Source organism: Bos taurus, chromosome 3, assembly GCF_002263795.3.
Source record: "Bos taurus isolate L1 Dominette 01449 registration number 42190680 breed Hereford chromosome 3, ARS-UCD2.0, whole genome shotgun sequence".
Classification (NCBI taxonomy): Eukaryota; Metazoa; Chordata; class Mammalia; order Artiodactyla; family Bovidae; genus Bos; species Bos taurus.
In genome coordinates this window covers 120645918-120764856 of record NC_037330.1, presented here as the reverse complement: position 1 = coordinate 120764856, position 118939 = coordinate 120645918, and the positions used below count along the sequence as shown (strand labels likewise).

The 118939-nt window shown below is 57.3% G+C and overlaps 5 protein-coding genes across 9 annotated transcripts; 2 read left to right on the top strand and 3 right to left on the bottom strand.

The window, feature by feature from the left end:
• Nucleotides 1–7116: 7116 nt before the first annotated feature.
• Nucleotides 7117–20977, bottom strand: ING5 (inhibitor of growth family member 5). The gene is given in 8 exon segments (NM_001040580.1): nt 7117–7273; nt 8915–8976; nt 9121–9256; nt 11770–11863; nt 12026–12137; nt 13386–13552; nt 18726–18797; nt 20914–20977. Coding segments are annotated over 8 exon segments (723 nt in total). The 5' UTR covers nt 20951–20977; the 3' UTR covers nt 7117–7230.
• A 7240-nt stretch (nt 20978–28217) lies between these two features.
• Nucleotides 28218–36759, top strand: DTYMK (deoxythymidylate kinase). The gene is given in 5 exon segments (NM_001098893.1): nt 28218–28367; nt 29370–29478; nt 32751–32841; nt 34214–34411; nt 36501–36759. Coding segments are annotated over 5 exon segments (639 nt in total). The 5' UTR covers nt 28218–28237; the 3' UTR covers nt 36612–36759.
• A 3149-nt stretch (nt 36760–39908) lies between these two features.
• ATG4B (autophagy related 4B cysteine peptidase) lies at nt 39909–47723 on the bottom strand (the record flags this gene model as incomplete). Its single annotated transcript, NM_001001170.1, is given in 12 exon segments — nt 39909–39982; nt 40597–40690; nt 40951–41007; nt 41640–41785; nt 41945–42023; nt 42292–42485; nt 44650–44729; nt 45234–45306; nt 45809–45910; nt 46274–46372; nt 47420–47491; nt 47620–47723. Coding segments are annotated over 12 exon segments (1174 nt in total), but the record flags the coding sequence as incomplete, so codon positions are not given.
• A 7590-nt stretch (nt 47724–55313) lies between these two features.
• Nucleotides 55314–98864, top strand: THAP4 (THAP domain containing 4). Of its 5 annotated transcripts, none has more exons than NM_001038669.2 (6): nt 55314–55521; nt 57400–58583; nt 75095–75254; nt 76654–76763; nt 77398–77501; nt 98620–98864. In NM_001038669.2, the coding sequence occupies exons 1-6, from the start codon at nt 55445–55447 to the stop codon at nt 98737–98739; spliced, it is 1755 nt and encodes a 584-aa protein (NP_001033758.2). In that variant the 5' UTR covers nt 55314–55444; the 3' UTR covers nt 98740–98864. The 5 variants fall into 5 exon arrangements, with proteins under 5 accessions (NP_001033758.2, XP_059738937.1, XP_024842582.1 ...); XM_059882954.1 differs by lacking the exon at nt 55314–55521 and adding an exon at nt 55551–55671; XM_024986814.2 differs by lacking the exon at nt 55314–55521 and adding an exon at nt 55796–56226.
• A 7307-nt stretch (nt 98865–106171) lies between these two features.
• On the bottom strand, nt 106172–118451 carry BOK (BCL2 family apoptosis regulator BOK). Its single transcript, NM_001098868.1, is given in 5 exon segments — nt 106172–106858; nt 107597–107760; nt 114846–114974; nt 117504–117755; nt 118264–118451. Coding segments are annotated over 4 exon segments (642 nt in total). The 5' UTR covers nt 117727–117755; nt 118264–118451; the 3' UTR covers nt 106172–106732.
• Between the last annotated feature and the right edge of the window lie 488 nt (nt 118452–118939).

Here is a 118939-nt window from a genome sequence, read left to right as displayed (position 1 = left end):
AGCTTTAGCATCATTCCTTCCAAAGAAATCCCAGGGCTGATCTCCTTCAGAATGGACTGGTTGGATCTCCTTACAGTCCAAGGGACTCTCAAGAGTCTTCTCCAACACCACAGTTCAAAAGCATCAATTCTTCGGCACTCAGCCTTCTTCACAGTCCAACTCTCACATCCATACTTGACCACAGGAAAAACCATAGCCTTGACTAGACGGACCTTTGTTGGCAAAGTAATGTCTCTGCTTTTCAATATGCTATCTAGGTTGGTCATAACTTTCCTTCCAAGGAATAAGTGTCTTTTAATTTCATGGCTGCAGTCACCATCTGCAGTGATTTTGGAGCCCAGAAAAATAAAGTCTGACACTGTTTCCACTGTTTCCCCATCTATTTCCCATGAAGTGATGGGACCGGATGCCATGATCTTCGTTTTCTGAATGTTGAGCTTCAAGCCAACTTTTTCACCCTCCACTTGCACTTTCATCAAGAGGCTTTTTAGTTCCTCTTCACTTTCTGCCATAGGGGTGGTGTCATCTGCATATCTGAGGTGATTGATATTTCTCCCGGCAATCTTGATTCAAGCTTGTGTTTCTTCCAGTCCAGCGTTTCTCATGATGTACTCTGCATATAAGTTAAATAAGCAGGGTGACAATATACAGCCTTGACGTACTCCTTTTCCTATTTGGAACCAGTCTGTTGTTCCATGTCCAGTTCTAACTGTTGCTTCCTGACCTGCATACAGATTTCTCAAGAGGCAGGTCAGGTGGTCTGGTATTCCCATCTCTTTCAGAATTTTCCACAGTTTATTGTGATTCACACAAAGGCTTTGGCATAGTCATTAAAGCAGAAATAGATGTTTTTCTGGAACTCTCTTCCTTCTTCCATGATCCAGTGGATGTTGGCAATTTGATCTCTGGTTCCTCTGCCTTTTCTAAATCCAGCTTGAACATCAGGAGGTTCACAGTTCACATATTGCTGAAGCCTGGCTTGGAGAATTCTGAGCATTACTTTACTAGCGTGTGAGATGAGTGCAATTGTGCGGTAGTTTGAGCATTCTTTGGCATTGCCTTTCTTTGGGATTGGAATGAAAACTGACCTTTTCCAGTCCTGTGGCCACTGCTGAGTTTTCCAAATGTGCTGGCATATTGAGTGCAGCACTTTCACAGCATCGTCTTTCAGGATTTGGAATAGCTTAAATGGAATTCCATCACTTCCACTAGCTTTGTTTGTAGTGATGCTTTCTAAGGCCCACTTGACTTCACATTCCAGGATGTCTGGCTCTAGGTCAGTGATCACACCATCGTGATTAGCTGGGTCATGAAGATCTTTTTTGTACAGTTCTTCTGTGTATTCTTGCCATGTCTTCTTAATATCTTCTGCTTCTGTTAGGTCCATACCATTTCTGTCCTTTATCGAGCCCATTTTTGCATGAAAAGTTCCCTTGGTATCTCTAATTTTCTTGAAGAGATCTCTAGTCTTTCCCATTCTGTTGTTTTCCTCTATTTCTTTGCACTGATCGCTGAAGGCTTTCTTATCTCTTCTTGCTATTCTTTGGAACTCTGCATTCAGATGCTTATATCTTTCCTTTTCTCCTTTGCTTTTCCCTTCTCTTCTGACAGAATGTGGTCCACTGGAGAAAGGAATGGCAAACCACTTCAGTATTCTTGCCTCGAGAACCCCATGAACAGTATGAAAAGGCAAAATGATAGGACACTGAAAGAGGAACTCCACGGGTCAGTAGGTGCCCAATATGCTACTGGAGATCAGTGGAGAAATAACTCCAGAAAGAATGAAGGGATGGAGCCAAAGCAAAAAGAATACCCAGCTGTGGGTGTGACTGGTGATAGAAGCAAGGTCTGATGCTATAAAGAGCAATATTGCATAGGAACCTGGAATGTCAGGTCCATGAATCAAGGCAAATTGGAAGTGGTCAAACAAGAGATGGCAAGAGTGAATGTCGACATTCTAGGAATCAGCGAACTAAAATGGACTGGAATGGGTGAATTTAACTCAGATGACCATTATATCTACTACTGCGGACAGGAATCCCTCAGAAGAAATGGAGTAGCCATCATGGTCAACAAAAGAGTCCGAAATGCAGTACTTGGATGCAATCTCAAAAATGACAGAATGATCTCTGTTCGTTTCCAAGGCAAACCATTCAATATCACAGTAATCCAAGTCTATGCCCCAACCAGTAACACTGAAGAAGCTGAAGTTGAACGGTTCTATGAAGACCTACAAGACCTTTTAGAACTAACACCCAAAAAAGATGTCCTTTTTATTACAGGGGACTGGAATGCAAAAGTAGGAAGTCAAGAAACACCTGGAGTAACAGGCAAATTTGGCCTTGGAATACGGAATGAAGCAGGGCAAAGGCTAATAGAGTTTTGCCAAGAGAACGCACTGGTCATAACAAACACCCTCTTCCAACAACACAAGAGAAGACTCTATACATGGACATCACCAGATGGTCAACACCGAAATCAGATTGATTTTATTCTTTGCAGCCAAAGATGGAGAAGCTTTATACAGTCAGCAAAAACAAGACCAGGAGCTGAATGTGGCTCAGATCATGAACTCCTTATTGCCAAATTCAGACTTAAATTGAAGAAAGTAGGGAAAACCACTAGACCATTCAGGTATGACCTAAATCAAATTGCTTATGATTATACAGTGGAAGTGAGAAATAGATTTAAGGGCCTAGATCTGATAGATAGAGTGCCTGATGAACTATGGAATGAGGTTCGTGACATTGTCCAGGAGACAGGGATCAAGACCATCCCCATGGAAAAGAAATGCAAAAAAGCCAAATGGCTGTCTGGGGAGGCCTTACAAATAGCTGTGAAAAGAAGGAAAAGCCCTTGGATATCCTCCATTAAATGGTTCCAGTATTCAGTGGTTTCCCTCTACCCTTTGCTGGCTGACATGGTCACTGGTACCCAGAGCAGAGTTCTATTCCCACCCTCTGGCCCCCGTGTCCTACCGAGGCGGCTCCAGGACATGTCTGGCTCACCAGCTCCAGAGTCCTCGGTGCAGCAGACAGGAGGGACGTTCTGTGGGACACTAAGATGATGACCCCTGGCCGAGGGCACGACAGACAGAGTGTGTACATGGCTCAAGGCTGGGTTGGGAAGGTGTGCTGCAGGTTCTGCCAAGTAGAACAGAGATACAGGTGGTCCCTGCAGATTGGCAGAGAGTACAAGCAAGGACTGGATCAACAACCAGCCACCTGCCGCCTGCCAAGAGCATGTGTTCTGCTCCGGTAAGGATGCCTTATCAGGAACAGCGCTGCAGCGGGGGTCTCACCACCTCTAAACCTTCTTCCCTAAGACCTGCCTGCCTCTTCACAGTGAATCAGTGGGGGCACGCTAGAACACACCCTGCCTTTGGGTTATGCTCCGGCAGGGAGAGAACACTCTAGAGACTTCCCCCTGGCCCTTCCTACCATGACAGTCCTCACTCCACAGGTCGGCGTGGCCATCCTGCCAGTGGTCAAGTCCATCTATTTGAATGGCACAGACACTGGGAAGGTAACCAGAGGGGCCTGGGCAGCCATCCAGAACAATGTCACCTTACCACCCGATCACCACAGACCTCACTCTGACCACAGACCAGTGGCATCCTGGCCCCTGGGAACCCGCAGCAATGCACCTGAGCTCCCCACCCCCGCAGCAAAGCACCCAGCCTCCTCCTCCTCCCAGGCAGGCACCCCTGGGGCACGTGGGGGACAGTGCGGGCAGAGGCAGGTCACAGGCCCTCCTCCAGAGCCACAGCCTCCCCTCCAGCAAGGACCCAAGTCTGGGAATGGGGCGTCATCTGGAAATGGGTGCCCAGCCATGCTTTCACCGTGGTGACGGAGCTGGCTTTCTGGATGCGGACTGTTAGCACTCGTCAAGGAAATGTCCTCAGAGAGGTTTAGTTCCCACAGGGCCCTGGCACCCAAGCAGGTCTAGAAGGCGAAGCTTCTGTTCCAGAGGAGACACCTTATGCCCCTAGGAAGCGACCCCCAGTGCCCTCATTAAGAACATGTCTTTCTCATGAGCTTGGGACCGCCTTCGGACGCCATGAGACAGCTGAGGCCCAGGATCCCACCCAGGCCCCGGCGGGACTCACCCACTCTGCCCACTGCACGCCCCCTTCAAGAGTCCACACGGCATCCGGTCCCAGCTCTCGACACGATGCTGAAGTCTTATTTCCAGAAATGATGCACTCTCAAATGTTTGTTCCAAAAAATACTTTATTCGTTAAACAATATATCCATCATCTATAACATGATCCAAAAATACAGATATACATCTTTACATCATTTAATAAAAAGATTTACAATATTTCTTTCTTTTACAAAGAGAACATCAATAATAATTCCTTGAAAACACAACGTAACGTTCAGGTTAAAGCTGCACCATCTTTTTGGATGAGATGTGGTAAGATGACCACAGATACATACCAGCGGGGAGGGAACTTCACAGAGCTCTCTCCTGAATGAGAACGCTTTTCTTAGACTTCCCACTTTAAAATTCCTCTCGGCACAGGTAATGAAGACCAACCACACTGTTCACAAAAAGCCGAGGAAAGCCTGAAACGCTAAGTGTCCCAGCCCCGCACAGGGCAGTCCCTGGCACGCGGGGAAGCTGCTCCTTGGACAGTGTTATTGCTCGAAGCAGTCCTGGCCGAGGGCTGCCGGCGACGGGTCAGGAGGCAGGACTGACAGGCGGCCGGCCAGTGCCCCACACGCCCCCGCAACTGCCCAGGAGCTGCATCCGGAAGGCTGCCGCCTTGGGGCAGACGGGGGCTGCCCAGCTCAGGTGGCCCTGCCAGCACCAGGATCGCGTCCGCCTGCTCAGGGGCCCAGCCCGCGGCAGGGACGGTCACAGGCCTTGTGTGCCAGCCATGAGCCCCTCAAGCTCTGCCGCAGAGGCGGGGGCACGGCTTAACACCTGCTCCTACTACGCAGCGCATGCTCTCCTGCGGGAAAACCAGTGGATGTTTCAACCACTGCTGACGGGTACGAGCAGCACTGGAGACGGACGGCGCCGCTTCTCTGCACGAGAAGCCTCTTCCCTCACAAGCAGACCCCGAGGACCCTGGGGGCCCGCGCCCTCGCTGGCTCAGGAATGCTGCGACAGTGCCAGCCTGCCCCCGGCGCCAGCGCCCGAGACCAGCGAGCGTCTCATCCTGACGGGGGCGGCAGGCAAGGGGCGAGCAGCGCGGGCCGGGACGCTCCCGACCACAGGGCCTCCCCCGCATCTTCCGCCTCGCGGGCAGCGGCATGGTCAGGAGGCATTCGGCCGGGGCCCAAAAACGTCCCGGGGACCCTCTCTCTCCTGCTCCTGTTTTCCATTTTCTCCAAAGCTACGTGCATGTTATTTCAGTGATATTACTGTAACCAGCAAAAGTAAACACTGGAAACATATAAGCACAGAAACTTTCCCAAAAAGGTGCACAGATGGCACGTTACATGGTGACAAGCAGGGCAACACCAGCCAACTTTAAACGAAAGCTTCCGGCAGGGAAGTCAGTCACCCTCCTGGGGAACGGCCAGGGCGGCAGGCACCCCGCTGAGGCTCAGGACCGCCGTCCACCTGCGTCCACAAATCCCCCGTCCCGTGGGCACAGTGGTGTGAATGGGTGGAAGATGAAATGAGCGTATGAGGAATCACCACAAGTGTACTGTACTTACCTATCTTCTCCACAAAAACTGGTAAAGGAGTGAAAAAAAACTTTTCCACAATTTACTCCCCTAATCTTTAAACATCCATGCTAACAAAAACCTAAGTTACTAAACACCAACTCCCCCAGGGTTTCCGGCCAAGGCAGAGGCTGAGGGTGCCAGCGGGCCCTTCCTCAGGAACGTTGCGTGGCCGGGACGAGCCCGGGGCTGAGGGGCAGCTGCGGCCAGACCCCGCACCGGCCCACGGGAGCCCCGGAGCCACACGCTGCACAGACCGCCCGCCGCCTCCCAGCTCCCTCTGGCGAGGACTGGGTCAGACGCAGGGCGCTCGGATGCAGACCCAGGGTGGCCCCCGTCGCCTGCCGGATGGTAGCTGCCCCGCGGGCAGTGGCCCCACAGGACACGGCCTCTGTGGCTCCTGCCCGCTGTCTCCTCTCTCGGAAGCGCACAGGACGGGCGGCCGTCAGGGGGAAGCAGGTGGGTTCCTGTCGATGGCCCTCCTCACAGACAGGATGCGCTTTGTCCACGCCGGGAAGCTGGGCCTCCAGTCTGTCGCGGACCCCGAGCCTGAGGCAGAGCCACCATGCCCACCGTCTTCCAAACACACGCCTGGACGGCCTCAGGGGACAGGGCGCCTGCAGAAGCCACGCAGGGCGTCCACGCCTGGACCACCCACACTGTGACCAGCAAGGCGGGTCCAAGACCACGTGCTGACTGGGGAGTAAAGACACGCGGGTTTCCTCACTTCATGCAGAACTGCTCCTGCGGCCCGGGAGGCTCAGAAATCACATCACATAATAGTCACCTCTCAGTCTAAGCGGCTGACCTGCTGTGCAAGTCAGCAGGCCTCAGGTCAGCTCCCGGCAGCCTGGGCTCACTTCATACTCACACAGACCACTATCTTCACGCTACCACGGTAACTCATCTTCACAGCACAGAGTCGGAATTCCCGGAGAAACGGGCCATCGGCCCTCCGCTGGACCGTCTCTTATCCGTTCCGGTCACGGCACCCACAGCCCGTTTGCTAGTGGTGAGTTGTTTACTCCGGAAAGAAACCCCTCATGGAGGGAACAGGCAGTTCAAACGCAAAGGCAGTGCACAGCGAGGCGGAACCCCCGGGGAGAGCTGGCACTTCCGGGCGCACCCTGGGCTCCCAGCAAGGCTCAGAGGTGCCCGTGGTGGCACCGGGGCCTTGGCAAGCCGCCCCAGGAAGCCAGCCAGACGCCAGGGCTCATGGCTCCAAATGCGACGTGACGGCAGTGCACCAGCCACGCACCCCACGGAGTCCCGGGGCCACCAGGGGTGACCACCGTGCTCAGGGCCTGGGGTCTGTACAAAAGTCACGAGATCTGAGTCACTGTGGCAAGTCCCCTAAGATTGCTTCTCTGTGCAACAGGGCTCAGGTGGCTTCTCGTCTGTTCAAGGAAACATCCAGAATGACAACTGGCCGTTGAGTTATTAAATATCGTTGGAAACAAGGTAGTTTTAAAATAAATGTAAAATATTGCAACATGAATGAGGGAACACGCTAACGCGCTCGTCTTGCCCAGCGTCCGCCCCGGCCTCACTTCTTCTTCCTCCTCTCCTGAACACAGCGGGGACAGAACCTGTGACGAGAAAGGCGCCGTCAGGGGCCCCGGAAGGCGGGAGGCCAGGCCCCATCTCCCGGTCTCCCGGGACAGCGGGACGCTGTGGCCACGGTGCCGGCACGGAGACCCAGACGCAGATGGCGCAACCCTGCCGTGGGGGAAGGTCTGCCCGACGTCCGTGCTGAGGCCAGGGAAGACCCGAGTCAGCGAGCGAGCGGCGTGCACACACGAGCACTCCTGTCGCCCAAGCTCACCAGCGCTCCCGGTGCGAGGACAGGGCCCCTGGGACCACACAGGAAGCGAGCACTCGAGGGGGCACGCTGGAGGTGCCAGGCAGCCCCACCAGGCAGGCGCAGACCCCTGCCCTGCCCCAGGGGGCTCAGCGGCCCCACGACCCTGTGCACACAGGTTCCCGAGGCCCCTCCTGGGGAACAGCTGACGCAACTACGATGCAGCCTCCCGAACCCTGGCTCCCAGCACTTGGTCTGGGGCCTGAGCGCAGCCCGCCCGCCCCGGGGTGGGGGGCCAGAAGCCTCACTGCACTGAGGGTCACAGAGCACAGGCTCGGATGCAGGCTCAGGACGCAGACCAGGTGGGAAGCCGCCTGTACTCTGCCCCCTCTGAAGGGAGACAGGGAGGCCAAGGGTCAAGCGGCTGGTGGGTGGGCCCCACCCCACCCGGCCCCGCCCCACGTCCGCCCAGCGTGTGCTGCTCCCTGAACCACGCCCACACAGTAGGGAACAATCTTCTAGCACCTACCAGCAAAGTCCTGCAAACAACTCAAACCCACCACGTCCAAAATCAAACCCAAGTCGCCCTGCCTGCCTCCCGCCCCAGAGCTAGCCCACACTCCCCTTCTTCCCGGGGGGCTCAGCACAGGACCCCACCCCATCCCACACTGAGCCTGCTCCGGGCCACCAGATTCCACTGGCTCTGCCTGCCAGGGCCTGGCCGGGTGGACACCACGCGTGGCTCTGAGATGTGCCCGCACCCCCTGCCCAGCCGTCCACTGCAGGCAGATGACGCGGACGTCCCTCAAGCAGCCCATGCTCCGTGTCCACACACGGTGTCACTGGAGGGAGCCGGGCACAGGTGGAAGCACGGAGGGCAGCGTCCCCAGGCCTGTGCTCGGCCCAGCCAGTGGGACCAGGCTCTCACACACAGCAGAGCTGCGGCCGCCCACACCTCCCCCGGGACAGAGGCCCCGGCTCCAGGGGCGCCCAGCCCGAGCCTGGCCCTCAGCTGCCATCAGAGCTTCCCCAGGGAGAGTCCTTCCTGCCTTGTCTAGACCTACAGTCACCTCTGCCTCCCTCGAGAGCCAGAGCGGCTGCTGTCGGAGGGAGGCCCACCTTGCACAAGGCGGGGGTCAGGGCGCCAGCAGCCGTCCCCACCCACGGCTCCTCACACCCGGGTTCCGCATCCGCGGGTTCCGCCCACCAGGGAGCTCGCGGTACTGTGGTATTTACCACTGAGAAACAGCCGCGTGGAAGTGGTACAAACCCATGTGACTCGAGGTCACTGTCACACAGGGGTGATGACAGCCACAACCCTGGGTAAGGCAGGCAGCTGTGCCTCTGCAGCTCAGCCCCGGGCACCAGGACGGGCGCAGCAGGCAGGCCCCCCCGCCCAGCCCACAAACAAGGCTGGCGCCATACTGACCATTTTCCTTTGGGCTTCGTGGTCAGGTCCACACAGGCAAAGTGAAACCACTCGATGGGGCACTGCAGGGAGAGGGAGCAAGCGGTCAGTGCCGCCCACCCGCCGCCCACCCACCTGGCCTGCGGCCCGCACTCTCGTACAGAGGAGGCGGTCAGTGCCGCCCTCCCGCCCGCTGCCCAGCCCGGCCCGGCCCGGCCCATGCTCACGTCCGGGTTGTCGCAGCCGATCATCTCCCCGTAGGACACCTGGTGGCAGAGGCAGTAGGTGGGCTCGTTCGGGTCCACGGGCATGTCCAGCACATCAGAGGGGTGCACAGATAGGATGGTGTCGGTGAACTCCGACCTGCGGGGGCGACAGGCGGGGGGTTGGGGACAAACTGACCCCAAGGGCGCCCGGCAAGGGCGCGGCCAAGCAGCGCGGGCCGGTGTGGGGCAGGCGTTCACGTGTGCAGAGCAGTCGCCCAGCGAGCAGGCCTGCTCCAGCCCCACCCCTGCCCTAAGGCCGACGGCATGACCACCAGTGCGACACCCGAGAGCACCCCCGAGCCCACCCGGATACCCGGAGTCCGTGCAGCCCTGCAGCTCCGCCCACTGCCCGACTCCACTGGCACCTTCAGCCCAGAGCTGCAGGCGACCTTGCCCCCAGCCTCCCCTGGGCTCTGCCTCTCGGGAACCAAGCAGCACCAGAGCCACCCCATCCTCGGGGCCACTTCACCTGCTGGCCCCAGGAAGCAGCCCACCACACCCGGGCCCCCCGAGCAGCCCAGCCAGACCAGGGCTGCCCGCACCACTCCCAAGCCCCCGCAGCACCCAGGCCACCCCCAAGACCGCTGCCCATGGCACCACAGCTGCAGGGAGGGAAGGGGCTCGGGGGGAATCGACTCATGTGGGTTTCAGCCTTCTAAAAAAATCCCATGAGCTCAGTGAGTGAAACAGTACTTTCCCATCAGTACAGAAGGAAAACCCTCCCTCCCTTACCCCCAGGTAAAAAGTACAGGCGTGTTCAGATATTCATCTGCTAAAGAGATGGCGCATCACAGGAGGAACCAGCAAAGGGAAAGCTAAGAGGCAGCGGCCGACCAGGCGACGTGAAGGCACCGACCGGGTAAACGGAAGGGATCCAGGTCCCAGAGTGACTGACTGCCTGCCCCTTCCTCGGGCACCGCGCCCCAGTCAGCTGCACCCCGGCCCCCTGACACGGCCCACGCCGGCAGGGACGCTCTGAGGCCTCCTCTGTGAGGACTCTGTATCCATCTCTGAGAAGAGACTTCCTCTCTGTAAACATCAGAGAGACGTAGCTCGACCCGGGGCTTTCCAACTGCTTCAAGCACAGCCACAGACGGGCCCGCCGGCCAGGGGGCTCTCTCTCGGCCTGCGGGGTCCTGTGCTCGGCCAGGCGGCCACGGGGATGATGCGGTTCAGGAGGGCCACTGGGCCCAGCCTCCTCACCGAGGGCTCCGGCCATGTCGCCCCCGACGGCCCCAGCTCACCCGCTGTGATACGGACAGCGGCCAAGGGAACGCTGCAGGCCCTCAGGGTGCTGGGACCACGGGGCTCACCCGGGCTCTGCACGGCCAGGCACGTGCCCCCCGGGGAGGTGCCCCTGCACTCGGGAGCCGGAGTCTCATCCCTCCAAGGGGACTCGTGGAGACAAAGGGACACAAGAGGATGCCCGCCTGATCCCAGGTCCTGAGCAGGAAGGAGCAGGAAGCCCTGCCACCACGGGGAAAGGTAAGCCCGCACACCACCGCGTCATGGGTACAGACACGCGAGGGCTGTGGAGGGCGGGGGGCAGGCAGCACCTGCTGGGTGCAGCGGAGGCCTTGCTGCCCACGGGACCGCTCTGACACCGCAGGACCTGCCCACAGCCACACCCACGGTCCATCTACCGAACCCTGCCACACAGAGGCTGCAGAGCCCAGCCCCTGGACTCCAACCAGCCAGCTTCCCAGGCCCCGTGACCAACCCGGGGAGCAGCAGGAGAGCCTCGCCCGCAGGCGGCAGACAGGCGCTGTGGCTTCCCCGCCTCACCACCTTCCCACCAGCCCCCACCCAGCTCCGTCCACCTGCGCCGCACGAGGGCGAGCCCTCTGGGAAGCGCAGGCGCTGCCCTCTCCACGACCTGCGTACGCCCGCAAGATCAGACGAGGAGAAAACCGTGTGCCCTAAGGAACCAAGAACACAGGAGTGGTCACCAGGAGGGCTTTTCTGCTGGGTCAGCGGTAAAGAAGCCGCCTGCCAACGCAGCAGACATGGGTTTGATCCCTAGTCGGCAGGTTCTTGCCTGGGAAATCCCATGGACAGAAAAGCCTGGTGGGCAGAGTCCACAGGGTTGTAGAGAGTCAGACATGATATAAGAGGCTAAACACCACCAACCAGGAGGTGCGTGTGCAAAAAGCATCAAATGCACAGCAGACTGGGTGTTTAGATGAACAAAGGAGGGCTTTAGATACATGTTACGGAAGAAGCGTAACTAAGACATTCATGTATGGAGACGTTTCAAAACAGAACTAAAATCTGTAAAACAAAAAAAAGGAGTCAAATGATGTTCTAGAACAAAAATCACAATATGTGAAATTAACAGCTGATCCTTGAGCAACATGGGTCTGAACTGGGTGATTCCACCTATGTGTAGATTTTTTTCAGTAGATACGTGCTACAGTATTATGTGACCCTTGGATGTGGAACCTCGGATTCAGAAGGATATCAGATCAGCACACCTAACACAGGTGAGGGGGGAGGGGCCACAGCACACCTGCTCAGGTGAGCACGTCTGCAGCCTCAGCAGTAACTGGTGGTGTCATCCTGAGCAAACACCAACGTTCTCTGGGGAGAAAGAAAAAAAGCACCTCTCACCCTCCTTTATGCTTCTTCTTCTTTGGGGTGTCATCTTCTGAGGTCCTCCTACCACGACCCCTGGAGCCCCTCTTTTCTTTCTGACCTCGACCTTCTGAAACAAGAAAGACCCCAACTTTGTTCACAGAATTCCTGAGGCAGGACAAGGTTTACCCAAATAAAGTATTTACCATGATATCCCTAACACACTTATCAGACAAAACGCTTCAAAACTCCAAGGTTAATAGTAACAAAACGAAGAAAAATTAAGACTTGCTTTTTAGCCCCCGTCCTCCAGCACTCTCGAAGTCGCTGCCCTCCAGCTTGTCCTTCAGGTCCGCCTCAAAGCGAGCCAGGTCTGCATCCAGCCTCCGGATGTGCTTGTCCACCTGCACGGAAGGACACTCACACAATCCGCGTGGCTCTCAGGGCAAAACGCCCTGGGAATCACAAACGTTCCCAGCGTCAGCCAGAGAATGCTGTCTGCCCTAGGCTGAGTCCTGAATTAACGAAGCTCTGCTAGAACAAGGCCCACTACTTCCTAGTTGATGCAAAGGTCTTTTTTCCCCACATATGACCCATCAACAGAATAAAGCCTGCTGCTGCTAAGTCGCTTCAGTTGTGTCCGACTCTGTGCGACCTCATGGACTGCAGCCCACCAGGCTCCCCTGTCCCTGGGATTTTCCAGGCAAGAGTACTGGAGTGGGGTGCCATTGCCTTCTCCGAGAATAAAGCCTACTGGGGAGAAAACCTTGAAGGGATGAGAAACAGCTGTGAGACGTGGAGTAAGGGCTAAGGACACTAGATACCGAAACTTAACGTAAAATGTGAAGTGTGCACAGGTCCTTAAGGAGAAAACGACTTAAGTTCTAGGTTCCGGATGGAGCTGGAAGGAAGGAGAAAGAGGTGGGACATCACCCGTCACCCATGACCACACAGGATAACAAGGGAGGGGACGCTCCTGCTGAGCAGCTGCAGGGTCATCACAAGAAAAGCGCCTGCCGGCAGTGACGGCCACCCATCGCCCCCTGTGGCAGCTTCCCAAGCGGGAACCACGTGGCCCCGTCAGAGTGAACCAGAGTCCTCAGCTTCGTTACACAGCTGAGAAAATGGGAGTGCCTTAAGGATGCTGATCCCACCGAACTCTCAGGAAGACAGGCTGCTTACTCAAAGGACTTACTGCTTTACAGCATCAAAACCCCAAACATAAGCATTAAGCTCTCCTTCGAGAGGCTTCTTTCTCAAACACAACTGAATTCGGGCTTTGATAAATCACTATTTCTTGCTGTGGGAGGTGAGGATGGGGCACCTCAGACAGAACCCCATATGTGCCACTTCATGAGCCTCAAGTGAGGCAGACCTGAGAGGGAGGTCGCCAGAGCAAGCCCTAGGGCCTCACCTAAAGCTGATAAAAACAAACAGCAAAAATATATATATATATACACACATAACTGAACCAGCCGAAAGGCCGCAGAGCACGAGACTACACCAACGCCCCCGGGAGGCAGGTCCCTCCACGGCGCACCTTCGCGAGCTGCATCGCTCGGCCCCAGCCTGGCCTCTGCCTGCCCTGCCGCTCTGGGCAGGGTTCCCCGCCGCGTGGGGCGCGGCGTGTGCCTGGGGCAGCCCGCACTCACCATCTCATAGGTCTGCATGGCCAGCTGCACCTTGTCGTCGCTGTACTCCTTGCACTTGTTGTAGGCGCTCTGGATCTTCTGCAGGTGCTCCACTCGCTGGTCCGAGGAAAGAGTCTTCACGGTAGAGATGTACTCTGCAGCCAGGATGTCAATCTCAGCTTTCTTATCTGAGAGAGAAATGGTTGAAGAGCTATTTCCCGCGTGCGATCCAGGACAAGCTCACCAGACCGGCAACCAATAAAGCCTGACGATGGCAAGTTCCAGCCAAGAAGTAGTTGGCTCAAACTGGCTGCCTGTTGTGGCAAGGGGAACAGCCTTCCCAGACACTGTGGGTCAGGGCCGCGGGCAGACACCCCGACCGGGGCAGGGTGCCCAGGACAACCCAGTGTATGCTGCTGCCCAGCAAGGGCTCACTGTGCCTCCCTGGGCTCTCAAGAGTCCCTGTTTGAATAAATGATGTGCTCACCTCACCTGTGACCAGCATGCTACTGTCAGGGACATACCCTAAAGATTCGGAGGCCAGGATACACATGGGAAAATGGCCTTAACTACAGATAACAGGAAACAACTCAAACGTCAAATCTAGGATAAAACAGATAAATAAGCTGCAGTCCATTCACAGAACAGAGCACTGCTGCTGCTGCTGCTGCTAAGTCGCTTCAGTAGTGTCTGGCTCTGTGCAACCCCATAGATGGCAGCCACCAGGCTCCTCTGTCCCTGGGACTCTCCAGGCAAGAACACTGGAGTGGGTTGCCATTTCATTCTCCAATGCATGCAAGTGAAAAGTGAAAGTGAAAGCACTCAGTCGTGCCCGACTCTCAGCACTGCCAAGCAGTAAAAAGACACGACTACACCGGCCAATCCCACCAAGAAAAGCACGACGCAGGAAAACACACACAATGTGACGATTCCATGGTTGTTAAGGGTGGAGACAGACGAAGGCATTAATGCTTCAGTGTAGAGACGAAAAGACCATCCTTGCAGGTGATAACTCAGGGTGCACTCCTCAGGGGAAGAGGGCCTACTCAGGAGTCTCACAGGCCGTGGGCACCAGGGGCTCTATTTCTCCATCTGGGGAAAGGGTCTCTGGGTATTATTTGCTAAGCAATTTATAAATGTTTAAACCACTTCAGTAATCTTGCCTTGAGAACCCCATGAACAGGAAAAGGCAAAAAGATAGGACACTGAAAGATGAACTCCCCAGGTCGGTAGGTGCCCAATATGCTACTGGAGATCAGTGGGAAAATAACTCCAGATAGAATGAAGGGATGGAGCCAAGGCAAAAATAACACCCAGTTGTGGATGTGACTGGTGATGGAAGCATGGTCCGATGCTGTAAAGAGCAATATAGCTTAGGAACCTGGAATGTCAGGTCCATGAATCAAAGCAAACTGGAAGTGGTCAACCAGGAGATGGCAAGGGTGAACATCGACATTCTAGGAATCAGAGAACTAAAATGGACTGGAATGGGTGAATTTAACTCAGATGACCATTATATCTACTACTACGGGCAGGAATCCCTCAGAAGAAATGGGGTGGCCCTCATGGTCAACAAAAGAGTCAGTGATGCAGTACTTGGATGCAATCTCAAAAATGACAGAATGATCTCTGTTTGTTTCCAAGGCAAACCATTCAATATCATTATAATCCAAGTCTATGCCCCAACCAGTAACACTGAAGAAGCTGAAGTTGAACGGTTCTATGAAGACCTACAAGACCTTTTAGAACTAACACCCAAAAAAGATGTCCTTTTTATTACAGGGGACTGGAATGCAAAAGTAGGAAGTCAAGAAACACCTGGAGTAACAGGCAAATTTGGCCTTGGAATACGGAATGAAGCAGGGCAAAGGCTAATAGAGTTTTGCCAAGAGAACGCACTGGTCATAGCAAACACCCTCTTCCAACAACACAAGAGAAGACTCTATACATGGACATCACCAGATGGTCAACACCAAAATCAGATTGATTATATTCTTTGCAGCCAAAGATGAAAAAGCTTTGTATAGTCAGCAAAAACAAGACCGGGAGTGGACTGTGGCCCAGATCATGAACTCCTTACTGCAAAATTCAGACTTAAATTGAAGAAAGTGGGGAAAACCACTAGACCATTCAGGTATGACCTAAATCAAATTGCTTATGATTATACAGTGGAAGTGAGAAATAGATTTAAGGGACTAGATCTGATAGACAGAGTACCTGATGAACTATGGACTGAGGTTTGTGACACTGTACAGGAGACAGGGAACAAGACAATCCCCATGCAAAAGAAATGCAAAAAAGCAAAATGGCTGTCTGAGGAGGTCTTACAAATAGCTGTGAAAAGAAAAGAAGCAAAAAATAAAGGAGAAAAGCAAAGATTTGAATGCAGAGTTCCTTTGAAAAGCAAGGAGAGATAAGAAAGCTTTCCTCAATGATCAATGAAAGAAATAGAGGAAAACAACAGGATGGGAAACACTAGAGATACCAAGGGAACACTTCATGCAAAGATGGGCTTGATAAAGGACAAAAATGGTATGGATTTAATAGAAGCAGAAGATATTAAGAGATGGCAAGAATACACAGAAGAACTGTACAAAAAAGATCTTCACAACCCAGATAATCATGATGCTGTGATCACCCACCTAGAGCCAGACATCCTGGAATGGGAAGTCAAGTGGGCCTTAGGAAGCATCATTACGAACAAAGCTAGTGCAGGTGATGGAATTCCAGTTGAGCTATTTCAAATCCTAAGGTGCCGTTAAACTGCTGCACTCAATATGCCAGCAAATTTGGAAAACTCAGCAGTGGCCACAGGACTGAAAAAGTCCATTTTCATTCCAATCCCAAAGAAAGGCAATGCCAAAGAATGCTCAAACTACCGCACAATTGCACTCATCTCACATGCTAGTAAAGTCATGCTCAGAATTCTCCAAGCCAGGCTTCAGCAATATGTGAACCATGAACTTTCAGATGTTCAAGCTGGATTTAGAAAAGGCAGAGGAACCAGAGATCGAATTGCCAACATCTGCTGCATCATCGAAAAAGCAATAGAGTTCCAGAAAAACATCTATTTCTGCTTTATTGACTATACCAAAGCCTTTGACTGTGTGGATCACAATAAACTGTGGAAAATTCTGAAAGAGATGGGAATACCAGACCACCTTATCTGCCTCTTGAGAAACCTATATGCAGGTCAGGAAACAACAGTTAGAACTGGACTTGGAACAACAGACTGGTTCCAAATAAGAAAAGGAGTATGTCAAGGCTGTATATTGTCACCCTGCTTATTTAACTTCTATGCAGAGTACATCATGAGAAACGCTGGGCTGGATGAAGCACAAGCTTGAATCAAGATTGCCGGGAGAAATATCAATAACCTCAGATATGCAGATGACACCACCCTTATGGCAGAAAGTGAAGAGGAACTAAAGAGCCTCCTGATGAAAGTGAAAGAGGAGACTGAAGAGGTTGGCTTAAAGCTCAACATTCAGAAAACTAACATCATGGTGTCTGGTCCCATCACTTCATGGCAAATAGATGGAGAAACAGTGGCAGACTTTACTTCTTGGGGCTGCAAAATCATTGTGGATGGTGACTGCAGCCATGAAATTAAAAGATGCTTACTCCTTGGAAGGAAAGTTATGACCAACCTAGACAGCATGTTAAAGAGCAGAGACATTACTTTGCCAACAAAGGTCCGTCTAGTCAAGGCTATGGTTTTTCCTGTGGTCATGTATGGATGTGAGAGTTGGACTATAAAGAAAGCTGAGCACAGAAGAACTGATGCTTCTGAACTGTGGTGTTGGAGAGGACTCTTGAGAGTCCCTTGGACTGCAAGGAGATCCAACCAGTCCACCCTAAAGGAGATCAGTCCTGAGTGTTCATTGGAAGGACTGATGTTGAAGCTGAAACTCCAATACTTTGGCCACCTGATGTGAAGAGCTGACTCACTGGAAAAGACCCTGATGTTGGGAAAGATTGAAGGTGGGAGAAGGGGACGACAGAGGATGAGATGGTTGGATGGCATCACTGACTTGATGGGCATGATCTGAGTGAACTCCGGCAGTTGGTGATGGACAGGGAGGCCTGCCGTGCTGCAGTCCATGGGGTCGCAAAGAGTCTTAACACGACTGAGTGACTGAGCTGAAATGAACGCTTATTTCTGAATGTAAGTGGTCTATCTCACAATAAAATACGTCTCTGTATTCACTACTCAGAAGGCTGTACCTCAGTCAAAAACCAGTTATTCCAATATCATAAAGTATACGCCCAACACGACGTGTGAAAAAGTGTCCATACCCAAGCACATCATCAAATGTAAAACGTCACAGATAAAGAGAAAAGTGGAAATAAAGATCACATCTTCAAAGCATCAGGAATGCAAACGACAGTGGCCGTCTCAGTCGCCACACGGAGACGACACAGCAGCATCTGCTGCGCTCTGGGGGAAATGCCCGTCAATCTGGGATTGTATACCCAACCAACTGCTCGCTGCTGCAGTTTCAGATACGCAACATTATTCACCTTCCTCTCTACCCTTTTCCCAGGAGCTCCCAGAGAAAAGGCTCCCCTGAAACAAAGGGGCAAATCAAGACGCAGCACGCTTAGCAACCTAGCAAACAGGGCTCCGCATGGAGGAGCAGCAGAGGGAGGAAGGCCTGGGGCAAGGCATGCACAGCAGACCCGCCGGTGAGCTGCGGCGGCCCCGTGTGGGACACACAGAGGCCTGGCAGGTGCCTGGCGCAGCGCACTGGGAACGTGGGAAACAAGCCGAGCGGCAGAGCAGGGAGGGACGCCGAGAGAAAGTCAGGCCAGACAGGGCGCGTGCGCACAGCAGATGGTCCGCTACCAACATAGGGGCCCTGACGCACGCAGCGTCAGTACAGCGTGAACCCCGGCCCACGACACCCAGGGGATGCACACAGCGTCAGTACAGCGTGAACCCCGGCCCACGACACCCAGGGGATGGCGGGAAGGAGCTGTGTGCACATGAGCTGGCTGGGTGCAACCAGAGACGTCAATCTTCACTTTCTGTAATAATCGAACAGCTAAAGTCTAAAACCAAAAGGAAATAAAGTAAGAAATGCAGCACAAATGAGCTGCTTAGAAATAAGGAGTTACACACCCAAAGGTCCAAGAGTGCTGTATAACTGTATATATATCTATAACTATACACACAGAGAGTGAAACGAGAAGTCTTTTAAAGAGAAGGTAACAAACACTTTACCTGCAAGGAGGGGACTAGGGTTATAACGAAGAAACGTAGGAGCACCAGGGACTCCATCTGATTGCACAGACCTGGCACTCTCTCTGAGACATGACCCCACGCCCGCAGCACCACGCCCAGGGCCCTGCACCCACCTTCCGTCCTCTGGTCCAGCTCTCGCATCAGCTGGAAGTTCCTCTGAAGCTCACAGGGAAGGTTCTCGATACCTGAAACACAGACACAGCAGGACAAACACTCACCTTCCAAGCTTCACACCTCAAGGCTACAAGGGATAAGCCCACTCCAGCTTCTGTTTCTTAGGGTTCGGAAACAAGAAGAATCAGGGTATCTTTTTCCAGGGACGTGCTCTGAACACTGAACACACCCTGGTACAGGCTGACGTGCTTGAGCGCCGGTCAGCAACTCAAGAAGTCAGAGTCAAACAGAGGACAGAGGGCGCCCACGAGACCTTCCCACCCCAGACCCCATGCCACTCCTCCCTTGCAGACACCCCCTCCCAGCGAATAAGCCCAAACCCCGGGGTCCTCCTCCAACTTGACTCTGAACTTGGGGCACCGGGAAGTGCCAACCCGGGCTGCGTGGGGGAACGTGATACAAAGATGGAGCTGCCCAACACAGAGGCACTGGCCACACGGGGCTCCTGAGCACCTGAAATGGGGCCAGTACCACAGATGGACTGAGTTTCCCATTTTACGAGAGTTTATTTAAAATCAAACAGACCAGGAGGGGCAGCACAGTGACAACCCTGCACCACACTGGTCTGCTGTCCCCACTGCCAGGCTCCTGGTCCAGGCCAAGCCCGCCCCCTGCCTGCAGCCAGGATGGGCCCCTCTCATCAAACAAAGTTGCTGCTTAAGCCCCAGGGCTCCCCGGCTCAGCAGACAGCAAGCGGAGCCCTCAGAGCCTCTCTGTGGGATCCCCCCAGGGTTCCCACAGCAGCAGTGCCCCTGCACCTCAGATGTGCTAGGCTCCTTCATGACCTTTAAACTCCAGTGAATGTTTAAAAACTCCACCTGCCCCATCTGAGAGCGTGTCCCAGGAAAATTCCTGGTGCTTAGGGAGTGAGCAGGGGCTTCTGTCCCCAAGCCTTCACACGGTGCCCCGCAAAGGCCAGGAATCATATTCCTCGGACTCTCCTCGTGGGACCCACCAGAAAGCACCAGGAAAGAGGAGGGTAAGCCGCAGTGCCCACCCCCGCCCCAGGCACCTGGGTGCTCTCCCACCCAGGACCTGTGTTCAGGCTGGGCAAGGACTGGGTGATCCCTGTGGATCACCACAGTCTTCTCCAGAGAAGTTCAATCCCTACTCTCAACAACCTCACGTGGGGGTCTGGGGGCTGTGAAAATTCCCAGTACAGCACAGTGCTCTAGAGCCATGGGGCCCAACACCCACCAGCCTCCCCCTCCCCAGGCCATGCCCCAGCGTAGGCCAGACTGGAGTCAGAACGAAGGACTCCAATGCGGGATCGCCGCTATCAAGCAAGAGACCTTAACAAGCTACGTGGCTTCTGCAGGCAGCATCACATGCTCTGTGAAATGTGGAGGAAAAAAGCCACCTGCTCAGGAGTTCTCCAGAGAGGACATGTGCAACGCGTCGGGACATCTGGCCACGACGATGACCCCTGCCTTGAACACCTTAACCCAGGCCAGTAAGTAGCGCCCCCAGCCCCTGGGCACGGACCGGTACCCTCAGTGACCCTCTGCGCCTGCATGCCTTGCAGACAGATGCACGAACTGAGGCCTGGAAGTGAGGCACAAGCTAGGTCACAGCACAAGCAGGCACAGAACCCAGAACCCCGAGGCCCTGGGACCCCCAAACCCGACTCAGAGTCCCAGGCGATTGGGACTCAACCATTGGTGGGCCAGTCCCGCCCCCAAGGCGGGCTGGGCTCGGAGGGGCGGGGCCTGGCCAGAGGGGGCGGGCCCGACAGGGAGGTGAGCGGAGCCCAGCCGATAAGGGGAGGGGCCCCGCCCAGGAGGCTGGGTTCAAGGACGGGGAGGGCGGGGCCTGCAAGAAGGTGGGCGTGGCCGTCGGCAAGGCGGGGCCGGGCCGCCCGAGCCCCGCCCCGCGTCTCCGGCCCCGCCCCGCCGTGACGCACCTGGAATTGGCGCGGCCGTGCCGGCGGTGCCCTGCGCCGCCCGCCCCGCGCCCCTCCCTCGCCGCCCCGCCCGCCCCGCGCGCCCCCGCCGCCCCCGCCGCCTTCCGGCCGCCCCGCCGCCCCCGCGTGCCCCGGGGCCCGCGCGCGGAGCCCGGCGCTCGGGGAAGCGCGGCAGGGGCGGCGGGGCGCGGGCCGCGGGCCGGGGCGGTGCGCGGGGCGCTTACTGTCCAGGTAGTGCTCCAAGTACATGGCGGTCGCCATCTTCGTCCGCGGCCGCGCTCCGGGTCTGCGCGGGCGGCGGCGCCGCGAGGGCCGGGGGCGGGGCCGTCTAGTCACTATTAATGAGCCGCGCGCGCTGATTGGGCGCCGGCCGGGCGGGGCCCCCGCCTCGGCTTCCGGCCGGGCCGCGCGCGACCTCGCGCGGGGGCTGGGCGGGCTGGGCGGCCCTGGCGGGCGGGCGGGCCGGGTGCTCGGCCGAGGGCCCGGGAGCGCGCGTAGCGCCTGGAGGGGCGACTTCCGGGGCCCGCGGGCCCGGAGCCTGCGATTCCCCGGGCCGCCTGGCGGGGGCCGGCGTTCTAAACCCCAGGCGGACATGTAAAAGGGGGAACGCGTTCACTGTTTTGCCAGCTTTACCTGCATTATACAAAGTCAGGCTGTAGGGAAATGTACAGCTTCCCCACTCCCGGAGGCGCGGGCCTGCGATCGTCTTGCTCACCCTTCGATCCAAGTGATACCAATGTTTGTGCAACGATCCCCGCTCCATTTAATGCTTGGTGTGAAAATTCACACGCACGCTCCCGTGCACTGTTGCACACCACCCCTATTTTATTGTTTCGAGTAGATAAGTGTTTTTATTAATAGAGTTTATTTTTAGAGCAGTTTTTGGGTCTCAGAAAAATTGACAAGAAAATACAAGAGTTCTTATACACCCCTTCCACGCATACACAGTTTTCCTTAAGAACATTTTCCATGGCTGGGGCACATTTATTACAATTGATGAAATAGTATTGATACATTATTATTAAGGTTTCCTTGCTAGCTCTGGTAAAGAACCCACCTGCAAATGCAGAAGACCCCGCTTCGATCTCTGGGTCGAGAAGATCCACTGGAGAAGGAAATGGCAACCCACTCCAGTATTCTTGCCATGGGACGTCCCATGGACAGAGGAGCCTGGCTGGCTACACTACATAGGGTCACAAAGGAGTCGGACGCAACTTAGCGACTAAACAGCAACAAAAAGAAGTCCGTGGTTTACATTAGGCTTCAGTCTGCGTTGGGCATTTATGTTAAGTGGCACCCATTACAGTGTCAAATGTAACAGTTGCTCTGCCCTAAAAATCAGCTGCTTCTCCATTCTCCCTACTGGGGAACCCCTGGCAAACGCTAATCCTTTCACTGTCTCTAGTTCTGCCGTTCTCAGAATGTCATATAGTTGAAATCATAGAACGTGTAGCCCTTTCAGATTGGCTTCTTTCACCTAGTAACATGCATTTTAAGTTTCCTCCATTCCTTTTCATGACCGGACAGCTTCTTTTATTAAAAAAAAAATATATATATATATATTCATTTGACTGCGTCACGTATTGCAGTACTTGGAATCTTCATTGCGGATCTTTCCTTGTGGTGCACAGACTCTAGTTGTGTCTCTTGGGCTCAGTACTTGCAGGAAGCAGACTTTGTTGTTCCACAGCAGGTGGGAATATTAGTTCCCTGACCAGGGATTGAACCCAGATCCCTTGTATTGCAAGGCAGATCGTCAACCGTTGGACCAAGAGGGAAGTCGTGCTCATCTCTTAACACTAGAAATCATCTCCTTGTCTGTACCACAGTTTATTCTTCACATATTGCTTGCGTCCAAGTTCTGTCAATTAGGAATAAAGCTCCTATAACCACGGTCAGGTTTTTGGGTGCACACACTTCAATTCCTTTGGATAAATACCAAGAACTGTAATTGCTGGATCAGACTGTAATGTTTAGCCTTGTAAGAAACTGCCAAACGGTCTTCCACAAAGAGCTGTACCATTTTGTATTTCTACCAACAATGGATGAGAGTTCCTGTGGCTGCACATCTTCACCAGCATTTTGTGTCATTAGTGTTTTGGTTTTGGGCCGTGAAAAAGACGTGTAGCGGTATCTCCTTTTATTTCCAATTCTGGAAAGCCTGGTGTGCTGCAGTCCATGGGGTCACAAAGAGCTGGACATGATTTAGCGACTGAACAATGACATGCGGTGTTGGGAACCTTTTCACATGCATATTGCCACCTGTATGTCTCTGGTGAGGCGTCTGTTCAGATTTTCTGCCCAGTTTTTAAAATTGAGCTGTTGGGCTTCTTAACTGGTGAGTCATACTATCCAGTTTTCTACCATTTACATTTTTAACTTAATATTCTTCGCAAATTCTGGACAGTTCAGTTCAGTCGCTCAGTTGTGTCTGACGCTTTGCGACCCCATGAACCACAGCCCGCCAGGCCTCCCTGTCCATCACCAACTCCCGGAGTCCACCCAGACTCATGTGCACTGAGTCGGCGATGCCATCCAGCCATCTCACGTCTTACTCAGTTTGATGTCATCCTGGTTACTAGCCGTGTTTCACTGGGTCACTATACCTACTTTAACAGACGCCTTACAGAGGAACACTGTTTTGATGGTTTCACGTTTCTCATTACCATAAGTGTTCTGGTGAATATTTTTCATACAGTTGTTTGTATCTGTCCTGGTTACCTACTGCTACATAATATACCTGTAAACTTAGTCGTCTAAAAGAAACATTTTATTCGAGCTAACAGCTTTTATAGTCAGGCGTCCCAGCAAGGCTCGGTTGGGTTATTGTTTTATTCTGTGCAATATGATAGAGATCTCCAGAGCGGCTAGAAGGTGGCGTTCAACTGGTACCTGCACCAGAGCACCTAGAGTGCGGCCTCTCCAGCCCAGAGCTTCTACAGAGTTCTGAGAGGCCCCAGTGGAAGCTGCCCGACTCTGTGACCTCACCTGGGTCATCCCAAGACGACACCTCACCACATTCTGTTGGTCAAGTGAGTCCCTGGGGCCAACCCAGACTCCGGGGGAGGGGACGGTAGACCCGTACCTCTCAAGGGAGGAGCAGCACTGTTGTGGCTGTATTAATCGGCACATCGTCTTATTAGTTCTTTAAGGTTAATGGTCAGAAATTGTATTGCTGGCTCAGAGGGCATGTTGTAAGTGCTGCTATTTCTAAATGCACTGGCCGAGGGGACAGTTAAACTGACACTCAACCGAGAATGTGTCTAGTACAGTGAGCCCTAGACTGCATCAGCTGTATTATCTTTGCTTAACATGATATGGGGGGCGGGGGAGAGAACCTCAGTGTTTGTGTCTCTTTGATTTTAAGCGTGGCTAAGCAGATTTTCACAATTTGTTGGCTGTTTGTAGTTATTCTCTCACGGTACGTTCTTCACCGTCATCTGTGGAGAAACAAAGGGTAGTGGCCTTCACATATCAAAGACACAAACAATCTGTCTTCTTTCATTCACATAAGAAGACTTGATGAATTCTCTTACACAGACCATTTTGTTGTTTAGTCGCTAAGTCATGTCCGACTCCTTTGCGACCCCACGGACTATAGCCCGCCAGGCTCCTCTGCCCGTGAGATTTCCCAGGCAAGGATACTGGAGTGGGCTGCCATTTCGTTCTCCAGGGGATCCTCCCGACCCAGGAATTTAAACCCACATCTTCTGCACTGGCAGGCAGATTCTTTACCACTAAGCCACCAGGGAAGCCCAAAGACCATTTTAGAAACTGCAAAGATGAGCGATGACTCTCTCACTATTGTCAGCTGAAGAAAAAAACTGTGCAACCTAAACATTAAGAATTAAGTTTCACGTGGAGGACTGAGAGACTGCTTCGAGGAGGCGAGGAAGGGACCAGGGTATGTGAGAGTTTTTGAGCAAAAACCGCGTAGTCAAAACATGAAAAGAGCACTGTTGATTAACCAGACATCGCGAGTCGATGTTGATTAACCAGACATCGCGAGTCGATGTTGATTAACCAGACATCGCGAGTCGGTTCAACGCTTTTCTGTGTATGGGAAGATGCGAGCGTGGGCTCCTTGGACTCACTCCTCTGGTGTGCGCCTTAATTCTCTGGGGCCAGGATCCTGCTTCTCAGGGGCAGCTGCAGCTGCTGCTGGCTTGACAGTTGCCACGTCCTTTGTTGACTGATACGGCAGGCAGCATTTTTCATCCCTGCTTTTTATTTCTATGTGCTCTGGATAAATCTTTGATAACAGATTTCACACTTAGGACTACTGACATTCAGCCCAGTAGGCCTGTGCTGGGGGCGGGGGGGTGGCGGAGGTGCTCTCCTGTGCTTGTCGAGGGCGAGCAGCACCCTGGGCCTCTCACACTCGATACTGTCAGACCTGCACCCCAAGTCGTGATGGTCAGAACGTCCCCCAGCTGAGAGCCGGTGCTTGAGGGTAAGGCTAAGCTACTCTAGCAGAGAAACCCACCCAAACTCAGTAGCACAGAAAAGATGGAACTTTACTTCTTCTGGAACAGTCCAGGAGGCGGGCAGCCATGTTCCACGGGGTCACTCAGAGACCTGGACTCCTCCCAGCGTGGCATCTGCCCCCAAAGGGCCTTGCCATTGTCTCCCCAGTGAAGGCTGGAAACGTGAAGACAGGACTGGGGGCGAGGCAGAGGCACAGTCTGCCGTGTGAAGGAGACAACCATGGCTGCTCGCGGCTCCCGGGCAGGAACTTAGCCACCGGGCCATGTCTACATGCGGGCAAGGCTGGGAGGTGGCATCCCACAGGGCAGTGGTGTGCCCAGCGCATCTCGTTCTTCTGCAAGTACACGAGTGCTGCAGACTGAATACCCCCCTCAGAATTCACAGGCTGAATCCCTGAACCCGCAGTGCGACTGTGTTTGAGCGATAATTGAGGAAGAGAAACCAGACCTGTCCACATTTGTGCAGCGGCAGGCTGTGTGAGGACTCAGTGAGAATGGTCATCCGCATGCAACCCAGAGGGACACATCAGGCAGGCTGTGTGAGGACTCAGTGAGAATGGTCATCCGCATGCAACCCAGAGGGACACATCAGCCCTCTTGGCACCTTGAACTTGGACCTCCAGAACTGTGAGGAAAATGTTCTGTTTAAGCTACCCAGTTTGTGGCATTTTGTTCTTGCAACCCAGCTGAGACAGGGAGAGGTTTTGATGGATAGCAGTAAAGACTGAGCGATTCCTGGGATGGAAGGCCCATCACCAAGCAACAGGCACAGTCAGGGCTCTAGGGCCTCTGCTGCTGCTGCTAAGTTGCTTCAGTCGTGTCCGACTCTGTGCGACCCCAGAGACGGCAGCCCACCAGGTTCCCCCGTCCCTGGGATTCTCCAGGCAAGAACACTGGAGTGGGTTGCCATTTCCTTCTCCAGTCCATGAAAGTGAAAAGTGAAAGTGAAGTCGCTCAGTTGTGGCCCACTCTTAGCGACCCCATGGACTGCAGCCTACCAGGCTCCTCCGTCCATGGAATTTTCCAGGCAAGAGTACTGGCCTCTACTTAATGGAAAGTCTCAAACCCACAAAAGCAGAGAGAACCTAACAGACTCCATGTGCCCATGGGCCAGTTTCAGCAATCACCAACTTCCCTTCACCCGCCTCCATGCACGTGCAGGCCCAGCACCCTAGCCAGGATCTCCTGCACAAAGCAGATGTGCTCCACCCACCTGTCAGGCCTCCCTGGTGGACTCGCACTGCTCAGGGGAGACTGTGCTAAAAATCTGCCACTGTGCTAAAAATCTGTCAGTGAAGCAGGGCAGAGGAACGGGACACACAGATGCCTAGGCTCTCCTACTTCTGTGTCAGGGGTGCGAGGTCAGGACCGGATGCGTGGAGGTGCTGCAGTCACCCTGTGGCTGAGGGATAAGCTAAGGGAACTGGTGAGTTGCCGACCCAGCATCCGAGATCACTAGCAGCAGAAAGAGTTCTTGGCTGCCTAACTCTGGACTCTGTGTTATGTGAGATAACTAGACATCCCAATGATTTAGGCCCATGAAGCTGGCATTCCAGCTGTTGGTGGTGTTCAGCCACTGAGTGCTGCTTCTTTTAGCTAAGTAAGAAATTTCACTGTACGTTTGCTAGTATTTCCTGCTATTAAAAGGGCATCCACGGCTCCCCAGCATGCAGGGGCAGACCAGCCAGGCTGCCCCGCCCCCATTTCCATGGGTGACCAGGAAGGCTGAGCTCTCACAAGCTGAGGTACTGCCGGTGTTCCTGCCTGTCAGCCTGATGAGTTCATCCTGCTGATGTGGTATAAGGCTGTCCAACCTCAGGAGGGTGTCTAAGCCCATCATCCTTTTGAAGGCAAGATGTAAATTTCAAAACAAGTTAATCTAAGGCAATATTGTGCTGTTAGCGTATCAGCGACCTTTGTAGATTGTACCGCAGTAACAAAAGACCCCAAAGTCGCGGAGGACTCGGCTCAAAATTCTTTATTTCTAGCTGGTGCTCCCTGTTCGCGGCACTGGTGTAGGTTGGCTGTGTTCATTCCAGAATCCAGGGTGAAAAAGCAGCCGTAATTGTGCAACTGCAGTTCTCAGACTGGGGACTGGAAAAGGGAGGTGGTGACCTGCACAACAACTTTCTTCCTGAAAGTCGGCTCTGGTTACTTTGCAAGTTCAATATGAAGGACGAAAGCCAATAATTGGGAATAACGGAATCTACCACCCTTCCAGGATCCACAACCCCATCAAACAAGGGCCCATCAGGAAAACGGAAAGCTACCTCAGGGGTCTTGGGTCACAGCGAAATCAGGGGCTTGTACAAGTGAGGTGGGGGTTGCCACGACCTCAGCCCCAACACTGAGGTGGACCGTCTGTAGCTCGCGGGGGTCCGCGGCTGCCCGTAGTCCCCTCGGCCGCCTCTCGTCCGGGGAGCTGGCGCTTCCCGAGGACTCCCTGGAGAGCAGCCCTAAAGTCCACGGCCACATTTCTGGCCGTCTCCGGAGTTCTCCGCGGCCAACTCGAGCGTGCGAGTAAGTTCTGGGAAACGCGGCTCCCAGCACTTAACGGGCCTGACGCTGCTGTCCGCACCAAACTCCTAGGTTGAGGTCGGAACCCCCATGAGGGTGCCTGGGGACGAGCGGTCAGAGGCCACGAAGCCCGGAAGGCAGGACCCCTAGACGGGAAGGCAGTGTTCGCGCCCATAGGACGACAGCCGCCACCCTGACGGAGCGCTTCCGGGAGCCGAGCGGAGCCGCTCGCCCTCAAGATTCCCGCCGTCGAGGAGTGGGCAACAGGCAGGCCCCAAGGCTGCAGCCCCGTGCTTTCGCAGGAAGAGCGGACGCCCGCGCCAAAGACGGCGGCCTGCGCGGGACACTGCGCGCCGACATTCTGGCCCGGAAGAGGCGGTGCGACAGAGGCACTCCCAGACCAGTCGCCCCGCTTCCGCTGTGCTAGTCCCAGCCAATCCGGCCACGCCGGCCCGCGTGAGCCAATCCCCGTGCGCGACGCGAACGACCACAGCCAATGCGCAGTGCGGGCGGTCCGGGGCAGTGGTGGCGGGAAGGCGCGGCGATGGCGGGCCGGCGCGGCGCGCTCATCGTGCTGGAGGGCGTGGACCGCGCGGGGAAAAGCACCCAGAGCCGCAAGCTGGTGGACGCACTGTGCGCCGAGGGGCACCGCGCCGAGCTGCTGCGCTTCCCTGGTGGGCGCGGCGGGCCGGGCGAGCGCGGGGTTCCGGGGGGCCGGGGATGGGGACGCGACCCGGGGCCTCTCCAGGCCCCGAGGGTGGGAAGCGAATGCCTCGTGGGCCGGGCCCGCCCTCGTAGGTCCGCGGGTCGGGGCGCAGGGGCCGGGCCCTTGTGGCCCCTGAGCCTCAGCCGGACGCGTCTGTGGTCATTAACGCGCCGCTGACGTGCAGGCAATCAGGTCCTGTGTTTAGTCTCAACACGTGTACAGCCCAGAAGGCGTCTTCATAGAGTAATGACTGTCACCCCCAGAAGGTTCCTGGTGCTGCTCTGTAACCCAAGTCTCCGTTTTGTTTTGGGGTTCCTCCGCCCGCCCGCCCGCCCTTGAGCGTTTACCTTCTGAGTGGTTTTGTGTCATATTTTTAATGTAAAACGGTGGTCTTGAAAACGCTTGTAAGAATATCATCAATACTTAGGTATTCAAGAGAAGTTCAGGGTTTACAAACCAGAGGTGGCAGCAGTGGAGGGAAAATGCTTCCTTGAATATTTATCGTTTTAATCTTTAAGCGAGACAGTCTGCAAATCTTACACAGTTAACCCTTTGAATGACGTAGGTATGAGCCGCTCAGGTCCACACACACACCTTTTTTCAATAAACACGCAGGACTCTGCAGTCCTGGGTTGGTGGACTGCAGGGACGGAAAACCTCGGATACTAAGAGCCAGCTGCAGCGCTTAAAGGTCCTTTTGGTGTCAAGGCAGATCCTGGAACCAGTGCCCCTTGGTTGGCTCTGCCTCTGATTGCTGCTTCCTACCTGAGCTCCTTCCTCCTAAAGCTTTGTTCAGCCCAGTGTCTGCACACTGCTGCGCTTCCTCGGGTAAAGGTGTGAGCCTGTCCAAAGTTGCAGTAAAATAAACTTCAAAGTTGGACAGGTCAGGGCCAGAAGTTCTGCACAAACTGTTCTTAATGTCCATGACGAGCCTGATCTCATTTTCTGTGTTTTTTCTCTCTTGTTTTAGAAAGATCAACTGAAATTGGCAAGCTGCTCAGCTCCTACTTGGAGAAGAAAAGCGAGGTGGAGGATCACTCGGTGCACCTTCTCTTCTCCGCGAACCGCTGGGAGCACGTGTAAACACCCTGGCCCTGCCACCCTCCCTGCTCTGTATTTCCCCCCTCGACTCAGTGGGCTCTTGTTTCTGAGTGGCTGAGAGTCAGGCTGGAGGCTGTACCTTTACACATTCTTTATTCACAGATCCCCAGAGCTCTAGTTAATACCCCCCACCCCACTCCTTTTGTGACGTTAGGTCGTTTCAGGCGCACAGAAAAGCTGATGGAGATGTACAGAGTGTCCCTAGCTCGTCCCCCCCACCCGGAGTCTCTCTTATTTGTCTTGGATGAACCAGTGTTACGAGTCACTAAGTGAGGCTGATGGTTGATGCTGGGGTCTGTCCTCTCCCACCCCCTCTGTCTTACATCGCCTTGGTGGGATCCCTCTGTACCCAGCACAGCTGATGACAGAGCGCCTGTGGGGCACACTCCGGTGCTCCTGTTCCTGTCTGCACACGTGTGTGTCAGTAACACGTATGTCACGGGAGGTGTTCTAACGAATAAACGGGGTCCTTGCGGGCAGACCACCTCACGGCATGCTTCCTAACTGCCTCGCTGTCTGCGTTCCGCTCTCCTCTCAGCTCCTGCGGCCTGCTGTCCGGAAAGGCTGCTCCACTGTGGATGGAGCGAGTCCTTCGGGTGGGCACGCAAGGGGCTGTGCCTGGCGCCCTCCCACGAGCAGGCTGGCACCGCTCCCTCTGGCCTTGGCTGAGCCAGGGTCTTGTCTGGAAGGGCCTACCCCTTCCACGTGTTAGATGAAAAGGAGGCCAGGTTTATTTGTTTTTAATTTTCTTCTTGGTTGCACTCAGGCTTGTGGGATCTTAGTTCCCCAACCAGGGATTGAACCTGTGCCCTCTAGGTGGAATCGCAGAGTCTTAACCATCGCGCTTCATTGGGATCACCAGGGAAGTCCCAGTGAGGCCATATTTATAATCTCTAGCACATCTAGGGTTTCTTGATCTGGGTGTTCTGATTTTTGCTTTTTGTGCGTTAGTAGAAAATAACATCAGATCAGTTCAGAATGAGGAACAGGACCACTCCCCTCCTCAGCTCCAGCCTTGCCCAGGCGTGCCGGCCTGTGTACCCTGGCCCGTTTGTTCTGCCACAAGTCCCCTTCAGGTCACCCCAGCCACTCCTATCAGATCAGCTTTTCTGACCCATGGAAGCCCTGGGTTGACAGGTTGGATTCTGGGCCGCTGTGGCACTGTCGTCCGCCAGCTGCGTGACCTTGGTCTTGCTCGGCATCTCAGCTGGAGCTTCCTGGGCAGTGTTGTAGGCAGAGCGCCCCTCGCCTGCGGTGCTGTGTTCTGGTACCGCCTCCACTTCCTCCCTGTCTGTCGGAACCTGCCGTTGTCCAGGGCCGTCCACGGGTTTCTTCCTAGCAGTAAGCGTCTGTCCGGCCCTCTGCCGCGGCTCAGCAGCGCCTCCCAAGCCTCAGCTTTCGCAGTGCGCTGTCACATTTGCTCTCCCCTTACTCTGTGTGAGGTTCGCCAGCTGTGAGTGAAATGCTGGGTTTATGGTTCTTCCTGAGTGGATTTGGGTTTGCATTTTTGGCGCAGTACCACAGAAGTGACGTGGGTCCTCTGGAGAGCAGGAAGTCCCCTGCGAGCCCACTGAGGCGTCCCTGGCGTCCCCCCGCTCTCCCACTCAGCGGCTTCCTCCTGTTGAGAATCCTGTGTAAACCCTCGTCAAGCTGACCGCTGGGCTGGCAGTGGCACTGGTGGTAAAGAATCCTTCCGCCACTGCAGGAGACGTAAGAGACTCAGGTTTGACCTGGGTCATGAGGATCCCCTTGAGAAGGAAATGGCAATGCACTGCAGTATTCTTGCTGGGAGAACCCCATGAACAGAGGAGCCTGGTGGGCTGCAGTCCCTGGGGTCACAGAGTCGGCCACGACTGAAGTGACGCAGCAGCCCTGTCTGAGGTGGTTAGTGTTTTTCTGACGCCTTCGTTTCTCCTGCGTGGACCAGCTGGATTCCGTATAGAGCCTTCCTGCTCCTGCCTGTCCGTCTGCCATCAGCGAGGGCTCGGGGGCGGCCTCTGCTGCTCCTTGTTTGCTGCTCCGTTTGTTCAGACGCGGCCTGCAGGACCCCTTCAGGCCGGCTCCCCCGTCCCTCTGACGGTTCTGGTGCTCTCGTCTTCCGCGGTAGCTGAGACCCGCTGCCTTCCTCTTGGTGGGAGAGGTGTTTAGCAGCCGACCTCTGCTCAGGGGCGCACGCTCACGTCCTGCAGGACTGTCGGATGCCTGCTGTCCTGCCCGGCGCCTCAGGCTCTGCTGGGCTCTGCTGGCTTGCTGCGTCCAGGACGCCGTGGGGTGGTTTCAGAGCCACCGCCGCATCTGCATTCAGCCTGGTTGAGCTGGAGGGTGGCTGCCACTTAGTGGTTGGAGCAGGACACAGGGTCTGTGTGCATGCATCCCAGACGCACTTTCCCTCTTGCTGTGTGTTCCCTTGGGATCCGGGTAGGTTCCTTTCACTTTGTGTATAGTTTGGGTTTTTGCTCCCTGTTGTTGATCTCAGTTTTTCATAAGACACAAAACGGCTCCAACAGTCAGATCCGCACAAAAAGCTCCCTGCTGCCCGCTTGCCGCTGTGGGTGCGCAATGCCCTTGGTTTCTGAGGTCAGCGGGCGCCTGTTGCCTCGGGCACCGTCCGCCAGCTGGAGGCCGCATCCGCACACTCTGCTCGGCCTGGCCGGCGACACGTCGGGGGCGCCCTGCCTGCGGGCTCTGGAGGCTGTGAGTGTCAGCAGTGTGCACTGAGGAGCGATGGGGCAGTGAGGAGCCCTTTCCCTGTTAGCGGCACCCCCAGCCCGTCTCCTCTGGCGCCGGTCATCAGCGGGCCGTGCTGCTGGCAAGGGTGCGGCCTTTGTACCTGTCTTCCTGAGACCCCGGGCCCCCTGTGGAGGGCCCCTCCCAGGAGGAAATGCAGGCATCTGTCGTCCCCTCCAGGCTGCGCCCACACTTCCCTCCCCTTGTTCCGGCTTCTCCCTTCTTGGCAGGGCGTGGACCCCTGTGCCCAGCGGCTGAGTTGCCCCTGGGCCTTCGCCAGTACCAGCTGTGTTCACGCCCCTGGTGGACTTGCCTTTCTGTGCCTGGTGTTGCTGGGCTGTCCACGTGGCCTCTTGGAGAGATCGGAGCTTTGGGGAGTGAAAGCCCGGCTACACACTGCCTGGGTGCAGCCCTGTCCTCACGTTGCTTTCTGAGCTGCTCTGTGTCTGCAGGACACTTTGAGCCTGAAACTCAGGAGCTGTGAAGCTGGGACCAGGGCTCACGGGCATTCCCTCTCTCATAGGCCGTTAATGAAGGAGAAGTTGAGCCAGGGCGTCACCCTGGTTGTGGACAGATACGCCTTCTCCGGGGTGGCCTTCACCAGCGCCAAGGAGGTGAGTGCCACTTGGCCTGCGCATGGTTTGCGCCGTGTGGACTCGGCAGTCCCCGTGGGCTCCATGTCAGCACCCCAGGGCTCTGTGGTCCCCTGTTCTCCGGGTCACCTGGACAGGACGAGCAGCCTCTCTGTAGGTGCGGGTTGTCCCCGCAGACACGGCTGCAGTTCTGACTCGGCTGATACATTTCACATCAGTCACGCAGGGGTCGGTGGGCAGACCCGTTTCGTCCAGCGCCTTGTCTTCAGGAGAGACGGTGAGAGTATGTGGGGTGCTGTTCTCTTGAGCCCCCGTTCCAGAGAGCTGCTGTTGCACAGGTACAGTGGCCCGTGTGACCACACGGCCCTGTGTCTTGCCTTTTATTGAGGATGTTCAAACAGACCCCAGCAGAGAAAGGGCGCCTTCAGCGTCAGCACCCTGCCTCAGCGTGCTCGTCTCCGTGACCCGCCAGACACGGCATCACCCCCGTGAGCGTCTTGGTGCGCGTCCCCAGGGGCGCTTTCCAGACCCTCGTCCCAACCCCGGCGAGTGGGCAGCCACCCCCCAAAGTCCTTCAGTCTGTGCTCAGGGGTCCTGGCGCCCAGATACTGTTTGTTCACCTTAGATTTTTACAATTAGGTTGAACCAGAGTTGGGCTAATTAAGGTCCATTCTTCAAATGTCCCTTGACGCTCTTAATACGTAGGTTTCTGCCTCTCTTTCCTTCTATTTAAACGTTCGTTGATGTTCGCAAGGCTCCTGTCCAGAGGCACACTGTGCCCGATTGTCTTATAACAGTCTTTGATCGTGGTTAATTCACAAAAGGCTGTAGAATGCTGACCCTTTAATTCTGCCTGTCTTCCGGCACAAGCAGCTGGGTCCTCCTTTAGGAGAATCCTCCCAAGGTACCGGCCCCTCGGCTCCGTCTGTGAACGTCACACGGGCTCGGGAAGGGTGGACAGGTGCCCTCATCCTGTGCTTGGGGATCTGAGCCCACAGATGGCTTCTAACCCTCAGGCTACGGTGTGGCCCCAAGTCACGCATCCTGGGTTTTCCTCCAGAATGGAAACACTGCTCCTAGAATTAGAAGGGTGAAGGAGAGCAGACGTGCCGCAGAGGGCATGTGGGACCCTGGCGAGGGTCTCCCCCTCTCCTCAGAACGGGAGCCACCCTGGCCTGGGCTGCCGCATGGCTGGAGGGTGTAGGGTCCTGGGCCCTGGGCGCCCCATGGACGGAACCAAGAGGGAAACCACATGCAGCCTAAAGGGCGCCCGCTGTCACCTGAGAATTCTCCTCACACATCCCAGCTCCCTCTCTCCCTTCTTGGTGAATCTGGAACCAGAAACGAGACCGCGTTACGCTGGCTCCCTCTCAGGGTGGTTCTTTGTCCCCAGAATTTCTCCCTGGATTGGTGTAAGCAGCCGGACGTGGGCCTCCCCAAGCCCGACCTGGTCGTCTTCCTGCAGCTGCAGCTCGCAGAGGCCGCAGCGCGGGGCGAGTTTGGCCGCGAGCGCTACGAGAGTGGCCCCTTCCAGCAGCGCGCCCTGCAGCGCTTCCAGCAGCTCCTGGCAGACCCGAGTCTGCCCTGGAAGGTGAGTGCTGCCTGGGCCCTGGAGCTGATGCAGGAGGGGCCACTCCCAGGCCAGGGCAGGGGAGTTGGGGCCGCGCTGCGGCCGCTCACGCGTGCCTGGGCCCAACAAGGGACCTCCCAGACTCTCAGCATGGTTCCAGCCCTGGGCAGCGCGGGCCTGGGGCCTCCCCTGTCGCCCTAGCTGCCACCTCAGGCATGGTCCCCATGGCCTCAGGGCACTTCGCGGCCCCGCCTGTCTCCAGCCTCCCTGCAGCCAGTGTCCATGGCTGCAACGGGCTGCATACCTGCCAGTTGGGCTCACGCGTCTCCCTGCCCTGCTGAGTGTGTGGCCAGGGCTCCCCGTGCAGGTTTAAAGCACACCCCTGACCTTACCGTGTGTCTCGGGGTGCTCAGGGCTGGAGGGAAGGGCATAGTTTTCCCCAGGCAGAGGCTGCAGTGTGGGGCCTCAACTGCGATGGTTCTATCAGCTACCGAATGCCGGAGTTCTCTATTTTTCTGGTTCTCTTCATTTTTTTTTTAATTTGTTCTCACAAATTTTTTATTTTTGCCATGCCCTGCGGCGTGGGATCTTAGTTCCCCGAGCACGGGTGGAACGCAGCCCCTTGGAACAGACGTGCAGAGCCTCAACCACCAGACCACCAGGGAACTCCCGCGCTGGCATTCTTTTTTAAGTAGTTGTACGTGGTGCAGGTGATCCATGATTTATACTGCATTTCAGCGCCTGCTGAGACCCAGACAGGAAAGCACAGCATCAGGAGCAGGGGAGGGAGAGGTCAGTGGCTGCCTTTCTGCCAAGCTGTCCTCTCAGCTGGGCTCCCAGAGCTCTAGGAGCTTCGCTGATGCTCCTCGTAGGGCAGGTCCCCTCGTCGAGTCTCAGCTTCTGTTGATCTGAAAGCTTACTTCGGTATTTTTTACACACATCTTTAAAGCAGTAACAGACTTAGAGAAAACTCTTCCAGGAACCGTTTGACGATAAGTTTCAGTACCTGACGCCATCCCGTGTGGGCCTGGGCTGTTCACACGGGTCCTCTCCCGTGGCCTGGACGCCGGGTCCTCCCACTGACCTGTGTGACCACATGCATGGTGCCCAGCTCGTCGCTGGTCTCCTGTCTCTGAGAGTCTCGGCTCGGTGTTTCTGAAGCCACGGGCTCCTCGTCGCTGAGCCTCGCTTGCTGCGTGGTTGGGCTCAGGTTGTCGCCTTTGCTGGGTGGTCGCTGCCGGGTCACGGGGCGTGCACCTTCAGCACCTCCGTTCCGGCCGTGCTCCCCCACCTCGGCCAGGTGGTTCACGGTGATGTCCCTCTGCGTTCCTCTGAGGAGGGGTTTTGAGTCCAGGTGAAACCACACGGCCCATAGGCTGGCGTGCAGGGCTCCCTCCCCAGCACGTGCCTTCCCAGCTGTCCGAGGCCCACATTGCCCGGGTCTGGCCTCCAGGAGGCCCCTTCATGTTGGGGCCCTTTCCGGTCCCGCGTGTTACGGTCTTGGGGCTCATCCTGGGCCTCCCCAGCCCAGTGTCTGCAGTGACCCCGGCTCCACCCTGAGACAAGGCCATGGGGCGCCACACATGAGGTCACGCGGGAGCCGCGGGAGGCCTCTGAGGCCGGCGTGCAGTTGCAGTTGTCTGAGGGCCTCTGTTCCTGGGGCTCTAGCAGAGTGTGCTGCCCCGCGGCTGCCGAGAGGCTCTTGGCGCCCCCAGGGCTGAGCCTTGGCAAAGGAGGGGTCCTGGGCATGCCCGCCTTGTGTGCCCAGTACATGGCCCTCTCTCAGGCGGAGAGCGGTTCCTCACGGGCTGGCTTCCCGGTGACCGAGGGTCCCGCGCTGTTCACCTGGGCAAGGGGTCTCAGCAGCGGGGCTGCAGGTGGGGAGGAGCGGACGCGGACCTGCCTGGGGCTCCGGGCGGTCCAGTCGCAGCATGGAGGGTGTGGCTGCCCTCACCAAGTCCGCCACTGGCACCAGGGTGCCACGGGGTACCACGGAGCGCGGGGCAGCTCGGGCCCCTGGCGAGGCTGGGGGGTGAGGAGCCGAAGCCGTGCCCTCTGGCCTAGCCCGTGCACTGAGAACGTTAACACCTTGTGTCTCCTACCCGCACAGATGGTCAACGCCTCCAGAAGCATCGAGGACGTCCACCGAGAGATCCGCGCGCTGTCTGAGGATGCCATCCGGGCTGCCGCACACAGGCCCCTGGGGCAGCTGTGGGCGTAGGAGGCTGGCCCCCTGTGCCCCAGAGACACTCGTAATCACTGTGCTTTCCTTGCCGAGGTCTCACAGCTGCGTCCAGAGGTCCTATCGGGGCTGCTGAAACCCTCAGCGTGTCCGCAGGCATCATCAATAAAGACAGATGGAGACAGCAGTGGCAGCTGGGGGCCCTGGTGCTGTCGGCCTGGCCTGGTCGCGCCTGGGCTGAGTGCCAGCCCTGTGCCTTGGCTTGCCGGGCCCGGCCTGGCCGTGTCAGAGCAGCATCTGTCTCATCTGAATGCATCTGGTACATGCTGGTCATTCTGTTGAGATGGGAGACCCAGCTGTATAACCCTCTGCATCCCATCCCGCAGTTACTCCAGGATGAGCCCTGCAGTGGGAGGCAGGCAGGGTCCCTGTCTACAGGGCGCCCCAGGGCTCAGCGCTTCCAGGGTGTGGGCCGGAGACTGGGTCCCAAGCAGAATGAGACCATGTGACAGATCCAGGGGCAGAGGTGCCCAGGCCCTGCTCCTGCACAACAGGGGCGCCCTCCGGCCCAGCTGCACAGAGGAGGCTGCCCGCCCACGGGGTTGGGCAGGAGGCGCAGCCCAGCCCTCGGGGGAGGACGGAGGGGCCTGGGTCCCTGCACCCGGACGGCCATGTGGCTGCCTCACAGGGCCCGCCACGGGCGCTGGGCCAGCCTCGGGTGCGTCCACCCAGCCAGCAGCACGTGCTTGAGGTCAGGGCAGCAGCAGTTAGGAGCCACACGTGGAGCTGGACCACTGCGTTCAAGAGTCCTGAGGGCATCCACAGGGATGGTGGGCGACCCCTGACCTGCCTTCTGACCTTTCACACGACAGGCCACATGCTGGGGGAAGAAAACAACAGTGTGGGCAGGGGTCCTGAGGTCTGGCTGACAGGGAGGCCACAGGCCTGGGCAGGAGGCCCCTGACGGGGAGCCCACTGGCCCAAGTTAGGACAGGGCCCCGCAGTCCTTGGAGGCAGAAGGGTCTGGTCAGGGGAGACGATGCTGTGTGTGCATGTGGGCTGTTGGGCCAGGGGTGTGGGAGCTGGACAAGGGAAGTAGCCAGGGCCCTGGGGACAGCACTGCTGACCTCTGACCTCCAGGGTCCTAAGAGGAGCCTCAGCCGGAGTGTGGAGGCTCCAGAAGCCAAATGGGCTGCTTCTAGAAGCCAGGCCTCGGGCTCTGGCCACAGCACTTCCTCTCTGGCCCTGGTCCCCGTGAACCCACCACGGCAGGGAGTGGAACGGCTCAGCGTAGCTCCAGCACTCCCACCAGGACCTCCTGGGTGTGGCAAGTGGCCTTGCTCAGTCCTTCCTGGTGACTCACTTGGGGGTGACCAGCTGAGGCATTGGGCACCCAAAAGGGTGCTGTTTAGGGAGCTGCCAAACGCCCAGCACCATGGCCACTCCACACCCGTGAGGGAGCAACAGAGTCTGACCTCCCTGCATGTCTTGGTTTAAACACAAACCACATGAGGGAAAGGGTGCTCAGCCACTTCAGTTGTGTCCAACTCTGCGACCCTGTGGTCTGCAGCCCACCAGGCTCCTCTTTGCATGGGATTCTCCAGGCAAGAATGCTGCAGAGGCTTGCCATGCCCTCCAGGGGACCTTCCCGACCCAGGGATGGAGCCTGTTTTTCCTGCACTGTAGGTGGATTCTTTACTCCTGAGCCACTGGGTGGTTTTTCCAGTAGTCGTGCATCGATGTGAGTTGGACCGTAAAGGCGGCTGACCGCTGAAGAATTAATGCTTTCAAATTGTGGTGTTGGAGAAGACTCTTGAGAGTCCCTTGGACTGCAAGCAGATCCAACCGGTTCTGAATATTCACTGGAAGGACCAATGCTGATGTTGCAGCTCCAGTACTTGGGCCACCAAATGCAAAGAGCTAACTGGAACAAAGACCTTGATGCTGAGAAAGACTGAAGACTAAAGAAGAGGGTGACGGAATGAGATGCTTGCATGGCATCAGTGACTCAACGGACATGAATCTGAGGAAACTGGGAGATGCTGAAGGGAGGGAAGCCTGGCGTGCTGCAGTCTACAGGGTCACAGTCAGACACAACTGAGCAACTGAACAACACAAGGTGAGAACCAGCACACCGCGCAGAGCAGGTCCATGCAGGGGGCACTGCCCGCCCAGGCCTGGGAACCACGAGCTCGCTCTGTGTGCCCACCAGGTCCTTCCCAGGGGCCCTTACAAACAGAAAATACTGTCCTTGTTCTCACCACATCCAATTACAACTCCAGGAAAATCAAGACACAGACAAATTCTGTTTTCTATTGAAACTTATTATTTGCAGTAAAGAACCACAAACTAGACGACTAAGAGTAGATACTCTTCAATAAGCCTTTTCCAACACACGAGACAGCCCCCTCTGGTCAGTGGTCCCCCGTCAGGCACCCCTGCTGCCGGCTGAGCAGAGACCCTGCGCGCCAGCGGCAGGGGGAACAGAGACCCCCAGCTCTGCCTGAGGGACAGAGAAGGGGAGAAAACGTAAGGGACACGAAATAACTTAGGTGGACAACACCTGAGGGGCAGGGTGCCCGCTGCCCCCTGGGTGGCAGGCAGTTGGGGGCTCCTGGGAGGGAGGCCGCCCCCACCTGAGCTCCCAGCCGGGTCTGCACTCCTGGGTGGGACACAGGCTGAGAGGAGGCAGGCGGCCCCAGGTCAGTGTGAGCAGGTCTGGGTGTGCCCCTGGCGGTGAGGAGCGACACACCCGCCTCACACCACAAGCAGGCTTGACCCTCAGGCCCCAAACCATCTGAAGCTGTGCCGATCGGGAGGGAGGCCCTGACGAGGGGTGAGGTGGGGGGTGCTCCGGGGCAGCAAGCCCCCCACCCTAGGGGAAGCAGGCGGGACAAGCAGCAGCAGCACGGGCCGTGGCCTCCCCGGGCTCCGGCCGGGCCGCACTGCTGCTTGGCACGGCGCGCAGCGACATCTTTGGACCTGACTGCCCGCCCCCATGCCTCTCCTCCCAGTGCGGGACGCCCGCCATGGTCCTTGGCCCCTTTTCCCACGGCACCCTGCAGACTGCGTCTTCAGAGCCTGTCTAGGGACGCCCAGCGGCAGCCATGTCCTTCATGGAGCTTCAGACAGGGCTTTAATTTCAAGGTGAGCAGCCGGGCCAGGAAGGCACGGGGTGCCAGGCAGGGCTGGCAGTGCGGCGGGAGCGCGTGCCCAGGGCTTCCGTCACGTGGAGGCGGCTGGGCTGGGGCGCTGGGCGGCGGGCAGCGGGTGGACGAGACGCGGCGGCCGAGCGCCCCTGCAGGGCCAGTGAGACCATCCCCACCTGCAGGACTCTCAGAGGGACAGGATCTCAAAGTCTTCGTCTTCTGAGTCAAAGAATCTTTCCAGTCGCTCCGCGTCAGAAGAGTCTAGAAAAAAACGAGACAAAACCTCGGTAGACGCAGGCATGCGTCACTAAGTCTAGGGGGTGGGGCTGAGGGTCAAGTGCCTGAGGGCGCACAGGCCTCACCCCACGTCCCACCCGCATGCCCTGTGAGGAGCACGTCCTGCCCGGTGCCCGACTGTCAGGGAGGCCTGAATGCAGATGGGGGGCGGGGCACCCCAGACTGCCCAGCTGGGGCACCCTGCTCCTGGCAGGGTCCGAACAGGCAGCAGAGCCCAGCCCTCAGACTCAGGGACGAGGGCCCCCCACCGGAGGGCACCTAGCCACACCAGGCGGACCCCCTCTGCACAAGCTCCACTCATACTGGGAAGGTGCCCCCAGAACCACGGGGCTGTAGGGACAGAGCCCCAGAGTCTGCTTCACTGCAGAAGGCCTAGCCTGTCCCGGCTCCCAGGAGCCCAGGGAGAAGGCATGAAGCGGACACGCATAGTGTGCCCCCTGGGGGCCCCTCACAAAACCCCAGGGAGTTGCACCTGGGGCTCAGGCCACAGGTCAGCAGAACAGGCCCTGGGGTGGCAGGGGAGGGCAGCATCAGGCAGACCGCACCCCAGCACGAGACCCTGGGGCCTCTGGACTCACCTAAGGACAAGTTGAGGACGTCGGGACAGGCCAGGTGGGAAGGCTGCTGCTCCACCAGCTCAAACATGGGCAGGGCGCCTCCCAGCAGGGACAGCTGTCGGCAGAGTGCGGGTCAGGCCACGGCGCAGGGAGGGCCAAGCGGAGGCAGGACCCACCAGGCCAGGCGGCCTTCCCAGGCAACCCCAGGGATGGGAATCCCAGGGGGTCTGCGACCACAGCAAGCATGACGGGGCGTCCAGGGGCAGGCAAGGCAAGCGCGGCCCCACACAGGGCGGGGCAGCTGAGGCGGGGGCTGGACCCCAGACCCCGACCAGCCTCCAGCCCACACCCCACGGGACGGGAGCCACCACCCACCTTGCTCACTTGCTGACACCAGTCGTTAAAGTCATCCTCGGTCTCACAGAAGAACCCCTGCAACCAACACGTGCCGTAAGCGGGGCCACCCGGCCCGCGGGCCCTCAGGTGCACCCTGGACATGCCGGGCCTGCCTTGCTGTCCGGCTGCGGTGCCCACCCCCCTCCGCCCAGACGGCCTCAGACCCGGCCTCGTTCTGACGAGCTCACACGGGCTCCTGTGAGACCCCCGCCAACGCCCTCCCCGGGGCCACGGGCCTCTGGGAGTGACCCAGACCCACAGGCAGTGCGTCTGGGGTCGCCCCTTCTCAGGACCCAATGCCTCGTGTCCACGGCTTGGGTGACCGGTACGTTGTTCTGATTTCTAGGGGTCCCTGGCCTCCCACAAATGTATTCTGAGTCGAACCAACCCTTCCCGCCTTGCCATCAGAAGAGCGTGAGCGAGGAGGTACATTCTTAAGGCCCACCCGGCAGACATAGCAGCTCAGAAACCGAGCACAAAGCGCGCGGGGTGGGGAGCCCGAGGAGGGGCTGCGGTGAGGGGGTGGGGCCGGAGCCGCTCTGCGCGCTTCTGGGCTCTGAACTGCCTGACGTCACACTAAGCGCACGACGGTGAAATCACGGGAGCAGGGGGCCTCCCTCCTGCAGCAGCAGCAGGACAGCGCCGATGGCGGGACACGGGGGACGCACCACGGCGATAGACGGGTCGAGCTCCGCGATGCTCATCCTGCCCGGCGGGTGCTGGCAATGGAAGCTCTCGTCCGGGACCGGGCAGCGGTCAGCAGCCGCCACGGCTGGCTGCGTGGTGTGGGGGTCCAGGTAGATGAGCTCCTCCCCTGGGTGGGCGGCGGGCGTCAGCGAGGGCAGGGCAGCCCCACCGCAGCCCCCAAAGCCACGCCAGCCTGGCGGAGGCGGCTTCGTGTCCAGTGGAGGGGCGGGGGGGGGGCACCCTGAGGACCACCCACTTCCTTCAACCACAGCAGACCCCCACTCACCAACGTAGCCGATGAAGTAGTGGGCACTGTTGGGCTTCCCTCCGATCACGCCCAGGGACTGGGGCATCCGGAAGCAGTGCTGCAGGGAGCAGGGCTGTGAGCAGGGGCTCCCCGCGGGGCTGCGAGCACCGCCTCATAGAGCGCGGCTCCCGACCCTGAGGCGCAGGTCCTTCGCGGGAGCCCCAGGCAGGGCGAAGGGGACAGCAGGGCAGCAAGCAGCCACACAAGGGGTTGGCCCAGCCGCTGTAGGGAGGAGCCGGCACAACCCAGGGGGCAGAGGGGACAGCAGGGGGCTCCGGGAAGCAGCGGCCCCGGCCGCAGGAGGGGAGATGCCGGCACAGACCCACCTTGAGTGTGCCCGCGTAGGCCGCGTTGACGTCTGCCAGCCCCAGGCGCAGCGGGATGAGCAGCACCAAGGGTCTCCAGGGTGCCGCGCGCCCGCCGCCCTCGGCGCCTGCCGGAAAGCCGTTGCAATGCCGCTCGGAGTCTGCGGGGAAGGCCTCGGCCCCGGCACAGGGAAGGCTGCTCCTGCATAACCTCCCTGCAAGAGGCAAACTGTTCTCAGGGGCTGCAAGGGAGGAGGTGCGAGTCCACCGCTAAAACACAGCTGTGAACAGTCCAGTGGGTCAAGAACAGCTCAGCCCTGGAAACTGAGCCTCAGATAAGCCTGCCGCTACAGGGACAGAGAGAGCGCATGCTTCCTACGTGTGCCCAACTGGAAACTTCTACTGTGAAATACAGCATACACACAGACTAGTGTGAGAGCACACTCACATGCGCCTGGGAAGCCACCAGCCAGGCGGACGCAGCGCTGACCGCAGGCCCGCGGCCCCCTCAGCAAGGGCAGCATCAAGCAGAAACGTTTCTTTCTTTTCCTTCTGTCTAAACACACCGCTAATCCCTCAGGGAACAGGCTTACTCCCGAGTTCAGTGTAGAAGACCCTCCAGCAGCCACAAGCGTCCAGGCACCCAGCCGTGGCTCCTGGACACCCTTCCCCACTAAGGAGCCAAAAGTACAGGGTGAGAGAACGCCAGGAGGGGGCCTACGACAGCACACACGCCTGGGCAGGCAAGGAGCCAGCCAAGTCTGGGACGGCGAGTCATGACCCAAAGGGAAAACACCTTAAATTAAAAAAAAGATCCATGAATCTACTTGCTCGCAGAGTGCCAACAGATACCCAAGGTAGGGATGTGTGCACTGGAGAGTCAGGCCCTGCTGGGTACCTCCTCAGAGCCCATCAAACACCCTCTTGAGTCCCCTTGCTAATCAGAAGGGGTCAGGGGTGCGTCCTGAGCAGGTGCCTCCAAACCTTCAGACCTTCCTGAGTGAGGAGTGCCATGGAGCCATCCCCGGTTGTTACTGGGGGCTCTGGAGAGCTCTGAGGGAGGGGCTGGATGCAGGCGCCCCTCCACGCTGCTCCAGAGAAGGGAGTGTTCAGTCGCCAGTAGACGACAACCTGGACCCTCGGGCCTGTTAGTGCCGCCCCCATAAACGCTGAAAGGACTTCAGGTGTCTCTCCCGTTGGCTGCCTGAGTCCTGTCCTTGGGTACGCCCGTGCTCTCGTGAGTAAAGTGCTCCTGAGTCTCCCAGCTGCCCCAGCAAAGTCACGGACCCGAGGACAGGGTCATGGTGCCTCCAGCCAGTCCGTCGGAAGCACAAGTCCACCACCTGGACTCGCCCTGGGGTCTTCAGTGGGGGTGTGTGTGTCAGGGGGTTCTGCAGGCCTGCAGACGGGCGTCGCGGAACTGCTGGGCTGGGAAAACCCACACACGGGTCGGCATAAGGCTCTCCCCTCCTGATTTCCAAACACAGATTTCTGGGCTTCTCCTTACCCCTGACACAGTTGCTGGTAACGTGCACACTGCTGCAGACAGCCAGCTCTAAAAGGTAGTCGTTCTACCGCACCTCCTTCTAAAGCATTCTCTCTACGCTGCACTTCCAAAGGTCCTTCCATCACTGTTACCGGTCCTTTCCTAGGCTCCTGAACTACACTTCATTCCATCACCGTTCACTGTGCCGTCACCAGCACTAAAGGTGTATACTCTTCCCTGAGTTTTGTACATGTCAACTTCTGACAGGTAACCTTTAAGCTTGACTTTTTCAACCCAAAAGCTGAGATAGAAAGCTTGACGTTTCTAGACAGTTCAGATCCTGTCCTTTTCCCCTGCCTGCTCCGCATTAGCTCACGCTACCGCCCCAGGGACGCAGCTGCCCTGCTGCGCCGTCTCTCAACTTTATCTGAGTTCTGCTTTGCCAACCAAGAGGCCCTTCTGTGAGGAGGACACCTTCCTGCTGGCGCGGGGTCCACCCACACCTGGCCCAAGACAGGAGCAGTTCGCGCACCCCACACGGCCCGCCCCGCACCCTGACAGGCCCCTGCCTGTGGGTCCCAGCCCCGTTCACACCGTCAGCGTCTGAACTCTGCTCCTCCCTCAGCCCCGTTCACACTGTCAGTGTCTGAACCCTGCTCCTTCCTCAGTGACGACAGGCAGACCACAGCTTTGCCTGTAGACCTTGTGAGTCTGGGTGCTCCTCAGAATTCTAAACCTCTCACAGCGTCTGGGGGCCAGGAAGATGCTGTGGCATTCCTCATGGGGCATCAGAGCGCACGCAGGCCCAGAACACGGGCACCGAAAACTCCACCCCAGACGCAGAAGCAGGGCGCCCAGCACCCTCCTGCCCTGCCCGGAGCCCACTCACTCACTGATATCCGCCATCACCACTGTGTTGTCCATTGCCACATGCACAGCCAGGGCGCTCCAGGTGTCGAAGACAGCCAGCTTCCTACCGGGGAGGGGAGGACACCCCGATGAGCCTGCCCGGCTCGAGCCTCCTGGCCTCTGCCAGCCGCAGCTGTGCAGGGGAGGTCGCGCGAGGAGCCGTTCAGGGACCCACTTCCCAATCGGGCCAGCACACGGGCAAGAGTCAAAAGCCCAGCCCAGGCCTTGCCAAGCCTGAGGCAGCCCGGCCACCCCAATCAGCCCAGCCTGCGCCCCCGACACGCCGAGCTGACAGCACAGTGGGAGGCGCCATGCTGGGTGGGCGCCTGTGGCCGAGGAGTCACAGCCTGAGAGAAGGGGGCTCTGTCTAATCTGGGGGCTCTGCAGGGGCTCCCAGGACCCAGGTGGACACACCCTCACTAAAAACAGATTCCGTCTCCTAAGACCCCTCGGCACGGTGACCTCTGAGGACCCTTCTGAGGGTCCTGAAAAGGCCAAGAGAGCAAGAGAGCCCTCGTTTCCTTCGGCGGCAGAGGCCCGGGCAAGTGTGAGCAGCCTGGGCACGTACTTGAGGACTTGGGCGACGGTGTTGGGCCCGTACCACTGGCCGATGGACTTGCCCTCGCCGACTCCCATTTGTGCTGCAGGAAACAGAGGTTAGCGACCCTCACCCCCCTCCGCGTCCCGAAACCCCTCCTACTCCCCATCCCAGAGGCCGTGCGGGCCGTGTGGCCTGGGAACGCTGGCCGAGAAGCCTGCCTCACGGGAGCTCCTGCCTAGCGCCAGGATGCGCCACCGCCGCCCGCAGGGACACCCTTCTCTTCAAGGTGCACCCCCCTCGGACCCCAACCCTAGCCCAGGTGGGGGAGCGGACTGAGGCGGAGCTCAGGTCAGTGAGCACAGAGCTCCGCCCCGTCCACGTGGGTGGAGGCAGGACGAGACAAGCTGGCCAAGACTGCGGGGCGTCTGGACAGGCAGTGCTGCCATCGCGGGGCGCCAAGGAGCAGCCTGCGAGGCCTGCAAGCTGCTGTTCACCAACGCCAGGCTGACAGCACGTGAGCTCGGGCAGAGAGCCGCATGGAACCCCAGCTCTCACAACAGAGGCGCCCTCGAGGCCCACGCCCGACGTGCCGCGCCCCCCACCTATCTGATGGATGGAGTAGCAGCTGTCCTTCCTGTCCAGGAACGCCTGCAGGACGCTGCAGTAGCTGTCCGGCTGCCTCTTCCGCTGCGTCCACCTCCAGTCTATGGGGATAGACACACAAGTTCAGTTTCCCCAAACACAGGCAAGCGGCCGCCGTCGTCATAAGGCTCTCACAACACAGGTGGTGCCCATACTTCCCGAGAGACTCCCTCAGCGGGAGAAGTGCGTTCTTCAGGGTTTCAAACATACACACGCCAACGCGTCAAAGCAGACGCACACAGAAATGGAGACTGGCTCAGTGCTTTAGAGACGACTTCTGAAACACAAACGCTTACGAGCGTCGTCAGAGCCGCTTTCTTTAATCAACGGAAACTTCTCGGTCGTTACAAAGAAAACCCCGAAGCCCCGGAATGCACGGCGATGCCCCCTGCCCCCCAAGAACGTGCCGACTCGCAGAGACTCACCGCGGCCCAGGTGCCGGCACACCAGGGCCTGGGCGAAGATCATCTGTCCGCACCTCAGCATGCAGCCCCAGCCCGTGTCCGAGGTGGGGCCGGTGCCCCCTGCCGTGGAGGGCGAGAGAGGCGCACACGTCAGACCAAGGCCGGGCCCGCCAACGACCCGCTCCCGCTGAGGGAAATGCCCTCACTCCCCTCGTTAGGGGACAATGTGTGAACAAGTCTCAGAGAAACAGAACACCTAGACACACGCAAAGAGACCTCAGCCTCACGAGTGATGCAGAGTGGGAGCGGCGTCCCCAGATGTGCGACAGGCCCCGCGGCTCGCAGACGCACAGCGGACACGGCCTGCCGCAGAGGGCAGGCTCAGAGCGGGCCGAGCGCCTGCAGCTGCAGCCTCCGCAGCACGCGGGTCACCCCACCGCACGGTGGTCTCGTGCTGCGGTCAGTGGCACAGACCACGGCCGGGAGAGCCACCGAGCTCCCCCGACGGCCACTCACGCAGGCTGCCGCCAGCTGCCCTTCCCTGGGGCTCAGACAGCGCCGCCCGCCCAGTGGCTCCAGCCCCATGGGGGCCCAGCAGGAGTGAGAGCGAGCCTGAGGTGTCTGACAAGCCTGCGGCAGGATGCAGCCCCGGGACAGGGAGGTGCCCCCGGCTCCCGAGCTCTGGGGACAGACAGCAGCCCCCTGAGGAGGGAGCTGATGGAGACTGGCCGCCAGGGACACATCTAAGAGCCCCGCCTTGCCCTTCAGGGCCTACAACCAAGAGCGGACCCACCAGGGCAGCTGAGGGGCGTGACAAGGGCTTCCCAGCGCCCAACCCACAGCGCTGCCAGCTCCAACCCGGGCCCATCGCGGAGGCCCGGGGCCTCCAGGAGCAGAGGTGGCCTCAGCACCAAGAGGGGCCATGCGCTTCCGGCCGCGCTCCGCTCTGCACTGCCAACAGCAGGCGTGGCTCATCGCCAGGCCCCAGGCCCCAGGGAGCAAGCGTGGCCACTGTCGAAAGCATCCCCGGTGCGGCAGGACCGGGACCCTAGGCTGCGGCCGAGCTCTGCAGCCAGAAAGCTGCCTGAGGGCGACACCAGGGACAAGCCCTGGCGCTGAGCTCTGTGCTTCCTGCTCAAAGCACTCGCTGCAGCAGGCGGTACTCACCGATGGCCGGGAAGTTCTTTCTGTACGTAAACCAGAGTCTCGATGCCACATCAGCCAAGATCTCGTCCTTTTCTAGAGAATGAGAGAAGGGACATGCACACACGGCAGTAAGCGCCCAGGCCTGTGTCTCGGGAAGTCACAGACAACTGACCACCATGCCGCTTTCTGCAGGAGAGGAGGGCAGTTCGGCAGGGCCGTACCTGTGAGGACACTGTACTTCCTCCCGAGGATCCAGACAGGCTCCGAGGTCTCAGGGAAATCCTCAAACTCAGCAAATCGGAGCGTGTCGTAGGTCAGGGTAGCTATGGAAACCAAAGACACACTCTGATGGCCGTTTCCTGATTTTATAAACGAGGATCAGAGATCATGCACAGCGTCTCTGTACAGAGAGCCCACGTGGAGTTTGGGGCCTCTGCACGGCCACCACATGAAGAAGGGGGTGCTCAGTGCTAGGGAGCAGGGGCCAGGGCCAGGCCCAGGCACAGAGGGGCGGGAGGAGTGGCCCCCACAGCACAGGGGCCACCCGCAGTGCACGGGGCGCGGGTTTGATCCCCGGGCCAGGAAGATCCCCTGGAGAAGGCACGGCTACCCACTCCAGCGTTCCCACATGGAGAACTCCACAGACACAGGGAACTGGCACCTACAGTCCCCGAGGCCACAGAGAGTCGGACACGACCCAGCAACTAACACATCAAGCCCCTGTTTCAGACTCGAACCTAAAAGACAAACAGACGGGCCCAGACCTCCGTCTCTGCACGTGGGGCTGGTCTGGACGGCACGCGAGGCGGAGCAGCAGCAGTCTGGCTGGGCCACCTTACCCGGCAGGGCGCCACTCCAGACAGCAGCGTGGGGCCCCGGGGCTGCAGGCGCCCTGGAACCCAGGGTACAACCCCCGCTTCCCGCGGAGCTGCGTGTGCACTGTGTCCACCTGCGGCCCATGGCGCAGCTTCAGAGAAGCCGGAGCCCGGCGGACACCCTCCCTCTGCCCTGGGCTCCCAACGCAGCAGCTCATCCGCCACCCATGGGGCGAGGCCCACGGGGCATCCCGGGCACCCTGCTCCCGGCTGCCGCCTCACCCGCTCCAACAGCGCCCCCACCCCGTCCACATGCACCTCCACTCAGCTCTCCGGAAAATCAAAGACGTGGAATGAGCTTCTCCCACACTTGATTTTATTTTTCAATAACAGCCCTACCTTTTAGTAAACAACAATTTACTAAAACAAACAATCCAAAGCCCACAAAACGTAAAGCATCAGCTGCAGCCTCGTGCCTCCTTGCAGAAGCAGTCTGTGCCGACTCACCTGCGTTTCTTTGTCCGGAGTCCTGGCGCCTCACAGCGTCCTGCCGGCACCCCCAGCCCCAGGAAAGGCAGGCAGAGGGGCGCAGGTCCCTGTGGGGCCCCCACGGCTGGGGGTGCCCCGGCACACAGTCAGCCTCTGGGTGGGGAAAGCTCCTCAACCATCACCCAGAACATGTCCCGGCAGCACAGCCGGGATGCAGCCCTGAGCCCTTCCTGAGAAGGGTTCACGAGAGGCCGGCAGACAAAGGACTCCAAGGTCGGCGTGCGTCACCAACGTCAAGGACAGAGGCACGTGCTCTGCTGGCCCTGAACGGCTGCACTGCTGCTCAGCCAACCTGCGCTCCCAGGGCTGCGGACAGCGCTCACGACACCACACGCCGGCAGCAAGAGAGGCCGTGTGCTCAGCACGCACCAGGAACCCCCCAACGCTGGGAGCCAGCTCTGCCTCCTGCCCATCGCCCGAAACCCCACGGGCACAGAGGGGCCCTGCACCTCCACAGTGGCTCCCAAGGGCCCGGGCAAGGCTGCCCTGCTCTGAGGGCCTGCCTTGTCCGTGCGTCCCCCATGTCCGCCAGGCTGGCTTGCAATCAAGGATTAATAATTTAACCTCCAAGGTTCTCTCTAGCCCTTTCCACATAGAGTTGTTTGTTTGTGCACATGATTATAACCCTAGCAGGAGTGAGCCGCAGCTCTGTCTCCTCAGAGAACACGTCTGCGTCTCTGCCTGTGGAAGCCGTCTCCACATCTTCAGAGGGCACGGCCGCCTCAGACCTCAAGGCTTACACACCTGTGGACTCACGCCTGCCACGATGACTCCAAGGGTGCAGCGCCAACAGGACCTGTCTGATCTCAGCCCGCAGCGCTGCGCGGCAGTGGCGCTCACCCTGCAGGCCCGCAGCCAGAACCCGAGGCGGCCCTGCCTACTAAGCCCTGGAGCACTCTGAGGACAGCGGGGCACGCACACATCAGAGGGCCCTGGGGTGTGCCGGAGACGCCAGCTTCCAGCGAGGTGAGCAAGAAAAGGGGGCGCGGCTGCTCTGAACACTGGTGATAGCAGCGCCCGCAGTGGGCGGGTTCTCACCCAAGAAGGGGCACACGAGGAAGCAGGCACGGCTCTCAGGGTAAGACACCGACTTTATAGGCAACACAGCCAACTTCAGAGGGAAGGGGAAACACGTGTCCTCCCTGTTAACACGTCACCGAGTCCCTCGCTGTGACTCACAACATTACAGGCTGGGCAGCCTCGCAGTCTTCACTGCCCGAGGTTCCTGAAGGGACCACATGGGCAGGAAGCCGCCAGGGGTCCCGCAGCCCACACCTCCCGCTCCTCCTGGAGGCGGGACCCTTCTGGGCACAGGTCACGGCTCCTGTGACATCGGCCTAGGACACCCCAGGCCCAGCTCCCCTCTCTGCACCCTGCGGAGCGCCCGGTGGTCTCAGCCCACACCCTTCTCCCCTATGCCAGTTAACTCGCTGGCAAAGCAGGAGCTAAAGAGAGAACGGATCAGCACGTGCAACGAGCCCTGGTCCTCCCAGGGGGGCGCAGGGAGGGCAGCACACCCATCTCCACAGTCCGAGCTGCGACACCCGGGCCAACGTCCTCCAGAATTAGCCCGGCCACCCAGGTGACCTGACAAGCCCTGGCCCCAAGAACAGGCCCGCCCCCGGCGCCAGCATGGAGTTCATGGACCTGCAGCTGTGGCCAGAGAGGCAGAGCCAAGGGCTTCTCAGCCTTGGGGGTACAGGCCAACCCTCCTGCCCCCGACACCCGCCACAAGCCCCTGGCAACCCCTGACCTGAGGCTCAGCCTCTGCAGTGAAGGAAGGACAGACCTCCCCGAATTCCAATCACTTCTGCTGTTCGACTTTCTATTGAGATCAGACTCTGGAAACAGAGAACCCACCTGCTGGCCGACACACGACTCACAATTCTGAGCCTCCGTTTGTTCACTTAGGAACGAGGGCGAGTGGCCAACTCTGCCCGCGGGACCCCAGCCCGGTGCTTAGCACCTCCGGGTCCCTCCCCGTGAGCTCAGGCCGTGAGGCGTGTCCAAGGAAACTCAATCGCCCTCCGCGAGCTGAACACCACCGCTGCTCGTTTTCAGTACTGATTTAGCCCAAGTGTGTTCCATGCTTCTGGAGGGCAGAACACAAGGTCAGCAAAGACTGCAATGGAAACCCCGACACCTTCCATTTTTAAATGAACCTTCACAATCACTAAGCCTCATGCAGCCCGATCCACAAGAGGAGTCCATCCTCAGAAGTTCCTATCCTGACTCATCCTCAGACTGACCGGCTCCACCGGCTGAGGACCAGCAGCCTCCACACTCGGCCCGGAGGCAGCCTCGTCTCACAACACAGACCCGCAAGGGGAACCTGGGATCCTCATCTATGAAGCTCACACACCTCCTGAGCTAAAAGGAGCCCGACTTCCCAAAGAATGCCAGTCTCCAGACGCTCGGGCAGTGACTCTGATTTGAAGAAGACACAGGAGAAGCAAGACATGCACTGTCCTCTTTGAGAAAGGCTTTTAAAAGCATTTTTTTCCACCCAGTCACCTCTTCTTCCCAAGGGTGTCCCTGATCTCACCAGGAAGAGAAAGCAGAAAGTCCACTAATAGGATGGCAATTCTATTTTTAAATGTTTCAATTTAACGTTATTAACATGACTGAAAAATAGCAAACTGTACTCAGTAAACGTAACCAGATAACTTAGTCTCAATTACACGGTAACTCAACCAGGGAAAAGCACAAAAAATATGCACCATTAGAATTCTTTAGAGCTTAGTGTAATGTACCACACTTTAAAGACGTTTTTCCAAAACATGTATGTTTCTGAGATTATATCTTATAAACACGTGTTATACCTTATAAACACGTGTTACGTATGCTTTTAGAATAAAACCAAAAGACGGGTCCTCCCTTCTTTTCTTCCACAAAGATGCTTATATTTAAAATAACGAGTTTGCAAGTAGTTAGTTTTTTTCAAATCCCAAATCATTTATACGAAAATGCTGGCACTGGAAGGACTGATGCTGAAGCTTAAGTACTTTGGCCCCTGATGCAAAGAGCCAACTCATTAGAAAAGAGCCTGATGCTGGGAAAGATTGAAGGCAGGAGGAGAGGGGATGACAGAGGATGAGATGGTTGGATGGCATCACCGACTCGATGGACATGACTTTTAGCAAGCTCCGGGAGTTGCTGATGGACAGGGAAGCCTGGCTTGATGCAGTCCATGGGGCCACAAAGAGTGGGACACGACTGAGCAACTGAACAACAGTTCTCAATGAAAAAAGGAAGCAAAGGAAGGAAATCAATGGAAGGAAAGAAAAGCTGGAACTTTAGGGGCACCAGGACACTGCCCAGGCCACTTTAGTGAACACACCAGAGAGAAGGGACTCCAGCCGGCCTTCAGTGAGCCTGACTGCCCTCCTCATCCCCTACACGTTACACCAACACGTGGATTTCCATTATACACAAACCCTGCAGCCCGGGAACACCTACAGGACAGGACCGTGTGCATCCCCAGCAACTCAAGTTCTGCTTCTTCCATCACCAACCACCTGTCAGACAAAGGCAAAGCCCAAAGATGAAGCACCAGACACCAACTCTGTCCTCAAGGAGCTGACAGCATGTTCAGTGCCAACCAGAGCGGGCTGTGAGGACAGGCCTGGGGTCTGCTGCCTGCAGCCCAGGGCATCCAGCCCCGCCTCCCCTCCCACTCAGGCCCTTAGAGACCTTGCTCAGACCGGCCCCACACACTTCTACCTCCAGCCCAAGCCTCCGCCCTCAGCTCCAGGCCCGCAGACCCGAGGCCCTTTGGACGATATGACACGGATGTCCAGCAGGCGCCTCACTCTTAGCCCCTGCAAGACCCCCTCCTAACACCTTCCTAGCACGTAGAGCTCCCCGGGCCTCCCTGCATCTCCCAGCTCAGGCCACAGACCGCGGTATTTCAAACCCCTCCCATCCCGCGGCTGGCCTGCACACTTCCCACCACCACAGTCCTCCTGCCCCAACCTGCAGAGGCACCAGATTTCAACCCCCTCTCCCCACGAGGACCCAGCCCTCCAGGTTCGCGCGTGGCTCACTGTTGCAGCCTCCTGACGGGCCTTCTGCTCCTCTGCAGCAGAGCAGCCAGTGCGAGTCACGTTACTCCTCCTTGAAAAAGCCCCCAAAGCAGCCCCGTCCCACTCACATGCCCACGAGCCAACAAGGCCCATGACCAGACCTTGTCGCTGCCCCGCCTTCAGTTCGCTCACTCCCACCCACTGCGCCCAGGCCACTGGTCGCTGCCAGAGCAGGCCACATGCCCCTCCCCCTGCACTGCTTTTGAGTCCCAGTCAAAACTGGCTGCCTCTGTGGTGAGATCTTTCCAGGCCATCCTGATGATTCCAACTCCCTCCTGCTGGGCCCACAGCACTCTCCCACGAGCCACACTGTGGGTGTCACGTCTAACATGTCAGTCAGGACACACTTTTTATCTATTTCGTTCACTTCTCTAGTCACAAGATGTAGAACAATGCCAGACACAAACCCACACTCACTAATAAACACAGCTATTGAACGGATGACTGTAAAAACTGTAAAAAAAAAAAAAAACGGAACTGCATAACGTTTGGCCAGGAAGGCAGAACCTGTAAGGACTCCGGAAATCAGGGCAGGCTGGACATTAACAATCCCAAAGGACGCACAGCATCAGGTCAGAAAGAAAACTGACCCCCACACCCTAGAGTCACAGACATTTCTGTCAGCATCAGCAGAGGCCTTCACATGCAAACATCTCTGCTTTGAAGCAGGGATCAGGGTTCCATGAAGCCTCCATCATGTGGCTGCTCTTAACTTGAACAGGAAGGCTTCCACGTTCAAGGTAAAACGACCACCATAAAACTGTGCTTTCCACCCTAACCGAGTCTCTCAAGGAATGGTCTTAGTAAGTAAATAATTCTATTCCTTCCCCCATCCAGGGGCGTAGTCCTTTTTGTTTTAAACAGCTTCACGACACATCTGGCTAACATCACATTTTGGGAATCATGCCTACCATCTCCTTCTACTACCTAACACGTTGAACTGACAAGATGCCACAAATCAGTGAAATATTGGCCATAAAGGTTTATGTCACAGCTTCCAAACTGAGAGTCCAGTAAATGCCCATTGCAGCTGCTGTCCAAGAAGAGAAAAATGAAGCAAAAACAATGTCATCCAGGATGACAGGGGGAATTCAGCCAGAGGAGAGTCTGTACCGTTGGGAGGGTTCTTAACACAGATCACTTCCTACACATTTTATAAAAGGAGTAACCCCGCTGTGGGATGGAAAAAGAAGGCCTTTCAAGGTGTAAGAATGCTTTCAAGGATACTGGACAAAGATCCCCAACAGCGTGCCAGCAAAAATTAAAGAAGTGTCCGCTCCGCAGCAGAAACACAATGAAAAGAGACGGAAACAGCACACACACACAGATACACACAGACACACGGATGCGCGCACGCCCTCCCAACCCAGTCCCCACACACTCCGCATTGCTGTGAAGCTCCCAAGAACTTGAGACACGATGAGGCGGAGTCTGTCCTTTCAATCACGGGGAACGCTGGGATCATTTATTGGTTACTGAATTTGAAGAGGAAAACATGCGTGCGTTGTGAGTACTGAAGTATGCCGCTCGCCTGCAGCCTACCCACGGAACTTTGTGAGAGTTGAAGTTTCCCCTTCTTAACTCCCGGCGGGGGTGGGGGGGACAAAAGCTTCCCGTCGCCGCGTCAGAGACCGGCTTCGCCGGCCCCGCCGCACCACCCGGCGCCCCCGCCCGCGCCCCGCGCCGCCCCTGCTCGTCCCGGCCGCCCTCGGGCCCCCGGGAGCGGCCGCCGGGGCGCCAGATACGCCGACCCTGACCGGGCTGTCAGCCCCGCGCCGGCCGCCCAGGGACGCCGCCCGCGCCCCGCGCCGCCTCAGGCCCGCGCCCCGCCCCGCGCCGCGCCGGCGAGGCCGCAGCCTAGGCGCCGGCGCGCAGCGGCTCGGCGAGGGCCTCCCCGGCGGACCCGCGCCCCGCCGGCCCTCACCTGCGTCCATCTTCGCTCCAGGGCCGCCGACTGAGCGCGGCGTCGCTCCGACGGCTGCGCAGCGCGACGCGACGGGCCGCCGCCCGGGCCAATCCGGGTCGCGCGGCGCGGGCGCGGGCGGGGCCGGAAGTGCGGGGTAGGAAGTGCGCGGCCGCGGCGCCGCCGCCATCTTGGCGTACGGCGCGCCCGGCTTGGCGGCCCGGGCCCGCGCGCTCGGCCTCCCGGCGGCCAGCGTCGCGCCCCCGGGGATCCCCGCGGCGACTCGCCGCGGCCGCGGAGGCCGGCGCTAGAGAGCCGCAGGGCGCCGGGGCGGGCGGCGGGCCGGCAGCGCGCGCGCGCCCGCCGGGGCGGCCATCTTGCCGTACGGACGCGCCCCGGGCGCCATGTCGCCGGCGGGCGCCGCAGGCCCGGGGCGCCCCCGCCCACCCCCGGCCCCGCGCGTCTCGGGCGGCGCACCTCCTGGCGCCGGGGCCCTCGGGCGCTCCGAGAGCCGGGCCGGGCGGCCGGGCGGCGGGCGGCCGGGCGCCGCCATCTTGCCGTACGGCGGGGGCCGCGGGGCCGGCTCCCACGTCCCGCAGCCGTGTCGCCGCGCGCCCTCCCCTCGGGGCGGTCCCGCTCGGGGCTCGGCGCGGCTAGACGAGGGCCGGAGCCTGGCGGCGGCCCGAGGCCCGAGATGGTGATCTGCTGCGCGGCCGCGAACTGCTCCAACCGGCAAGGCAAGGGGGAGAAGCGCGCCGTCTCTTTCCACAGGTAAGCGGGCTCCGCCCGCCGCCGCCGGCCCGCCGGCCACGCCCCCGCCCGGCCCGGCCCGGCCCGACCCGGCCCGGCCCGGCCCTGCGGGGCGAGCGATGCGGCGCGGCCCGGCCGGACGCTGGGGCGCTCGGGGCGCCGGCCCCGCGAGTGAGTCAGCGCGGCGCTGTGTGACCTTGGCCCGCCGGCGTCTCTGGGCAGGGCGCCTCGGGCCACCGCGGCCCCCGGAGCCCGCGACCCTCAGCCGGTCGTAGGCCGCCGGGTGCCCTGAGCCGCTGGGGCTCGGGCCGCCGCCGCCAGGCTCCGGAGACGGTGCGCGCGGGGGACGCGTTTCCTCGGCGCGGCCGTTTTCTCGCGCCCGCAGTCACTTTGCTGCCGTTTCCGTCGCGGGGAGCCCGCCTGGACCTCTGGATCGGGAAGAGGCCGAGCGAACGCACCCCGCGCCCCGGGGACTGACGCGCGCCCGGACTCTGTGTCCTGGGGGCCCTCCGGACGGCCCCGGGTCCCGGGGGGCGCCCGGCCGCGTGCTGCCGGCTCGGCCCGCACCCGCCGGGGCGCCGCTGCTAGTCGTGGCGCCGCGGAGGGTGGCCCGGGACGGGGTGGGGGTCGGCCTTGTCTCTGGCCTGGCCCGCTCCGGGAAGGCGCTGGGACTCAGCCCTTTTCAGCGAGTGGTTTTCTGCGACCTCCCGCCTGCACTATCAGAACGTGAGCAGAAGAACCTCTGCCCGAACAGCCTCCCGCCGCAGACTTTTCTCTTTGCTGTTAAAGGGGGATGTTTAAGTTTCCAATACCTGCACGACGGTTCTTTAGAGTCTCACTGGAAGTTGAAGTTGGTTAGCGCTAAGTCTCAAATCGTCACAGTCTATTAAGATAGTAACAGGTTATTGCAGATGTCAGCTCCCTGCTTTCTCAAGTTCCCGAACTGGGGTTGGGGCGAGAGTCTTAGGGTAATGGACTCTCGAAGCAATGAGGGTACTCAGAAGGTCGGAGTGGTTGGGACTTGCCGAGGAGTTGGTATTCCAGCAGCCTACCCCCCACTCGCCGCTGGGCCTGGTCCCGCGGCACTCAGGTGGGTTCGATGGCTTCAGGTGTGGCGAACAGCCGTCCAGAGAGGCCGCACCACCCCCACACTCGCATGTGCAGTTTCACTAGAGTTTTCTAAATAGAGATCTTGCCTGAATGAAGAAAAAGTTTATTAAGTATCTTATTCAGTATCTTCCGGGGGCAGGTTGCTTTTTAAAGGGAGTGGTATTACTCTTGGTGGTGGACGTGTGTTGGGAGCGCAGCGCCCCCTCTCAGAGCTGTCTCACATCCTCGGCTCCATGAGTGAGCCGCAGCTGGGGCACCCTGGGGTGGAGTGCTCTCCTGGCCTCTTGCCCCCATCTCTGTTGGCTGACACCGGACCTGGCTTCTAAATGGGGGGGGGGGGGGGGGGGCGGTGCCCACGGGCAGGCATCCTTTCTCCTCTTGGCATCCAGAGTCCGGCATCCCAGCTCACCGGGAGGGCTGGCCTGCTGCGAGCTTCTAGGAACTACTTCCTGGAGCCTTCCTGCTGTCACGATGCCGTCCGGCTCTGTCTCTCCCAGCACTCTGTCCCTGAAGGTTGTTTACCGCAGCCTAGGAGGAGGCATTCGCCTTCACCTCTGATTTGCCCCGTGGACTCTAGCTCCTTAAGGGTAGGCAGTGCGCGTCTCATCTTTCTGTTCCACTGATAAGTTGCAAGTACAGGGTGTTCCTTAGATCTTTACTAAGTTTGTAAATGGGAAAGTCAGTACAGGTCTGGGTATTTGTAAAAACTGTTGTTGTCCTGTTATAGTTGATAGTATTAGGGGGAGGCATGTTAATTATTTTTTTTGTAATTTGTTGTTTGTCCTGCAGATTCCCCCTAAAGGACTCAAAGCGTCTGATGCAGTGGTTGAAGGCTGTTCAGAGGGATAACTGGACCCCCACTAAGTACTCTTTCCTCTGCAGTGAGCACTTCACCAAAGACAGCTTCTCCAAGAGACTGGAGGACCAGCACCGCCTGCTCAAGCCCACGGCCGTGCCGTCCATCTTCCACCTGGCGGAGAAGAAAAGGAGGGCTGGAGGCCATGGCCGCCCCCGGAGAAGGGACACCGGGAAGGCCTCGGCGGGTCTGAGGGCACAGGCGAGTGACCCTGTGGACGGGAAGGCAGCTGCAGGGTCACCGTCGTCGTCAAGTGCAAGCCCGATGGCCAAGCCGGAGCCCCGCAAGCTGAAGCGGGCCACTCCGCAGGGCCGAACCGCGGCCAGGGCCGCCCGGGAGACCGCTGGTCAGGAGCGGGGGCGGCAGCCTCTGGAAGGACGCGCAGAGGACGGTCCGGCCTCCGCCGCCACCTCCTGCAGCCAGGGAGAAGCTGGCACAGGGGCCGAGGATGCTGGCGAAGAGGGCGCCACCCCCGCCGACAGCGGCCTGGTGGACAGGAGCGGCGTTTCCGCGGACGACTTCACGCCCCCGGGCTCCGGGGCCTGCAAGTTCATCGGCTCGCTTCACTCCTACAGCTTCTCCTCCAAGCATGCCCGAGAGAGGCCGGCCGTCCCCCGGGAGCCCGTGGAGCGCAAGCGGCTGAGGAGAGACGCCGAGCCTGGCTGCAGCGGGAGCAGCCCCGGGCCGGAGAAGGGGCCGGCGCAGAGCCCTCCGCGAGCCTGCCCGTCGGCGAGCTCGTCGCTCACGGCCACGCCGCAGAAGCCAGCCCAGGGCGCCTCGGCGCCTCCCACCGACGTGACCCCGAAGCCGGCGGCCGAGGCCGTCCAGAGTGAGCACAGCGACGCCAGCCCCATGTCCATCAACGAGGTCATCCTGTCGGCATCGGGCGCCTGCAAGCTCATCGACTCTCTGCACTCCTACTGCTTCTCCTCCCGCCAGAGCAAGAGCCAAGTGTGCTGCCTGCGGGAGCAGGTGGAGAAGAAGAACGGCGAGCTGCGGACCCTGCGCCAGCGGGTCAGCCGCTCGGACAGCCAGGTGCGCGAGCTGCGCCAGAAGCTGGACCAGCTGCGGAGGCTGAGCCTCCCTCACCTGAGCAGCCTGCTGCCCCCTGGTCGCGGTCAGTACCCGAGCCCCACCCAGGGGCCCCCGTGCGCTGTCTCCAGGCCCCTCCGGAGGGACGGGAGCCGGGTGGCAGCTGTAGCTGAGGGCTTTAGGCAGCGCGGAAGGAGGCGCGGGAGACCCAGGACCGCTGGGAGGGGCCTGGCCAGGGAGGCCCTTCTGCGCACACCGCAGGCAGAGTCCTGGGGGATTGGGTCTGAGTGTAAGTTAAGACAGAACTTAGCCTGCTAGCGAGATGAGAAGAGCGTCTAAATCAGGGGGAGGTCCTTTCCGGTTGCCTTGTGATGACTATCCCAGCAGTTAGGTGCTTTTGAATGTTAATACTAGCCTTAAAATTTCGAACACCTATTGAAGTAGAGTACGTTCTAGTAAGAACAATACAGAAATTTGTAGCCCAGGAAACGGTGAAGACTCCACTTTCCCGTTTGGGCTTCCCAGGCGGCTAGACTAGTTTCTGTGCTTTTGTTTGTGTCTTTGCATCTATACAGATAGGCTGGAGGTGTATCTCATGTGTCAGCGCTTAGTCTCTGGTTTCCCTCCTTGGTGTGCCCTTTGTTTCTTGGAGAACTTGCTCCGAGCGCAGCGTCTCTCGCCAGTTCAGTGCATGAAGGTGGGAACCATCTTCCTCCCACGTGGTGCGTTTAGTCTGAATCCTGTTGGTCTCCCAGGTTGCCATTAACTGCAGGTGAGGAAAGGCTGGAGTGTGACACGGGCTCTTCACGGACTAACCCCTCCCCCTGCCGCCGTCCCCCACCCAGATCAACAACCAAAAATGAGCAAAACCCAAACCCATCCTGATGTACTGGTCAGAGTTGAACACTGCATTCTCTTCTAGTGTTTTAAAGCGGTTTTGTAGTTTCTCGTACCTAGTAACTACTTTCTGGTACTTTTTCTGTTCTTCTTGATCAAAGGGCCCTAAGTCTGTCACTGTAGACTGTCACAAGTCTTTCCAGGCCGCCTGCATTGATGAAGTCTCTGTTGTTTTTTCTTCTTCATTCTTCCTCATTTCTTTCTGCTCTCTTACGTTCATGGCTTTTCTGCTCAGGAGGGCAGTGCTGACTCCATGAGACAGTGCGTGTCTCCCATCCTGCAGGTGAGGCTGGCCCCTTCTGTCGTGGCTCTGCGCCACACACCCACCCCCCGCTGCTTTCTGGGCGCTTGGTTTCTAAAGCATTTGTAACTTTAGCCTTGATTCCCTCTTTAACCTGCGTTATTCAGGAGGGTGCCATGGTTTTTCAGGTACATAGCTTGGGGGAAGGGAACTGATTTTTGTTTTATTGTTCAGGGCCAGTGCTTTGGCAACCTTAGAGAATCTTCTGAGGTTTCACGGAGGTCCAGTACAGTCTGCGTGTGACCGCCTCACTGAGCCTCCCCCGCAGGGAGAAGAACTTGTGCTCTCCCCGGGCTGGTTACATTGTTCTTGTCAGCACTGGATCTAGTTTATCTCATTGGTCAGCTGCTCTGTTTCCTAACTTATTGTATCCACTGCTCTGGGTTTCTGAGAAGGGAGGTAGGTCTCTTGCTGCTTCTTGAAAGTCTTTCCAGTTTCACCTGCATTTATTAGACATGTGAATGTGCCTGCCTGTTACCAAACAGAAAAGCCAGTTTTGTCCCATTTAAAGTTTTATTTGTTTATCTCCTTATTTTCAAACTTTTACTATGCCTTTATTTTGTAGCTATATTTTAACTCAACCTGAGAACCATTTTATATAGTAACTTAATACACTTACAACTGGGGTGATTGGTAAATTGAAACTTGGGCCTGCTTCTTCACCCTTTAATCTGTTAGGCTTTCTGCGCTGGTGAGTGACTGCCCGTGTTCGTCCTGTCTTTCTGTAAATGCTTGAGTGAGTCGGCTCCCAGCCTCCCTTCCGCCCAGGTGCCAGCCTTGTCTGGTCTGAGCGCCGCATCTGCATATCCCCATCACACACCCATAGCTAGATGCGCGCATGCGTCACCACACACCCATAGCTAGATGCACGCATGCGTCATCGCACACCCATAGCTAGATGCACGCATGCGTCATCACACACCCGTAGCTAGGCCGTATGCGAGTGTCCCCATCACACACCCGCAGCTAGATGCATGTATGTGTCGTGCCGGTTACTGTACTCACCACTGATCATCATCAGCGATTTTGCTCTTTTGGGGGGAAACAGTTAATGATCTGAGGGGACCCGCTCCTGTGACAGTGACATTTTGAGAGGAGTCGAGTTTGAGACGCCCCTTAGGTCTGGAGCAAGAGAGCCAGCACCCAGCCGCTTAAAGTGGCACCCGTGTGTCTGCAGTATCGGGTAGAAGGTGTTGCAGAAAGGGGGTGCTCAGCTGGGCTGCAGCAGCTCCAACCAGAGTGGAGGAACGATGGCTGCCTCAGCCACATGGGGTCACTGGTGACCAGTCTTCTTGGACTGGTGTGGACAGACCTGGGTGGGGACCTAGTGAAGGGAGGGGGCCACTGAGGGTGGCCAGGGACGAGGCTCTAAGAGGGTTAGCCGTGAGGGGCCTGGGGAAAGTGGGCAGCAGCTGGGAGGGAGCCTGGCTCCACAGGGAAGTTTTGAGGAAGAGCCTTGAGGACCGAAAAGAACAGGCTGGGCCTGGGGGAGGGACTCCAGGAGGCGCTGGGAGAGGGGGGCCTCGGGGGTGGGGCAAGCACCAGGGAGATGGGCCTGGGGAGGGGAGCACCGGGAGGGGGGCCCGAGGGGGAAGCACCAGGGAGGGGGCCCTGGGAGGGGAACATCAGGGAGAGGAGCCTGGGGAGGGGAGCACCAGGAGGGGGGCCCGAGGGGGGAGCACCGGGGAGGGGAGGGGGGCCGGGGGAGGGGAGTAGGTGCCCCGAGTCCCCACCTGCGAGCTCCCCCTGCCGTCCTCCAAACCGGCTGCTCTCCCGACTGTTGATCAGTTCAGGGTTCTTCAGTCGTTTTGCAGGAATTCTCTGTTGAAGGGACTGGACTGTGCACGTGGTTATTCAGTCCTTCATCTTCAGCCAGGCCCCCTCTTTTGGGCAGAACACCCATGACAGCAGCCGGGCCACTGGGGCTGCAGTTTCTGGGTCTGGGAAGCTTGCCCCCGAGAAGCTGCTGTTGAGTGGCGTTCCCACAGAACGGGCTCTCTCGCCGAGCCCAGGCTTGCTCTAGGTGTGTGGCCGCACCAGGCACGTTGCAGGCGTTTCTGTGACCTAGCGAGGATGAGCGTTTTCCCACGCTCATCCCGTCTCTGTCCGGCCCTGACTATGCTGCTCGCACCTTGCTTGCTCGCTGACCTGTGAGTGTCCCCACAGACAAGGATGTCTGCTGTCGAGTGTGACTCAGCTGTGCCCTCAGGTCAGTAATTTAGTACTTGCCGCAAATATATCTGAGTTTTTTTCCTATTCTTTTGTTCCTTATACATACAATTCTTGAATTAATTTTGAGTTTTAAAAGCTTTTATTGTGGAAATCTTGAACATGGACAGATGAAACAGAAAAGTATAATAACCCCGCTGAACCAGCTTCCCACCCTAGCTTCTACGTTTATCAGTATTCTGATAATCTTATTTCATCTGTATTTCTACCTCCTCCCTGCCTTCCATTGATTATGTTCTAATGAGTGAAAGTCACTCAGTCATGTCTCTTTGCGACCCCGTGGAGTATACAGTCCATGGAATTCTCCAGGCCAGAGTACTGGAGTGGGCAGCCTTTACCTTCTCCAGGGGATTGTCCCAACCCAGGGATTGAACGCAGGTCTCCCGCGTTGCAGGCAGATTCTTTATCAGCTGAGACACCAGGGAAGCCCTATTTTCTAATAGTTTGGGTTTTTTCTTTTAAGGAAAGTTTTAGATTTACAGAAAAATTAACAGACAACACAGGAATTCCCCCCTCCCCGCCATTTCCCTACTGCTAACATCTCACATTTCCACTTGTGCTAGAGGTTCACTCATTACTAGTGATGAGCCCACACTCTGATATGTTGTTATTAACTAAGTCCCATAGGTTACATTCAGAGAAGGCAATGGCAGCCCACTCCAGTACTCTTGCCTGGAAAATCCCATGGACGGAGGAGCCTGGTAGGCTGAAGTCCGTGGGGTCGCTAAGAGTCGAATACGACTGAGCGACTTCACCTTCACTTTTCACTTCCATGCATTGGAGAAGGAAATGGCAACCAACTCCAAAGTTCTTGCCTGGAGAATCCCAGGGACCCGGGAGCCTGGTGGGCTGCCGTCTATGGGGTTGCACAGAGTCGGACACGACTGAAGTGACTTAGCATAGGTTACATTTAGGTTGACTGTCTTATATTTGAGGGTTTTTTTTTTAACACTGACAAACTTGTTAACAAAAAAGAATATCTTTCAAAGATACAAATCTCAAGAGGATCTTACTTAAGACCAACTCTGTAGAAGAAAACAAAATATTGGACAGATAGAAATTTTGGAATTTCGGACCATTGAAGGTGAATCTGTGCTCCACAAAACACACAGTGGGGAAGAGACAGAAAGGCATCTTTTAAATGAGTACAAATGCAGGAGCGCCCAGCTTTGCCCTGGTGAGGGCCTGGCGGAAGGCGGGCACGGTAGGCCGCTCGGCCGGGGTCCAGGCACACCCCGGGGATGCTTGGGCAGGTCGGCCCGCGGGACGCCTTCTGCTTGGAGTTTGACAAGTGCATAAGCGCACGTGTCCTCAGGACAGCAGTACAGAGTCGTGTCCCTGTGCTGAAGCTCTGCCTGCCTGTTTATGCCGCCCCTCCCAACCCCTGCAGCCACTGATCTTAGGACTGTCTGTAGCTTTGCCTCTTCAGGAGGGTCCCGACTCTGGGAGGGATAGATGCTGTGAACTAGAGCACGCAGCCTCCTCAGGTCGGCTTCTTTCACTCAGCAGTATGTGTGGAGAGTTCCCCTGTGTCTTTTTATGGCCTGATAGCTCATTTCTTTTTTATCATTGTTGTGCCTTTTTTTGTACTGAGTTAAAATACAAACACCAAAACTTGACCGTAACAGCCTGTGAGCCTTTAGTGCGGTGGCGTTAAATCCATGCGCCCTGCCGCACAGCTGCCACGCGGCCGGGCTGCAACTCGGTGTGAATCTGAGACTCTGTCCTGTTGGTAACTCTCCTCCTCCCCTCGCCCAGACGTCAGCAGCACCGTTCTGCTTTCTGTCTCCGTGCCTGTGACTCGTGTACGTGGAATCACACAGTATGTCCATCCATGATTGGCCTGATGTCCACAGAGTATGTCCGTGCTCAGCATACTGCAGAATTGCCTTCCTTTGAAGGCTGAGTAATATTCCACTGTATGGATGGACCACGTTTTGTTTATCCAGTCATCCTACAATGGATACTTGCGTTATATCACTTGATTTTGGACTGCTGAACCAGGCTTGCATACTGGAATAAACCCAAGTGATCATGGTATATATTTTCTTTTTACGCTGTTCGATGGTATTTGCTCATGTTGAGTTTTGCACCTATGTTGATGAAAGAGATCCATAGTTTTACTTTCTTTTAATAACTTTGTCTCATTCTGATAATAGTGATTCTGGCTTCATAGAATGATTTAGAAGGTATTCCCTCTGCTTCTTCCTTCCAGAATAGATTGTAAAGAATAGGTAAAATTTTCTTAAATGTTTGACAGAATTCACCGATATTCTAGAAGGCCGTCTAGGACTGATGCTTTCTGTTCTGGGGGTTATTGACTCAGATATAATAGATATAGGCCTATCCAGATTATGTCTCCTGTATAAGTTTTGGTAGTGTTGTTTTTCAAGAAATTGATCCATTTCACCTAAATCATGAAGTTTGTAGGCATAAAGTTGTTCACAGTGTCCTTTAGACAGTTCAGCATCTGCAGGGCTTTAGTGGATGTTCCTCTTTGATTTGTGATATTGGGAATTTCTGTCTTCTCTTTCCTCAGTTAACTAAGCTAGAGTGTTATAGTTTTATTGATCTTTTTGAAAAAGCCAACCTTTTGTTGATTTTATTTTCCTGTTTTCAGTTTCGTTGGTTTCTGCTCTTATTTTTTTTCCTTTTCTTCTGCTTGCTTTCAACTTAACTGCTTTTCCTTTTCTATTTTCCTAAGGTGAAAACTTAGATTATTAATTTCAGTTATTTCTCTTTTTCTAATATATGCATTCAGATTTTGACTTTCTTTATTTTCCTGTTTTCAATTTCATTGGTTTCTATTCTAATTCCCCCCTCCTTTTCTTCAGCTTAATTGCTTTTCCTTCTGTACTTTGAATTTCCAGTATTTCTTCTTTTCTAATGTATGCATTCAGCACTATACATTTCTTTCTAACCACTGCTTTTACTGCATGCCACAAGTTTTGATAAGTTGTAGTTTTGTAGTTTCATTTCCATTTACTTGAAGTGTTCTTTTATTTCTCCTGAGACTTCCGCCTTGACCCACTGTATACTTGGAAGTGTCTTGTTTAATCTCCAGCTGTCTGGTGCTGTTTCAGCTCTCTTGCTGCTTCTGCTTTCCAGTCGAGCCCACTGTGCTCTGAGAGCGTCCTTTGTGTGAGCTGTGTTCTGTACACGTGTTAGGTCTGTTCTGCGGCCCCAGCATGTGACTGTCGTGCTGAATGTTTCTTGTGAGCCTGAGCTTGAGCGTAACGTATGTTCTACTGATGTTGACTGAAGTAATGGTTAGTCACGGTTCTTTTGAGAAATAGAGCCAGTAGGATGTGTGAGAGTACACGGAAACTTTTTACAGGAATTGGCTCCCACAATCACGGATGGCAGGCTGGAGAACCCTTGCTCCAAGGCCTGGGATGGGGTGGAGAAGTCCTGGTCCACCTGGAGGCCTGGTGCAAGCAAAGCGAGTCTGCCCCCCTCCACCTCTCTGCTCTGTGAGGCCCTTAGTGCCCCCTGCGTGCGAGGGCCGCAGGCTTACGGCGCCCCGTTCAGACGCGGACTTGCTCCTGGAAGCCACAGACACCCCTGAAACAGTGTCCCACCAGCTGGTTCAGCAGCCCCGTGGCCCAGTCAAGCTGACGCCTAAAATGAGCCGGCATAGTGGTCCGTGGTTGGAGAGCTCGTGTGCGCCCTGCTGGCTGGCTGTCTGCCAGATCTGCCCATCCCTGCCGTGTGTTGGGGTCTCCACTGCAACTGTGAGTTTGTGCATCTCCCCTTGCAGTTGTGTTCGTCTTTGTCTTGTGCTTTGATGCTGTGTTGTTAGGTGTGTAAGCATTGAGGGTTATTACATCTTTTTGGAGAACTGACCCCTAGGTTATTATGTAACAGCGCTGTTGTGTATCCCCGCTGATCTTTCTTGCCCTGATGTCTGCTTCCCAGCCACTCCAGTTGTCTGTGATTCTTGCTAGCGTGGAATGGCTTTCTGTCTCCCTTTGCTTGTGGCCTGTGTGTAGGTAAGGTGGGCCTCACAGGCAGTATACAGCCGGTCATGGTCTCCAGTCTGCTCCAGTGATCTCCATCTTCGGGTGGGTGGTCTTGGGCCACTCAAGTGTAAACTGGTCACTGCTCTCCCCGGACTCCTGTCTGTTCCGTTCGGAACTGCTTGGCGTTCGTCTTTTGTCTTGTCCCTCGTTTTCAGCCTTCTTTGGTTCCATTGGGGCATTCACCTTGATCGCACGTTCTCTCCTTTCTTAGCGTATCAGTTGTACCTTTTTAGTGGTCCTCCACCAGTCCACACCGTGCACTTACAGCCAATCCGTGTCCACTCTCACATGGCTGTGCTGCTTCCTGGCTGTGCGGGAGCCGTAACAGAGACCCCCAGCGCCTCCTCCTGTCCCTCGGGGACGTGCTGCGTTCCGTCACTTACTGCTGTGCTCGCCCTGTTACTGCCAGAGACTTGAACAAACCTTTGTCCACTATGTCAGTTAAGAAGAAGCAGCATTTTATTGTTACCTTTATTTATTCCTTTTCCAGTGCTCTTTTCTTTATTTAGATTCAGATTTTTCTGGTTCAGATTTTCTGACCTGCATCATTTTCTTTCTCTGTAGAACTTTTAACATTTCATGCAGGGCATGTCTGCTGGCAGTAAATTTTCTCAGTTTTTGTTTGAAGTCTTTATTTCTCTTTACTTTTGAGGGATCGTTTCACTGAATGCAGGACTCTACCCCTATGCTGCTCGCATGTCTTCTAAGGAGAAGTTCCTGTAATTCTGAGCGTTTTGACTCGAGAGGTTTCTCCCCCTCTGGCCTCTTTCAGGGTTCTCCTTGTCTCTGGCTCTCTGCAGTTTGAGTGTGATACGTCTAGATGTAGATATTGTGATATTTGTTGTGGTTGGTGTTCTCAGAGTTCCCTGGATCTGCAGTTTGGTGCTTATTGTTAACTTGGAAAAGTTCTCAGCTGTTTTCCCTTCACATACTGTATTCTCATCATGTGCATGTATCACTTTTTATTGTCACAAATTTCCCTGATACTCTGTTCTCTTTTTTCTTTCTGCATTTTAGTAGGGGGTGTTCTTATGGACAGATGTGCCGCTCCCTCTTTCCTCAGCCCTGCCATCAGTGTTTTTCAGTCTGTCCACATTTCCTCTCTTCTTACATTACGTGTCTGTTCTTACACTTTACCTGCTTTTCCCATTAGAATCCTTAGCATATTAATCACAGTTACTTCAGATCCAAATCTGAGAATTCCAGAATTTCTGCTCTGTCTTTTCAGACTGTTCTTTCTTGCCTTCTAGCCTGCCCAGTAGTTTTTAGAAAGGCAGACACGGTGTCATCATAAAGCTTGAGGTAGGCAGGTGCTGGGCTTGAAGCGTGGTGGTAGCCTGACTAGGGGTTGGTGCCCTGTTGCCTCCTGCAGCTGCTGCTCAGTGCTGCAGGCTCTTCTCTTGTCCTGATTTGTTGCCTTCTCCTTGACTCTAAAGACTTTTCATAGAGTCTGTACCTTGGGGCACTTTCCCCTGTAATCCTTTTATTATGCTAGAGCCCTGAGGAGTGGTCTGGGGAGGAGAAGCATTTATAGTCTTCTGATTGAGTTTCAGCCTTTTAGTGGCTGGTGTTCCTGGGTTGTGACCTTCACTAGTATTTCTTCCTTCCTTTCCCCTCCTTGGGTGAGACCAGACGACCAGGGGCCAGGGTGGGAAAGGGCTTCCCCACCCGAAAGATGATCTGGGAGGTCTTCTCACCACACCACAGGCTTTTGTTTTGGAGAAGCTCAGGGCTTGAGGCCAGGGACTCTGGTGATTTCTTTTCCTTTCTTTTCTTTTCTTTCTCTGGTGAGAACCAGGCGGTTCCTAGAAATGAACCCCAGGATACTGTGGGGCCCCTGGGACTGCAGCCCCGGGAGGTGCTCGCTCACACCTGTGTACACGTGGCCTGGAGTCCCGTGCAGGCTGCCTCTGGGGTTCCCGCTGGCCTGCCGTCCCCAGGAGCTTCTGCTCCAGGTGAGCGGACGTCAGTGGTCCTGTCCCCGGGTTTCTCAGGTCTGGGGGGACATCTGACCAGGTTTCTCTGATGAAGCCAAGGAAAGTCACTGACTGTCAGCACCGTGTGTTTCTTGCAGACCAGAGCTGTGACTTCTAAGCTCTTTGTAGAGTGGAAGGCGGGGCCCCTCCTCTGTGTAATTTGGTTCTTGCTGACGGGCAGGAAGACTGCTGGTTTTACTAACAGCCACCTTGACAGATTCTCTTATGAGTTCTAATAGTTTCTCAGTTGAGACTTGGATTAACTGGATAACCAACGATAACGTTTATCTGCAAGTAATAATACTTTGGCCCCTTTTTATTATGTCTTCTGTATTTTATGGAAGATATGCTCTATTTTCTGACATATCCGGTGTTCCCAGGTGTGCATGGGGGCCTTTCCATCTCCTGGGTGATGAAGTGAGGGCCTCGCCCTCATTCCAAAGCAGCGGCCTACCCTGGGTGCCTGTCCGGGGGAGCCAGCTAGACCACCCGTGTTGCATGGGGCCCTCCGCCTGGCACAGCCAGGGCTGCCAGGCTGCCGAGGCTCTCCACCCGGCCTGTGCCCTGGCAGAGAACACTGGTGTCTGTCAAGGCAATAGTGGGGTGGGCAGTACCTCAACGGCGTCTATCCCTAGGTCCCAGTGGACAGGTCTGCTTGTTTCCTGCCCGGGGGGTCGTGGGCCTCTGCTGACACATGTGCCAGGAGACGCAGAAGGCAGCGTGCCAGGAGTTTCCAGACTGTGTGTTGCAGAAGCAGCTTTCCTGCACACGGGCCGCATGAGCCAGCCTTGCTGCACGGGTCTGTCCCCGCTGGCCAGCAGTGCCGGTCAGAGGGCAGGTCCACTCCTCAGTCTGCCCAGGCGGTTGGCCCCTCTGGCCTGGCTGACGCTCTGAATGCGCCTCAGCCTCCACAGCTCCTCCCAGCTCTCAGGTTTGGTTGTCTCCGTCTCCCTTTGTTCCACTTTGTCCTGAGGAGGCCCCCGTGTTGTGGAACTACAGTTCCCAGAATGCCTCCCGCAGGCTTGGCAGTCACTTCCTGGGAGCTGTTAGCAGCCAGGTGCAGACACTTCCCGTGGTTGGCAGAAACCAACCTTGAAGAACCTTGGCGGCGTCTGGAGCGTAGAAAACTTAGGCATGGGTAAGCCTGCTTTCACTGTCCTAGGTCCAAAAATGAAGATTTAAATTTCTTGGAGAAAATTTAAATTTTTGTTTTTGCATATTGGTAAGTGAAACCAGGGAAACAGTGCATAGAAAGGCCTGATTCACTCGAAGAGGTTGAAAATGGCCAGTAGGCCAGATCCCTATTTATGATACTTTTCCTTTGTTTGACTTTTAAATTTATTTTCGTTTCTCTAATGAAGTGTAATTTACATAGAGTAGAATACACAGCTCTTAAGGGTGTCATTGGACGGGGCTGGCATGTGTGGGCTCGTGTCACACGACATTCGGCTTTTAGAAGCCTCATGTTGGTCCTTCTGTCCTGCAACACTTGAGTGAAAACACGGAACGGGACCGTGGCCAAGAGCCGACCACAATTCCAGCGGGGGCAGAGCGGGCGGGCAGCCCGCGGGACCTGCCCAGCCCCGGTGTTCTTGCCCGCATTAAATTCATTGCAGTTAAGAGCCCGTGATGGCAAGCTGAGAGGACTGGGTCTGAAGTGTCTCTCAGGGCAAGCTGGACGTGGGAGCCTGTGGTTTTAAGAATGCGCTCCAACCAAGAGTCCCCTGACTGCTAGCAGCGCGGTTCTGCCTTTCCGCTCCCACCGCACACGGCTCCTTCCGGCCCTGAAAGAAGCGCCGGCTTAGCCCCGTCTCCTCGCGCTCCGCCCAGAAGGCGCGAGCCTCCCTTTCCACTGCGCGCAGGGTGGTCCTCTGCTCTGCGGCCGCTGCCTGGGCGGGGGTCCTGCAGCCTCGTGTGCGCTCCTGCCTGCCGGCCCGTGCACAGCGCACGAGGTTGAGTCTCTTGGAGGCCGGGCTCCCGCCCTCAGCAGTCCCCCAGTCCACTCTTGGCCCGGAGCGCCCCCACCCCGTCCAGGGTCCGGTGAGTGGCCGAGCCCCACCTCCAGCGCTTCTGGCCTGTCCTCGGGGGCTGTGTCCACCGTGGCTCCTGTGGCCACACCGTCCCTGTGTGGCGCCATCCCCAGGACGCCAGCTGTGCCCGGCTCCCCGCCACCTCTAACCTGCGTCGTCTGCAGCCGTGCTTCCCGCGCTCTGATTTTGGCGACTCTTCAGGCTCCTGCCTCCACCTCCCTGGCCCCCACCCCCTGAGCCGGTCAGTCCCTCCTCTTGCCCTGGCTGTGGTTTGCACACCCAGCTCCTTCCCTGCCTGAGCCCCACCAAGTCTTGCGCCGGGTGGGTGCCTTTGTGCAGACCCAGCCCAGGGCCGAGGTCAGGGAGCAAGGTGGGGGGCAGGACCGGTGTTACTGGACCTCCAGACACCCATCACCTTGTCCCACGACCCTGTGGTGTAAACAGCCCAGTCGAGGCTGGCCCCAGGCCCCCAGCCCAACTCTCCTGGGACCAGCTGGGCCCTCCCCTTGCGGACCGGCCGCCCCCATGTCTGACCTCCCCATTTGGGAGCAGCTGGGATCCTGTCCCTTTAGAGCAGGAGTCCTCAAGCCTCTCGGATCTAACGCCTGGGGACTGAGGTGGAGCTAACTTAATAATAGAGATCAAGTGCCCGATACACGGGATGCGCCGAGCCATCCTGAAGCCGCCGCCCCGCCCCGGTCTGTGGCAGACCTGTCTTCAGGGGACACACCGTGGGCACCTCTCCACCCGGCTCCTCCGGGCTTACCTCTGTCCCAGGACAGCCCCTGCACTCTGCTGGAGTCGCTTATGAAAACCTCTCTTGCCTCCAAGCAAAGGAGACTACAGTGGGGACCCCTCGGGGCATCTTTGATCCTCCTTTGCTCTGTGTTCTCCACCGTCCAGGTGCTGGGTTCCAGTGAGTCCCTGGGCCCCCGGGGCGGTGGGGAATCTGAGCAGGCAGACCTCAGCGGCTCCGCAGCCCCGCGCTTCCGTGGACCTGCCTCAACCATTCTCTTACATGCGCCGCAGCAGGTCTCGTGGCTTGTTCCCGCTGCGCTTGGCAGGCAAGTGGGCTCACAGGGACGAGGGGCTGCCAGCCTATTCTGCTTTGGGCGGGCAGCATGTCTCTGTCCGGAGCAGCTCCCTGTGCGTCTCAAACAACACTGAACTGTGCTCGCTTGAAAACCCAGCCAAGGCAGCTGCAGTCCCTCAACGCTCTAGGAGCCGTTGGTTCAGGGCTCAGGGGGTCTCTGGTGCCAGCAGCTCAGGCTCTGGCTGGAAGAGGGAGGGACTGAGAGGCAGAGAAGGCCCGCACACCGTGTCACGGGCCAAGGCCGTGCGGCTCATGCCGGCACAGCTGGGGTGAGGGAGTGCGAGGCGCCGCAGGCCGCTCCTGTGGTGGTAGTGTGAGCACGTCTTTAGGAGTCAGGGTGTGTTGCCCCCCAAGTCAGCGTTTCTGTGTCCTTAAAACACCGGCTCTGCCTGCAGGGCAGCGGTCCCGGCAGGGACCCAGGTGGCCCTGTGCTGCTGTGACACGGGCAGAGGGCTGAGGAGCGCCATCTGCTCTGTCCTGAGGCTCGTCTGCTTCGTGGACGTCTCGCAGCAGTCTCAGGGATGGGACGGAGCCGTGTGCGGGCAAGCCGGCAGCGGTGCTCTGTGCTGCAGCTCCCCTGCTGGCCCCACGTGCCTGTTCCGGACGCTTCCACCCAGCGGAGGCGTGGGGCCTGTACGTGTGTGTCTGGCATCTCTCATGACTTGTTTTAAAGAACATCTGTACTGTTTTAATTTCTAGTCTTGTTGCATTGTGATTGGACGGGGAAGAGCACTCTTTTTAGTTTTTGGAAGTTAGAAGTGCTCTCTGACCAGTTAAAAGTCAGTCTTCATGGGTCTTTCAGAAGAACTTCAAGGAGTATTCTCTTGTCTCAAGCTACAAAAGTTCAGTGTATGTCCGTCAGACCCACCTCATTCATTATATCCTATGTATAATTGTTTCTGTTTCATTATTTGGATATTGTTGCTTGGACGTGAAGAGACACCTATAGAGATGTCCTCTAGACTCCTTCTGTCACCCTCTGAGCGTCTTCAGTAGTGTCTGCTGTATACATGCTGCTGCTGCGTCTGGGACCTGAGTGTCCACAGACGCCTCCACGGCGACCGTGCCCTCGCGTGCTGCGGGGCTGCTCCACGTCCACTTGCATGCACTGGGCTTGGCCTGCCTTCTGCCTGATGTCGGGTCCTGACGCCTGATCCCGGCTGCCCATCTTGGCCCCACCTTCTGACGCCTTTCCAAATTACTTCAGCTGCATCTCTTGTTGACAGCAGGCGTTGAGGGTCTTGCTTTGAGATTCCGTCTAAGCAGCTATTTCTTGTAACGCGTGGCCCCGGGTGCGTGGTGCTGGCTCTGTCTCACCGTCTGTGGTGCACCTGCCCCTCTGCTTTTAAAGCGAGTCTTCCCTGCGGGATCTGGAGGCCGTGGCTCAGGACCGGCGTTCCCGCCCCGCTCCCTGGCAGATGCTCCTCGCACGTGTGCCGAGCCCGGCGCTCGCCCATCTCCTGCAGCTGCTCTGCTAGTACCTCACGTCTTTCAGTGAAGACTCGTGATGACCTCTCTGCAGAATTCACTGCACAGCATCCTCTGAGTGTTGAACGCTCCTTTCCAGTGCTATCAGTGGGAACATGGTGTGAGTTCCCACTTAATTTAAATTTTCTAAATACGTCAAAAAAGTAAAGGGAAATGAGTGAAGTTAGCCTTGATAAACTATTCAGTATTGTATGAAACGTTTGAACATGTAGCCACCAGTACTTCAAGATTGCTGGGGTGGGTGAAGTTCTGTATTTTAGGGTGAGGTTTTGAAATTCCACGGGGGGATCTTGTGCTGGGAATGCGTCTCAGGAGCAGCCACGTTTCACGGGCTCGGTGTTGGGTGTCGCGGGAGGGAGGCCGTGGGGACCTGTGTGCCCCTGCCTCTAGGGAGCCGCCCCTTGCAGCTGGGCCGTGTCCTGTGTGGGTCTGCCCCCCTCTCCCAGGCGTGTTTTCCAGGCCTTCCTCGTGGAGCTTCTTGCTGGTGCTTCCCTCCTCTCTGAAGCCAAGTCACACCATGTCTGTGTGTTCTGTTGGCCTCCCCACACGGGAGGGCATTAGGGGTGTCCGGTCAAGCAGTGTGTTCAGGCCTTGGGGCCGCGTTTCCGCCTCTCTGGGGTGGGTTCCAAGGCAGGAGGGCTGCCGGCCTTGGTTTCCTGCCCTTCCCGCTGCTTCCGTCGCTGCCGCGGGTCCGCGTCCTCCTCCAGCTGCTTCCTGCAGCCGGGGGCCTCAGCCCTTCTGCCAGGCCTCAGGGCTCTGCTCAGATGGGAGGCCAGGGCCCTTCCGGGGGCTCGGCCAGCCTTTCCCCACCCGCCCACCCGGCCCGCCAGCCACCTTCTGTCCCTGAGACGCCACCCTGTGAGCTCACTCCCGCATGTGCTCCTGGCACGTGTGCACATCTCCCATCAGCTCGCTGCTGGGTTCCCCTCCGTGGACGAGCGTCAGCCGCGTCATCCAGAGGAGCGAACGGAGCCATGTGTTGCCAGGAATCAGAGCAGTGGAGTCTGCTGGCCCCAAGACCGCCGAGTCCGAAGCTCCTGGTCTTTACTTCCACCAGAGGTTGTGACTGAAGTCCTGATTTTGGTTTTTCTTGCTGTCTAAACATGAGAGCGTTGTCAGTCAGCTCCAGGGTCACCATCCCCCGTTCTAACTTTCCACAGTCGATTTGGAAAGGGAGTCCTGGGAGAGAGGCCAGGCCGGAGGAGGAAGGAATGTGCGCCCCGCACCCCCCAGGCCGCCGGAGGGGCACAGCCCGTCCTCCACCTGCCGGTCCTTGAGCCCGGCCCCTCTGTGCACTGTCCCCAGCGTTCTCAGTTGAGGGAGTCGCTTCTCCACCGCCAGAGCCCTTTGAGCTTCCCCCGGTCATTCTCCCAGACCTCATTCCAGCAGCAGTCGCAGGCCGTGTGATCATAGGAGCTGAGGTGCTTCCAGAGCACACGTGTCCCCGAGGTGTGTACGCCTGAGAGGTGCTTCCGGAGCACACGCATCCCCGAGGTGTGTACGCCTGAGAGGCGGGTTCCTTTGTGCTGGCGTCTGGGGCTTATCGACAGAAGCTGCCATTCAGTAGTGTAGCCTGGGGACTCCCTGGGGTCCGGGGGCTAGGACTCCGTGCTCCCACCGCTGGGGCCCAGGTTCAACCCCTGATGGGGGGCTGAGATCCCACAGGCCACATGCTGAGCAGAGAAGAGGTGTGGTTCGTAACGAGCTTGGTGACGCCCGCCTCCCCTCCCCTTCCCTCTCCTCTGTCGTGTGCTGTCTGCCTGAAGACACTCGGTCTGAGGCGTGACCGGGTGTGGGAATCCGGCAGACAGGGAGTCAGACCGCCTGTCCCCATGCCCGGCGGCCCATGCGGGCCCAGCCCCAGCTTCCCACTGTCTCAGGGAGTCCCACAGGCCAGAGGACCCCGCGAGCCGGTTTCTGGAAAGCCGCTCAGCAGCACCTCCATCCTGACTGTGGGGCCTAGTGGGGCAGGGCGTGGGGCCTGGGCGCCGGGCAGAGTGGTCTGTGCACCCACCCTCATCTGCGCTCCCATTGCCTACCTGCCCCCTTCCCTCGAGGCCGGCCGTCACCCTCACCCTCAGTGGCAGAGCCCTTTGGTGCCCATGGGTAGCAGTCTCTGCCTGGTGCTGCCGCCGTGGGCCCCGCCTGGTGGGCAGGGTGCACCCTCCCATCCCAGGGCCCCTGTCGCGCTGCCCACGGTCTCCCCCTGCCTTCATCCGCAGCACCGGGCTGCCGTGCGGGGGCATGCTGCCCAGCCCGGGGGCTGGCAACACTGCCTTTCCAGCCTCCTCTGAGGCCCTGGGCCCCTGACCTCCCCTGCCACCTGGCCGTCCTCCACGTCCTGGGAGCTGCAGGCTCCAGAGCTGGTCCAGCAGAACGGGGTCTGCCGCCTTGCTCTCCCCTCCAAGAGAGGACCTTGAGGGTCATCTTGGCCGCTGGTGAGGTCAGGCCTTGCGGGTCGAGCTGTGATGACCAGGGCCTGCAGGTACATGGTGTACGATCCACGCCAAGCTGCCCAAGACGGCCAGCAGCAGCCGCTGACGCCCCTCTCTGTCCACAGAGCCCCCCAAGATGAGCCCCGTGGTAGAGCCGCTGTCCTGGATGCTGGGCACCTGGCTGTCAGAGCCGCCGGGAGCCGGGACCTTCCCAACGCTGCAGCCCTTCCGGTACCTGGAGGAGGCACACATCTCGCACGTGGGCCAGCCCATGCTCAACTTCTCGTAAGTGCCCTCCCCGCCCAGCCCCGCAGGATGCGTGCCCGTCCCCGGGGATGGGCTGGAGACACTGAGCACAGTCTCAGCTTCTTACGCAGACGGGAAGCCCACATGGCGCCCGGTACAGGCCAGCCGCCCAGGCCTGGAGATCGGGCCTGGCTTTCCTGTGGTCCTGCCCCGAGCCAGCCGGGGTCTCAGCTGCCCCAGGCCTGGAGATTGGGCCTGGCTTTCCTGTGGTCCTGCCCTGAGCCGGCCGGGGTCTCAGCCGCCCAGGCCTGGAGATCGGGCCTGGCTTTCCTGTGGTTCTGCCCCAAGCCGGCCGGGGTCTCAGCCGCCCAGGACTGGAGATTGGGCCTGGCTTTCCTGTGGTCCTGCCCTGAGCCGGCCGGGGTCTCAGAACCCAGACCTGGAGATTGGGCCTGGCTTTCCTGTGGTCCTGCCCTGAGCCAGCCGGGGTCTCAGAGAGCCTGGGGATCACGGGTCTCAGAGTCTGACCGGGCCTCCTGCCACTCTTGGGGCCAGGGGCAGCTCAGAGCAGGGCGCCTGGGTGGGGGGCACGGGGTGGGGGTAGCTGAGGATGTACTATCTTATACCTTTTCATTTTATTCTCGGCTGCAAGGGTGAGAAGAAAGAATAGCCTGCGTATGAACCAGAAGGTGGAAATGCGGGGTCAAGTAAAACAGAACCACGAGTCACAGTCCTTTAGAGGAACATAGGCCTGGCATTCATTAATCTCCTCTTAACGCGGGTCACTCAGTGACTGCAATTACAGAAAAGTGCAGAGGGTAGAAAACAGGTGTTTCGGTCAGTGTGATAGTGTGTGCAGGCAGCAGATGTGTTTCTCGGGAGGGGTTACACTCGCAGGAGGGTGTGTGAGCTGGGCCCCCCGCCCGTCACACGCTGTCAGCACTGGGTTCCCACCCGGCGCTGCTGAGCCCGCGGGCTGTGAGTCGTGAACAGTGCTCAGGTCGAGGCTCGGCGCTGCCCCCCTGCCGTGGGCCTGCCGCGGAGGCGGGGTGACGAGACGTGGACCGCGCCCCATTTCTCACATGAACCGGTGCGCCCCAGAGCAGCATCCTAGCTCAGAGGCAGGAAGGTGGCGTTGGAGGGATGGACTTGGCGGTGTTGGTGGGGGCTTAGACTGAGGAGTCTGGGAGGTGCTGATGGGCCGGGGTGGGGCACGCCCTGCAGGAGAGCAGGGTCCCGGCAGGCCCCGCAGCGGGAGAGGAGACCGAGTGGGTGGGGGCCGTCCCTGTGCTCCCCCGTGTCTCCGCTGTGTCCTCTACGTGTCTGTTCCGTGTGGCGCCTCAGGTCCACTGGGTGAGGAGAGGGTGGTGTACCATGCCTGCACGTGCTCTGCTGGGCACCGGGCACCTGGGGCTCCACCTGTCGATTCCCGGTCCAGGTTCAACGCCTTCCACCCAGACACGCACAAGCCCATGCACAGGGAGTGCGGCTTCATCCGCCTGGAGCCTGACACCAACAAGGTGGCCTTCGTCAGCGCCCAGAACACAGGTACACACCTCCCCAGGCTGCTTCCACTCGCGCCCTGCCGGGGGCCCTGTGGGCACCTTTGGAGTAGGGAGGCGGCAGGGGGTGCTGTGGGAGCCCCTCTGCAGGAGCAGGCTGGTTCCTGGCTCAGCGCTCCCGCTCATGTCTGTGCAAGCCTCATGTTTCCCATGCGGGTGGGCCTCTGGTGGGGGGACCTCGACTGGGAGTGAAAGTCCTGTGTGGAAGTTGGCTTTGCCCCCGGGGAGTTCATCCTAAAGTAGTTCACCAGGGCCGTGAGGTCAGACCCTGCCCGCATCACCCTCACCTGGCTCACTGGCTCAAGTGAGTGCTCGCTTCCTGAAGCTGCTGGAGCAGCAGGGCCAGCCACGCTGCCCCGGGTGTTGGCGGCCCAGAAAGTGTGGGCAGGCAGCCAGGGGGTCCCCTCCTCTGGCCACACATCGCTCCTGTCAGATCTCTCCAGAGTGGGAGTGCAGGGTCACCCCAGAGGTCACCGGCCTCAGCGGTGAGAGGAGCAGTGTCTTCCCTCCTGATGCCTGGGGGTCCTCGCAGGCGAGGGGCCATGGCTGTCTCAGCGGCTGCAGCGTTCAGATGCGTTGAGCCCTGGGCCGCAGAGGCAGGCTGACGTGTTCCCTTGCAGGCATCGTGGAGGTGGAGGAAGGCGAGGTGAACGGGCAGGAGCTGTGCATCGCGTCCCACTCCATCGCCAGGATCTCCTTTGCCAAGGAGCCCCACGTGGAGCAGGTGAGCCGCTGGGCCCGTGGCTCAGACGGGAGCTGGCCTCCCCCTCGCCCGGGGCTGGGCCGTCTCCAGGCACCGCTGTCCTCGCGCTCACACATACTATGAGGTGATCCCCTGGCCCCTGCTGTGTGCGGTCGGGTGTCTTGAACAGTTACACACCCACCAGAGTTGCTGGAGACCTGGTCTCCTGCTCCTCAGCCAACACAAGGTGTTTGCAGGATTTCCGGTCTTTTTAATCGGATAAATGAAAGATAGTGTCTTGTTTCTGTTTCAGACCATACCTTATGAACGAGGGGGCCTTCTCACGCAATCGTGCCCTTGTCCTGACGCTCAGTGTTCAGAGCCGTTGCCTCTTTCTCTGCGCGGTTCATCTCGTGTTGGTTTATGGGGGGTTTTATGCCCCGTGGACGCCGCTCTGTTGTTTGCTCTGTGGGTCTCGCGTTAGCCCACTGTTTGCTGTGTCCTGCGCATGGGCTGCACGCCTGCCTCTCTCTGTCGTGGCCCCTCAGGGTCTTTCCCTAACACTGTCTGAGTTTGGGTTCTTGCTCAGGAAGGTGTTTTCTGCTCCTAAGTGATAAAAGTTTCCCTTCCGTTTTCTGGTGCTTTTATAGCTTTCCTTTTCGCGTGTGGACTGCCCGTCTCTCTCAGATCTGGGGTTACGTCGTGGGCACCAGAGACCCCCCGGGTGGCCGAGCACGCCAGCACGGGGATGCCAGCAGGGGGCTCGGACCTTGTTGCGTGTGTTCCAGTAGACCCTACAGCGTCCTTCATGGAGGCCTCCGCGGTGCCCGGGTGAATCCTGAGTGCCCTGTAGCTCGTCACCACGGGCGCTCGGGCCAGGCCGCAAGCGGAGGCTGTGCTGCTGGCTGCCAAGTGGCCTTCCGTTCCCTCGTGGTGTTAATTACACTTCCTGGTGGCTGAGTGTGGCTCATTCAGTCCATGGGCTCCTTTGCCACTTGAATTTTTTGTTTCCTGACGCGAGCATTCAGATCCTTTTCCTTTTTCTCCAGTGAGTTGTTTATCTTATCTTCGAGGTGTAAGAGTTTGCTGTGTATTCTGGACACAAGTCCTTCATCAGGTAGATGTGTTAAGACTGTGTTCTCAACTTAAGGCTTGTCGTTTCATTTCTTTAACAAATGTGCTACTTTTGATGAAGTTTTGTGCTCAGGCGTTCCTCTCACAGGTAGCGTTTCTTGTGGCCTAACACAGGCGCGGACTTGCGCCGGCGTTTTCTCTAAGACTTTTTACAGTGTTCCCTTTTACGTTAAGGTTTTGATTTGAGAATTTATGTTTTTCTGTTGTAAGAGGTGGGGTCAAGATGCTTTCATTTCTTTTTCCAGTTGTTCCAGCACCATTTTTAAAAGATTAGCCGTATCTCGTTGAAGCGTGTAGATTTACTGAGGACCCCTTGCTGTGTGTGTGGCTCTCTGCCTGGCGCTGTGCTGCCCTGAGGGTGTGCGGTTATCTCTGCAAGACCCTGCCCGCCAGTTCTCCGGGGGTGTGCCTGGAAGCGGGATTGTGCGGGCATGTGGCTAATTCTGTCTGTGGTGTTTTGAGGACCCGCTTTACACTTTCCCACTTGGCCTGCACCATTTTACATTCCCGTCAACACTGCACGGGGGTTCCAGTTTCTCTACATCCTCGTCCGCGTTCGCTGTTTTCTGGGTTTTGGTATTGACCTTCCTGATGGGTGCGAGGTGGCATCTTGTTGGAGTTTTGATCTGCATCTGCCTGATGATACTGATTAATTTTCACGAATGACAGTTTGGTTTTCTTCATTGGCTATACATTGGTACCCAGGAAATCAGTGCCAAATCCAAGGCCGTTAAACCTGCCTTGTGGTTTTGTCTAAGAGTTCTACAGTTTTAGCTTTTCGAGGCTGTGGTTTATTTTGAGGGTGCTGTATCGCTGTTAGGTAAGGGTGGTTTCATCCTTTCGCGGGGACATCGAGTTTTCCAGCGCCGTTTGTTGAAAAGACAGTGCTTTTCCCATTGTTCAGTCTTGGCACCCTGATTGGAAATCATTTGCCAGTATAGGCAAGGATTTATTTCTGGGCTGTTGAGACTCTCCCGTTGGTCTGTATGTCTGTCTGTATGCCAGTAAGGCCCTGTTTTGATCACTTTCCTTCCAGGGTTAAGTTCTGAAATCAGGAAGTGTGTGTCCTGCAGCTGGGCTCTTCTTTGTCAGAATCACTTTTGTCTATTGAGAGTCACTTGAATTTACATACGAATTTTAGGATAGATCTTTCTACAAACTCATCATTTGCGTTTTGATTTGAATTTTGTGGACTCTGTAGGTCTCTTTGGGTAGTATTTATTATTAATGGTATTAAATCCTCCAATTCATGAACACAGAATGTGTTTGCGATCACCTGTGTCCTCTTTACTTTCTCTCTGGAGTATCACTGTAGTCTCTGCACGCCTCTCACCTCCCTGGTGAGTCCCTGTGTTTCCGATCACCTGTGTCCTCTTTACTTTCTCTCTGGAGTATCACTGTAGTCTCTGCACGCCTCTCACCTCCCTGGTGAGTCCCTGTGTTTGCGATCATCTGTGTCCTCTTTACTTTCTCTCTGGAGTATCACTGTAGTCTCTGCACGCCTCTCACCTCCCTGGTGAGTCCCTGTGTTTGCGATCATCTGTGTCCTCTTTACTTTCTCTCTGGAGTTTCACTGTAGTCTCTGCACGCCTCTCACCTCCCTGGTGAGTCCCTGTGTTTGCGATCACCTGTGTCCTCTTTACTTTCTCTCTGGAGTATCACTGTAGTCTCTGCACGCCTCTCACCTCCCTGGTGAGTCCCTGTGTTTCCGATCACCTGTGTCCTCTTTACTTTCTCTCTGGAGTATCACTGTAGTCTCTGCACGCCTCTCACCTCCCTGGTGAGTCCCTGTGTTTGCGATCATCTGTGTCCTCTTTACTTTCTCTCTGGAGTATCACTGTAGTCTCTGCACGCCTCTCGCCTCCCTGGTGAGTCCCTGTGTTTGCGATCACCTGTGTCCTCTTTACTTTCTCTCTGGAGTATCACTGTAGTCTCTGCACGCCTCTCACCTCCCTGGTGAGTCCCTGTGTTTGCGATCATCTGTGTCCTCTTTACTTTCTCTCTGGAGTATCACTGTAGTCTCTGCACGCCTCTCGCCTCCCTGGTGAGTCCCTGTGTTTGCGATCACCTGTGTCCTCTTTACTTTCTCTCTGGAGTATCACTGTAGTCTCTGCACGCCTCTCACCTCCCTGGTGAGTCCCTGTGTTTGCGATCACCTGTGTCCTCTTTACTTTCTCTCTGGAGTATCACTGTAGTCTCTGCACGCCTCTCGCCTCCCTGGTGAGTCCCTGTGTTTGCGATCACCTGTGTCCTCTTTACTTTCTCTCTGGAGTATCACTGTAGTCTCTGCACGCCTCTCACCTCCCTGGTGAGTCCCTGTGTTTGCGATCACCTGTGTCCTCTTTACTTTCTCTCTGGAGTATCACTGTAGTCTCTGCACGCCTCTCGCCTCCCTGGTGAGTCCCTGTGTTTGCGATCACCTGTGTCCTCTTTACTTTCTCTCTGGAGTATCACTGTAGTCTCTGCACGCCTCTCGCCTCCCTGGTGAGTCCCTGTGTTTGCGATCACCTGTGTCCTCTTTACTTTCTCTCTGGAGTATCACTGTAGTCTCTGCACGCCTCTCACCTCCCTGGTGAGTCCCTGTGTTTGCGATCACCTGTGTCCTCTTTACTTTCTCTCTGGAGTATCACTGTAGTCTCTGCACGCCTCTCGCCTCCCTGGTGAGTCCCTGTGTTTGCGATCACCTGTGTCCTCTTTACTTTCTCTCTGGAGTATCACTGTAGTCTCTGCACGCCTCTCGCCTCCCTGGTGAGTCCCTGTGTTTGCGATCACCTGTGTCCTCTTTACTTTCTCTCTGGAGTATCACTGTAGTCTCTGCACGCCTCTCGCCTCCCTGGTGAGTCCCTGTGTTTGCGATCACCTGTGTCCTCTTTACTTTCTCTCTGGAGTATCACTGTAGTCTCTGCACGCCTCTCACCTCCCTGGTGAGTCCCTGTGTTTGCGATCATCTGTGTCCTCTTTACTTTCTCTCTGGAGTATCACTGTAGTCTCTGCACGCCTCTCGCCTCCCTGGTGAGTCCCTGTGTTTGCGATCACCTGTGTCCTCTTTACTTTCTCTCTGGAGTATCACTGTAGTCTCTGCACGCCTCTCACCTCCCTGGTGAGTCCCTGTGTTTGCGATCATCTGTGTCCTCTTTACTTTCTCTCTGGAGTATCACTGTAGTCTCTGCACGCCTCTCGCCTCCCTGGTGAGTCCCTGTGTTTGCGATCACCTGTGTCCTCTTTACTTTCTCTCTGGAGTATCACTGTAGTCTCTGCACGCCTCTCACCTCCCTGGTGAGTCCCTGTGTTTGCGATCATCTGTGTCCTCTTTACTTTCTCTCTGGAGTATCACTGTAGTCTCTGCACGCCTCTCGCCTCCCTGGTGAGTCCCTGTGTTTGCGATCACCTGTGTCCTCTTTACTTTCTCTCTGGAGTATCACTGTAGTCTCTGCACGCCTCTCACCTCCCTGGTGAGTCCCTGTGTTTCCGATCACCTGTGTCCTCTTTACTTTCTCTCTGGAGTATCACTGTAGTCTCTGCACGCCTCTCGCCTCCCTGGTGAGTCCCTGTGTTTGCGATCACCTGTGTCCTCTTTACTTTCTCTCTGGAGTATCACTGTAGTCTCTGCACGCCTCTCACCTCCCTGGTGAGTCCCTGTGTTTCCGATCACCTGTGTCCTCTTTACTTTCTCTCTGGAGTGTCACTGTAGTCTCTGCACGCCTCTCACCTCCCTGGTGAGTCCCTGTGTTTCCGATCACCTGTGTCCTCTTTACTTTCTCTCTGGAGTATCACTGTAGTCTCTGCACGCCTCTCGCCTCCCTGGTGAGTCCCTGTGTTTGCGATCACCTGTGTCCTCTTTACTTTCTCTCTGGAGTATCACTGTAGTCTCTGCACGCCTCTCGCCTCCCTGGTGAGTCCCTGTGTTTGCGATCACCTGTGTCCTCTTTACTTTCTCTCTGGAGTATCACTGTAGTCTCTGCACGCCTCTCACCTCCCTGGTGAGTCCCTGTGTTTGCGATCATCTGTGTCCTCTTTACTTTCTCTCTGGAGTATCACTGTAGTCTCTGCACGCCTCTCGCCTCCCTGGTGAGTCCCTGTGTTTGCGATCACCTGTGTCCTCTTTACTTTCTCTCTGGAGTATCACTGTAGTCTCTGCACGCCTCTCACCTCCCTGGTGAGTCCCTGTGTTTGCGATCACCTGTGTCCTCTTTACTTTCTCTCTGGAGTATCACTGTAGTCTCTGCACGCCTCTCGCCTCCCTGGTGAGTCCCTGTGTTTGCGATCACCTGTGTCCTCTTTACTTTCTCTCTGGAGTATCACTGTAGTCTCTGCACGCCTCTCACCTCCCTGGTGAGTCCCTGTGTTTGCGATCATCTGTGTCCTCTTTACTTTCTCTCTGGAGTATCACTGTAGTCTCTGCACGCCTCTCGCCTCCCTGGTGAGTCCCTGTGTTTGCGATCACCTGTGTCCTCTTTACTTTCTCTCTGGAGTATCACTGTAGTCTCTGCACGCCTCTCACCTCCCTGGTGAGTCCCTGTGTTTCCGATCACCTGTGTCCTCTTTACTTTCTCTCTGGAGTATCACTGTAGTCTCTGCACGCCTCTCGCCTCCCTGGTGAGTCCCTGTGTTTGCGATCACCTGTGTCCTCTTTACTTTCTCTCTGGAGTATCACTGTAGTCTCTGCACGCCTCTCACCTCCCTGGTGAGTCCCTGTGTTTGCGATCACCTGTGTCCTCTTTACTTTCTCTCTGGAGTATCACTGTAGTCTCTGCACGCCTCTCGCCTCCCTGGTGAGTCCCTGTGTTTGCGATCACCTGTGTCCTCTTTACTTTCTCTCTGGAGTATCACTGTAGTCTCTGCACGCCTCTCACCTCCCTGGTGAGTCCCTGTGTTTCCGATCACCTGTGTCCTCTTTACTTTCTCTCTGGAGTATCACTGTAGTCTCTGCACGCCTCTCGCCTCCCTGGTGAGTCCCTGTGTTTGCGATCACCTGTGTCCTCTTTACTTTCTCTCTGGAGTATCACTGTAGTCTCTGCACGCCTCTCACCTCCCTGGTGAGTCCCTGTGTTTCCGATCACCTGTGTCCTCTTTACTTTCTCTCTGGAGTATCACTGTAGTCTCTGCACGTCTCTCACCTCCCTGGTGAGTCCCTGTGTTTCCGATCATCTGTGTCCTCTTTACTTTCTCTCTGGAGTTTCACTGTAGTCTCTGCACGTCTCTCACCTCCCTGGTGAGTCCCTGTGTTTCCGATCATCTGTGTCCTCTTTACTTTCTCTCTGGAGTATCACTGTAGTCTCTGCACGTCTCTCACCTCCCTGGTGAGTCCCTGTGTTTCCGATCATCTGTGTCCTCTTTACTTTCTCTCTGGAGTATCACTGTAGTCTCTGCACGCCTCTCACCTCCCTGGTGAGTCCCTGTGTTTGCGATCACCTGTGTCCTCTTTACTTTCTCTCTGGAGTATCACTGTAGTCTCTGCACGCCTCTCGCCTCCCTGGTGAGTCCCTGTGTTTGCGATCACCTGTGTCCTCTTTACTTTCTCTCTGGAGTATCACTGTAGTCTCTGCACGCCTCTCGCCTCCCTGGTGAGTCCCTGTGTTTGCGATCACCTGTGTCCTCTTTACTTTCTCTCTGGAGTATCACTGTAGTCTCTGCACGCCTCTCGCCTCCCTGGTGAGTCCCTGTGTTTGCGATCACCTGTGTCCTCTTTACTTTCTCTCTGGAGTATCACTGTAGTCTCTGCACGCCTCTCGCCTCCCTGGTGAGTCCCTGTGTTTGCGATCACCTGTGTCCTCTTTACTTTCTCTCTGGAGTATCACTGTAGTCTCTGCACGCCTCTCACCTCCCTGGTGAGTCCCTGTGTTTCCGATCATCTGTGTCCTCTTTACTTTCTCTCTGGAGTTTCACTGTAGTCTCTGCACGTCTCTCACCTCCCTGGTGAGTCCCTGTGTTTCCGATCATCTGTGTCCTCTTTACTTTCTCTCTGGAGTTTCACTGTAGTCTCTGCACGTCTCTCACCTCCCTGGTGAGTCCCTGTGTTTCCGATCACCTGTGTCCTCTTTACTTTCTCTCTGGAGTATCACTGTAGTCTCTGCACGTCTCTCACCTCCCTGGTGAGTCCCTGTGTTTCCGATCATCTGTGTCCTCTTTACTTTCTCTCTGGAGTATCACTGTAGTCTCTGCACGTCTCTCACCTCCCTGGTGAGTCCCTGTGTTTCCGATCATCTGTGTCCTCTTTACTTTCTCTCTGGAGTTTCACTGTAGTCTCTGCACGTCTCTCACCTCCCTGGTGAGTCCCTGTGTTTCCGATCATCTGTGTCCTCTTTACTTTCTCTCTGGAGTATCACTGTAGTCTCTGCACGTCTCTCACCTCCCTGGTGAGTCCCTGTGTTTCCGATCATCTGTGTCCTCTTTACTTTCTCTGTGGAGTTTCACTGTAGTCTCTGCACGTCTCTCACCTCCCTGGTGAGTCCCTGTGTTTCCGATCATCTGTGTCCTCTTTACTTTCTCTCTGGAGTATCACTGTAGTCTCTGCACGCCTCTCGCCTCCCTGGTGAGTCCCTGTGTTTCCGATCATCTGTGTCCTCTTTACTTTCTCTCTGGAGTTTCACTGTAGTCTCTGCACGCCTCTCGCCTCCCTGGTGAGTCCCTGTGTTTCCGATCACCTGTGTCCTCTTTACTTTCTCTCTGGAGTATCACTGTAGTCTCTGCACGCCTCTCGCCTCCCTGGTGAGTCCCTGTGTTTCCGATCACCTGTGTCCTCTTTACTTTCTCTCTGGAGTATCACTGTAGTCTCTGCACGCCTCTCACCTCCCTGGTGAGTCCCTGTGTTTGCGATCACCTGTGTCCTCTTTACTTTCTCTCTGGAGTATCACTGTAGTCTCTGCACGTCTCTCACCTCCCTGGTGAGTCCCTGTGTTTCCGATCATCTGTGTCCTCTTTACTTTCTCTCTGGAGTTTCACTGTAGTCTCTGCACGTCTCTCACCTCCCTGGTGAGTCCCTGTGTTTCCGATCATCTGTGTCCTCTTTACTTTCTCTCTGGAGTATCACTGTAGTCTCTGCACGCCTCTCGCCTCCCTGGTGAGTCCCTGTGTTTCCGATCATCTGTGTCCTCTTTACTTTCTCTCTGGAGTTTCACTGTAGTCTCTGCACGCCTCTCGCCTCCCTGGTGAGTCCCTGTGTTTCCGATCACCTGTGTCCTCTTTACTTTCTCTCTGGAGTATCACTGTAGTCTCTGCACGCCTCTCGCCTCCCTGGTGAGTCCCTGTGTTTCCGATCACCTGTGTCCTCTTTACTTTCTCTCTGGAGTTTCACTGTAGTCTCTGCACGCCTCTCACCTCCCTGGTGGGTCCCTGTGTTTGCGATCACCTGTGTCCTCTTTACTTTCTCTCTGGAGTATCACTGTAGTCTCTGCACGCCTCTCGCCTCCCTGGTGAGTCCCTGTGTTTGCGATCACCTGTGTCCTCTTTACTTTCTCTCTGGAGTATCACTGTAGTCTCTGCACGTCTCTCACCTCCCTGGTGAGTCCCTGTGTTTCCGATCATCTGTGTCCTCTTTACTTTCTCTCTGGAGTTTCACTGTAGTCTCTGCACGTCTCTCACCTCCCTGGTGAGTCCCTGTGTTTCCGATCATCTGTGTCCTCTTTACTTTCTCTCTGGAGTATCACTGTAGTCTCTGCACGCCTCTCGCCTCCCTGGTGAGTCCCTGTGTTTCCGATCATCTGTGTCCTCTTTCCTTTCTCTCTGGAGTTTCACTGTAGTCTCTGCACGCCTCTCGCCTCCCTGGTGAGTCCCTGTGTTTCCGATCACCTGTGTCCTCTTTACTTTCTCTCTGGAGTATCACTGTAGTCTCTGCACGCCTCTCGCCTCCCTGGTGAGTCCCTGTGTTTCCGATCACCTGTGTCCTCTTTACTTTCTCTCTGGAGTTTCACTGTAGTCTCTGCACGCCTCTCACCTCCCTGGTGGGTCCCTGTGTTTGCGATCACCTGTGTCCTCTTTACTTTCTCTCTGGAGTATCACTGTAGTCTCTGCACGCCTCTCGCCTCCCTGGTGAGTCCCTGTGTTTCCGATCACCTGTGTCCTCTTTCCTTTCTCTCTGGAGTTTCACTGTAGTCTCTGCACGCCTCTCGCCTCCCTGGTGAGTCCCTGTGTTTCCGATCACCTGTGTCCTCTTTACTTTCTCTCTGGAGTATCACTGTAGTCTCTGCACGCCTCTCGCCTCCCTGGTGAGTCCCTGTGTTTCCGATCACCTGTGTCCTCTTTACTTTCTCTCTGGAGTTTCACTGTAGTCTCTGCACGCCTCTCCCCTCCCTGGTGGGTCCCTGTGTTTGCGATCACCTGTGTCCTCTTTACTTTCTCTCTGGAGTATCACTGTAGTCTCTGCACGCCTCTCGCCTCCCTGGTGAGTCCCTGTGTTTGCGATCACCTGTGTCCTCTTTACTTTCTCTCTGGAGTTTCACTGTAGTCTCTGCACGTCTCTCACCTCCCTGGTGAGTCCCTGTGTTTGCGATCACCTGTGTCCTCTTTACTTTCTCTCTGGAGTATCACTGTAGTCTCTGCACGCCTCTCGCCTCCCTGGTGAGTCCCTGTGTTTGCGATCACCTGTGTCCTCTTTACTTTCTCTCTGGAGTTTCACTGTAGTCTCTGCACGCCTCTCGCCTCCCTGGTGAGTCCCTGTGTTTGCGATCACCTGTGTCCTCTTTACTTTCTCTCTGGAGTTTCACTGTAGTCTCTGCACGCCTCTCGCCTCCCTGGTGAGTCCCTGTGTTTCCGATCACCTGTGTCCTCTTTACTTTCTCTCTGGAGTTTCACTGTAGTCTCTGCACGCCTCTCACCTCCCTGGTGGGTCCCTGTGTTTGCGATCACCTGTGTCCTCTTTACTTTCTCTCTGGAGTATCACTGTAGTCTCTGCACGCCTCTCGCCTCCCTGGTGAGTCCCTGTGTTTCCGATCACCTGTGTCCTCTTTCCTTTCTCTCTGGAGTTTCACTGTAGTCTCTGCACGCCTCTCGCCTCCCTGGTGAGTCCCTGTGTTTCCGATCACCTGTGTCCTCTTTACTTTCTCTCTGGAGTATCACTGTAGTCTCTGCACGCCTCTCGCCTCCCTGGTGAGTCCCTGTGTTTCCGATCACCTGTGTCCTCTTTACTTTCTCTCTGGAGTTTCACTGTAGTCTCTGCACGCCTCTCACCTCCCTGGTGGGTCCCTGTGTTTGCGATCACCTGTGTCCTCTTTACTTTCTCTCTGGAGTATCACTGTAGTCTCTGCACGCCTCTCGCCTCCCTGGTGAGTCCCTGTGTTTGCGATCACCTGTGTCCTCTTTACTTTCTCTCTGGAGTTTCACTGTAGTCTCTGCACGTCTCTCACCTCCCTGGTGAGTCCCTGTGTTTGCGATCACCTGTGTCCTCTTTACTTTCTCTCTGGAGTATCACTGTAGTCTCTGCACGCCTCTCGCCTCCCTGGTGAGTCCCTGTGTTTGCGATCACCTGTGTCCTCTTTACTTTCTCTCTGGAGTTTCACTGTAGTCTCTGCACGTCTCTCACCTCCCTGGTGAGTCCCTGTGTTTGCGATCACCTGTGTCCTCTTTACTTTCTCTCTGGAGTATCACTGTAGTCTCTGCACGCCTCTCACCTCCCTGGTGAGTCCCTGTGTTTGCGATCATCTGTGTCCTCTTTACTTTCTCTCTGGAGTATCACTGTAGTCTCTGCACGCCTCTCGCCTCCCTGGTGAGTCCCTGTGTTTCCCTTTATGCTATTGGAAATAGAATCGTTTTCTTCTTTTTTTTTAATTTTATTTTATTTTTAAACTTTACAAATTGTATTAGTTTTGCCAAATATCAAAATGAATCCACCACAGGTATACCCGCGTTCCCCATCCTGAACCCTCCTCCCTCCTCCCTCCCCTACCCTCCCTCTGGGTCGTCCCGGTGCACTAGCCCCAAGCATCCAGTACCGTGCATCGAACCTGGACTGGCGACTCGTTTCATACATGATATTTTACATGTTTCAATGCCATTCTCCCAAATCTTCCCACCCTCTCCCTCTCCCACAGAGTCCAGAAGACTGTTCTATACATCAGTGTCTCCTTTGCTGTCTCGTACACCGGGTTATTGTTAGCATCTTTCTAAATTCCATATTTGAATCAGTTCTAATGAGGTGGATGAAACTGGAGCCTATTGTACAGAGTGAAGTAAGCCAGAAAGAAAAACACCAATACAGTACACTAACGAATTGTTTTCTTAATTTCCTTTTTGGGCTGTTCACTGTTAACCTGCAGAAATGCAGCTGATTTTTGTGTGTTGACTGTATCCTGTTATTTGCTCAATTCACTTACGAGCTAAAGGAAGCCTTAGGATGTCACGTATGACCATCTGCAGAAACAGTTGTGCCGCTTCCGTTCCCGTGTGGGTCCCTTTTGTGTCTTGCTGGCCGCTCTGGCTGGACTGCAGTGCTGTGCAGCCGCGCAGAGAAGGCGGCAGCCGGCGCCCTTCCGGGTCCTGGTCTGGGAGAAGCCGTCCGCCTTTGCTCCCTGTGGGCCTTTGACGGGCCGCCTTTTACCAGGAGGGTGTTCGGTTTTGTCAGATGCTTTTTCTGCGTCAGTTGGGATGATCGTGTGGTCTTTCTCCTTCACTCTGGGTGACATATCGTGTTGATCGAGTTTCACGTGTGGAAGCGTCCTTACTTGCATCCCAGGAAGAGACCACACTTGGTCGTGGTGTGTAACGCTTTTACTACTCGGCTGAGTTTCATTTGCTTATTTTGTTGAGGACTTTAGTCTCCGTGTGCGTGAGGGATGTTGGTTTGTAGTGTGCTTGTTGTCTGTGTCTGGCTTTCATGTTAGGGCAGTTCTGGCCTCCTAGAATGAGTTAGGAAGTAGTCCCTCCTCTCTGTTTTTGTAAAAAGGTTGAGAAAGGTGGATTTGTTTTTGCCTGTGCCAGGTCTCAGTTGTGGCACAGGGGGTCTCAGGTCTCGCTTGCAGCGTGCAGGGCCGCGTCGCTGACCAGGGCCCGAGCCTAGGCCCCTGCACTGGGAGTGCGGGGGCTTTAGCCTCTGGGCCGCCAGGGATGCCCTGGTGCCTGTCCTCCACACGTGTAGATCGCTAACCTTTCCCCGCGAGGCCGTCAGACCTAGGGCTCTCCTTTGTTATCAGATTTTTATTGCTATTCCGTCTCCGTACAAGTTACAGGTCTGTTAAGGTTTTTCTCTTTCTTCATGACTCAGTCTTGGGAGGCTTTGTGTTTTTAGGAGTTTGTGCGTTTCCTTTAGGTCGCCCGCTTTGCTCACACTGCTCTCTTATAACCCTAGTTTCTGTCAACTTGGCAGCAGCATTCCCACTGTAATCTTTGAGTTTAGCAATTTGAGTCTTTCGTCTGGTTTTCTTTGTCCACTGAGCTAAAGCTGTGTCGTTTTTGTTGATCTTTTTGAAGAACCAGCTTTTGCTCAGTTATTATTCTGTTCTCTAGTTACCTCTGCTCTTATCTTTATTATTTCCTTCCTTCTGTTAGCTGTGGGTATTCGTGTCTTCTTATTTTTCTAGTCTATTAAGTTGTAAAGTGAGATTACTGACTGGAGATCTTTCTTCATTTTAAAAATGTAAGCACTTTACATAAAAATTTCCTGTTGGCGCTGCTTCTGCTGCATCCCTGAAGTATTGATATATTGTGGTTTTGTTTTCAGTCGTCTCAAGTATGTTCTGATTTCCCTTCTTTGATTTCTTCTTTGATCCACTGGTTCTTTTGAGTGTTATTTAATTTCCACAGATTTGTTATTTTTCTAGTTTTCCTTCTTACTGATTTCTAATTTTATGCCATTGTAATTAGAGAAGATACTTTGTATGATGTCTGTTATTTCAAATGTATCGAGTGTTTATTTTTCGCTAAACACCTTGGTGTGTCCTGAAGCTTCCCTGGTGGCTCAAATGGTAACGGGTCTGACTGCAAAGCAGGAGACGCAGCTTCAGTCCCGGGCCGGGAAGATCCCCTGGAGAAGGGCACGGCTGCCCACTCCAGTACGCTTGCCTGGACAATCCCACGGTCAGAGGAGCCTGGCGGGCTACAGCCCGTGGCATCACAAGAGTCGGATGCGACTGAGCGAGCGGCGGCCTCCGCGTTTCACGGTTGCCCTGGAGCACTGCCCGCGTGCCGTGGGCCGCGCGTCGCGCAGTCGGCAGGGCCGCCGCCCGCCCGTGGCTCCTCCGTTCTGCACCGTGCTGCCGCCCCATCTGTTTCTCCTGTGGTCCCGTCACATTGCGCTCCGCACACCTTCCTGCTGTTTGAACCCGTTACTGACACGGGCTGTCCGTCTTTGTCTCTCGTAGCCCGTTTTGCCCGACGCTGGTATAGTCGCTCTTGCTATCTCTTCATGACTGTTGGCGTGACATGTTTTTTCCGTCATTTCACTTTAAGCCTCTTTGTGTCTTTGGATCGAATGCTGGCCTCCTGTAGACAGCATGCTTATGTCTATTCTTCCAGTCTCTGCCTTTTGATTGGAGAGTTTAACCCATTTACATTTAGAATAAACACTGGTAACAGAGGGACTTAGCTTCTGTCCTTGTGCCATGTTTTTCTAATACACCTTACGGCCTTTTCGTCCTTCATTTCCCGCATACTGTCTTCTGTGTCCAGTTGATTTTCTGTGTTGAAATGTTTCGATTCCCTTCTCTTCTCCTTTCGTGTATATTCTGTGGATATCTCCTTTGTGGTTACAGTGGGGGTCGCATGTGACATGGCGTCACTGACCTGAAGTTGCTGCGGTAACTGAGCTTTTGCACCTCACCGCGTGTTTCCCTCTACTGACAGCTTTGTCCGTCTCTCCAGGTCGTGTCTGCTGTCCTTGCATTTCGCCTGCAGGACCACGTGTGGCGTTTCTTGCAGGGCCATCTGCTGGGGGAGAAGCCCCAAAGCTCGTGGTCTGAGGATATCCCAATTGCTTCCTCCCTTCGAAGGACAGTTGTATTGAACACAGGGTTCTCGGGCGACAGCGTCCTCTTTCAGGACTTTGCCTGTATCAGCTCACTGCCTCTGGCCTCCAGGGTTTCTGACGAGAGCCTGCCGACAGTGTGAGAGAGGATGCCCTGTCTCTGACAAGTCGCTCTTCTCTTGCTTTTTTCGAGACTCTCTGGTTTGGGCCTTAAATTTGATTATAATGTGTGTCCGTGTGTGTCAGAGCTTGTCTTGGTAGGGTTCCCTGAGCTCTCTGCAAGTTTCTACTTATACGCCCAGCTTGGAGAGGTTGCAGTCCAGCCCCGACCGCCTCAGGAAAGTCCGTGTTGCGGTAAAGCGAGGCACACGGGATTTCTGCTTTCCCAGTGTGCATAGTCACTCTATTACATGTGTGACAATATTGTGTCTAAATGTATATGTGTACCTTACTGCTAAAAATGCCACCATCTGACCCTTCAGCAAGTCATAGCCGTGACATCAGAGATCACTGATCACAGATTTCACAGCAAGTATCATAATAATGAAAAAATTTGAAGTGTGAGAAATACCGAAACGGAAAACATGGATCAAAGTGAGCAAATGTGTTGGGAAACAAATGTGTGAGGTCACCACAGGCCTTCACTCGGTCAGAGGTGCAGCACCTCCGAGACGGGCGGATCGGTCCACCACATCTTCCTCGGCCTGCCTTCCCTCTGCTCCTGCAGAGCCGCTCCTGTCCCGTCTTCCTGGGCCTGCCTTCCCTCTGTTTCTCCAGAGCCGCTCATGTCCCATCTTCCCCAGCCTGCCTTCCCTCTGCTCCTCCAGCCGCTCGTGTCCCGTCTTCCTGGGCCTGCCTTCCCTCTGCTCCTGCAGAGCCGCTCCCTGTCCTGTCTTCCTGGGCCTGCCTTCCCTCTGCTCCTCTGGCCGCTCATGTCCCGTCTTCCCCAGCCTGCCTTCCCTCTGCTCCTCCAGCCGCTCGTGTCCCGTCTTCCTGGGCCTGCCTTCTCTCTGCTCCTGCAGAGCAGCTCCCTGTCCCGTCTTCCTGGGCCTGCCTTCCCTCTGCTCCTCCAGCCGCTCCTGTCTGGTGTCGTGTCTGCTGCTGCGTCTGCCTGCTCAGCCACCTCCAAGCCCCTCGGGTGAACTTTTCATGTTATCGTGCTCTTCATCCTCAAAACTTTGTCTTGGTTTCGTTTTCCGTCTCTCTCTCAGTGTTTTGATTTTGTTCACGCGCTACTTTCTTGAGCTTCTCCACGTCTTCCTTCAGTTCTTGGAGATCCTGGCGTGTGTTTGTCGAGCAGGTTCTGTGGTTACTTTCCCTTCAGATGGGCCGTACCTCCCTGTTTCTTCATGTGCCCTGCAGCTGTGTTGTTTCTGAACTCTGGGCGTGTGGGTCTGCTTGTGTGGGGACTGGAGACGAGAGCCCCTCTTCGGGGGCCGCTGGGTGCGTTACTGGTCTTGCTGGCTCTCTGGGCCTCTCGTAAGCGTTGGCGTCTCTGAGCTGACGAGGTACCCACAGGGTGAACTTCAGGTCGGCCCGGGTCTCTCCTGAGCCTCCCACTGTGTGCAGCCACTGGCTGATTTCCCGTTTGTGCCACTGTTTCTGAGCCAGCCTTTGCCGTCTGGCCCCTGACAGGGGCAGGAGGAAATACGAAGCAGGGTGAAGGGGCGTCGGCCTGTTAACCCCCCAGAAGCCACTGGAGAGGAGGCCTGACGGCTGCCCGCCTCTGTCTGCACGTCGGAGCCCAGGACTGTACCTGTGCCGTGTTCTCGCCAGGCGTGGGGGTTTCTAGCTGCGGTTGCCTCAGTTTCCCGCGGCACTGTGACTGTCTTCCCTCCACAGCTCCCGTGAGACATGCACGGACTTCTCAGGACCGTTCCGCTCCTGTTCGTCTGTTTCCTCTCTGCCACTCAGTTGCCCGGGTTTCTTCTCTCTCCAGCTGGCTGCTTCTCACCTTTCTGGCTCTGGGCCTTCTTCCTGTTTGTTCCCACTGCCTCTTAGCACTCCTGTGCAGGGGTCACCTGTCCTGTCAGCCTTGGGGGAGGGGGTGGTTACAATCATGAGCTGTCTCCAAGGCTGTAAAACAGATTGTGCTCACCAAACCTGCTGGGGCAAGGCACACCTTCACCGGGTCGGGAGCCCACGTGATGCCAAGATGAGGAGACGCCTCTGCGTCCGCAGGCGAGTGTATGACAAGGACGGTGCGTCCTCCACGCACCATAGAGGAGTGTGACGCAGCTGTGGACAAGGAGGTTCTGCCATGCGCAGCAGGACAGAGAAACCTTGAGGATGTCGTACTAAGTGAAACGTGAAGACTGGCGCTGCACGATTTCATTTAAAAATGAAATCTAAAAAAGGAAACTCACAGAAACAGACAAGAAGGTGGGATAAGTGGACAGACGTCACTCAGTGGATGTGAGCGTCCAGGCGGGAGATGAGTTGGCTCTGGGCGTACCGTGGACAGCACAGTGCGGCGGATGACACTCCTCCATTCCATTCGTGAAGTTTGCTAAGAGCGTGGACCTTAAACGGCCTCACCACAGCCAGGAAAGATGTGTTAACTAACTGTATTGTGGTAAACATTGGGCCGTATACACATGTCGAGTGATCACGTTTAAACTGGAACCTGAACAGCGTTACGTGTCAGTTTCAGCTCAGTACAGCAGGGGCAGAGTCGGGGAAGGAGCAGGTGTTGGGGCTCCCCAGGGAGAGAAACACTGGAGGCTCGCGGGAGTCCTCCGGCAGCTGGCCCCTGCATGTGCCAGCTGCTTTCTCCACGGCTCAGCCCCTCACTTACGCCTCACGTGTCTTGTGGGCTGGCCTCCTGGTTTACTTTAGGACCTAGAATAAGATCAAATACACCCTACTCTCTCCCGGCCTGTCGTCCTCCACGTTCTCCCTACTGGACAAGCCCCTGGTGTCATTCAGTCACGAAGTCATATCCAGCTCTTTGCAACCCCATGCACTGCAGCAGGGCAGTCTTCCCTATCCTGCACTGTCTCCCAGAGCGTGCTCAAACTCATGTCCACTGAGTCAGCAAGATTGTACCAACATCTCATCCTCTGTCATCCCCTTCTCCTCCTGCCTTCAGTCTTTCCCAGCATCAGGGTCTTTTCCAGTGAGTCTGCTCTTCCCATCAGGTGGCCAAAGAATCGGAGCTTCAGCTTCAGCATCAGTCCTTCCAATACATTCAGGGTTGATTTTCTTTAGGATGGACTGGTTGGATCTCCTTGGAGTCCAAGGGACTCGCAAGAGTCTTCTCCAGCACCACGGTTCAAAAGCCTCAGTTCTTTGGCGCTCAGCCTTCTTTATGGTCCAACGCTCAATTCTGTATACAACCCCTGGGAAAACCATAGCCTTGACTAGACGGACCTCTGTTGGCAAACTTATGTCTCTGCTTTTTAATGCACTGTCTGGGTTTGTCATAGCTATTCTTCCAAGGAGCAAGTGTCTTTTAATTTTATGGTTGCAGTCACCATCCACAGTGATTTTGAAGCCCAAGAAAATGAACTCTGTCACTGTCTCTACTTTTTCTCCACTGAATGTCAAGTTTAAGCCAGCTTTTTCTCTCTCCTCTTTCACCCTCATCAAGACGCTATTTAGTTCCTCTTCACTTTCTGCAATTAGGGTGGTATTGTCTGTATATCTGAGGTTGTTATTTCTCCTGGCAATCTTGACTCCAGCTTGTGACTCATCCAGCCCAGCATTTTGCATGATGTTAAATAAGCACGATGACAATATACAGCCTTGTCATACCCCTTTTTGAACTGTTTCATGTCTGGTTTTAACTATTCTTTTTGACCTGCGATACAAATAGCTGAGAAAAGAAGAGAAGCTAAAAGGAAAGGAGAAAGGGAAAGGTACACCCATCTGAATGCAGTTTCAAAAGGATAGCAAGGAGAGATAAGAAAGCCTTACGTGAACAAGGCAAAGAAATAGAGGAAAACAACAGAATGGGAAAGACCAGAGATCTCTTCAAGAAAATTAGAGATACCAAAGGAACATTTCATGCAAAGATGGGCACAATAAAGGACAGAAATGATAAGGACCTAACAGAAGCAGAAGAAATTATGAAGAGGAGGCAAGAAGATAGAGAAGAACTGTACAAAAAAGATTTTCATGGCCCAGATAACCACAATGGTGTGATCACTCATCTAGAGCCAGACATCCTGGAATGCGAAGTCAAGCGGGCCTTAGGAAGCATCACTATTAACAAAGTTAGTGGAGGTGATGGAATTCCACCTGAGCTATTTCAAATAATAAAAGATGATGCTGTGAAAGTGCTGTACTCAATATGCCGGCAAATTTGGAAAACTCAGCAGTGGCCACAGGACTGGAAAAGGTCAGTTTTCATTCTAGTCCCTAAGAAGGGCAATGCCAAAATGTATTCAAATTACCAGACAACTGTGCTCATTTCACATGCTGGCAAAGTAATGCTCAAAATCCTTGAAGCTAAGCTTCAACAATACATGAACCAAGAACTTCCAGATGTTCAAGCTGGATTTAGAAAAGGCAGAGGAACCAGTGCTCAAATTGCCAACATTTGCTGGATCAAAGAGAAAGCAAAGGAATTCCAGAAGAGTATCTACTTCTGCTTCATTGACTACGCTAAAGCCTTTGGCTGTGTGGACAGGACATAACAGGAAGAAGGGAAGCCCACTCTGAGAAAGCCTTAAACGCTGGGGAGTTCTGGTGCCAGGCTCGCCTTCGCAGTCGCGTCTCCGGGTCTGCCGTGGAGGCCGCGCTCGCTTGGCTAACGTGGGCATGTGCGTCAGCGTCGCGGGGACCCTTCCTGCGCCTCTGAGGCTCCCGGGCCTGCTGACCCGTCATCTGCCAGTGGAGTTGAGCTCCCATCTTCTCTGCAGAAGAAGGCCCGCACGGCTCTGAGCACCCTGGAGCCTGAACAAGCTCCGCTTTGAGGCTGTAGACGCAGACAGCTGCTTCCAGCCCTGCCTTGTTTGAAGGAGGTCAGTCTGTAGCCCAGAGGGATCCTCACTCTGAGCGGACACCTGGGGTGACGGCCCATCGCTGTTGGCGAGCCCAGCACTAGGGCGTGAGAGATGTCAGGTACAACTTGCCCCAACTGTAGATTCTCCTGAAGAACTTTCATTTGAAGAGGAAAACAGCACAAGAAATTTCATCCAAGGGGCCAAAAAGCCCAGAGGAGCCGAGCAGGTGATCCCTGCAGACCTGCTTGGTGGCGGGCCACGTGAGCAGAGCCCCGAGCGTGCTTCCGGGTAGGCAGCCGTCCCTCAACCTCCTCGGCGGGGCCTGGGGGCCCCCCAGGACTGTCTCCTGCTTCCTGCTGCCCGGTGATGGGCTCTGGAGTGAGGTGGCTGCTACTGGGTGTTCACAGCTTTCAGCTGAAGGCCACAGGAGAGGCCACACTCAGGTCACCATCAGTGAAGCAGGCCGTGTCCACGTGGCGTGGCCATAAGCTGTTGCAGCAGCGTGGAGATAGGACCGCGGGTGCTGGGCGCCCCGCTCCTGCTGAGAAGCCAGACGCTGCCTCAGCCCGTTGGGCAGGCTCTGTGTGACACACGAGCAGACGTCTCCCTTTGCCCTGGAATAGCCTGCAGCACGGGGGCCCACCTGCGTCCACCTGTGCCCTGGGGTGGCAGCGGGTGTCCAGTGGGAGGGCCAGGGGCATGTCCCACGGTGCCCGTGGGTGTCCAGGGCCCTGGGGCTGATGGATCTGGAACGGGGGCTGCTGTACTGGGTGCAGGGGGGTGATTCCGAGGCCGCAGGTGTGGGTCACGCCTGAGCCCCCGCGTCTGCAGCGGCCTGGAGGGGGCTGGGCCTGGACCCCCGAGTGTGTGGCCTCTGGCGCTGCCCCTGCTGCCCTCACGCAAACATGAGACCGCACACGGGTCTGACCATGTGTCACAGGGTTCCACGCATCTCTCTCTAAAACCTGAAGAACTTCCTCTAATGTTTTCTGTAAGGAAGATGGGGGTCCTCCCGGTGATGAATTCTGTGGATCTTTGTCTGAAAATGTCTGTTTTGCTGTCATCTTTGAAGGGTGTTTTGCAGCCAGAACACCAGGGGGATGGTTGTTTTCATGGCTTTGAGGATGTCCCTCCGTTCTCCCCTGGTTCCATCCCTTCCGTGACTTCCCTGAATGGCAGACTCGTGTATGGGAACAGTGCATACCTGAGGCTTTGCTTGATGTTACCTCCTGCAGCCGGCAGACCCCTGCTTTTCGCTGTTGGGCCAGGAAGGGCAGCTCCTGCTCCCTAGAGACAGAGCTCTGGAAACTGGACCTGCCCGTGTGTTTCTGGGTAACTCTGACTCCGAGGTGCAGCCCTGTGGGGGTCCCAACCTGTGCTGTGCAGCCCCGGGACTAGGGTGCCCCTGCCTACTCCCCGGGTTCCAGGCGGCCTCCACGCAGGCCTTGAGGGCAGCTGCTGCGGGCTGTCTCCTCCGCACGCCTTTCTGCCTGAGACCATGGCCTTGCAGCCCAGCTGGTTCTCTGAGGCCTTTAAATGGACTCTCTGAAATCTGGCTTTGCTCTTTTCTCTGCGGAGGGCTGGTGAGTGAAAAGCAGCTGCCTGGCCTGGCCAGCGCTCCTGTTCTGATGCTTGGGGGCCCCCAGCCCCACTTGGCACCAGGTAACAACAGCTGGAGGTGCTCTGCCTTTGTTAATGGTGTTTTCTGCCTCCTGCTTCGGCAGGCAGGTCTTCACCACTAGCGCCCCCTGGGAAGCCCAGTGTTAACAGACCTTGGCGGCAAATGGGTTCCCTTCCGGGGCTCGGTTGCCGCGGTCTGTGTTCTTGGTGGTGGTCTGGCGCTGGTGGAGCGGGCTCCCACCTCCGGCGTCCGTGCCAGCCGTGGAGAGAAGGCAGGAGGGGTTGAAAGGACATCCTCCGGTCAGCCTGTGGCCAGACAGCAGTGTGGTGCTCGCCTCCAGTCTCCCGGGGCAGCAGAGGGCGCAGGCTGGGGGTCAGGACGCCCGTCGGGGCTGCCAGCCGAGGGTCTGTTGCCCCCTGGCAGGGCCACTGCCTGGCTCGCGGGCCCCTGACCGCCGAGGTGGGTGCTGCGGCCGCTGCAGGAGCATGTGGCCTGTGCTGGCCCAGCAACCCTTGTGGAATCTTTGGACGATAAAAACCAAAGTGTTTATTTTCTTCTGCCCAGATTACCCGAAAATTCAGGCTGAATTCCGAAGGCAAACTTGAACAGACAGTCTCCATGGCAACCACTACGCAGCCCTTGACTCAACATCTGCACGTCACGTACAAGAAGGTGACCCCGTGACCCCAGGTGGAGCTGCCTGCCTGGGGAAGGTGTGGGTGTGGCCACAGGTGGGTCACCGTGGGTCTCGGTGTGGCCACGTCTCCTGTAACGGCATAGAGATACCAAATAAAAGGCCTTTATTTTTATGCGTGAGCATTGTCAGTGTCATCGCTTGCGTAGACTGCGTTTCTTTCATCTGCTGGTGATGGATGGCTTGCAGTCTTCCCTAAAGACTGAAAGGGGTGACATTCTCTCATTTTTTCCTGCAGTTTTGACAATATGCTTCCGTCATAGCTCAGTCAGTAAAGAATCCGCCTGCAATGCAGGAATCCTCCTGCGATGCAGGAGACCTGGGTTCAATTCCTGGGTCTGAAAGATCCCCTGGAAACGGAAATGGCAACTCACTCTAGTATTCTTGCCTGGAAAATCCCATGGACAGAGGAGTTGGTGGGCTACAGTCCATGGGATCGCAAGAGTCGGACACAGCTTAGCAGCTGAACCACCACCAAAACACTTAGGAGTCTTTGGTAGTTAGGAATAAGCTAAAGACACGGGTCATGTTTAGGAGCTGAGCACGTAAGATCCCCATTTCCTAGTGGACAGAGGGCATTCCCAGGGCATGAGGGTGGCTGTGAGCCTAAGCATCGTTAGTGGATGTGAGCTGATTCTCAGTAATACACACCTTCATTAATTCCTTTGTTCACAGTGGAACTTCACACACACACTGACCCTCAGCCCTCGCCCCGCGTCCGACAGCACGGGCCCCACATCCCTCCCTTCTCGTGGCTGAAGCATCTCACGGTGAATTCCACACAGTGCCATTTGTCTGAAACGCTCCAGCATGTGTGCAAAAGCAAAAAAAGCCTTTTCCTTCTCGATGGCTCGGTCTCCGCCACGCCCTCCTCCCTGTTTCGCCCTCTTGGAGGGGACGGGGGCACAGCTAGCACAGCTGGTCTCACCAGGAACTAAGTAGACACGGGGCAAGGGCAGCTGTGCCGAGGGCAGGGGTCCGCGCTGCAGCCACATGGCTGTCACACACCCAGGGCACAGGCGTCGCGGGGGCTGGGGCTGCCAGTGCCTGGAGTGCGAGGAGGGGCCACCTGAGTGAGGGCCTGGCCAGCACCCCCCGGGCCAGTCCAGGAACTCCAGGCTGCAGGGGGACCTCCAGGCCCCGCACTGGTCCTGCCCCATGGCTGGGCCAGAGCAGCTCCCCCTCCCTTCGCGGAGTCCTGTCCTCCCCGAGCCCCCCCATCGGGGGTCCCCCTGATGGGGCTCTGCCGAGGTCATGAATCTGAGGCTCCAGGAGGCCCCATCCTTCAGAGTCCAGGGAAGGTAGCAAGGCCGCCCGTGGGGTCGCAGAGTCAGACACAACAGAGTCAGACAGCAAGGCCCCAGGGCAGGCTGGCGGAGACAGACACCTCTGCCGTCCACAGGACTGGGGGCAGGCACAGCCTGATCCTCTGGGCCCCGTGGACGGACGCCCCACCACACACTCTCTGACATGCCTTGGGAACCAGTTCTCCATGGTCTGGACGTCAAGCCCTGACTTTGGTTTAGGTGGCTGTCACCCTGCCGTTTGGGGGACGTGCCTGTCGCTGACCAGTACCAACCTCCTTATCAAGTTGGGCCACACTGTGATCTGTCTGAATGAGCTTTCTTCCTACTCTCAGTGCCAGTAGGCTGAGGGTTTTCCACATTTCAGGTCTGGTTCTTCTTGGCTGACAGCTCTGTCTTCACATCTTCTTGGCTCTAACGGTCCGAGGGAAGCAAGGCGCGAGCGCTTTGCTTGGAAATGCCCAGCCGGACACCCGGGCCACTGTCCACAGGCTCTTCCTTCCCGCAGCCTAGGACACACTGCAGCCAAGCTCTTGATAGAAGTCCCGTTTCCATCTGAGATCTCATCAGACTGGCCTTTACACCGGTCCAAGTTAGTAAACGGAAGCCTTGCTAAACTGGAGCCGGGAGGGAATTCCCTAGTGGTTCAATGGTTAGGACTCCGCTGTCACTGCCCGGGTTCTGGGGCCGATCCCTGGGCAGGAAACGAAAATCCCACACGGTGCACAGCATGGCCAAAACACTGTTAATTAAAAAATGTCCAATGGGCAGGCCCCCAGGGGGCCTCAGCCAGCCCCCTGGATGTCGCCAAGGGGGACCACCTGGCCTCCAGCCAGAAGCCGGTCACCACCCGCAGCGGGAAGAGTTTCTCCCTGCCCGGCAACAGCCCAGCCAATGAGAAGCCTCCACGCTTCAGGCCCAGTGCCTCCCGGGGACTGTTTGCAGCAGCCCCTCCGACCTGCGTCTCCTGTGAACGAGCTTCCTCTCCTCTTTGCTTCACCACAGTTTCTGACCTGAAACACAATGCTGTGCCGTTCCTGAATAAACCCATTTTGTTGGTAAAAAGTTGGTTGTTTTCTTGTTTCAGGTCATCACATCCACGTTTCTCCCCACGTTCTGCTCAGGCCGCTCGGGTACTCTCTAAGAGGACTGAGGCTCCATGCACAGCTCTCCCCTCTTCGTGGGTCCCCAGCATCGCCCCAACCGTCCATTCACAGCACTGGGCGCTTTCTAGCATGCATCTTCAAACTCTTCCAACCTCTAAGTTCCAAAGCCGCCTCCACATGTTTAGATACTTGTTACATCTCAGTAACAACTTTCTGACTTGGTCCGTTCAGACTGGCTGGATTTTAAGCAACAGGAATTTACTTGTCAGCGTCCTAGAGGCCCAGGACCACGGTGCTGGTGACCGGCTGACAAAGGACTTTTCTCCTGGGTGGCTGCCCACTGGACCGCATGTGCAGAAGGGCTGGGCTGGCTCTCTGGGGGTCACCCAGGCAGGTACTCATCTCAGTCACAAGGTGACTTTAGGACCTAGTCCCCTCCAAGGCCACACCTTCTCCTCCCATGATGTTGAGGTTAGGACCTCAACATATGAATTTCGGGAAGACAGACATTCGGACCACAGCTCCAAGGACCAAGCTCAGCCTGGAGGCTAAGGCCAGAGCCATCTCTGTGGCTAGAATGATGCCAAGAGGCCCTGGGAGCACTGAAGAAGCCCACTCCCTCCCTCCTACACTGCAGGCTTCTCCCTTCTCACGGCTGGGTGCGGGAGGGGTGGGCAGCCCCAGAGCAGAGCAGACAAGGTGGGGCATAAGAGACAGGCAGATAGCGTGCACAGCCCTCTGGTTGCCTTTCTCTCCGCACCCGACCCGTGCTGCTGGTAGGCTGGGGAACTGGAGGGCACTCCCAGCCCCGTCGCTCCTCTGCCCTGCTTCCTGCAGCCTGAGAGTGGATCACCCTTCCCAAGGGTTTGCCCGGCGGTTTGCCCATGCAGTGTCCGCCCGCCTCGGGGTTGATGCTACAGCACAGACGTGGCAGCCTGCCCGCTTCATCCTGTTTCTCTCACCCCGCCCGCGTGGACCAGCCCCCCAGCAGAGCTGCCCAGGTGCCGTCTCCTAAGCCTGTCACACCTACGTTCAGTGGCAGAATCCTCTTAGAAAAATCTTCCCTCCATCCAGTTAGGCTCAGGTTCAGTTCCTCTGAAACAGTTCACGCCAGAGCCAGTCTTTCCTCTGATGTCCAGTGTTAGAGCAAGCGTGCAGGGATGCCAGGGCCGGCCCGGGACCAGCCTCCTCACGCCACGCCTCCCTCCACCCCTCCTGCTTCTGCTACAAACCCAGCACTCCTAGTATGTTTGCTGTGATCTCGTCAAGTCCAGTCTTTCTGTGGCAGACGGAGGGGCCCACGTGACCCTACAGTTAGCCGGACGGAGACCCTGATGGCCTCTGTGCCCACTTCCTGCCCCAGCACCTCCCTTCTCTCCAGCAGGGGTGGGAGTGAGAGGCCTGGGCAGGATCGACTCCCTTTACAAAGTTTTCTCAGGCATTTCCACTGAACTATTTGCCATCACACTGCCCTTCACTCCCTAGCGCTTCAGCATGGGATACGTGTATTCTTTAAGAAAGAAAAAAAAAAACTGTGCATCCGCACTGATATTTCCCGTTCTGATTCTTAGATTATACAATTTCTTACTTAAATTCTTCTATCTCACCTCTTTTAAGAAAAAATCTTCTTTATCATTATTTGCTTTCTCCTACAGGATACTTAGGACTTCCTGATGGCTCAGTGGTCAAGAATCCACCAGCCAATGCAGGAGACACAGGAGATCCAGGTTAAATGCCAAGTTGGAAAGATCCCCCACAGAAAGAGAAGGCAACCAGCTCCAGTATTTTTGCTTCAAAAATTCTATGGACAGAAGAGCCTGGCAGGCTATACTCCATAATGTTGCAAAGAGTCAGACACGACTGAGCGACTACTGCTAAGGACTAGAGCCTGGGGCTGCAGTGCGAGGGTCACAGAGTCGGACACGACTGAGCGACTAAACCACTGCGGGACACATATGATTAATTCAGAATAGTAATATTGTCAATAAGACTACTAATTGAAGTCAATTTTTTGCTATTGTTTTTACAGCTTTCACACTGAGTATATAATGTTAAAAAATATTATAGTTGGAATAACTAATTTCTCTGGCTGCTTATGTCTCCCAATCAGCATACAAACTCATTTACTTCTAAAACTGTTTCTCTGAAGTTAGCTTTGCTTATGCAAAACACGGACGTGACCCTGTTGTCAATCGTGTGAAACAGGGACTTCCCGGGTGGCCAAGGGGCTGGGACTCTGCGCTCCCGGCGCGGAGGGCCTGGGTTCCGTCCCTGGTCAGGGAACTAGACCTCACATGCTGCAAGTGAGAATCTGAATGTTGCGACTTAAGATCCCACACGCCACAAGGAGGATCAAAGCGCAGCCACCGCGAGGGCCCAGCGCAGCCAGATAGAGAAGTAGGAACAGAAACCCTGTAAATCCAGGTTCGTCTCACACGTGGGCGCAGAGCCCCCAAGGCCAGCCTGCCACGCTCTATCAGCAGACGCCCTGACGCTGGGCCTCTGGGCTGTTTCAGTCTTTTGCTAATCAGGTATTGTCACAATGTATGTGTCATTTTGGGCCTCTGCCAGTGTGTCTTCAGGACAGATGTCTCCGAGTAGGATTAGCAGTGCGAGGGCGAGCGCACGCAGGGCTGGTCCAGGTGTTGCCCTTCCCGACGGGCACTGCGCGGTTTCGCCTCCCCCGGCAAGTGCGAGGTGCCCTGCCCCCAGCAAGTCTGTGGTCAGATCTGGACTCGGCCGACCTGGTAGGTGAGGACTGGGGTCCTGGGGTCCTGGGGCAATTTGGGTCTGCATTTCAGCTGTCTTTCCTTCTTGACTCTTGAGGCTGAGTAAGTTCTTTTGAATTATAAATAATCTTCCTGATTTTCAACTACAGCTTTTCATGGAGGTGAAATGCACGGTTACAACATGAAGTTCACTGTTCCACAGCGTCCACACGAGTGTGCAGCTGAGCAGCACTTTGTACACTCGCGTGCGTGCAGCTGCCACCTCTGTCTGCTTCCAGGACAGCCTGTCACACCGGGAAGAAGCCCCATGGCCCCCAGTCACTCCCCCTCCCCACACACCACCCTCTGCTTCCTGCTTCAGGCTGCAACAGCTTTTGAAAATGTTAAACGTCATAAATACTTTTCCATCAAGTGTTTCGTCTTTTCTTGTTCTTGGATTTTATGTTTTGTTGTTTCTTAAACTCTCGTGTACTGTCTCACGGCGGCCCTTCGTCTCCTTGTTGCGGAGGCTCTCTCCTCTACGGTGAGCGGGGGCTGCTCTTCCCTGCAGGGGCCGGGTTTCTCATTACAGCAGCTTCTTGCCGCGGAGCCTGCGCTCAGCAGCTGCCCCACCGCGGCGTATGGCATCCTCCCAGACGGGATCAAACCCCTGTCCCCTGCACTGGCAGGCAGATTCTCACCCGCTGTTACCACCAGGGACAGCCGCTTGTTCTCGGATTTTAAATCACATTTAGGAAGGTTTTGCCCACTCCCCAGTTACACAGAAATTCACACACTGCTCCCAGCACTTGCTTCATTTTTCACACTTGGCTCTTGGACCCGTTTGTGACTTGTCTTGCCTGGTGTGTTACCAGGTTTGAACTGGTCTTTTTCCATGTGCTGACTGCTCGTCACGTCGCTTGCTGACGACCTCGTCTCCTTCACCTCATCGTGGACTTGGTTATCCAGGCTCCAGGGTCTGTCTCTGCAGGCCCCGTGTCCCTGTGCACACGTGTCTGCCTGTGGCCGGGCCTGGGGGTCCAGGGGCAGACCCAGAGGCAGGGAGGTCCAGACCTTCCTCCTTTCTCTTCTTGGAAAGGTCTTCTTAGCTGTTTGTCCTTCCCCTCCTCGTGTGACCTTTATAATTAGCTTTAGATCCAGATGGGGAAACATACTCTAGTACTTTCTTAAGAGGAAGATGCTTTGCTCAATCACGTCTCACTCTTTTGTGACCACATGAACTTTAGCCCACCGGGCTCCCCTGTCCATGGATTCTCCAGGCAAGGATACTGGAGTGGTTGCCATTTCGTTCTCCAGGGGATCTTCCCGACCCAGGGATCCAGCCCGCGGCTCCCGCTTTGCAGGCAGAGTCCTTACCGTCTGAGCGAACAAGTAGTTTCATAATGATTATGTTAAATTTATAAACTTACTTACTTGTAGAGAAATGGCTTTACAAGACTGTTTTCTTCTAGAACAAGGGGTTTCCTCTGTCTGACCAAGTCTAAGGTGTCCTTGAGGAAGCTTCAGAGTTTGCCTCACATGGGTTCACATTTCTTCTCCATCTTTCCCTCGCAAAGTCACCTTCTGTGCTGCCAGAAAGGGCGTGTCCCCCCGTATCTTCTGCCCAGCACGCCCCCCACAGCCAGTCTCCCCGCGGGGCCTGAAACCTGCTTTTCTGATCCCAGTGATGGGAAGCAGGGTGCCAGGGGACCCTTCCTCTCCCCCACCCCACCACCCAGACTTCCCGCCTCGGGCGCCCAAGAGATGCTCTCTCCCCGCGGATGGAGCAGGCAGAGCTGGGAGGTGGTGCTGGCCCCCTGCCCACTCCCCAGGAAAGGAGCTGAGGAGAGTGGTCCTGGGGGGCCTGGGGCCGGGAGGTGGGCCCCGAGGGGGGCGCAGGACTGCCCGTGTGCATAGGAGCTGGCCTCTGGCTCTTCCCGCGGGAGGCGGGCCAGGCGGCCGGTGTGGCCGTCTGCGGCCCCCTGCCTGGTACGGAAAGGGAGCCAGGGCAGAGAGGCCACATCCAGCTGTGTGCCTGTGGCCGGGCCGCCCCCATCAGGGCCAGGGGCACTGCGGTGGGAGGTCGTGGGGAGGCGTGGACGGGGGGAGGCTGGCCACCGTGAAGGGCAGGGCTGCATGCACGCGAGGGCTAGTGTGTGCATGCGCGTGTGCGCGTGGGCCTGGCAAGGTACAGGGCAGTGAGGCGGCCTCCCTGAGGGGCCCCAGGGCGGCATGCTGATCCATCATGGTGGGGCTGCCACCGTCCGTCGCGGGAGGGGGTGCAGGCAGCAGATGGGCACCATCCACGGCCACTGCACTTTATTGGGGTCAGACACACACCATCGTCCTCATCCACGGGCTCTCGCGCCCAGGGCTCCCTGCCACATGGGGAACCCGACACACGCATGGGGCACACATTCCCCCAGAAGTAGATCAGGAGCCACCACAGCAGCCTCACACTCGGTATGCAGGGTCAGCCAGCCCCACGGCGCCTCCAGCTTCAGCCAAGCCAGAGGCGCCTTCAGGCTGAACGTGCACAGCCCCTCCCTCGAGGACCGAGGCCAGCTCCAGTCCTGATGTGGTCCCGACATGGACGGGGCTCCCGCTTCCTGCTTTAGGGCCAGGACGCGGCGCAGCCTTCTGGCCCGGGAAGAAGGGGGCGGGCAGGGCTTCCAGGGCAGAAGGGTTGGCACTGAAGCCCAGCTCCAGGCCCGGGGGAGACCCTCACGCCTCCATCCAGAGGGCCTGGGCTTTGGAGGAGGGGCTCAGGGCAGGGTCTCCAGCGTCCACTCGGGGGCAGCTCCGAGGGTCTTCCCAGCTCGGGTGGGGCGGAGGGCCCCCTGGGCTCCTGCCTGAGCCGGCATCTCATCTCTCCGGCAACAGCATGAAGAAGGCTGCCTTCAGGAAGCGGCCAAAGCTGCAGAGCGCGGCCACCAGCCAGTGCGAGCGCAGGCCCGGGTCGGTGCTGACCACGCACTTGAGCACGTCCGTCTGGGAGGGGAGAGGGCACTGTCAGGGCGCGGGAGACGCAGTCCCGCCCCACCCAAGGCGGCCGTGCCGCTTGACGGGGTGCCTGCGGTCCAGCTGGACAAAGGCCCGAGGTCGGCCGTGAAGAGGCAGGAATCTCCTGAGCAGGGCACTTCCATGTCCCCTTGCAGACGCCGTGGGGGACAACCCCTTAGAACAGGAGCCCAGCGGGCAGCCACTCCTCACTTCCCTGTTTCTCCTAGTCCTGCTAAGGAGCGCAGCCCCGGAGCCTGACCTCCGGCCACACTGGCAGTCAGCGTCCTGGCTGCCCCGGTGCCCAGCCCCGCCGGGCCCAAGGACAGGATGGGCAGGGGACAGAGCTGCCCATGTCCCGCCTGCCATGAGTCACCCTGGCAGTCAGACCTTTCCTGCCCGCGCCGCTCCGCCTCCACCGTGGCTCCAACCCCAGCCCAGGGCTGACTGCTGTCCCCACAGCCGGTGGGCTGCACACACCTCTGCCGCCACCCACTCTACAAAGAAGGCACCGCTTCCAGCAGCCCCGGGCCGGGCCAGCGCTGGGCACATGATGGGGGACCCAGAGACAGAGGTGGAACGTGGCTCTGACCCCCCAGTGGGCAGGGCAGCAGGCTTAGCTCTGGGGGGCGGGCATGCCCCGGGTCAGCCTTGGGGCAGGGATGCAGCCCCAGCCACAACCGCCTCCCCTCCAGCCCGTCACCCCCGCTACCCCGCGGGCGCCCTCACCCATCCACCACGCCTCCGCAGCCAGGTTGCCAGCGTCTTCCGCACAAACTCCCCGAGACAGTCGACGAGGGCGTGCACCAGGGCGGGCTGGGCCTGCCGCACACAGTCCACGGCCAGCCCCGCGGCCACGGAGTACAGGGACACAACTTTGCCCCACGTGATGCCTGCAGGGAGAGAGGGTGCTGGTCACCAAGGGCCACCAAGGCCCCGCTCAAGGCCAGCCCGCAGCGTCACGACAGGGCTGAGCCTCCTGGAGCCACGCGCCCACCACCCCAAAGGTGACCGGGGTCAGCACCCAGGGCCAGCCTTGACCACCAGCTCCCAGTCAGACAGGGAGCTAGGTCACCTGGTCGGCGTGCAACTCCCGGCCACCATCTGCTCAAGTCAGCTCCGCCAGCCCCGTGGGCCATTCTTAGATGTCCTAAGCTTCTGTTCCGCACCTGCACACCAGGGCCAGAGCCCGGCGACGACCCAGCCCACCTCTGCTGGAGAAAGCGATGGAGTAGAAAAGCGGTTTGGCAAAGAGGGACCTGAGCGGGTCAAGGGGGCTCAGGGACCTGGCGCTGGAGGCACTGAACAGCAAGCAGCTTCAAGGTGCACCTGCCCCAGCCTGGCTGTCCCCGGAACACAGCGGGGCGCTCGCCATGGAAAGAAGCTGAGGCCCAGCAGGAAGGGCCATCCCCAGGCACCAAGCTGCTGAGGGCAGAACTAAGACAGAGCCTCCCTGGGGGAAGGACAGACGTGTGACAACCTGGGGACGAATGCCTGTCAGTCATAAAAAGCTCCTTAACACATAAAGAGATTCTGTACAACAAGGGAAGAAAAAGGATCCCCTGGAGACGGGAATGGCTACCCACTCCAGTATTCTTGTCTGGGAAATCCAAACAGAGGAGGCTGGCGGTCTACAGTCCATGGGGTCCCACAGAGTCAGACACAACGGAGCAGCTAATACTTTCACTTTGAACAGTTTCTGAAGAAATAGGAACACAAATGAATAGTGGATTCACAAAATAAAAAATACTAATAATACAATAGATGTACTCAATAAAGCAGACGGAGAAGACAATGGCACCCCACTCCAGTACTCTTGCCTGGAAAATCCCATGGATTGAGGAGCCTGGAAGGCTACAGTCCATGGGGTTGCTGAGGGTCAGACGTGACTGAGCAACTTCACTTTCACTTTTCACTTTCATGCATTGAAGAAGGAAAGGGCAACCCACTCCAGTGTTCTTGCCTGGAGAATCCCAGGGACGGGGGAGCCTGGTGGGCTGCCGTCTATGGGCTCACACAGAGTCGGACACGACTGAAGTGATTTAGCAGTAGCAGATGTTTTTCTGAAACTCTCTTGCTTTTTCGATGATCCAATAGATGTTGGCAATTTGATCTCTGGTTCCTCTGCCTTTTCTAAATCCAGCTTGAACATCTGGAAGTTCATGGTTCACATACTGTTGAAGCCTGGCTTGAAGAATTTTGAGCATTACTTTGCTAGCGTGTGAGATGAGTGTAATTGTTCGGTAGTTTGAACATCCTTTGGCATTGCCTTTCTTTGGGATTGGAATGAAAACTGACCTTTTCCAGTCCTGTGGCCACTGAGAAATCTGCAGGCAGGTCAAGAAGCAACAGTTAGAACTGTACATGGAACAACAGACTGGTTCCAAATTGGGAAAGAAGTACATCAAGGCTGCATATTGTCACCTTGCTTATTTAACTTACATGCAGAGTACATCATGTGAAATGCCAGGGTGGATGAAGAACAAGACTGCTGGGAGAAATATCAATAAACTCAGCTATGCAGTTGACACCACCCTTACAGCAGAAAGCAAAGAACTAAAGCGACTTCTTGATGAAAGTGAAAGAGGAAAGTGAAAAAGTTGGCTTAAAATTCAGCTTTCAGAAAACTAAGATCATGGCATCTGGTCCCATCACTTCATGGCAAATAGATGGGGAAACAGTGGCAACAGTGAGAGACTTTATTTTTTGGGGGGGGGGCTCCAAAATCACTGCGGATGGTGACTGTAGCCATGAAATTAAAAGATGCTTGCTCCTTGGAAGAAAAGCTATGACCAGCCTAGAGAGCATATTAAAAAGCAGAGACATTACTTTGCCAACTAAGGTCCATCTAGTCAAAGCTATTGTTTTTCCAGCAGTCATGTATGGATGTGAAAGGTGGACTATAAAGAAAGCTGACTGACAAAGAATTGATGCTTTTGAACTGTGGTGTTGGAGAAGACTCTTGAGAGTCCCTTGAACTGCAGGGAGATCAAACCAGTCAATCCTAAAGGAAATCAGTCCTGAATATTCATTGGAGGGACTGATGCTGAAGCTGAAGCTCCAATACTTTGGCAACCTAATGGAAAGAGCTGACTTATTGGAAAAGACCCTGATCCTGGGAAAGACTGAAGGTGGGAGAAGGAGACGACAGAGGATGAGATGGTTGGATGGCATCACCGGCTTAATGGACATGAGTTTGAGCAGGCTCCGGGAGTTGGTGATGGACTGGAAGGCCTGGCGTGCTGCAGTCCACGGGGTGGCAGAGAGCTGGACACAACTGAGCGACTGAACTGAACTGAATACACTAGACATGTGAAAAATGCTTACCCTCCCTGATAGTCAAAGAAGCCTCAATTAAAACGAGATGTAAAGGATAGTCTATGAGGTTGAAAATTCAAAGTGGCAATGTGTGGATCCAGGTAACTGTGCAGCCTGGTCCCTGTGACGGGAAAGGCATCTGAGGGCACCTGGCATCACCGGTGAGAGGACACCCCCTGGGGGCCGGGCCCTGGTCTGGCAGGAATAGCACAGGTGGGGAACGCAGGCCCTGGACCCCCATTCCCGGGGACGGTAGGTCACAGGAGCACAAGACAAGGCAAATGGACGCTTGTTCACAGTCACCAGGAGGTGGAAATGGCAAGACAGGAAGATTCGGGAGTGGGAGGGCGCGAAGTGGGCCATCTGCACAACAGAAGGTCATCTGGCCTCCCGAGGCAGGAGCTCTGACGGGGCCAGGACCACGCCGGCTGAAACAACACGTCCCCGAAGGACGCAGACTCGAGTGGGAGTGCGTTCCTGACGCGGCAGGGCCAGCGGGGCCGTGGAGACGGAGGCAGAGCGGTGGGCCCCGGGCCGGCAGTGGCAGCTGCCGGATATCGAGGCAGCCGCTGGGTGTCAAGGGCTGCGTAGCCCTGCGGGTGGACAGATGCGCCGAATCGCACTCTACACGCTTAACCGGGGCCTCCCTCAGGGTTCCGTGACCCAGACGCCGAGCTCCCAGCATGGGCCCAGGTGGCGGGGAGCCCGACCACACGCACCCCAAGGTGACGGCAACGAATCAAATGGTTAATCAGATACCACGTGAATTTCACCTCAGTTAAACGCAAATGTAAAAACCCCATGAACCAGGCCCACCTGGTGCTTTGACTCCCACCCCTTCAAAGCAGGCCCACGTCTGAAGGCCCCGAGCCGGCCCTGGCCCCCGGGACCCCCTCCTGCCGCTGGCCTTGGGCCCACTCCGCCAGCCTCAGCGCCACCCACGAGACTGCCCACCCTCAGGGCTCTGCTCATGGGCCCTCTCCAAGGGGCACCCAGGCCACGAGGGCGCCATGTCCTGGGGATGGCGACACCACGCCGTGCTCCCCGTTCACCAGCTGCTCACAGCGCACCGGCCCTGGCGGGCCCCCTGGACTCGGCGCCCCAGGTGGACACGTGGGCTCCACATGACTACGTTGGACCTGGAGAGAAAAGCTCTGGTCTGGGAGCTGCCAGCAGGCTGGTCTCCCGCGTGGGTCTTGCGTATGCCCTATTTTCTCTGAGCTCTTAGCGTTATTTTTTATGGAGATACGATCTCACTACCGGGCTTCCCTGGTGGCTCAGGTGGTAAAGAACCAGCCAGCCACGTGGGAGACCTGGGTTGGATCCCTGGGTCGGGAAGATCCCCTGGAGGAGGGCATGGCAACTGCCTCCAGCATTCTTGCCTAAACAACCCCATGGACAGAGGAGCCTGGCAGGCTGCAGTCCACCAGGTCGAAAAGAGTTGGACACGACCAAGCAACTGAACACACAGCAGTCTCACTGCCATCAGTTCATCCTTTTGAAGTGTGAGATCCAAAAACTTTAAAAAGAAGACCCAGATGGGACTTCCTTGGTGCTCCAATGGTCAAGACTGCACTTTCAGCTCAAAAATAAAAAAAAAGAGAGATCCAGTGTTCTTGGCGTGTTGACAGTGTTCACAACCACCTCCACTGCTGACTTCCGGGCGTGTTCACTCCAGGTCCCTGTCCCCATGAGAACGGCGTCCCCGTCACCGCAGCTCCTGGCAGCCTCTCCTCTCCTCGTCTCTGTGGATGCTCTGGACATTTCACGTGAATCAAATCACACAGTAGGTCCCCTCTTGTTTCCGACTCCTCAGGGAGCAAAACGTTTTCCAGGTTCCTCGCATCATCCTGCGCATCACCACCGCGTTCCTTGTCACGTTGGAGCAAGGCTCCATCGCGTGGGCCGACCACCAGTCAGGAGAACCTGGGTGGGGTCCCTCCGCTGCTGGCGGAGGGTCTGAAGGCCCACGGACAAGCCCTCGTGTGGACATGTGGCTTCCTTTCTCAGGGGCGAACCCCGGGGCATGGAGCTGCGGGCTCAGGTGGGGGACGCCATCAGGGTCACCCCACTGAAGACACAGACACGAGGTCCACCGTGGCGGCTCGCGCCTCGAGGCCTCCCGAGCTGGGTTCCGAAGGCCTGCCTCCACCCCCAGGGGGTGCGAGATGGAGTCTCGTGGCTGGGCGTGCATTTCCCTGGTGACTGATGAAGGTCAGCGACTTCTCACAGACATCTCGGAAGAGACGACTATTTAGATTCCTTTGCTCATGTTTAAAGGAGGCTGCCTTTTTAGCACAGATTTCTGAGAGTACTTTATCTCATGTTTTTTATCTTTTCATGGTAAAATACTTTTTTCTTGTAATGAGAAGTAAAAAAATGAAAATACTTGCCAACTTCATGTTTTCCCACAAAAGGGAACAGAGAAGCCCCTTCAGCCAAGACGCAGCGGGAGCGTCACCCCGCCGCTGCATGTGGGGGGCTCGGCAGCATCAGGGTGCCGGCACGTGGCGGGCACCCAAGCCCTACCCTGCAGTCCTGGAGCCGCCCACCCCACCGGCCACAGCCACAGAGGAGAGGGGCTGCCCAGGAGGGTGAAGGGGACGCGGGTCCAGCCCCGGGGTCAGCGGGCCAGGCCCCGCTGCGGGGAGAGGCCGTAGGAGTTCTGCGGTCCAGAGAGGTCGAGAAACGGCCTGCAACACACACAGCGACGAGGGGGCAGGCGGGCGTGGGGGCTGCCGCGAGGAGGGGGCGGAGCCCGGCCCGGGGAGGGTGGGCCGGCAGCCGGGGAACTTGGGCCCAGGTCGGTGGGGTACAGCCCCAGCGGTTTCAGACTGAGCTCCACGCACTCCATCCCCAGGACACACCTCCCTCCCGGCCTCCGGGGCCCTCCTGGAACCCACAGCCCTTCTGGGCCCATCTCTGGTCGCCAGCCCTAAGCGGGCTGGGCAGGCAGGGCTGGACGCTCCATCCGGCCCCCCACCCTCCCGCCACCGCCCTGGGCCCCGGCCCCCGCCCGCCCGGCCGCATTCCCAGAAATGACCCTTCCTTTTAAAGCCAGGCCTCGGCTCATAAACCAGCTGCCCGCCCGACAGCTCGGAGACACACACAGGCGGCCACCCACACGCCGGCGTCAGGCCGGGACGGGCCCGGGGGGTGGTGGGGGAGCCCAGCATGGCGGACAGCTCCGGGTGCCCACCGTGCCCCTTCCTGCCTGGCCCCTCTAACTGCCTTCTCCACCAGGCCAGCCTGGATGCCCCCGAGCCCCACCCGGGGGAGGGCTGTCAGGCCCTCCAGGGCACCCTGATCTCTCCCCACCCCTCGGGGTCCTGCCCTTGGTGACCGCTGCACGGAGAGCCGCGCTGACCCTGTGGAGGCTGGCCCGCAGCTGGCGGTCCCGTGTCCCGCACCTTCAACGCCGGCCTGCCCGCCAGGGGTCGGGAGGCCTCCTCAGAGGGGAACACAAGGAGGCAACACCCCGAGGGTGGGGTCAGCAGACGGGGCCTCTGACGGGCCTGCAGCCCCTCCATCTGGCCCTCTGTCTTCAGTGGGTGAGTGGAGGGTCCCCCTCGGGGCAGGGATGGTGGTCCGGGCTCCTCTGCCCCGAAGCCCTCCAGTGCTAAGCCCGCCTCGGCTGAGCAAAGGCGGGGCGAGCACCAGGTCACAGCACCAGTCAGCCCAGGGCTCGAGGCCTCCGGGCTGCCTGGGCCTCCTCTGCAGCAGGCTGTGCCCCCAAAGCCCCAGGGGGAAGGGGGCCCTCCCCACTCCCAACGCTGCCTGGCCACTCACACCTGTCCTCCAGCTGGGATGCAGCCCCGAGCACTCAGCTGTGGGCCCGCGTGGACCCCTCCCCGAGGCCGGGACCACCATCCATGCCTCAGGGTCCCCGGCCAATGCAGCTCCGGGCGCCGGGGGGCACGCCGGGTCGGCCAAGGAGAAGGTGCTGTCCCGGGAGGGGCTCTGCTCCTGGACGCCCAGCAACGCCCGGCGCCTGCCCCATACCAGAACCCAGGCCCGAGGCGGGTGCACTGAGCTGGGCACCCGCTCACAGGTGGGCCACAGGGAGCCCACGGGCTCCCCAGGAGGGGACGTGGGGACGGGAGGGGCCTGGGGACGAGTCCGGGGGTCTCCTGTGAGCCTGGAGGCAGGTGTGTGGACAGGAGCAGCAGGAGGTGCCCTCAGGTGAGGAAGTGAGGGAAGGAGGCGACAGGGATACACACTGCCCGCCGCCGGGGCCCAGGGGGGCTCTAGGAACCCACAGGCTGTGGGCCAGCAAATGCCAGGTGAGGCACCCCCACTGCAGAGCACCGCTCCCGTGGGGGGCCGGCTGGCAACATGCCTCTGCCCAGCACACTCCGGTGCAGCAACCCCGCAACTTTTCAGGTTCCAGGAGCCTGGCAGCACCCACTCCAGCTGCCAGGGAGTGGGCACCGCACTGCGAGAAGCCCAAGCGAGCAGCAGCGCCAGCTGGTAGCCTGACCCACACCACCAGCCAGGACTTCCGGCCAGGGCAGCCCCAGAACCCCACGAGGGGCCCATGCCCTCGGACCCAGGGAGGTTCCCGGACAAGCCCACCTGTGCTGCAGCCCCGGCCCCGACAACTCCCAGGCCCCAGGCCCCGCTGGCACCGTGGGTCCCCGGCCTAGACACGAAGCCTCACCTGCAGAAAAGATCTGGGTCGCCACAGCCAGGAAGGCGTCGGTCACCACGGTCTCCGACTGCAGGGAGAGGTTCAGCTGGCGGGCCACGTTGCGGTAGACACTGGGCCGGATCAGCTCCAGCTCGTCCGCTGCGCGGGACCAGGGGTGGGTCAGAGGGGTCCCACGGGCCAGGAGGCCAGCCCACAGCCGCAGAGGGGGCCCTGACCCCAACCTGATCCCTGACCTCCGACCTGTCCCATGCCCACCCACTTGACACCACCCCCAGGGTCCCCAGGGACAAGGCCAGGGAGGTGCGGTAGTCACCCCAGACCTGCCTGTGGGCTGCCCCTCTGAGAAGTCAGCCACGCCCCCCCTCCCCAGGGCAGAGCCGGCTGGGCCGGTGCAGCGGGAATCCCGGGCGTGCCTGCTCGGTGACTCACAGCACACAGCAAGCTGCCCGGGCAGGCGGCCAGTCCCAACGTGGGCAGGGTGGGGGCCAGCGACCCCACACAGGTGGGGAGCCCGCGGCTGCCTCGGGGAGGGGCAGCCTCACCAGGCCCAGCGTCATTCAGGAAACCAGAGACCAAGCCGCTGCCCGGAGGCGGCAGGCCTGGGCTCCTGGTGCCCGGCGGGGATGCCCATCAGTGGAGGAACGCCCTCACAGGGCCCCGTCTACACCATGTCCGCAGGGACGTGCCGGAACCCCTCACGGCCCACGCACTGGGTGTCCCCCAGCCCGGCCGCTTCTCCAGCCAAAGCAAACAGGGAAATGCTTCCCACTGGAGGGCCCGGTGATAAGGGCAACGCATCGGCCCTGGGGCCAGCTGCACTCCGTCCAATTCAGGAAGATCTGAAGCCAGAGGGGGACTGAGGCTGGTGGAGCCATGGGGGCGGTGGCATGGAAACTCCCAGGGCGGGCCTGGCCAGCCATTCCCACGCACAGACCCGGGGGGCGACTGGGGACTGGCCCCAAGAGACCAGCTGCGGGGGCGCGCCCCCCGCCTCTTCCTGTTTGCTGCTGCTCCCAGAGCTGGGAGTCTGTGCCGGGGAGGGGGCTGCGGGTGCTGGGGATGGGGACGGCTCCAGGCCGTGACAAGAGGCGGGGGGCTCACGTAGAGCAGCTCACAAGGGCCGCACACTGGGGGTCCAAGCTACCTCCCTCCAGGGTCCCCTCAGCCACCTGGCAGACGCTGAGCCCAGGGACTGGCCATGAAAGCAGCCTGGGGAGGGCCCCGAGGCCTGGCCCTGTGGAGGGCCAGCGTGGGGCACTTGGCTGGACTCTGCTCCCCCAGTCCAGGCCGGAAGCATCCCAGGCTCCCTGGATCCGAGGTCACAGTTCGGGAAGGACAGTGATTAGCGGAGCCCACAGCGGGGCTTTCCAGACAAGTTCAAACAACAGGGACCCTGGCCTGAGACCCTGTTCCAGGCAAGGCTGGGGAGCTGGGGGCCAGCAGGGCCACAGGGCAGGCCAGGACAAAGGAAGGACTTCCTCCTGGCCACTCCAGGGGCCTCTCAGCAGCCCGAGATACCGAATTCTCCAGGGCCCTCTGGAACATTCAGCCCAGGCTTGTCCCTACAGCCCAGCTGGAAGAAACGGTTTGAGCCCTGGCCTCAGGGGAGCACAGGCACTCTGGACCTTTGGCTGAAACCTCAAATCCCACATGCTCCCCTCCCCCAAGGCCCAGGTGGGACACCACCCCCCTGCAGCTCTCAGCTGCACACCACGCCAACACTCCTGGGCAGACCAGGTCTACACAGCCTTGCCCCCAGGGTCCACAGAACACGAGGGCCAGCCTGAGAAGAGGCGGGCATCCCCTTCCACGGGGTGCTCCCTCCAACCCAGGGTCCTGGGCCAGTCTCTCAACCCACTCTGTCTGGAGAGCCACCCATTGGGGGCGTGTGCCCCCACGCCCCCCTGAGTGCACACTCCCCACGTGGAAGGTCACGCCGGGCGGTGTAGAACTGGGCAACCTTCGTCCCCATGGCGAGATGGGTTGAATGAGTCAGCTGAGAGGGTCCCTCCCTCTCTGCGGTCCTTGGAGAAGATGGAGACAGTTAAGCCCGATGACCCTGGAATCAACCCCCCACCAACGTCTACACAGCAAGCTGTGCAGGCGGGGTTCACGGCTACCCAGCCTCACACAGTTTCTGGTCTCCTGGGCACTAATTTCCGCAGGAGCCCGGGGAGGCCTCCAAACCCAGAGAAAAGAGCAGCCCACACAGGACTGCAGCCAGTAACTGTGAGGACCTATTTTCCAAAACAAACATCAGGACACGTGGTCCGACAAAGGATTTTTGTGCCCAGCTGAGTACAAGGGTCACTGTGGAAATTTAGCCACGAAAACATCATTCCTCCTGGAGTTTTCTATTCTTTATGGCCAGGATGTGTGCAATCTGGGCTCAGCAGGCAGACAGTAGGTCTGGCGGGTGCACAGGCCAGCTGACGGGGGAGCTAGGAGAGGTGGGTGCTGGAGGGAACCCCGCCCGCCTTGCGCGATAGATCCCTCAGGGCACCAGGACCAGTCCCCTCCCTGCCCCGGAGGGAAGACAGAAGCCCGGCTACCCGGTGGGCTGCCAGTGCAAGGACAGCTGTACCCGAGCCGCTGCGTGTCCGCCCGACCGGCTGGAAGGGGCAGCCTGGGGACCCCGCCGGCCGGCCGGCCGGAGCCCACACTCACCCAGGCGCAGCAGCACGGCGCACACCTCCGCCAGGCGGCCGCCGGGGACCGGCGCGGCGCGCTCGGGCGCGCTCCAGGAGAGGCCAGCGCGCAGCAGTCGCGCGTGCACGAACTCGCGGCCGAGAGCCTTGGCCTGGGCCACCAGCTCCTTGTCGGTGGGCGAGCGGTCAAAGGCGTCCATGATCTCGGCGGCGAAGACCGAGGAGCGCCGCAGCACCTCCATGGCGGGGACGAGGGCGGGGGGCGCCGCACCTGCGGGCAGACGGCGCTCAGACGGGCCCGCCCTGTCGCCCCGGCCGGGCTGCGAAGGGGAAGGCCGGCCGCGCGGAGGGCGGGCAGCGGGGCGCGGGGAGGGGGCGCGGCGCGCGCCGGGGCGCACCGGGAGGCCGGGCGGGGCTGGGCTCCGGGGTAGGGCTCCGGCCGGCCGGCTGCGGGTGAGCGCTCCGGTTGGTGCTCCAGATCTTTAAAAGCGCGGAGTCACATTCTTTCAGATGCCAAGATCAACCACAAGGATCCTCGCGGCCGCCGAGGGTAGGAGGGACCGCGGCGAAATGGCGATTTGCTCCGGGGCCGCCGCACCCGCGCGCGAAGACTAGTGCGCGGGGCGACGGAGGCGTGGGCACGGCCCGATCTGCGCCCGGCCGGCGGCCGCCGGGACCCCGGCCCGGCCCCGCGTCCTGGGCCGCCCGCCTCCGCGCCTCGCGATCCTCGGTGCCTGTCCCCGGCCTCGCCGTCCCCAAGGCTCCGCCCGCCCGCTCACCTCTCCCGCCGCATGTCTCGGGCGCGGGGGCCGGGGACTACTGCTGGCTTCAGGACCTGCGGGCCGCCGCCCCCGCCGCTCGAGATCCTTCCATTCAAACCGGCGAGGCCGCGCGCCCCGCCCCGGTGCCCGCCCAGTCTACGCCGAGCCGGCTGGAGCGCCGAGTGCGCGGGGCCTCGGGCCCTCCCGGGGCTCTGGCGGCGTCGTCGGGGGCGAGGGGAGCTCGGGCAGCACTGCGCGACTCTCCGCCGGCTGGAGGCGAGGCTTGGGGCTTTGCCTTCTAAGGGAAAGGCAACCCCGGGGCGGAGCCGCGGCCGGAGCTTCCCCGCCGCCTCCCCGCTTAAGGAGGACCGGGCTAGTTCCCAGGCGCGCTCTGGGAGGGCCTGGGGGCGGGAGCTGTCCCCGCCTGGCCCGGTGAGCAGGACCTAGCGCGGGCCCCAGCCGCGTGGGCTCACACCCGGCTTCATCAGCTTATTGATTTCTAGAGGTTCTTTGTATGTTCTGGGTGCTGTGTCCCCGGCCTTACACATGGCTGGACATTGTATCGATAGATGCATATTTGTGTGTGCTTTGTACTGAAGTTGTCGCCATTATCTTCTGCTATCTTTGGCGTGGCTGTGTTGAACAGTTTTCTCCATGACATCCCATTTATCACTTTTCTCACCTTCAGTGATTT

Coding starts and splice junctions, on each gene's coding strand:
- THAP4 (NM_001038669.2), top strand. CDS start 55,445: ATGGTGATCTGCTGCGCGGCCGCGAACTGCTCCAACCGGCAAGGCAAG. Junction 55,522..57,399: donor CGCGCCGTCTCTTTCCACAG/GTAAGCGGGCTC, acceptor TTTGTCCTGCAG/ATTCCCCCTAAAGGACTCAA. Junction 77,502..98,619: donor AGGAGCCCCACGTGGAGCAG/GTGAGCCGCTGG, acceptor TCTTCTGCCCAG/ATTACCCGAAAATTCAGGCT.